Below are 144,179 nucleotides of genomic sequence, written 5' to 3'. Positions count from 1 at the left end.
TCTTGCATCACCTTCTTTGCCCCTTTATCCATGTCAGTATCAGTTTTTATCACACCATCATTAGTCTTTGGTTTCCAATTTTTTTTTTTTATATATATTTTTCATCCTCCCTTCGCTTCTCTCCCACCCTGCAAACAATCGAGGTATGTTCTTACCTGCAACATTTAAAGCAGAAAAAACTCATCTTTTCATATCTGGCCTCTTGCCAAATACAATGTTTCCGAGATAATACAAGAGGAAATCTCTTTACCGATTCCATTGTTAGGTCAACTTCCACGCAAATACGTGTCCCCGATGCTCTCATAGGGGTTGATGTTTTGTATCATAGTAAAAAATTTTGAAAAATAAAATTAGAAATAAAAATTGAAAATCAAAATGAAATCTAAAAATAGAAAAATAAGCAACTTGTTTGGTTAGTATTCATAAAATCAGCAATATGTTGATTAATGTTTGTAAAACTAAAATAAAATAAAAAATGGATTAAGAAAATGTTTATTTTTGTCTTTGAATAGACTTAATAGAGTATAAACTAAAAAAATTATTAAATAATAATAATAGAAATTATTATAATAAAAATAAAAATTATTGTACTTATTATATTTCAAAATACACTTTACAAGAACACTTTAACTATACATGATAATTTCAAAATAGAAAAAGAAAATATTTTTTGAATAAATTTTGTTATTTTTATTTTTTTTTAAAAAAATTATGGACACTTTATTTTAATTATATTTCAAATTCATATGATCATTTATTTTTAATTTTAATTAAAAATATGTATAAACTGAATGATTTAATGAAAAATTTAATTTTTGATATTAAATATCCTAGCAACAAATATTCAAAATAACTAAATACTATAATATTAGAATTTCAATTTTTTCACAAACATGTGAAAAGTGATAACAAAAATATAAAAAGATGATTACACTTGTCAAGATTAAATAACATTAGAAAGGAGCATTTTATTTCATTCTCTCATTTTAAAGTCAGTTTAAATAAAGTTATTAGTTCGCAATAGTAAAAAGATGATTACACTTGCCAAGTTTTCTAGTTGGGAATCAAATATAGGGACCTACTATTTCTACTTGCAATGCAAATTCTACATGAGCACAAATGTTTAGGAAATTGAGCTATATATACTCTTTAAATAATATTGAAATAATTATTATTATTATTCTTATGTTGAAGAGCACTGAAATAATATGTATGTGTTAGCCAAGACCAAAATTTTAAAATGCAATTACACATGATAAGATTTTTATTAAATTTCATTGAAAAATAAATTATAATATTTTTTTGTGTTTGAATTTTTATTGTGTTTACATATATATATATAAGTAGAATAAAAATCTGCATGAAGGGATGTAAAATTTAAAATATCACAAATAGAATGTGGCACTGCATGCAATGCTCATACAACACTCTAATTAAACTACTTCTAAAAGCATGAAGGAAAAAAATCCAATAGTCCCAAGGTGACAAAAATTAAAATTCCAAATTTACTCTTCAACTTCATTCAAAATGAAAATTCTTTCCATGTCTCAAAACCTAAAATCAAACAACCATTTGGTTGTCTTCAACCTCTTCATCTTTATCTTCCGCACATCTTCATCTTCATCTTTCGCACCTTTTCACTCTCTCATGGTACAATTTTCGTCCTCTCAATTTCTTTTTGTCATTATAAAAATCAAGCAGTCTAAGGAAAAGAAACCCTAGTGGCATGCAAAATTTCTATTGGCATCCTCGTCGAGAAGGGCAAATAATTTGGCAAATTTGACATCTTCACCTTCACTCACAAGGAATCCCCTTCTGCTTCCAATGCCACAGTCTCACTCGTTCTGTGGAGACCCAGAGAATTATAGCAATTAATAATAAAAGGAAGGAGAGAAAAGATATTTCCAGAGGGGGACTTAGCAGGGTCTCATCGACGAACGCAGAGCATTCGTTAACGAACAACCTTCTTGGGCACATCGACGTGGGCACATGTCTCGTTGAAAAAAAGATACCAAGAGGGCTGATTTCAGGGCTTGAAGTTCATCGACGAAGGTTATGATATCGTTGATGAACCTCCTTTTTGGGTTCGTCGACGAGGCCATGTGTCATGTCGACGAAGCAGCAATCTATAAATATGCCAAACTCGAGATTTAGCTAGAATTTTTGCATGTAACCTCTCTCTCTCTCTCTCTCTCTCTCTCTCTCTCTCTCTCTCTCTCTAGAATCTAACTCTCTCTAACTTCTCTCTAGAATTTCGACTTCGATTCTCGCCGGTTTGACAATCGGAAGCTGCCATGTTACTCCTCGGAAGATTCTCTATAATACTGCCAAATCAAAATTTTGATTTGGAGCATTTGGGCACCATCTCAAAATATAGGTAAGTTGGTTATTTTTAAGTTTTATAAGTTATTGGGTATTTTTGAACTGAGGGGAATGTGTTGGAAGGTATTTGTTGATTTTTTAAGGAAATGTAAATTTTAGGGTGTTGAGTTCGGAACATGTAGGAGTAGGGTTGGTTAGATTTGTGGGCTTCTCAATAAGCCAGGTAAGGGGATAAATTAAGTCAACATTTTTCATGAAATTATTTATTAATATACAAAATTTATTTTCAAAAATTACGTATGTTATGGCATAGTGTTTGAGAATACTGTTGTTGAACAGGAAAATATATTTAATACATTTTATCAGAAAATATGATTTCAAATCAGATTTTATGTTTAGGGTATAACTCACATTTGTGTGCATGAGTATAGATTTCCATGAAAATTATATTATATCAGAATAATATAATTTTTCCAGAATAAGCATGTTATGATAGTTTTCAGAAAAATCATAAAAACAGTACATGAACTATGATTGAGAATATTATGTAAAATAGTGCATAAATTTTATGTTTAGTATGTTATGATATAGCCGGGGCAAATGTTGTGATTTATATGTTAAGATGATTTATATGATATGATATGGACAACATGTTATGATATGGACAACACAGATGCCGTGATTTATAAGTCGGCGGAGATGCTGTAATTATGCATGTTATGTCAGAAATCAGGAAAAAAATATCATTTCATATATTACTTTGAAATATGAAACAACTATGTTTCAGTAATACGAAATGTACTATATGTTATCAGAACTCGGATGGTTGGCTTAGTCTAGATTTCAAAGCATGGTATTGTAGCTATAAGTTTAAGTTCAAGTATAAGTTTATATTAGTGCTGCCCCACATCTTAGATGGAGTGTGGGAGATGGCAGGTGATGTGGCTTAAATGTAGTTCAGGTGTTCCCTTAGCAGTCCAGACCAGGTGCGGCAAGCCCATCATACTTACAGATATATGTTTGACTTAGCGTGGTCGGCCAGCCATTCCTAGGTCCTGCCAACGGGCCACACAACCCTATCATGTGGGGAGTAAGATATGACATCAGCTAACTATCCATCCTGGGTATTATTTCAGTATTGTATAGTTATAGAAGATGTTTACATGATTACAGAATTTAATACATTATTTATTATGATATGATGAATCATGTTTTACTCAGAATTTATACAGCCAATTTTATCATATATATATATATATATATATATATATATATATACATATTATGTACAGTTTATGTTTAAGCACGATAATACTCATGTTGCTACACACTGATATTAGTTTATCTCCCTTACTAAGAGGTGTCTCACCCCAACATTACAAAAATTTCAAGAAATCTGGATAAAATGGCGGATAGAGCTCTACAACTGTAGAGGTTGACCAAACTACCCTATTAGAAGGGTAAGTAGTTGAGTTAGGGTGCTTTTTGGTCCTTTTATGGATGTTTGTATATATATGACAGATCTAGTAGAGTTTTGGTGTTGTGCCCATCATTGTATGATATGTATGTAAATTATGTTTTTCGCTACTTAGGTATCAGAGATGTATGACAGGTATATCCCCGGCACCCATGGATTCGGGTTAATCATGACTGTATTAGTTTAGCAAGATATCAAAGTTATTATGAATGTTGTTATGAAAAAATAAATAAATAAATAAGTATGAATATTTGTATATGGTAAAATAGGCAGATCCTTACAGTTTGGTATCAAAGCCTAGGTTTCCAGATTCTGTAGACTTTAGAGTGTAACGGAAACAATACCAGAGTATAGGAAAAAGGATTCGAGCTTTTGTTCTGCAGTGTGGAGGCAAGACTTCCATAGTGGTTTCTGTGTCTTTCCAGGGGTGACGATTTTAGGAAAGTCATAGTAAACTATTATCGGGTTGTGTTTCTATAGTGTATGACCGAATCTTGATTTAAGATAAGGATTTCAAGATAGTGGTTAGATACGTAAATTTTAAGGATAAGGTCTCTAAGCCTTGTTTATTGTATTTTTAGGATGGACCCTAGGGGTGGTAGTGCTCATGCGAATGGTAGTGAGGATGCAGGTCCCTCGGGCACAGGCAAAGGTGATTCAAACTGCAGTATTATACAGTGTAGCTCAGCAAGTCATGGCTGAGATTGCATAGAGCTCCAGGGAGCAAGGAGGCCCATCTGCAGGCCACAAGTGTATGATAGATAAATTCACCAAGATGAATCCTCTAGCATTTTTAGGAGGAGCTGATCCTACAGTCGCCAAAAACTGGATGCAGGAAATTGAGAAAGTATTGGCAGTGCTGCAGTGCACGGAGGAGCAGAGGATCTCATTTTCCACCTAGAAGCTGACAGAAGAGGCTGAGAGATGGTGGACTGCTTTAAAACTATTAGAGGAGTAGAGGTTAGTACCTTTAGCTATGACTTGGTGCCGATTTAGGGATTTATTCTTCGATAGATACTTCTCAGCCACTTCCAGAGAAGCCAAAGTAGAGGAATTCTTGAATTTGAAGTAAGGACAACAAACAGTTCAGCAATACGTGGTGAGGTTCATAGAGTTGTCTCGCTTCACCTCGTATATCATTCTGGATGAGGCAAAGAAGGCGAGACAATTTGAAAAAGGTTTGAGGTGAGAAATATATAAACAAGTAGCGATGCTGAAAGTGCAGGACTTTACTGAGTTGGTAGATAGGGTAGTTGTGGCAGAGGCCAGTGAATGGATAGGTGCAGAGGAGCAGGGACAGAAGAAAAGGTCCACGCCTTCAGGTTTTCAGCAGGGATCTAGTTGGGACCCATGGAGGAGAGGTAATTATGGTAGGGGACAAAGGCAGGAGACGTGGGGCTGTGAGGTTCAGGGTATGCAGATCTACCCTATCTGTTTGACATATGGGAAGAGACACTTAAGGGATTGTCGAGCAGGGAAAGGCATTTACTATCACTGTAGAGGACCGGGACATTTGGTACGAGATTTCCCTACACCACCTGGTACTGCTCTTGTTCCCAAGCCTTACCGGGGAGGTTATCAAGCACCCTATAGAGGCCAACAAAGGAATGTAGCTCAGGCGAGGGTATATGCATTGACACCGGGAGACACTGAGACCACATGAGACATCATGATTGGTATCCTTACTGATTTATCATGTCAAGCTATTGTTTTGCTTGATTTAGGTGCCACCCATTCCTTTGTGCCTGCGGGATATGTTAAATTGTCTAGAGTCGAGACACAGTTATTAGATGTTAAATTACCAATAGCTACACCGACAGGGTTAGTGGAAAGGTGTCGCAAGGTGCTCAGAGACTATCCAGTAGATATTTAGGGGAAAGTATTACCAACTGATCCAATTGTGTTAGACATGCATGGATTTGATGTAATTCTGGGTATGGACTGGCTGGCAGCTAATTATGCTAGTATCGATTGTAATCTGAAAGAGGTGATATTCAAACCACCGAAAAAGCAGGAATTCAGATTTATGGGGTTGCGGGTGTGTTCCCTGCCTCAGTAAGTGTCAACCATACATGCAAGAAGACTACTCTTAGATGGATGTCAGGGGTTTATGGCCTATGTAAAGGAGGTGACAGAAAATGAATTGAAGCTTGTCAGTATACTAGTGGTAAAGGAGTTTTTAAACATTTTTCCAGAGTTACCCGAGTTGCCTCCTAACCGCGAGGTAGATTTTGCTATTGATTTACTTCCAGTAGAGTTGGGAGAATTAAAAAATCATCTGCAGGATTTATTGAATAAAGGGTTTATCAGACCTAGTATATCACCGTGGGGAGCTCCTATTTTATTTATGACAAAAAAAAAAAAGATGGGACCGTGAGAATGTGCATAAATTACAGGGAAATAAATAAAGTAATGGTTAAGAATGTGTATCCTCCATGTTGATCTTATAGGTTACGCTCGGTTTTGATAATGACAAATACCTGTTATATTTAATGGGTGTTTGAGGTTATGTGCAGGAACTCAAATTGGCAGATCATAATGCACAAAGAGATTGAAGTTGAAGACCCAATTTCTGTTGTATTGTATTTCATTTTTATGCAAAGGGTCTGTAATAGTAATTAGGTTCTATGGTTTGTAATAATCACACACACATACATCACATGCATGATCTAATAGGTAAGCTCAAACAAAAAATAACTGAAACAAGACCAAGAAATGACCCTAGGACACTCACTCACTCACTTGTATATGTTAGTCATTTGAATAGGGTGTTTGTTGGCTGAAACAGGATCGAAATGCATAAAATGTGCACATTCGGTTGACCAAACCGGTGCTAGGTCAACAAGTTGACCATAGCCCGGTCGACCGAACTCTTACAGTTCATTTGACCCTAGTCGACCGAACTCCCTAGGAATCAACTTTATTGACTACCTGGTCGACCGTGCCCATAATACATTGCAACGCTCTGGTCAACAGAGTTCCCATGTGTGGGAACTCAACTGTCTAGTCGATCGACCAGCTCAGTTCAAAATGGTCCTAATCGACCGAACCTCGCAAAATGGGAAAATTTCCTTTGGACATACGAGTTCAGTCAACCGAACTCACAGTTCATTTTACGCCCAGTCGACCGAACCCCAAGAACTTCGGTCAACCGAATGACCGAACTCACAGTTCTTTTTATGCTTAGTCAACTGAACCCCAAGAACTTCAGTCAACCGAACTTGTCTTGGTCGACCGGTGCTCTCGAGTTGGTCCGAATTTTTTACCACGGTTAACTCGTTTAAATAGGGTTAAATTAATTAAATAATATTAAAATATTTCTAATAATTCCATTTGTGTCCTTAACGGTTATAATCTAGGGGAAGTCTATATATACCCCTTCATTTGGAATGATTAGTAACATGATTAGCAAACCTAATTAAAAATTCTCTCTCAATTTCAAAATCCATACTACTCATTTCTAGACTCCATACACTCACACTTACATTCTCTTATTGCCAAAATCTTTCGTAAGTTTGATTTGAGTGTTGTTTACTCTAAAGGTTTGCTCTCCTTTGGTTTGTGATTGATTGATACAATTTTTCTTGAGAGTCAAACCTAAGTATTCTTAGGGGACTTTGTTAATAGATCTCTTCTAATAAGACTTCCATTGAACTTCAAAGTATTGCATATTCATTGCAATATCTTGTGAAGTTCGTATTTATTTTTGGAATGCAAAATCTTTTCAAAACCTTTTCAAATATCTTATGTGACTTATCTTGACATACCTTTGAAAAGATATTTTTTTATGTGATAAAAATCTTTGTGGCAATATTTATTTATTTATATTATTTACTGAATAAAAAGATTAAACTCCTTTTGCAAACCAAGCATATACATTACTTGAGCTTTATACAATGGAGAAAATTTGCTGATTGAAATATATATATATATATATCTGTGAGATTGGATTGATATCTTTGTTTGAGCACCTAGATTGAATACATCTTGTGATACAAAGATTTTATTGATTGCACTCTCACACACTGATTACATTGATAGCAAATATTCATTTGAGAGCATATATTAAACCACATTGAGCTTACATATTATATCATATTTGTGGTGTATGTGATTGCACGTAACTAGGTACATATCTACTTTACATGAAAGCACAATCACTGTACCAATATCATTGTTGTGAAATCTGAGTATTTCTAGGCATGGCCTAAGGGGGCGGTAATCCAACCTGGTTAGGATTGGTTGTAAAGGTTGAGGTCAGCCATGTGCTAATTGACTTGGTTTTTTTAGGTGTCGCTCCACCTTTTTAAGTGAGCAATTATAGTGGTAATCCTTGTGCTTGTTAACCAAGGCGGGGACGTAGGCAATTGGCCGAACCTCGGTAACATTTCTGCGTGTCACTCTTCCTTTACTACTTCCTGGTGCTTGTGTTGTTAATTAGATTGCTTTATTCAAATACTAGTATATATTACTACTGAATTACATTACTTGCACTAGATTGACCATAAGGTTGTGAATATACTGTTGTTAGGAGAGTTACCTAGGGCTTAAATTTTTAAAAGTATCAATTCACCCCCCTCTTAGGATCACGGTAAAACTAACAATTGGTATCAGAGTCACGTAGCATAGACTAGCTGTTATTTTGCAAAAGATCACATATGGCTCATAGCTCCGTGACCTCTTTCCCTAAGGGACCATCTTCCACACGACCTCCTATTTTCAATGGTGTTAATTACACCTTCTGGAAATAGAGGATGCGCATCTACCTTTAGAATACTGATTGGAAAGTGTAGAGGATTGTCTTTAAGGGAAATTATGTCCCTATGAAAAATGTGGGCATGACTAGAATTCCTAAGACTGAAGAAAAATATGATGATGATTATATGAAAGTTGTTAGTTTAAATGTCACTGTTATGAATATTTTGTACTGTAGTCTTGATGTAAATGAATTTAACAGAATTATGGCATGTTCTACTACAAATGAAATTAGGGATAAACTAGAGCTCACATATGAGAGTACTAGGGATGTGAAAGATAGTAGGATAGATATGTTGACTAGTGAGTATGAGGCCTCTAGGATGAATGTAGGTGAGTCCATTCAGAGCATGTACACTAGATTCACACACATCATAAACTCACTGCATACATTAGGAAAGACCTATCCCACATATGAGATGATTAGGAAGATCCTTAGAGGCTTACCCCCTATTTGGGAAGCCAAGGCTACGACCATTACTGAGGGTAGAGACCTTAAGGCCATGACCCTAGATGAATTGATAGGTTCCCTAATCACTTATGAATTAACCATAAATGAGAGACAAAATGAACGTAATAGGGCTAAGAAAGTGACTGCATTAAAAACCTCCACTAACTCATCTAGTGAATGCAGTGAACCCAATATTGATGATGATATGGCTATGCTAACCAGAAAATTTAGCAGATTCTTCAGGAAGAACATAAAGTCATATAAAAGATACAGGGAGTCTACAATAGCGAAGGGAGAGTCTAGCAAAAGAAACGAAAAATCAAGTGCTCCCACGTGTTATAATTGCAACAAGATTGGGCACATCAAACCAGATTGCCCGTTACTGAAAAATGAGGCTAAGAAAAAGAAGAAAGCCATGAAGGTTAGGACATCATGGGATAAACTAAGCAACAGTGACTTAGAATCAGATCACAGCGACTCAGAGATCACTAATTTATGCTTGATGGCACACAATGATAAGGTATCGTTTTCTAGTTCATTATCTTCATATTATTCATCTGATGATTGTGATTCTGATTGCATGCCTACATTTAGAGAATTACAATTTGAATATATTCGTGTATCTAAACTATTGAGTAAAATGACCAAAGAAAATGATGATTTGAAAAAGAAATGTGAAAATTGGTCAAAATTGTTTGATATTGCTAAAACCTCTCATGCTTCCATTTTAAAAGAAAACGATGTTGCTATTGTTGAGCTTGAGAGGAAATTGGAGGATAGCTCCAAAATCATTTTTAAATTCACCAAAGGCAAATGTAATTTTGAAAAACTAGTTGGTGTCCAAAGAAACTCCTTAAGTAAAGAGAGTCTTGGTTTTAATGGTATTGAAAATGTTAGACGACCTAATCTTTACTTAGGACATTTTATACGTGAGTCAAAGTCTCATGTCCCTCCTAAAGATCCTAAGTGTAGAATAAGATGTTTTAAATGTAAAAAAATTGGTCATATTCAGTTTGATTGCCCACCTAGGAATAAGCATGTGAAAATTAGAAAAGTATGGGTAGTTGATGGAGATCTGGCTACTAACCCCCGTGGACCCAACAAAATTTGGGGACCAACATCAGTTACTTAATTTATCTTGCAGATATGCCTAAGATCGTCCTTCTTTCAATGACAGATGGTACTTGGATAGCGGGTACTCACTACACATGACTTGCAACAAGGGAAAATTCACTTCAATCATTCCCAAAGATGGAGGTTATGTAACATTTGGCGGCAATGCAAAAGGACGCATCATCGGGGTAGGTAAGATTGGTAAGGATTCCTCTCTTGCTATTGATAATGTTTTATTAGTTGATGGGCTAAAACATAATTTACTAAGAATAAGTCAATTGTGTGATAAAGGATATAAAGTAACTTTAGAAAATGATAAATGCATAGTAGAAAATAAATTAGATCACAAAGTGCTTTTTACTGCCGATCGCCATGAAAATGTTTATACTACTTCCCTTGATAACTTAGCTTCAGAACAAGTGACATGCTTTTCTGCTGTAAATGAAGCTAGTTGGTTATGACATAGGCTCTTAGGACACGCTAGCATGGATTTATAGTCAAAACTTGTTAGAAAAGAATTAGTAAAAGGTTTGCCTAAAATGTCATTTGTAAAAGATAAAATTTGTGATGCATATCAAATGGGTAAGCAAACAAAATCTAGTTTTAAGAAAAAGAAATTCATATCTACCACTAGACCACTTGAGATGCTTCACTTAGATTTGTTTGGTCCTAATTTTGTGCAAAGTCTTGGTGGTAAATCATATGCTTTTGTAATTGTGGAAGACTTTTCTAGGTTCACATGGGTGTTATTTCTTGCACATAAAAATGAATCATGTAAACAGTTTACCAAACTCTGTAGGAGAATTTGGAATGAAAAAGGATATAAGATAACTCATATAAGAAGTGATAGAGGCACGGAATTTAAAAATGAGTGCATAGAAAATTATTGTGACTTAGAGGGCATATCACATAACTTCTCTGCACCTAGGACACCTCAACAAAACGGTGTGGTAGAAAGAAAGAATAGGTCACTACAAGAGATGGGTAGAACTATGCTAAATGAACATAACTTACCTAAATACTTTTGGGCCGAGACCATAAATATTGCATGTTATGTTATGAATAGGGTGTTTATTAGACCGTCAATTAATAAAACCCCTTATGAATTGTGGAACAACCATAAACCTAATATTTCATATTTTCATATGTTTGGTTGTAAATGCTTTGTGCTTAGGGATAATGAACACCTAGGGAAATTCGAATCTAAATCTAATGAAGGTATTTTCCTAAGTTATGCACTTAATAGTAAAGCGTATAGGGTTTTCAATAAAAGAACATTGACTGTCATTGAATCTATTCATGTTATGTTTGATGAATCTAATCCATTTTCTAGTAAAGATGATGAAGATAATATTGATATTAGAAAATGCTTAGAGAAATTATCTTATGAAAACAATGCAAGTGAAAACCCAAAAGTTAATGAAAAATCATCTAAAGATAATGAAAATGAAATTCAAGAATTGCCTAGAGATTGGAAATTTATTAGAAATCATCCTATAGATCAACTCATAAGTGAACCATCCCGTGGTGTAGCCAGAAGATCCTCCTTGAAAAATCTAGTGAATCATTATACTTTCTTATCCCAAGAAGAACCTAAAAATATTAAAGAAGCCATAGAGGATAAGTCTTGGGTGATGTCCATGCCAGATGAACTAAATTAATTTGAAAGAAGCAAAGTGTGGACTCTAGTTCCTAGTCCTAATGATCACACAATTATTGGAACTAAATGGGTATACAGAAATAAGAAAGATGAAGGGTAGTAATTAGGAATAAAGTTAGACTAGTTGCCCAAGGATATAATCAGCAGGAGGGGATTGACTTTGATGAAACGTATGTTCCTGTTGCTAGGTTAGAAGTCATTCGTATGCTACTTACTTATGCTGCTTTTAAAGATTTTAAATTATTTCAAATGGATGTTAAAAGCGTTTTTCTATATGACTATATTAATGAAGAAGTATATGTAGAACAACCACCCGATTTTTGAATATCATAAATATCCAAATCATGTTTATCGGTTGTCTAAGGCCTTGTATGGATTGAAACAAGCTCCTAGAGCTTGGTATAAGAGGCTTAGTGGTTTTCTACTAGAAAATGGGTTTATCCGTGGCAAAATTGACACTACACTCTTCATCAAATCCAAAAATGATGACATGCTCCTTATTCAAATTTATATGGACAATATCATTTTTGGAGTAACTAATGATGAGTTGTGTAATGAGTTTGCCAAATGCATGCAAAGTGAATTTGAAATAAGCATGATGGGTGAACTTAATTTCTTCTTAGGGCTACAAATTAAGCAAGCTAAGTATGGAACTTTTATACGCCAATCTAAATATATCAGGGCCTTTCTAAAGAAATTTAATATGAAAGATTGTAAAATCTTTGGTATACCTATGAACTCTTCCATTAAGCTTGATAAAGATGAGCAAGGGATCCCTGTTGACATAAAGTTGTATCGTGGTATGATTGGGAGTCTCCTATATCTTACTGCTAGTAGGCATGATATTATGTTTAGTGTGTGTATGTGTGTTAGGTTTCAGGCTGCTCCTAAGGAATCCCATCTAAAAGCAGTTAAAAGAATCCTTAGGTATCTAGTTGGAACTACAGAGTTAGGCTTATGGTACCCTAAGCATACTACTTCTGAGATTGTGAGTTATACTGATGTTGATTTTGCCGGTAGTAAGGTTGATAGAAAAAGTACCAGCGGCATTTGTCACTACTTAGGATAATCTTTTGTTTCTTGGTTCTCCAAGAAACAAAACTTAGTTGCCTTATCCACAACTGAAGTAGAATACATTGCGACTAGAAGTTGTTGTGCCCAAACTCTTTATATGAAACAACAACTTATGGATTTTGGATTGCACTATGATACAATACCAATTAAATGTGATAATACTAGTGCAATCAACATCTCTTAAAATCCTATCTCACATTCATAAACTAAACACATGGAGATTAGAAATCACTTCCTTTGTGATCAAGTACAAAAAGGGGATGTTGCCCTTGAGTTTGTATGCACTAATGAATAGTGGGCAGACATATTCACTAAACCACTTATTGAAGATAAGTTCATACAAATTAGACGTGAGTTAGGCCTAATGCACAATAGAGAGGCTTCTTAGACGTTTCATAGTTTGCATAAATTTAGGGGGAGCTTTCAAGTGAAATTTACAAGTCTTAACAACTCATATTATTGTTGATATGTATTATTGCCTTAGACTTTGTGGATACTGATTATTACTTTTGTGTATAATTCTAATATTTATAGCATGTTAATTATGGCTTTTATATTTTATTGTGCTAATCATACTGGTTCTGTTTGAGTAGTTGTGGATAAACTTTTAGGATTTATAAACTCAAACAAGTTATTATTTATACAAGATTTGTTTTGGAAAGTCCACTTTTCAAAAGACACTCTACCGAAATTTTTTAAAAATTTTCCAAAACTTATAATATATAAATATTGCATTTACCCATTTCCTAGAGTTCTTAATTCCTATAGCCCTTTTTGCTGTTGCCAAAAGGGGGAGATGGAGAGGAAAAAATAATGGGGTTAATAATTAATTTTCCTTAATGCGTATTAATAGGGGAAGCCTTCTTAGGCTATACACATATTTTTGCTTGATGTATTTGTCATCATCAAAAAGTGGGAGAATGTTGACCTTATAGGTTACGCCCGATTTTGATAATGACAAATACATGTTATATTTAATGGGTGTTTGAGGTTATGTGCAAGAACTCAAATTGGCAGATCATAATGCACAAAGAGATTGAAGTTGAAGACCCAATTTCTATTGTATTGTATTTCATTTTTATACAAAGGGTCTGTAATAGTAATTAAGTTCTATGATTTTTAATCACACACACATCACATGCATGATCTAATAGGTAAGCTCAAACCAAAAACAACTGAAACGGACACTCACTCTCTCACTTGTATGTGTTAGTCATTTGAATAAGGTGTTTGTTGGCTAAAATAGAACCGAAATGCACAAAATGTGCACACTCGATCAACCGAATTTACCTGTACAAAAATTCCCGGTCGATCGAACTGGTGCTGGGACAAAAAGTTGACCATAGCCTAATCAGCCGAACTCTTATAATTCATTTGATCCCAGTCAATCGAACTCCCCAGGAGTCAACTTTATTAACTACCTGGTCGACCGTGCCCATAATACATTGCAATGCTCTAGTCAACCGAGTTCCCATGTGTGGGAACTCAACTGTCTGATCGGCAGACCAGCCCAGTTCAAAATGGTCCCGGTCAACCAAACCTCTAAAAATGGGAAAATCGCCTTTGGATATACGAGTCCGGTCAACCAAACTCACAGTTCATTTCACGCCCGGTCAACCAAACCCCAAGAACTTCGGTCAACCGAACTTGTCCTAGTCAACTGTTACTCTCGAGTTGGTCCAAATTTTTTACCACGGTTAACTCGTTTAAACAGGGTTAAATTAATTAAATAATATTAAAATAATTCTAATAATTCTACTTGTGTCCTTAACAGTTATAATCCAGGGGAAGTCTATATATACCCCTTCATTTGGAATGATTAGTAACATGATTAGCAAACATAATTAAAAATTCTCTCTCAATTTCAAAATCCATACTACTCATTTCTAAGCTCCATACACTCACACTTACATTCTCTTGTTGCCAAAATCCTTCGTAAGTTTGGTTTAAAAAGATTTTTTTTTTATGGGATAAAAATCTTTATTGCAATATTCATTGATTTATAACATTTGCTGAATATAAAGATTAAACTCCTTTTGCAAACCGAGCATATACATTACTTGAGCTTTATACAATTGAGAAAATTTGCTGATTAAATATATATATATATATATATATATATGTATGTATGTATGAGATTTCATTAATATCTTTGTTTGAGCACCTAGATTGAATACATCTTGTGATACAAAGATTTTATTGATTGCACTCTCACGCACTGATTACATCAATAGCAAATATTCATTTGAGAGCATATATTGAACCACATTGAGCTTACATATTATATCATATTGGTGGTGTATGTGATTGCACATAACTGGGTACATATCTACTTCACATGAAATCACAATCACAGTACCATTATCATTGTTGTGAAATCTGAGTATTTTCAGGTGTGGCTTGAGGGGGCGGTAATCTAGCCCGGTAAGGATTGATTGTAAAGGTTGAGGTCAGCCCTGTGCTAATTGACTTGGTTTTTTTAGGTTCCGCTCCACCCGTTTAAGTGAGCAATTATAGTTGTAATCCATGTGCTTGTTAGCCAAGGCGGGGACGTAGGAAATTGGCCGAATCTCAATAACATTTCTGTGTGTCACTCTTCCTTTACTGATTCCTGGTGCTTGTGTTGTTGATTAGACTGCTTTATTCAAATATTGGTACATATTACAACTGATTTACATTACCTGTACTAGATTGACCATAGGGTTGTGAATATACTGCTGTTAGGAGATTTACCTAGGGCTTAAATTTTTAGAAGTACCAATTCACCCCCTCTTGGGATCACGGTAAAGCTAACACTCTACCCCGTATACATGATTTATTTTATCAGTTTCAGGGTACATGATTTTATTCAAAGATTGATCTACGCTCTGGGTACCATCAGGTAAAAGTGAGGGCAGAGGACATCTCTAAGACAGCGTTCTGAACCCGGTATATCCATTATGAATTTTGGGTCATGCCATTCGTACTGATGAATGCTTATGCTATATTTATAAATTTGATGAATAGAGTCTTTCATCAATATTTAGACCAATTCGTTGTGGTTTTCATTGATGATATACTGGTCTACTCGAGGAGTTTTAAGAAGCATGAGACGCACTTAAGGCTAGTACCAGATGCTCAGGAAAAAGAAACTGTATGCTAAGTTTAGCAAATGTGAATTCTGGTTAAAGAGATATGCGTTTTTGGGGCATGTTATATCAAGAGATGGAATCTCAGTACATCCCATCAAGATAGAGGTAGTAGTGAATTAGGCCAAGCCGAGGAATGTTCGCAAAATTAGGAGTCTTTTAGGATTGGCGGGTTATTACAATCTATTTGTAAAGGGATTCTCAGGATTGTCAAGGCCTTTGACGCGACTAACAAGGAAGAATGTCAGGTTTGAATGGAATGTTGATTGTGAGAAGCATTTCCCGGAATTAAAGCAAAGGCTCGTCACAGCACCGGTATTGACCATTCCATTAGGAGGTGATGGTTATGTGATCTACAGGGAAGCATCTTTGAAAAGGATCAGATGTGTGTTGATGTAGTAGAGTAGAGTTGTAGCATATGCCTCTAGACAATTGAAAGAATATGAAAAGAATTATCCTACCCATGATCTAGCATTGGTTGTAGAGGTTTATGCATTGAAAATTTGGCAACATTATTTGTACGGAGAGAGATGTGAAATATTTTCAGACCATAAAAGTCTAAAATACTTCCTCATACAGAAGGAGTTGAATATGAGGCAGAGGAGATGGTTGAAACTTATTAAGGATTACGACTGCACCATCATTTACCACCTAGGGAAGGCAAGTGTGGTGGCTGATGCTCAGAGCTGGAAATCAGGGGAAGCAGCACAGTTAGCAGCAGTAATTTAACATCCGATCTAAATGGAATTGGAGAGGCTCGGTGTGGAGCTAGTAGAGAGTGATCACCAGGCATTTATTGCCAACTTGGTGGTATAGCCTACTTTATAGGAGAGGATTAAAACTGCTCAGAGGAATGACACATAATTAGTGGAGCTGATAGCTAAAGTGTAAGATGGACAGGGAGAGGAATTTAGTATTTTAGATGACAGAGCTCTGAGGTTGTGTACCAGGATGTGCGTGCCTACATGTATGGATATCAGAAGGATGATCCTAGAGGAGGCTCACAGATCCCTATACACAATGCATCCTAGAAGCACTAAAATGTATTGAGATCTTTGGGAATCATTCTGATGGAGTGGCATGAAGAGGGAGATAGCGGAATTCATGGAGCATTGTTTGACATGCCAGCAGGTGAAGGCTGCGAACCAGAGACCGACAGGACAGTTGCAGCCACTTCACATCCCTGAGTGGAAGTGGGACCATATTTCTGTAGATTTTATGACAGGTTTACCATCGGCGTTGCATAGGAAGAACACAATTTGAGTGATTGTAGATAGATTGACGAAGACTAGTCATTTTATCCTTATCAAAGTCAATTACTCCATGGACAGGCTGGCATAATTATATATTCAAGAGATAGTACAATCACATAGTGTGCCAGTGTCTATAGTATCAGACCAAAACCCATGTTTCACGGCACCGTTTTGGAAGAGCTTACAGGAGGCCCTCGAGTCTCTGTTGCCATTCAGGATAGCATTTTAACCTCATACTAATGGGCAGATGGAGAGGACAATCCAGATCCTTGAGGATATGCTACAAGCGTGTGTGCTAGATTTTGGGTGTAGCTAGACCCAATATATGCCGCTGGTTGAATTTACGTATAATAACAGCTATCAGGATAGCATCGGCATGGCACCTTACGAGGCGTTATGGTAGGAGGTGTTGTTCTCCATTATACTGGGATGAGATGGGTGGAAGACGAATTTTGGGACTAAAGTTAGTGCAGTAGGCGCATGATAAAGTCCGACTTATTAGAGACAGAATCAGTGCAGCTCAGAGGTTGCAGAAAAGTTACACTGATACTCACCGTCAGAAATTGTTATTTGATACAGGAGATCATGTGTTTCTAAAAATAGCACCACTGAAAGGAGCTATAAGGCTAAGGAGGAAGGATAAGTTGAGTTCTAGGTTTATTGGCCCATTTGAGATACTTGAGAGAGTGAGGTCAGTTGCCTATTGGCTAGCTTTACCGCCAGCTTCATCCAGAATACACGACGTATTTAATGTTTCCATGTTAAGAAAATACATCCCAGATCCCTCCCATGTGATCAGCTATGTAGGGATAGAACTCAGTAATATTTTGGCATATGAGGAAAAACTAGTGCAGATTCCGGCAGAAAAGAACAGGAATTGCTTAGTAAGAAAATTCCATTAGTAAAAGTTCTATCGAGGAATCACACAATGGAAGAAGTTTCATGGGAGCTCGAGGAGCAAATAGGATAGATATACCCGTACCTTTTTAGTTGGTACCACCAGTAATTTGAAAGATCAGATAAGTAAGTAACGTTTCTTTTGCAGGTTAATCAATACATGGATTAGTTTCTATTTTGGTTGGTTATGGGAGAATTTTGTTCAGTTATTGTAATCTCCCAGAATCGTGTATGTAATCATGGTATTCCTCCGTCATTGTAACCTCTCCCTCTCTCTCTAGAATCCGACATTCTCTGACTTCTCTCTAAAATTTCGACTTCGATTCTCGCCGGTTTGACAATCGGAAGCCGCCACGTTACTCTTAAGAAGATTCTCTACAATATTACCAGATAAGAATTTTGATTTGGAGCATTTGAGCACCATCTCAAAATCTGGGTAAGTTGGTTATTTTTAAGTTTTATAAGTTATTGGGCATTTTTGAACTAAGGGGAATGTTTTGGAAGGTGTTTTTTGATTTGTTAAGGAAATGTAAATTTCAGGGTGTTGAGATGAGAACACACAAGAGTAGGGTTGGTTAGATTTGTGGGCTTCTCAGTAAGCCAGGCAAGGGAATAAATTAAGTTAACATTTTTCATAAAATTATTTATTAATATACAACATTTATTTTCATAAATTACGTATGTTATGTCATAGTGTTTGAGAATACTGTTGTTGAACAGGAAAATATATTTAATACATTTTATCAAAAAATATGATTTCAAATCAGATTTTATGTTTAGGGTATTACTCACTTTTGTGTGGCATGAGTACAAATTTCCATGAAAATTATATTATATCATAATAATATGATTTTTCCAAAATAAGTATGTTATGACAATTTTCAGAAAAACCATAAAAACAATACATAAACTATGGTTGAGAATATTATGTAAAACAGTGCCGAAATTTTATGTTCAGTATGTTATGATATGGCCAACGCAGATGTCGTGATTTATATGTTAAGATATGGCCGGCACAAATGTCATGATTTATATGTTATGATATGGCCGGCACAGATGCCGTGATTTATAAGTCAGTGCAGATGTCGTAATTATGCATGTTATGTTAGAAATCATGAAATAATATCATGTTAGATATTATATTGAAATATGAAATAGTTATGTATCAGTAATATGAAATGTACTATATTTTATCAGAATCGAGATAATTGGCTTAGTCTAGATTTCAGAACACGATACCGTAGTTATAAGTTTAAGTTCAAGTATAAGTTTATGTTAGTGCTACCACACATCTTAGATGGAGTGTGGGAGATGGCAGGTGATGTGGCTTAAATGTAGTGCAGGTGTTCCCCTAGCAGTCCAGACCAGGTGCGGCAAGCCCATCATACTTACAGACATATGTTTGACTTAGCGTGGTCGGCCAGCCATTACTAGGTCCTGCCTATGGACTACACAACCCTGTCATGTGGGGGGTAAGACATGACATCAGCTAGCTATCTATCCTAGGTATTATTTCAGTATTATACAGTTATAGAAGATGTTTACATGATTACATAATTTAATACATTATTTATTATGATATGATGAATCATGTTTTACTCAACGTTTATACAGCCAATTTTATCATATACATATTATGTACAGTTTATGTTTAAGCACGATAATACTTATGTTGCCACACATTGATATTAGTTTATCTCCCTAACTGAGAGGTGTCTCACCCCAACATTACAAACATTTCAGGAAATCCAAATAGAATAACGGATTGAGCTCTGCAGTTGTAGAGGTTGACCAAACTACCCTGTCAGAAGGGTGAGTAGTTGAGCTAGGGTCAAATTGATTTTTGGGTATGACTTTAGGTTGCTTTTTGGTCCTTTGTGGGTGTTTGTATACATATGATTGATCCAGTAGAGTTCTGGTATTGTGCCCGTTGTTGTATGGCATGTATATAAATTATGTTTTCCGTTGCTTAGGTATCAGAGATGTATGACAGGTATATCCTCGTTACCAATGGGTTCAGGTTGATCATGACTATATCAATTTAGCAGGATATCAAAGTTATTATGAATGTTGTCACGAAATAAATAAATAAATATAATATATGTATATGGTAAAATAGGCAGGTCCTTACAGTTTGGTATCAAAGCCTGGGTTGTTAGGTTTTGTAGACTTTAGAGTGTAGCGGAAACAATACCAAAGTATAGGAAAAATGATTCAAGGTTTTGTTCTGCTATTTCAGCAAAGGACCGAGACATTGACATTTGGTACGAGATTCTCCTACACCACCTGGTACCGCTCCTGTTCCTAAACCTTATTAGGGAGGTTATTAAACGCCCTATGGAGGCCACCAGAGGAATGTAGCCCTGGTGAGGATTTATGTATTGGTGCCAGGAGATGCTAAGACCACAGGTGACATCGTGACAGGTACCCTTACTGTTTTATCATGTCAAGCTATTGTTTTTTTTTTTTTATTCAAGTGTCACCCATTCCTTTGTGCCTATAGGATATGTTAAATTTTTTGGAGTCGAGACATAGTTATTAGATGTTGAATTCCCAATTGCTACACCGACAGGGTTAATGGTGAGGTGTCGTAGGGTGCTTAGAGGCTATCCAGTAGATATTCAGGGGAGAGTATTACCAACTGATCTAATTGTGTTAGACGTGCATGGATTTGATGTAATACTGGGTATGGACTGGCTGGCAGCTAGTTATGCTAATATTGATTGTCATCTAAAAGAGGTTATATTCAGACCACCGGGAAAGCAGCAATTCAAATTTGTGGGGTCGCGGGTGTTCCCTTCCTTAGTTAGTGTCAGCCATATAGGCAAGAAGACTACTCCTGAACGGATATGAGGGGTTTATAGCCTATGTAAAGGAGGTGATAGAAAATGAATTGAAGCTTGTTAGCATACAAGTGGTAAAGGAGTTTTCAGACATTTTTCCAGAGGAGTTACCCTGGTTGCCTCCCAACCGTGAGGTAGAATTTGCTATCGATTTACTTCCAGGGACGGAACCATTCTCTAAAGCTCCTTATCGAAAGGCTCCAATAGGGTTGGGAGAATTAAAGGATTAGCTGCAGGATTTATTGAATAAAAGGTTTATCAGACCTAACATATCACCATGGGGAGCTCCAGTTTTATTTGTGAAAAAGAAAGACGGGACCGTGGGAATGTGCATAGATTACAGGGAAATAAATAAAGTAACAGTTAAGAACAGATATCCTATACCCCGTATACATGATTTATTTGATCAGCTTTAGGGTTTTGATCATCTTTAGGGTACATGGGTTTATTCAAAGATTGATCTACACTCTAGGTACTATCAGGTAAAAGTTAGGGTAGAGGACATATCTAAGACAGCGTTTCGAACCCGGTATGGCCATTATGAATTTTTTGTCATGCCATTCGAACTGACTAATGCTCCTACTATATTTATGAATTTGATGAGCAGAGTCTTTCATCAATATTTAGACTAGTTCGTTGTAGTTTTCATTGATGATATACTGGTCTACTTGAAGAGTTTTAAGGAATATAAGTCACACTTAAGGCTAGTACTTTAGATGCTTAGGGGAAAGAAATTGTATGCCAATTTTAGAAAATGTGAATTCTAGTTAGAGAAAGTTACGTTTTAGGGGCACGTTATATCATGAGATGGAATCTCAGTAGATCCCAACAAGATAGAGGCAGTGGTGAATTGGGCCAGATCGAGGAATGTTTAGGAAATCAAGAGTTTCTTGGGACTAGCGGGTTATTACCGTCGGTTTGTAAAGGGATTCTCATGATTGTTATGGCCTTTGACGCGACTAATCAGGAAGAATGTTAGGTTTGAATGGAATGACGATTGTGATAAGAGTTTCTAGGAATTAAAGAAGAGGCTCGTCACTGCACCGGTATTGACCATTCTATCAGGAGGTGATGGCTATGTGATCTACAGTGACACGTCTTTGAAAGGGCTCGGATGTGTGTTGATGCAGTAGGGTAGAGTTGTAGCATATGCCTCCAGACAGTTGAAGGAATATGGAAAGAATTATCCTACCCATGATCTAGAATTGGCTGTAGTGGTTCATTCATTGAAATTTTTAAGGCATTATCTATACGAAGAGAGATGTGAAACATTTTCAAACCATAAAAGTCTAAAGTCCTTCCTCACGCCGAATGAGTGATATGAGGCAAAGGAGATAGTTGGAAATTGTTAAGGATTACGACTGCACCATCAGTTACAACCAAAGGAAGGCGAATATGGTGGCTGATGTTATGAGCCAGAAATCAAGGGAAGCAGCACAATTAGTAATAGTAATTCAGCACCCGATCTAGATGGACTTGGAGAGGCTTGGTGTGGAGCTAGTAGAGAGTGATCACCAGGCATTTATTGCCAACTTGGTGGTACAACCTACTCTATAGGAGAGGATTAAAGCTGCTCAGAAGGATGACACAAAATTAGTGGATCTGATAGCTAAAGTGCAGGATGGACAGGGAAAGGAGTTTAGTATTTCAGATGATGGAATTCTAAGGTTCCATACTAGGTTGTGCGTGCCTGTAGGTATGGATATCAGAATGACGATCCTAGAGGAGGCTCACAGATCCCTATACACAATGCATCTTGGCAGCACTAAAATTTATCGAGATCTTCGAGAATCATTATGGTGGAGCGGCATGAAGAGGGAGATAGGGGAATTCGTGGAGCATTGTTTGACATGCCAACAGGTGAAGGTTGAGCACCAGAGACCGGCAGGACAGTTGCAGCCACTTCACATCCCTCAGTGGAAGTGAGACCATATTTTTATGGATTTTGTGACAAGTTTACTGCTGGAGTTGCATGGGTAGAACGCGATTTGGATGATTGTAGATAGATTGACAAAGACTGATCATTTTAATCCTATCAAAGTCAACTACTCCATGGATAGACTGACAGAATTATATATTCAAGAGATAGTACAATCATATGGTGTGCCAGTGTCTATAGTATAGAATCGAGATCCATGTTTCACGTTATAGTTTTGGAAGAACTTGCAGGAGGCTCTGGGGTCTCAGTTATCATTCAGCATGACATTTCATCCTCACACTGATGGGCAGACAAGGAGGACAATCTAGATCCTTGAGGATATGCTATGAGCGTGTGCGTTGGATTTTGGGGGTAGTTGGATCCAATATATGTTGCTAGTTGAGTTTGCGTATAATAACAACTATCAGGCCAGCATCGGCATGGCACCTTACAAGGCGTTATATGGTAGGAGGTGTCGTTCTCCATTATACAGAGATGAGATGGGTGAAAGGAAAATTTTGGGACCAAAGTTAGTGTAGCAGGCGTATGATGAAGTCTAATTTATCAAAGACGGAATCAATGCAGCTCAGACTCGACGGAAAAGTTACACTGATACTCACAATTGGAAATCGGAATTTGGTACAGGAGATCATGTGTTTCTAAAAATAGCACCATGGAAAAGAGCTACGAGGTTTGGAAGGAAGGGTAAGTTGAGCCCTAGGTTTATTGGCCCATTTGAGATACTTGAGAGAATGGGGTCAGTTGCCTATTGGCTAGCTTTACCACCAGTTTTATCCAGAATACACGACGTATTTTATGTTTCCATGTTAAAGAAATACATCTCAGTTCCCTCCCTTGTGATTAGCTATGTAGGGATAGAACTTAGTAATACTTTGGCATAAAAGGAAACACCAGTGCAGATTCTGGATAGAAAAGAACAAGAATTGCGCAGTAAGAAAATTCCATTAGTAAAAATCTTATCGAGGAATCACGCGGTGGAAGAAGTTTCATGAGAGCTCAAGGAGCACATAGGATAGAAATACACGTACTTTTTCAGTGGGGACCACCAGTAATTAGAAAGATCAGGTAAGTAAGTAACGTTTCTTTTGCAAGTTAATGAGTACATGGATTAGTTTCTATTTTGGTTGGTTGTGGGAGAATTTTGTTCAGTTAATTTATTCTTCCAAAACCACGTATGTAACCACGGTATTCCTCCGCCATAAGTGAGGGTAAGTAATAAAATAAGTAATCCATTTTTTTCTCAAGAGATGGTGCATAATTAAATGGCAAATTTTGAGGACGAAATCTTTATAAGGTGGGAAGAATGTGGAGACCGAGATAATTATAGCAATTAAATAATAAAAGAAAGGATAGAAAAGGAATTTCCAGAGGGGGACTCAGCAAGGTCTCGTCGACGAACGTAGAGCGTTCTTCGACAAACAGCCTTCTTGGGCACGTCGATGTGGACACGTGTCTTATCGACAAAAATATACCGAGATGGCTGATTTCAGGGCCTGAAGTTCATCAGCAAAGGTTATGATATCGTCAAAGAACCTCCTTTTTGGGTTCGTTGACAAGGCCATGTGTCTCGTCGACGAAGCAGCACTCTATGAATAAGCCAAACTCGGGATTCAGCGAAATTTTTTGCATGTAACCTCTCTCTCTCTCTCTCTCTCTCTCTCTCTCTCTCTAGAATCCAACTCTCTCTAACTTCTCTCTAAAATTTAGGCTTCGATTCTCACCGATTTGACAATCGAAAGCCACCACATTAATCCTAGGAAGATTCTCTACAATACTTTAAAATCAGAATTTAGATTTGGAGCATTTGGGCACCATCCCAAAATCTAGATAAGTTGGTTATTTTTAAGTTTTATAAGTTATTGGGCATTTTTGAACTAAGGGGAATGTGTTGGAAGGTGTTTTCTGATTTGTTATGGAAATGTAAATTTTAGGGTTTTGAGCTGGGAACATACAGGAGTAGGGTTGGTTAGATTTGTGGGCTCCTTAGTAAGCCAGGCAAGGGGATAAATTAAGTTAGTGTTTTTCATGAAATTATTTATTAATATACAACATTTATTTTCAGAAATTACGTATGTTATGGCATAGTGTTTGAGAATACTGTTGTTAAACAGGAAAATATATTAAATATATTTGATTAGAAAATATGATTTCAGATCAGATTTTATGTTTAGGTATTACTCACATTTGTGTAGCATAAGTATAGATTTCCATGAAAATTATATTATATCAGAATAATATGATTTTTCCAAAATAAGCATGTTATGACAGTTTTCAGAAAAACCATAAAAATAGTACATGAACTATAGTTGAGAATATTATATAAAACAGTGTAGAAATTTTATGTTCAGTACGTTATGATGTGGCTGGCACAGATTCCATGATTTATATGTTAAGATATGGCCGACGCAAATGTCATGATTTATATGTTATGATATGGCCGGCGCAAATGCCGTGATTTATAAGTCGTCATGGAGGCCGTAATTATGCATGTTATGTCAAAAATCTAGAAAATAATACCATGTCAGATATTACTTTGAAATATGAAATAGCTATGCATCAGTAATACAAAATGTACTGTATGTCATCAGAACTTGGATAGCTGGCTTAGCCTAGATTTCAAAGCACGGTACTGTAGCTATAAGTTTAAGTTCAAGTATAAGTTTATGTTAGTGCTACCACACATCTTAGATAGAGAATAAAATATGGCAGGCGATGTGGCTTCAATGTAGTGCAGGTGTTCCCCTGGCAGTCCGAACCAGGTAGGGCAAGCGTATCGTACTTATAGACATATGTTTGACTTAGCGTGGTCGGCCAACCATTGCTAGGTCCCGCTTACGGGTCGCACAACTCTTTTATGTGGGGGTAAGACATGACATCAACTAACTATCCATCCTGGGTATTATTTTAGTATTGTACAGTTATAGAAGATGTTTACAAGATTTTAGAATTTAATACGTTATTTATTATGATATGATGAATCATGTTTTACTCAGAGTTTATACAGGCAGTTTTATCATAATACTCATGTTGCCACACACTGATATTAGTTTATCTCCCTTACTGAGAGGTGTCTCACCCTAGCATTACAAACATTTCAAGAAATCCAGATAGAAGGGCGGATACAGCTCCTCAACTGTAGAGGTTGACCGAACTACCCTGTTAGAAGGGTAAGTAGTTGAGCTAGGGTCAGATTGGTTTTTGGGTTATGACTCTAGGGTGCTTTTTGGTTCTTTTGTGGATGTTTGTATATATATGACAGATCCAGTAGAGTTGTGGTATTGTGCTCATTGTTGTATGGCATGTATGTAAATTATGTTTTCCACTGCTTAGGTATCAGAGATGTGTGAAAGGTATATCTCTGGTACCCATGGGTCCGGGTTGATCATGACTATATCAGTTTAGCAGGATATCAGATTTATTATGAATGTTGTTAAAAAAATAAAAAATAAATAAATATGAATATATGTATATGGTAAAATAGGCAAGTCGTTACACGTTCCATCTACATGCCCAGCATGATTTATTTTTTTATTGGAAACTTGACTCATTCAATATGAATTTTTATGGAACTTTATTTGGTATTTACATGACAGTTTGTGATTTTATAAAATATATCATCTTTCCTAAAAATTAGGGTTCTTGTCATATTATTATTTGTTTAGCTCCAATTTTAATCAAATGGAACCAAAACCTCTTCAATTGCTAGTCGACAATTTTGGCTATAAAAGGAGTCCAATTTCAACGAAAAAGTTGAAGAGAAATTGCATATACAAGTGGTATCCCATTCTTCTCCATATTTCTAAGTGATAGAGTATTTTTGTTCTTGTTTAAAAGAACACTTTCTTGTAAAAGTTCTTCATTAGTTTTACCCCTCTTTGAGTTCCAATTTTCATTTATTTGAGAGAGTTTAAGTTATAAGCTTGAGTTGTGGTATCAATCTACTTAAAGATACTAAGCCACATATCACTTGTAATTTCTTAACGTTGTAAGTGTTGTTTGAGCCTCGGTGAGAGGCTCATTTTGTATTCTTACCCCGATGAAAGGTTAGGTCTTGTAATTGTGTTCTTGCCCCGATTGAAAGGCAATAAGTTTGCTAGTGAAACCTCGGCTTGGATTCGGTCAAGAGAATGGATGTAGGTGCTTAAAAGGAGACCGGACCACTATAAAAGAGTTTGAGCATTCCTATCCCTACTCTCTTACATTACTTATTATTTGATTGAATTAATTGCTCAATTGTGTTTGTGCATATTTCATACCTTATCTTGGGTTATTGAAGTAGATAGGGTGAGTTATGAGAAAACATAAACTTATTGTTAGCTTTACTATAATCCCAAGAAGGGGCTGAATTGGTGTTTTAAAAATTTTATCCCCTAGGTCAGTCCACTAGCAAGAGTATTACACAAGCCTAAGGTCAATCTAGTGCGTATAAGATAAAACAATATATATTTAGAAGAAATTTAACTGCACAAGTGATCTAAATAAGTATGCACAATAAAGCAGTAAATAGAGATGACACCAAAAATGTTATCGAGGTTCGGCAAACTGCCTATGTCCCCGCTTTGACTCACAAACGCAAGGATTACACTATGGGCTCACTTAATGGGTGGAGCAGCACCTAAATACAATCAGGTCAATTAGCACCGGGCTGACCTCAACCTTCACAACCAATCCTTCTAGGCTGGATTACCGCCCCCTCAGATCACGCTTGGAATACAACAATATTTCAATACAAATCGGGTACAGTAATTGTGTTTCTCAATCAAGCAGATATGTACCAATGACAATCAATCAAACGCACATCAACAATATAGGAATTGTAAGTTTGGTGATGTGATTATGTGCAAACAACACTCAGTAATGTATAATCTCAGATATGCATAAGAGTGTTCAAACAAGCTATTCTTTGAAACAAGATATAATAAATCTTGATTACGCGTCTAAATTGCACAATTAGGTGTTTAAAATCATGCATTAAAGATTATATTTTTAATTAAACACTTAATTATGTTCAATAATTTAACATTGAGCTCGAATTTCAATATTTGGATCATTACTCGATAATTTATGAATTTTTTGTAACTTATTATTGTAGGATAATTTTTGGACATTAACGCCAAAATTAAAAATGCACGTGCGTGAACGTGAGATAGAGTTCAAATCAAGGTCATGTGCATGAAGCAAAAATAAGAAAACATACAAGCACTCAACAAAACATGCACCAAAAGCGCACACAACATATAATATAGATGTTGTCCAACATGCATAATTTGTCCACAAGCATCAGTTCTTACTATGAAAAATGTTTTGTAAGGAACTTATGATGTCTACTCGATACTAAAAAATGAAATTTAAGAGAATGAGATTTGAGAATATTTCAAAAATTTTAATTTTTTTTCTTTTTAATTTAAAACATTTAAACTTAATATGCTTTCTATTATTATTACATTTTAAAATTTTATGATATAATGAAAAGGAAGCTAACATGTTTAAAAAAACTTTTGTCCAATGTTGACTTTTAGAATCATCATAAAAATTTTTAAGTAAAATAAAATTTTAATCTAAAAACAACTTTATAAAATTTAAATGCAATACAAACACTATTTTATAAACTTAATTTTTTTAAAATTAATTTTCAATTGTTTCAATTCAAGGCCGGGATACAACCTCATTTTTTTTCGTATAATTTATTTGATAGGGCCTCATGGACTATAAGATTTCTCTAAGATTCAAGCTATATATATATATGCTATTCTTTTCTTTTTGTTTTATGTGTGTATGACTTAAACTTTGGGTTTAGGATAAGAATAAACAATTTAATTCCTAGAGGCATGAATATGAATAAAATATTTTTAGGCAAGAAATAGACATATGCCCAGAGGACTTTACACGATAAACGATACAATAAAGACCAATTTTTAATGTCAATATTTTATAAATTAAAAAAATTATAGAACATTTGTTAAAATTTTAATATATTTAATTACATGGTTTAAACTTTTATATTGAATTTTATTTTTTATTATATATTATTTTATCTTTTTGAAGTCCTTTTCATGCATAGCATGAGTCTCAACTTCTGTGTGTGTGTGTGTGTGTTGTAACCCGCATGAAATTTAAATCTAACAAAAAAATTCAATGATTATTTTATTAAGGAAATAATCCAACAATACTACGCGACTTTTTGAAATATGACACACCACCCCTAAGCTTTCAAAAATTACTACAAAATCCATTGAGATTTAATTTAATTTTAATTTTAATTTTATTGGTTGACTGTAAGTCAACGTTTAGTCAAAGAAATTACATTTTATCCTTATTAAAATGATAATTTTACCCTTTCACTTAACTTTGATAAGATAAATTAAGAAAATAATATTAATTTAATAAATTAAGTTGAAAAATTAGTCATTTAAGGACAATAAATTTTGAACATTAAACTTATAAGTGAATTACACACCCAACGACTAAGTTAGGGCAATCAGTGGACACTAGCTTGACAATATATTAAATTATTATTTTTAAAAAGTAAAAATTATAGTAAATAAATAATAAAAATTTAGAAAAAATGATCGAATAATCATATTGTCACAAAATATTTGCTATATATATATTTTATGAAAATTAAATGACTAAATATATCTTTAACAAATAAAATATAGTTAAAAAATCGATTCGAATTGGAGGATTTGTTAAATTGTGAGGTACTTTTGAGTCTTGTAGAATATCATACTTAATAACATAAAAACTTGAACAAAATCAAGAAAAGTCGGTTAATTGTCAAAACAATGGTTAACCAATAAATATAAATGTGAGTTTCTTTATTTATTTAGCATATATATTTTACACATGGAAAAACTGACATCAAATTTTATAATTTAATTTATAAAGAATTAATTTTAACGTTTTAGTATATATATTTCTTCAACACTATATTTGATAAGTTACTTGAATTTAAAAATATCGAACTATAATTTATTTGTTTTATGACTTGTTTAGCTATTAAATTTGTATGAAAATTACATTTTAATAAACATTTTGTTATATCATAATTATTAGGTGTTGGAATTGGTGTATTCCCAAAAGGGGGGTGAATTGGAAATTTAAAAATTTTGTCCTAGGTTAAACTAGATTCCACAATCAGTATTACACAAACATAGGGTCGTTCTATATAATTACAAACCCAATCAAATATTCAAACAACAAACATAAACATACAGGTGCAGAAAGTAAATTGCGGAAAATAAAACTAACACCAGATATGTTATCAGGTTTTGGCTAATACTACCTACATCCCCGCCTCAAGTTCACAAGTAAGGGGATTCCACTATGGCTCACTTAACGGTTGAAGCGGCACCTAATACAATACTTTAACAGGATGGTGCACCTAACTTTCCTAATTGGGTCAAAGTCAATCCGGGACTTTTCATAGGGCAAGTCTTCCTCTTCCAACCACACGTCGGGAATATAACAAATATTACAATTTGAGCATAATCAACATGTACAATTATAGTGCTTCTATAATAAGCAGATATGTACCGATGCGCTTAAACAATAACCAATGCACTCACAGATAATAATATTTATACTCACGTGAGATTGGTCAAGTGAAAATATCAACTCATAACAATTTGTGTATATCAATGTGTGTGTGAAAGTAAGACCTTTGATTTAAGATATTATAATTAACAAATAATCAAAGGAACTTAGGAAACCTAATCAAATATTCTCAACAAATATTTCTCAATATAGTGTCCAATAAAGATTATGATAAAAGCTTGCAAAATTATGATATATATATATATACTTGCAATGAAGATGACCTTAAGCAAATCTAGAGTTTTTCCAATCAATATTTATCAATATAACGTACTATGGGAACAACTCTCTAAGCTAAATCTTAAAAAAAATTTTCGAAAGATTATGCAAGATGAGAGTCGTATGCTTGAAAATGGATGGAAATATACACAATACTCAAAGGATCAAACTCCCTTTTAAGTTGAAATCTATTTGCAAAACAAGGAGTATGAACAAATGATTCTCCTCAAGAATAGTTTTTCAAATCAAAGAGTGAGGAGAGTAAACAAATATATTTTGAAAGATTGAAAGAATTTTTTTCAAAATGAGTAGTATGAGTAAAAAGAATTTTGGAAAATTTTATGGCTAATGATTTTTCAAATCAATTACTATTCAAACCAAATGAGGGAATATTTATAAACACTCCAAAAAAATATAACCATTCAAGACTTATTCGGTATTTTTGGAAAATTTTAAGTATGGTTAATTAAAAATAACCACGTTTTAACCTTGGTAAAAACCGAGCAACTCGAGAGTTTCGGTCGACCGTATTTTAAGTTCAGTCAACCCAATTGCCAAGTTTGGTCGACCGAGGTATCTTTGAACTGAGGTTTCGGTCGACCGTAATAGGGTGATTTTGAACCCTCCAAGGTTCGATCAACCAGGGCATGTTCGGTTGACCAAATTTTGAAGTTGGCTCAACCATGTCAAATTTTAACTAGAGATTTAGTCGACTAGAGCATTGGGAATCAGCTACGTGCCAATTCGGTCGACCAAACAGTGCCAGATCATTTTTTTTTTCTTACTATGATACTTAACATGCTCTGATACCATACAGGGGTAAACCCAATCATTAGCCTAGGCAGCGAGAAGCAAAAATCATATAGACATAACCATATGTAAATATATATACAATACCAAAGTACTAACATGTTTCCCAAAATATACACATATATTTATTTCCCAAAATACCCTCAACTATGCTCGGATATATAAAAATCCTCCACAAACATACTCACTATCTACTGACAGGGCAGTGCTGAAGCCCCTCTATCAGCGAGCCTAGTCTGCTTGCCTACCTGGATCACCTGAAAAATGATTTAACACTGGAATGAGCCAATGCTCAGTAAGACGAAATATGCTATTACTAATGTATGGCAAATGAGTTATAATATTATGAAAATCTGTTTTCATATAATCATGTATAACTGAATATGTAAACACAGTTTAAGTAATAAAATCCACCACCCTTTCCACGTTACTCAACATAACAATAGCGTATGTTACTATTCAAAATACTTCTAGTGTACATAGGTATGTTCCCTGTTCTGTAAATCTGTATATACATAATAGTAACTGAAAATTTTCCCTGTGGATAACTGTGTGTCATGATTTAACCCCTCACGACAGGGTTGTGCGGCCCGTAGGCGGGATCTACCCTAACTGGCCGACTAGGATAAATCACTATCCTCCATCGGCCTAATCTGCCCACCTCAACCCATATCTGATGGAAAGTCTGTCCATGTCAAGGGCCTAGGTGATTGACCTACTACCACGTATTATCTGAATAGGTGGTTGCACTCATAACATAAATATCTGTAACAACGGTACTGTGCTCTGTAACTGCGTAGTCCAACAAGGTCTGATACTATATAATATATCTCTATATACAACTATCTGATTTACCATAATTCTGAAATAAATGTAATAACCATGATACTGAATAAACTGTAACTGTAACCCATACATCATGATACTGAGAACTGTATAATCATAATACTGAAAACTGCATAATCATAGTACTAAAATTCGTATAATCATGGTACTGAGATTCATATAATCATGGTATTAAAATTCGTATAATCATGGTACTGAAATTCGTAAAATCATAGTACTAAAATTCGTAAAACATATCTCCGTACTATATTCATATTCTCAAGCCACACCATACTTTAATACATAATATTCATAATTTAATAAACTTTATAATATTTTAAAATTACCTAGCATAGCATATTTCTCTTACCTGACTACTGGAAAGCCCCTATGGTATACTGGCCTAACACCTATAGGGTCTCCTACATAACACTCTGAAAATAATATTTTTCAGAACAAAATATCAGTATTTCTTCGCGTACATCATTTCCTATAACTGTCGGAAGGCCAAAATTGGACTAAAAAGTCTTACCCTGAATTTGGGATGAATTCCAACTTCATTTCACCAACGATCCGCTCTGGCAGACTTGCAGAGAACTTCACTAGGAGCGTCGTGGTGGCTTCGGATCGTCGATCTAGCGACTGGCGGGGCCGAAATCGAAGAGAGAAGGGAGAGAGACCGTATGAGAGAGAAAGGAGAGAGAGAGAGAGCACTGAAAATGTGATAAAAATCCGAGTTTTCACTACTTATAGGGCCAAATTTTTCGATGAGACCCGTCACCTCGTCGACAAGTCCTTCAGTAAATTCGTCGACGAACCTTACCCTTCGTTGATGAAATTCAAAGTAGTCCAATCCTTCGCTCGGTATTTTCTCGTCGACGAAATCTTGTCTTCGTCGACGAAATCCTAAAGACCTTCATCGACGAAACCCTGTATTCGTCGACGAAGCCTGGTGATTCTTGAAATTTTCTCCTTCTGTTTCTATTTCCATTTCTCTCCCTCATTATTATTAAAATACTATTATTCTTCGGGTCACTACACACCATCCTGGTAAGGTGTGGTTGCAGGTTGAAGTTGGCCCCGTTAATTGACCTGGTTATAATCGGTGTCGCTCCACTTGTTAAGTAAGCATTAGTGGAATCCTTGTGTTGGTGCGCCAAGGCCGAGACGTAGGCAGTATTGGTCGAACCCCAATATCATATCGTGTGTGCACTGTTTATATTTTCGCAATTTATTTACTACACATGAATGTTATATTTAATATATGGTGAATATTGCACATGATTTAATTTCTACATATCATTATCTGCGCAACTGGTGTATGATTAGAAAGACCCTAGGTTATGTTATACTGTTATCTGCTTTAACCTAAGAAGAAAGTTTAAATTTCCTATTCACCCCCCCCCCTTCTCTTGGAAATACACCAAAGTCAACAATTAGTAATGGAATACACCAAAGTCAACAATTAGTAACATGCAGATTGTTATAATCAAAACCAGATATCAGATTCAAAAAGTCAACATTAGGTATTTTTTGTGATTTGTTAGTAATTTTCATATTTTTACAAAAGTTAAAATAATAATAGATTTTTTACATTATGTTGATGTTAATTAGTTGATCGAAAGCGATTGGACTGAATATATCAGTCAATTTGAAAATCAATTAGTTCTTTGAGACATTTAACTAGTTTCAAGACATTATACTAAGTATTTTTTATATTTAATTTACTGAAAAGGTATCATTTTAATATATTTTTTTATTATAGCTAAAATTAATTTTTTTTTTCACATATACTTAACGGTTGACTAACGGTCACCTAATAGGAGTTTTATTTTGTCAATAAAATTAAATCTTAGAGAGTTCTTTAGTGATTTTTAAAAACATATGGGATGGAGTGTCATTTTTAGAAAACTCAGAAAGAATTGCTGGATTTTATCCTTTTATTTATAATATAAATTAAAATTTATTAATATTTGTGTTTAAATGTATATAGGGGTGGCAAAACGAGTTAGTGGGTCAGCTTTGAGCGGGTCGTAAATGGGTCGGGGTTAAACAGGTTTGGGCTTGATTTGACTCATTTACTAACGGGTGACTAACACATAAACTCAAATTCACCCATTTTATAAATGTATCATAAACGGGTACCTGTTAAGAATCCATTTAAAATTACACTTTTTTTATTTTTTATTTTTTAAAAACATTTCATGTAAAGTGACATAACTTTTTTTTTTTTAAAAAAAACACTTTTTATTTATTTATTAATATCTTAACAAAAGAATAAAATTAAAAAAATAGTACATCTCTTTAATTAATATTATATATATAGATATATATAATTAAGTGGGTCACCCCGCAAATACCCAATCAAAACTTGTTTAACCTGTTTATTAAATAGGTTGGGTTTGGGTTGACTCCTTTATAAACGGGTTACCTTCTACTACATTCGAATCCGATTTAAATGGAGAAGTTATCCAACGGTTCTGGCCCATTTTGCCACCCCTAAATGTATATGGGTACATGCAAGGCTCACGCTCCTCTACTAAGAAAAAGCTTGGGGAATTTTGTGAGAAAAATGGGCCTGTGGGCTGCAGCCCAAGATTGGGTGTTTGGCCAAATAAAAACCGCCGACAAATGCAACAAAACAAGAAGATAGCAATTTGAAGAGTGGGCGTGAAATGAGAATTAAGTGTGAGCTGAGTCGCGTGGAGATCACAGATTGATGGGGGCTGGCAACCCCCACCATGAACACTACAATCCATGCAATTTGTGGTTATTGGAGGCCGCGCAAAACAAAAATACAAAGCCATCGAGTGTGGAAGTTGACGTGCATGCAGAATTCAAGAATGACACAGCGCGCATTTAATATTTTGCAGAAGAATGGGAAAGCATAAATGGACTTCCATGGGAGATGCATGTATTTATAAGAAAGAGTTCAATTTAGAGTACACTTTTCATTGACAAGCATTTCACAAAATATTTTAAAACTCTATTGCGCTCTAAACAAGCATCAAAGTTGTGGGGCATCTAGAGTACTAAGTGACACTCATGTCATCTATGGTTAATGACGGGGCCCATGGGATGCTGGCCCATGATGACATGGGTCCACATGATAGGTGTTTAATCGATCCAAAAATGTGAGGGTCACATTGCTACACCAATAAATACTTGTTATGTACGATTAGGGCCGGCTCTTTCTTTACGAAGCTGAGGTGCTTCAAAAAATTTAGGAATCCCAAATTTTTTTAATATAATAATATATTTTTAAAGTTTCAAATTTTTTTTAATTAAATAATGTTAACATTATTTATTATACTCTCTTTTCATACATTGACTTTCCAACTAACAAATGAATGAAATTGTATTTTAAAAAGTAAAATAAATATAATTTTTTTTTTTCAAGTCTCATTGACTTCCCAACTAACAATTTTATTATATTTTTAACTATCTATTACTCTCATCTCTCTCTTAGTCTCTCTAAAAAAATCGTTTCATCTCTCACACTCTCGATCTCTCATCTCTCGATCTATCTATGATTTTTACTCTGACTCTTGTGTTCATCATCTTCGGGCCTCCGATTCTCTGTAATTTTCATCAACCCTAATTTTGATTTCAATGTTTGTACATTATTATTATTTTTTTCTTATATTTTGGAAGTTTTGAGGTTAGAGCGTTGTATCCGGTAAAAATCTGATATCTCTAAAGTCTCACTCGCCTATCGATTTGCAATAATAATAATAATTAGGTTATATTGTTTCAATCTATTATTTTTATAGATTTATTAAATTTATTTTTATTTGTTTACATAATTTGTCAATTTATAGTTAGTGTTAATTTTGAAAATTAATTATGTCAACGAATCCATATATGAAAAACGAAGAAAGAAAAAAATATATTAAATAAAATATTAATGGTCCCGATTAAATCTCGCCTAGGGCCCCATATTGTGAAAAGCCGGCCTTAGTAGGCCTATGTCATTATGGGCCCACATCCTTTGGCGTTTTTCATGTACCATTATTTCAACAATTATGGCTCCAATTGTGATACCTATACGACTTCACCCTGGCCTCTAGACGTTGTGCGCACTAAATATGTACTCTGATAGAAGGATAGGTAGGATAGAATAGGATACATCGAGGAGTAGAGGTGAGCATTCGATCGACACAGTTAATTAATCGAATTAATAAAAAAATTTGGGTTAAAAAATCTTATGAACCAAATCGAACCAAAATTTCATCTTAACTGAACTCAAACCAACCAAACTAAATTTTGATTAAATCGGTTGACCAATTTAATAATATATATAAAATATAAATAATATATATAATTAAAATATATATAATTATTAATTATTAATTTATATCTTTCGATTAATCGAATATATTAAACTCAAAAACAAAAATTAAAATAAAAAAGTAAAATTATTTTCAGTAATTAAATGGTCTACTTTTTGTTTTTTTGGAGTACACTATAGACCCTTGGGCTATACAATTGGAATTGCCCATTATTCATATCTCATTCCTAAGCAAAAACCATAAGGGCTCCACAATAAATATCCATGCTCCATGTCATGGACTCACATTAGATGTGTATTAAAAAAAAAATCAGGCTTATAAAGACTTCACAATTTAGACGAGAGAGCCTATCAGATCCTACATCATATATGTATTAAGAAGATTTTGGTTTTATCAGAGGAGATCTGAATAGACACGTTGGAAGAGATAATAAAAATTATAAGAGAATACATAGAAGATATGGATATGGAGACAAAAATGAGTCTGGGGAGATGATCTTAGACTTTGCTATGTCATATAATTTTAGTATAATGAGTACTTGCTTTAGGAAGAGAGAAGAACACTTAATAACCTTTAAAAGTGGACAAAATAGAAGTCAAATAGATTTTTTTTTTTTTAACTAGGAGGGTAGATCGTTTATCATGTAAGGATTGTAAAGTTATTCCAGGTGAAAGTCTAACCACACAACATAGAGTCTTAGTCTTAAATATATGTATTAAAAAATGGAATAAAAATGATAAAATAAACCAGTGTAGGAAAACTAGATGGTGGAACCTAAAAGAAGAAAATATAATAAAATTTAAAGATAAAATGATCAAAGATGAGGATTGGACCTTAGAGGATGAGATAGATACAAATACTTTTTAGAATAGATTAGCTAACTCTATTAAAAAGATAGTAAAAGATATTTTAGGGGAATCAATGGTAAGATTCTCAAATAGCAAAGAAAGTTGGTGGTGAGATAAAGATGTATAAAAAATCATAAAGACAAAAAGAATTTGGTATAAAACATGGCAAAAATGTAGAAATAGAGATAACTTTGAAAAAGATAAGAAGGCAAGAAAAAATGCAAAAAAGGCCGTTAGTGAAGCTAAATATAGATCATTTAATAGTTTGTATGATACATTAGGCACAAAAGAAGGGGAAAGAGATATATTTAAACTTACTAAAGTTAGAGAAAGGAAGAGCAATGACTTAGAAAATGTAAAATGCATAAAAAGTGAGGATGATATTGTCTTGGTTAAGGACGAAGATATTAAAGAAAGATGGTGAAATTACTTTAGTAGGTTGTTTGACGAAAATCAAACAAAAGACTTAAACTTAGAATTGTCAAATGAGGAAAAGACTAAAAATATAAGATTTATTCGCAAAATTAGAGTTAACGAAATTAAGTTTGTACTAAAAAAGATGAAAAATGGGAAAGCTATGGGACCAGATAACATCCCAATTGAAGTTTGGAAATGCTTGGGTGATAACGGAATTATATGGTTAATTAATTTATTTAATACAATTGTAAAAACTAAGAAAATGCCAGATGAATGGAGAAAAAACACTTTAATACCTATATATAAAAATAAAGGAGATATTCAAAATTGTAATAACTATCGTGGAATTAAACTTATGAGTCATACGACGAAACTATGGGAAAGAGTAGTTGAATAAAGATTAAGGTTAGAAACAAAGATCTCATAAAATTAATTTGGTTTTATGCTTAGGAGATCTACTACAGAAGCTATTTATCTTTTAAGAAGATTAATGGAAAAGTTTAGGGAAAAGAAGAGGGACTTGCATATGGTATTTATTGACCTTGAGAAAGCATATGATAGGATACTTAGGGAAGTTCTATGGTGGGTTTTAGAAAAAAAGGGTATATGTTGTAGGTATACCGATGTCATTAAGGATATGTACAATGGAGTAATGACTAGTGTAAGGACTATAGATGAAGAAACTAGAGAATTTCCAATTACCATAGGTGTACATCAAGGATTTGCTTTGAGTCTTTATCTTTTTGCTTTAGTAATAGACCAATTAACTAAGAGTATTTAAAATGAGGTTCTATGGTGTATGTTGTTTGCAGATGATATTGTATTAATTGACGAAACTAGGGATGGAGTAGAGGTTGAATTAGAATTATGGAGAGAAGTTTTGGAACTAAAGGCTTTAGGATAAGTAGAAATAAAACATAATATATGAAATGTCACGCCTCGAACCCCGGAATGGGACCAGGGGTGAGAATGTAACCGAACCTGTCCCTGTATCCGATAAAACGTACAAAGATACAGTAGAATGGATGAGGGTCCGACCCTGTGGGGTTCCCAGGCACCCTAAACACATCCAACCACAATCATATACGCAGCGGAAAAAGTCATTCTATATCAATATATGCAGTATCATATCAGAGTCTATACAAGAGCAAAACATGACTCTAACAAAACATACAAACTGGGTGCCCAAATACAACTCAAAATGGTAACCCAAAAAACTACAGTCCTAGCACTTATCCAAGCGCTAACGCAGTACCCCAACCACTACGCTCCCTACACCAGGACGTTAGTTCCGGTTACTCGAACGACCTGTAAAAATGTACGTACAGTAAGGGTGAGACACCCTCAGTAAGGAAGAACACAGGTAATATCGGTGTGTGGCATTTGAGTGTTATCATGATACAACATACATACAGTTGAATGCAATCCAGTACTAATTCACATAGTGCATACACGCACGCATACGACGGCCATTTATACGCAGCCCCGTCACAATACACACACATGATTAGTAATACACAGTGTCGTCACACTCATCGGCCCGAACCCGGTCCGACATTCCGACGTTGGCCCGTAGCCAACTCGCGAAGCACGGCACCACCGGCACATGGCTAGTCCTCGACTCCCATGGCATCGTACCGGCGCTAACTGGTGGATCCACACCCTTCGGCCTGATCTGCCGGAATAAGCTCATGCCCTCGGATATAAAGCCAAACACTCTTGCCTTCGTGGCAGGTGATAAACACACGCCGTCAGATATAGAGCTGGACACTCTCAGTACCTGGGATCATTGGAATCGCGATCCTATCAGCAATTCCGCATATCACACACACATACATGCTCATATAACCAAACAAACCACACTCATTTGGTAATCTAAATCATAATTTTCCAAACAAATACAGTTTAAACAAAGTCAAGGCACGACCATCCCAATATCACAGTATAAATCACACATATACTCGGTTTTCAACAAAAACCAGGGATTCAGCCTGTTGCCCCCTTTTTCCCAAAACTGTAATAATGAAAAACCCATAGTTTTCCCTATTAGATCCCCCCAAATGAGTGACCAAAACACACACAGGACCGTGGATCACAATTCCATCGAGTCCAATTTCGAAAAGAACCAATATAAACATAGTGCCCCTTACCTTTTCCCCGAATACCAAATCCCAAACTCCAAGGCTCCTAAACACTGAACCGAGTTCCAAAACCTACAAATCACAGTACAGAATATACTAACAAGACCATCCTCTACAAACTACCAGATCAGAAATGGAAATCAAGCCTTACCTCGATTTTTCGCCAAAACCTGAAAACCTCTGAAACGAGATTCCAATCCGTAGAAGTTGTAGAGAATCCTTCCACGATCCTCGTGGTAACTTCCGTTTCCTGATTCTATCAACGATCGACGAAGAAATCTAGAGAGAGAGAGAGTAGGGAGAGGTTTAGAGAGAGAGAGAGAGATATTTGAGAAACTTAATGAAGAAGAAAAGAGAATTTCCTTTTATAGCCTTTTGACCCGACCCGATTTTGTCGACGAAATGGTTCTTTCGTCGACGAATCTTTCACAATCTTCATCGACGAATCGGTGGCCTCGTCGACGAATCTTGATATTCCCGATTTCCGAAGCTCCTCGACTTCTCCTCGTCGACGAGAAGAACAAAGGTTTCGTCGACGAAATCCGGCTTCGTCGACGAACCTGCTCTTTTACCAAAATATCCCTCTCTTTATATATTTAAACCCATTATCGTGGTTCGGGTTCTTACATGAAATGTAATTTTAGTAATGATAGGAGGAATATTGGAGATAAAGTTAAACTTGATGACGAAAAAATAAATAGCACTTGTAGATTTCGATATCTTGGATCTATTATGCAAGCTGAAGGAGAAATTGAAGATGATGTAATGCATAGAGTTAAAGTAGGTTGGGTAAAATGGAGAAATGCTTCAAGTGTGCTATGTGATCGTAGAGTACCCTTAAAATTGAAAAGGAAGTTTTACAGGACAGCTATAAGACCAACTATGCTATATGGATTGGAATGTTGGGCGATGAAAAAGCATAATATCCAAAAAGTAAAAGTTGCTTAGATGAATGAGTGGTATAACATTGAAAGAACAATTAAGGAATGAACATATTTGTGGTAAGTTAGGTATAGCTCCTATAGAAAATAAGATAAGGGAGGGATGGCTCAGATGGTATGGACACTTACAACATAGGTCTTATAGTGCACCTGTGAGGAAGAGTGACTTAGTTACTGTGGGAGGCAGTAGAATGAGTAGGGGTAGACCTAAAATAACTTGGGAGTAGATAGTAAGTAAGGATTTAATATCCTTGAATCTATCAAAAGAAATGATCTATGATCGCATAAATTGGCGAAAAAGGATTCATATAGTTGACCCCACTTAGTGGGACTAAGGTTTGGTTTTGTTGTTGTGTTGTTTTTTGTTGTAATGAGGGTTTGAGTTAGACGTCTTTTATAGGATTAATTTTTGAGACCAATGGATCAAAGTTAATAATACCTCACCCGATTTAGGCTTAGAACCATTACACTCCACTGCCATTGGGATCATCCAAAATATATTTGACTTCTTATTCTTTGTACAGATAATTTTATAACTTGTATATCTTTGTTCACCCTAATTAATATAACACAAAATCTATAATGATAATTGAATTACAATCATGTTTCATACACAATGCATACTTTATATGCAAAATATTTGAATATTTTTCTTCCTATGTGTTATTTATTTCAAATAAAAAATACAAATTTGTGTGGATAATATTTTTAAAAAAAACTGCATAACTAAACCAAACATTATTTAGTAACAATTTGATTCTAACTTTGTAGATTAAAAATTATTATGCTTCCCTTATGAAAATGCTACAATATAATCTCGAAAAGGGTGAAAAAAATTTTGAGCAAGCATTTACCTAGATTTGATATTAATCTTCATTCTTAAGTTAAGGAAGAAAATCAATGAACAAAATTTAAGATATAAAAAAGCTCGAAAAACCTAATAATTTTTTTTTTTTAAGACTTCACCGGAACCAAAAAAAAAGACTTAAGAAAATTTTGATCCAATTAAATGGGCCTTTGGGCTCTGGCCCAAGATTGGATACTAGATACACAAAAATTAAGAAATACTATATATTATAAAATTGATTCTAACCTTTTAGAATTACCATTACCTAAGCATTTGCTTGAGTTTGATGATCTTGACCTGTGCGCTTCACGTGACGTGGTTGACAGATGGCCAAAATTTTTGCATCTTGTCTCACATAATCTAAAATTTTTAGAATAAATGAAAATCTTAAATTTTTGAAAAAAGTTTTTGGTAACTAAAAATACTACTTTAGTGTCACTCTTACAACAACGAGAAAGTAAAATTATTATAATAGGAAGAGTTTCTTTTATTTTATTTATTTTTTTGGTAAATGAGTATCATTTGAAATAATTATTATAATTAATTGTTAGTGTTTCTAACAATTTTTTATTTTTTTTATTAATTTCTTGAAAACCCATCACTGAAAACAATTTCTGAGTCTGGGCCCAGTACCATCATTTATAAATCTCTGGAGAATTTTGATGGGATAAAATGGGCCTTGGAGCTGCGGCCCAAGATTGGGTTTTTCGGCCAGCGCAGGCATAAGAATACCAACAACCAAATGAGAAAAGAGACAGCAGGCTTGTGTGAATCACATGGGAATGGAGGTTTTTTTTTTTTCCTTTAGAGAAATGTTATAGGTGCCTCTGTAAATATTATAATTTTTGGTAAGTATAAGATTACTTGTGTGACCTCGCCTTCTAGTTGTCTGTGTATTTATATTTAAAATTTTAGATATGTGATAAATTAATTTTATATTTATCAATGTTATGAGACTCATTTTTAATAAGTGTATGATTTATAAAATTGACACTTAACCTGGCCTTGATGGAAGAAATTATACAGACACCTTCCTTCCACGTATCCATATGCCCGTTGTTGAACGTGATCTTCTCTGATATTAATAAAAGTAACATTCAAAATGGTCCCCTTTATAGCTTTTCTTAAGGGCGGACAGAAACGACAACAACCAATAAATGCAGCGAACAAATTGAGAAAAGAAACAGCGAGTTAGTAGAGTCGAGAGAGGAGGGAGAGTGGCAGTGGGTGGAGTGTTGGAAGCGTGAAACACATTGGGGGAGGGGGAAGGGGGGGGAGTGCCTGTCCAAACACGCATTCACAACAATTGGCATCATTCATTCATGGATGGGGCCTCCTGCGGCACTCTCTCTCTCTCTCTCTCTCTCTCTCTCCGTCACACGTACATATATTTTGATATTATTTACTATAATACACAAGAGGAGCCCTCACCTCTCTCTCTCTCTCTCTCTCTCTGCGTCACACGTATATATATTTTGATATTATTTACTATATTATAGGAATAGTACTTTAAACAAGATGAGCCTCATCTCTCTCCCATGCCCAAGCCCATATTCCACACATATATGCTCGTCCCCCATCCCCCATCATATCTGTTAGCTGCGTCAGACCACACACCACGCGGAGCTCATGCTCATCCTCCATCCACTTCAGGGGCCGCCGTCCACAACAACTCTCTCTCTCTCTCTCTCTCATTTATCATTTTTTTAAAAAATATATATTAAATAATATTTATTTAAAAAATAATTTTCAGAATGATTCTGACGTAATATCGGTACTTGAAGTAACGAGATTTAAATAAATTTCGGAATTTGAAATAGCGAGATTTGTCACGTATCATTCTGAAAATTATTTTCTTAAATTAGGAAATAAATTCTTATGCATAATAAATTGAAAATAAATTATTTTAATATATATATTTTTAAATGATAAATCGAAAAATAAATTCTTCTGCCTAATAAATCGGCAAATAAATTATAATTTGATAAAATATTAAGTATTTAAAAAGCTATCACAAAAGTTTTATAGTTTATATATATATATATATATTCTAAGTCATTTAATGCATAAATTAATTATAATTTGATTCTGATTAACAAATTTGTATTTGTATGATTTGATTTAAGTTTTAAATAAAAGTTTGCTCTACATTACATGATCTAATGAATAATTTTTTAATGTTGAAAATAAAAGCAAACGAATAAATTAAAAAATTATGCAGAAGAATTTATTTTCCGATTTATCATTTTTTTAAAAAAATTTATTTTTTCAATTTATTACGTAAAATAATTTATTACACAGAAAAATTTATTTCTCCATTTATTATTTTTTAAAATATATATTAAATAATATTTTTTTTGGGAAAATAATTTCCGGAATGATACATGACAAATCTCACTACCATAAAAGAATTTATTTTCCGATTGATTACACAAAAATATTTATTACATAAAAAATTTATTTCTTGATTTATCATTTTAAAAAAGTATATATATTAAAAGAATTTATTTTTCGATTTATTACGCAAAATAATTTATTTTTCGATTTATCAGTTTTTAAAAAATATATTAAATAATATTTTTTTGAAAAAATAATTTCTAAAATGACACGTGATAAATCTCGCAACCATAAAAGAATTTAATTCTCGATTTATTTCCCAGAAGAATTTATTTCTCAATTTATCATTTTAAAATATATATATTAAATAATAATTTTTTTTGAAAAAATAATTTCTGAAATAACACGTGACAAATCTCACTATCATAAAAAAATTTATTTCTCGATTTATTACGCAGAAGAATTTATTTTTCAATTTATCATTTTTTAAAAAAATATTATATAATATCGTTTTTGGGAAAATAATTTTTGAAATGACACGTGACAAATCTCGTTACCTTAAAAAAATTTATTTCCCGATTTATTACATAAAAGAATATATTTTATCGATTTATTATTTTTTTAAAAAAATATATTAAAAGAATTTATTTTCCAATTTATTACGCAGAAGAATTTATTATATAGAAAATTTTATTTTTCGATTTATCGTATTTTTAAAAAATATGTTAAATAATATATATATATTTAAATAATTCTCGAAATGATACGTGTCAAATCTTGCTATTTCAAAATTACGTTAGAATCATTTTGAAAATTATCTTTAAAAAATATATATTATTTAATAAATTTTTTTTTTAGAAAAATGATAAATCGGAAAAAAAACTCTCTCTTCTCTCTCTCTCTCTCTCCACATCCACGGATGTGCCAGGCGCCGCCGTCCACGACAAATCTCTCTGCAGACCCACACGGGGGCCACCAGCACATGCAGGCTGCTTGCGGCGCTACGCGTCGGTTCACTACGTGGTGGATCCACTGTATCCTTAATCGTGCCATGACTCGTCAATTTTAGCGCCTCTGTGGCTGTGCCCTGCTACCTCCATCTCTATGCATGCTTTATCCTTATGTCTTGCTATTAATTATATTATATACTGCCCTTTTTAGCTTTAAAGCTCTTCAATTAACTGTCGTGTGTTAACTTTTATGCAAATGCGTAGAGGAGGAATTCATGCACCGAGCTGCGCTTTAAACAGTCTGGCAGAAGGACAAGAACTTTAATTAATTCATTAAAGAGCTTTTGGAGGTAGCACTGTAAATTTTGATGAGTCTTCGCAGACCCGCTATGGAAAGCATTTTGAGACTTTTAGATCCCACAGTTTTTGTCCGAATCAGGAGGTGTGAAATTTTATATCAATATATTATGTGGCTTACGCTCATGCTCGGGTTGTAAATTGTCTTTGGAAATTAAAATCAATGAATGGATTGCTTCCACATCCAGTAAAGCGGACCGAGTTGAAAGCAAATTATCAAGTGAAGAAATCGTAATCCATATTCAACTCATTTAAGTGACGAATTTGTGACAGCTTAGGTCGGATATTTTATGACAGATGAATAATTCGTCATTCTCAAATATAAATTTATTATTATTTTATTAATAATTTATTTTTTGTCATAATAATTTAAGTTGCATGCGAAAACTTGCGATTTGTTTGTGTATTAACTTTTCTAGTAATTATATTAATCGTTTCTACTAAGTAAAAAAGTAAGCATTAAAATATCAGAAATTAGTCCCAATTGATTTCGATATTGACTAAGACTTTTTTTTTTTTTTGTCAAATCGTCTGTCACGCCCCGAACCCGGTAATGGGATTCAGGGGTGATTTAGCAATCTAACATATACCTGTATCATACAAAACCAATGATACATCACAATGAATGAGGGTCCGACCCTGTGGGGTTCCTAGGCACCCTATATACATCCATACATAACAGAATATACGCAGCGGAAAACAGTCTTTCTATACATATTCTATAGCATACCAGAGTCTATAAAAAAGGAAATCTAGGTTCATAATACAAAACACAACTCGGGTGTCAACCAAAAGACCACCCGATATAGTCCTAATACTTACCCAAGTACCTCTCGCAGTACCCTGACCACTACGCTCCCAACTCAGAGGACGCTAGTTCCAATTACTCGAAGGACCTGAAAAATATATGCGTACAGCAGGGGTGAGATACCTCTCAGTAAGGGCAAATACAAGTTATATTGGTGTGTGACATATAAGTGTTATCATGATACACAAAACATACACAATTAAATGTAATTCCAGTATTTTCACAAATAGTTTCAGTACAGTGCATACACGCACACACACATGATCAAGCAACCCAGTGTTGTCACACCCTTTGGTCCGAAGCTGGCCCGCATTACATGGTGTCCGGCACATGGCTAGTCACAAACTCCTATGACATCGTACCGGTACAATTAGTGGATCCACACCCTTTGGTGATCAGCCAATAAGACTCACGCCCTCGGATATAGAGCCGAACACTCTTGCCAAACATAGCCAGCGATTTCATACGCCCTTGGATATAGAGCCGGACACTCTTTCAGTACTTGGAACAATTCAGAACCCAGTTCCTATTGCATTTTCACAAAACACAACCATGCATGCTCATATAACCAAACAAACCATACCCATTTGGTAATTTAAAATCATGATTTTCCAAACATATATAGTTTAAATAAGTCAAAGCACGACTATCCCTATAACACAATATATATCACAATATATTTACAGTTTTCCAACAAAACCAGGGAATACAGCCCGTCGACCCCTTTTTCCCCAAAAAATGTAACATGAAAAATCTATAATTTTTACCCGCTAGATTTTCCCAAATAAGTAACCAAAACGCACGCAGGACTGTGAACCACAGTTTTACCGAGTCTGATTTCAAAAATAACTGAATCCCTTTACCTTTCCCTAAAAGACAAATCTCGAACTCTATGGCCCCTAAACAGCGAACCGAGTTTCCAAAACCTATAAAGCACAGTACAGAAGATGCTCACAATCCTATTCCCTACATAACTACCAGATCAGAATTGAAAATTGAGCCTTACCTCGATTTCGAGCCAAAACCCCAAAGCACCCGAAACGAAGATCCAATTCATAGATATTGTAGAGAATCCTTACCTGATCCTCGTGGTAAGGTCGGATTAATGATTCTCGCGATGAACAGTGAAGAGATCTAAAGAGAAAGAGAGAGAGAGTACGTTGAGTTTCTAGAGAGATGAAGAGAGATTTTGAGATTTCTTAGCCGAGAAGTAATGAAAATATCTATTTATAGCCCTTTGACTCGGCCGTCCTCATCGACGAATGGCATCCGCGTTGACGAGCCCATGTAGACAGCTCATCGACGAAATAGTGACCTTGTCGATGAGCCTGAGATTCCCGATTTCTCGAAACCTCTCGTCTTCTCCTCATCGACGAGCACCTGAAATTCGTCGCCGAGAAAGCTGGGGCCTTCATCGACGAACTCTGGCTTCGTCTACGAAGCCTGCTCAATTACCATTTTACCCTTCTCTTAATTAATAAAATCCATATATAATAGTTCGGGTTCTTACAACCTCCCCTCCTTATAAAAATTTCGTCTTCAAAATTTGTAATCTCTCATTCATAAACTCATTTACACAACTAAACACATACATTCGACTCTAGAAAGAAAACAAACTACCACTATAACGTATCCCCGTCACATCATATACATACCCTCACTTATGGTGGAAAAATATCATGGTTTCATACATAAACCATCTCAAGAGTTCATAAACACACACTCCCAACGACTAACCACCTATTCCAAAACAAAGTAGGGTAATGTACACATACTCAGAACAATTGTGGATACTTCTGGCATATTTCCGCTTCCAGTTTCCAATAAGCTTCCTCAACCTCATGACTCCTCCACAATATATACCTTCACTAATGGTATCTCCTTAGTACGTAACTTCTGAACTTTACGGTCCATAATCTGAATAGGTACCTCCTCGTATGCTAAAGTATTCGTAATGTCCAAGTCTTCGTAACTAACTACATGCAACGAATCCAACATGCACCTCCTCAACATGGATACGTGAAACACATCGTGGACCCTCGAGAGTGTTGGGGGTAGTGCAATCTGGTAGGCTATCGGATCCACTGGCTCAAGAACCTCGAATGGTCCGATATTCCTTGGGCTCAACTTGTCCTTCTTCCTGAATTTCATCACCTCTTTCATAGGAGCGATCCTTAGAAATACCTTACCCCCCCCCCCCCCACCTCGAACTCTAACTCACGGCGGCGAACATCTGTATAACTCTTCTGCCGACTCTGAGCTGATTTAATCCTCTCCCGTACCAAACCCACTTTCTTAGACACCTACTGCACGAGCTCAGGTCCTAACACCTAACGTTCACCAACCTCATCCCAATACAGAGGAGATCGAAACCTCCGACCATACAGTGCCTCGAACGGTGCCATCCCGATACTGGCCTGGAAATTATTGTTGTAGGCAAAATCTACCAGTGGCATAAACTGTATCCAGCTACCACCGAAGTCTAACACACAAGCCCACAACATATCCTTCAAGATCTGTATTGTCCTCTTCGACTGTCCATCAGTCTGGGGGTGGAACGCTGTACTGAAAGTAAGGTTCGTCCCCAGTGCCTCCTACAAGCTCGTTTAGAATCGAGAAATAAACCTTGGGTCTCGATCTAACACAATGGACACTGGTACCCCGTGCATCCTAACTATTTCATGCACGTACATATCTGCTAGCTTACTCAAAGGGTAGCTAACCTTCATTGGTAAAAAGTGAGCAAATTTCATCAACTTGTAGGTGATCACCTAGATAGCATTTTGCCCGTGAAGTGCTGTCAGCAATTCGGTCACAAAATCTATGGAAATATGCTCCCATTTCCATTTCAGAATAGCTAAGGGCAGTAGCGGCCTCACCGACCTCTAATGTTCAGCTTTCACTTGCTGACACACCAGACACTACTTCACGAACTGAGTAATCTGCCTTTTCATACCACTTCACTAGAAGGTCTCGCACAAATCCCGATACATCTTCGTACTACCCGGATGTATCGTATACACAGAACGATGCGCTTTCTCTCGAATCGTTCTTATGATCTCGTCGTCTTTCGGAACACATAACTTAGTCCCAAACCTCAACACACCTCCTTCAGAGATGTTAAAATCTGCAGCTAATCCCTATTACACTTTTCCCACAATCTCAGCTAACTCCGCATCACTAGCCTGCGCAGCTTTAATACGCTCAAATAAAGTTGGCTGGATCACCAAATTAGCAATGAAATCCCAATGATCACCAAACACCAACTCTGTACCCAAGCTCTCCAGATCCAATCTAATGTGATGTTGAGATACAACTGCAAATACTGTAACATGTTCCGACTTCCAACTCAATGCATCGACTACCACATTAGCTTTCCCTGGGTGATAACTGATGGTGCAATGGTAGTCCTTAATCAACTCAAGCCATCGTATCTGTCTCATATTCAACTCCTTCTACGTAAAAAAGTACCTGAGGCTTTTGTGATTAGTGAAAATCTCGCATTGCACACCATACAAGTAGTGTCGCCATATCTTCAGCGCATAAAACAATAGCAGCCAACTCTAAATCATGTGTAGGGTAATTTCTCTCGTATTCCTTCAGTTGCCGAGAAGCATATGCTATTACCTTACCCTGCTGCATAAGCACACATCCCAAACCCTTTAGAGATGCGTCGCTATAAATCACAAAATCGTCATCCACAAAAGGAATGGTCAACACCAGAGTAGTAACTAGTCGGTGCTTCAACTCTGGAAAGCACTGCTCACAATCACCAGTCCATTAAAATTTCACCCCCTTCCTGGTCAATTGATTTAGAGGCCCAGAAAACTTAGAGAACCCTTCCACGAACGAACGATAATAACTCGCCAGTCCTAGAAAACTTTAAACCTCCTGTACACTTTTCGGCCTCACCTAGTCGACCACGAATGTCAATCTTGTTAGGAGCCATTGAGATACTGTCCTTAGACACCACATGACCTAAGAATGCAACCTGATTCAGCCAGAATTCACACTTCTTCAGCTTAGCATATAACTTTTTCTCCTACAGAATCTGTAATACTAACCTCAAATGACTTTCATGCTCTTCCAAACTCCTTGAGTATACCATAATATCATCGATAAACACCATTACAAAATGGTCTAGGTACTCATGGAAACCCTGTTCATCAGATCCATAAACACCATCGGAGCATTCGTCAACCCAAAAGGCATGACTAAGAACTCGTAATGGTCGTATCTAGTTCAGAAAGTAGTCTACGCTACATCCTCAGATCTAACCCTTACCTAATGATATCTTGACCGTAGATTGATCTTTGAAAAGACCTGCGTCCCCTGCAACTGGTCAAAAATATCATTGATACGAGGCAAAGGGTAATGGTTCTTCACGGTCACCTTGTTAATCTCACAGTAATCAATGCACATATGCATCGACCCGTCCTTTTTCTTTACAAACAAAACTGGAGCTCCCTATGGTGAAACACTAGGTCGAATAAAGCCCCTAACCAGTAATTCCTGCAACTGCTCCTTCAACTCCTGAAGTTCTGCTGGAGCCATCTAGTACAGAGCTTTAGAGATCGGTGCCTTGCTAGGCAGCAACTCTATCGTGAACTCCACCTCACGATCTGGAGGTAAACCTGGTAAATCACCTCAAAACACATCCGGGAACTCGCTGACTACCCAAATATTCTCGAGCCTCAACTCATCCCATGATGGCTCCCTTACGCAAGTTAGGTACCCCTGACACCCGTCCAAGAGTAACCTCCTCGCCTGTAGTGCTAATAGAACTTGTGGCATCAAATGCATACACAATCCCACAAATTCGTACTCTTGCTCCTCAGGAGGTCTGAATACTACCACCCTTCTATGACAGTCAATCACAGCACAACTAGAGAATAACCAATCCATCCCCAGTATGATATCAAACCTTGACATATCATATACCAAAAAATTCACTGGTAGCAACTTCCCCTAAATTACCACTGGGCAGTCTCCCCACATCCTCCTATAGAATGATATACTCTCAGATGGTGTAGATACAGACAACCCTTCTTCCATGACTTGGGTCTCCACTCCACACAGTTTCATAAAATTAACAGATATGAAGGAGTGGATTGCACCCGAATCAAATAAAACCACAACTCTATTTAAAGGCAAAATAATAGTACATGTCACCACATTCCCTGCATGCTCAACATCCGCTGGAGTAAGCAAGTAGACCCTTGCCAGAGCTGTGTTTGTCTGATATGTTCCTCGAGATACCTGATTACTTCTCCGATTCTAACTCGAAGAAGGCGTACCCCTCTTTGGTGCATGACAATCCTGAGCCATGTGACCTGACTGGCCACAGTTGTAGCAGTTACCCCCAAACGGCTGGCACTCACCGCTATGCCACCTGTGGCACCTGGTACAACGGCCACCTAACTGGCCCTGATGCTCAATATTTTGGCAGTAACCCGAGCCTCTATTCCTCTTCAACGGCCACCTAACTGGCTCATCTGAGAACCCTGATGCTCAATATTCTGGCAGTAACTCGAGCCTCTATTCCTCTTCTTCCATGATCCCTGAACAGAATCTCGACTAAGAACCAGAAGGTACTGACCTCTTCTTCGGCTCCTGATCCACCTTATCCTCCCGAATACCGATCTCAATCACAGTGGCCTTATCCACCAAAATTGAGAAGTCACGGATCTAAAGCATACCCTCTAATTTGTGGATGTCCTTTCTTAGGCTCTTCTCAAACCTCTGAGTCTTCTCGTACTAGCTCAAGATCAAGCATGATGCGAATCGGGATAACTCTATATACCGAGTAGCATACCCCTGCACCATCATACTCCCCTGAGTCAATGTTGAAAACTCATTCGCCTTATCGTCACATGTGGAAGTTAGGAAGTATCTGTCGAAGAACACTTCCTTGAAATAGCTCCACGTCATCTCCACCAGACCAGCTCTCTACTTCTCCACCAGACTCACCGCAGTCCACCATTGCCCTGCCTCCCCAGATAGCTGGAAGGTAGCATAGAGGACTCTTTGTCTATCCGTGCAGTGTAAGACCTCCAAAATCCTCTTGGTCTTCTCAACCCAGTCCTCTGACATCATTGGGTCATGTCCTCGAGAGAACATCGGAGGATGCATGTGTGTGAACCTCTCAAAGGTGCACCCCGCAGACATAGGAGAGCGTTCACATCTCCTAACACTCTGCCCTATCTCCCGCAAGACCTGCCTCATCAATCCTTGAGGCACGAAAGAAGAATCATCACTCGCCATCTCCTGAGAGCCACTTTCCAAGTTATTATCCTTGGGCTCCATTCTGAAAAACAATAGGAACCTATTAGTATTCCTACAACACGTACAGTTGACACAATTATCTACAATTAATTATGTTAACTACCACTTGATGGTCCAGGTCTATCCTATCACATCGACATGAATATCATCAATGGTTTGTCATGATTTTACTGAAATCGTCATTCCAGGAAAAACCCATAACATCGCCAATGAGTCCCCATGCAATTAAACAACCTTCGACCTCCTCTACCTATTTCCAACATCCTATACTCTGGTATGTACACACAGCTATGCCTAACTAAGTCTACAAGACCTAACAACCTAGTTGGCTTTAATACCAAGCTGTCACACCCCAAACCCGATAATGGGACCCAGGGGTGATTTAATAACCTAACCCATCCCTGTATCATATAGAACCAATGATACATTACAATGAATGAGGGTCCGACCCCATGGGGTTCCCAGGCACCCTATATACATCCATACACAATAGAATATACGCAGTGAAAAACGGTCTTTCTATAAATATTCTATAGCATACTAGAGTCTATACAAAAGGAAATCTAGGTCCATAATACAAAACACAACCCGGGTGTCAACCAAAAGACCACCCGATACAGTCCTAATACTTACCCAAGTACCTATGGTAGTACACCGACCACTACACTCCCAACTCAGAGGACGCAAGTTTTGGTTACTCGAAGGACCTGAAAAATATGTACGTACAACAAGGGTGAGACACCTCTCAGTAAGGGCAGATACAAGTTATATCAGTATATGGCATATGAGTGTTATCATGATACACAAAACATGCACAGTTAAACGCAATTCCAGTATTTTCACAAACAGTTCCAGTAAAGTGCATACACGCACACACACATGATCAAGCAAGCCGGCGTTGTCACACCTTTTGGCCCGAAGTCAGCCCTCATTACACGGCGTCCCTAGCACATGGCTAGTCCCAGACTCCCATGGCATCGTATCGGTATAACTAGTGGATCCACACCGTTCGATTATTAGCCGAAAAGGCTCATGCCCTCGGATATAGATTGGACACTCTTGCCAAACATAGCCTGCAATTTCATACGCCCTCAGATATAGAGCCGAACACTCTTTCAGTACCTGGAACAATTCGGAACCCAGTTCCTATTGCATTTTCACAAAACACAACCATGCATGCTCATATAACCAAACAAACCACACCCATTTGGTAATCTAAAATCATGATTTTCCAAACATATACAACTTAAACAAGTCAAGGCACGAATATCCCTATAACACAATATACATCACAATATATTTAGGATTTTCCAACAAAACTAGGGAATACAGCCCGTCGCCCCCTTTTTCCCCAAAATGTAACATGAAAAACCCATAATTTTTACCCGTTAGATTTTCCCAAATGAGTAACCAAAATGAATGCAGAACCGTGAACCACAGTTCTACCGTGTTCGATTTCAAAAATAATTGACATAAACCGAATCCCCTTACCTTTCCCCGAAAGACAAATCCCGAACTCTACAGCCCCTAAACAGTGAACCGAGTTTCCAAAACCTATAAAGCACAATACAGAAGATCTAAATTGAAAACCGAGCCTTACCTCGATTTCGATCCAAAACCCCAAAATCCCCAAAATGAAGATCTGATCCGTAGATATTGTAGAGAATCCTTCCCTGATCCTTATGGTAACGTCAGATCAATGATTCCCGCGATGAACGATGAAGAAATCTATAGAGAGAGAGTACGTTGAGTTTCTAGAGAGATGGAAAGAGATTTTGAGATTTCTTAACTAAGAAGTAATGAAAATATCTATTTATAACCCTTTGACTCGGCCGTCCTCGTTGACGAATGGCGTCCTCGTCGACGAGCCCATGTAAACAACTCGTCGACGAAATAGTGACCTCGCCGACGGGCTTGAGATTCCCGATTTCTTGAAACCTCTCAGCTTCTCTTCGTCGACGAGCACCTGAAACCTGGGGCCTTCGTTGATGAACTCTAGCTTCGTCGATGAAGCCTGCTCAATTACCGTTTTACCCTTCTCTTGATTAATAAAATCCATATCACATGGTTTTGGTTCTTACATCCTTGCTACCAAAAAACTAGTTTTTAGTGACGAAAGTATTAGTGATGGTTTTAATTTTATCACTAAAAGTGCCTTATTAATGACGGTTTCTAAAAACCATCACTACTAGTGTAAGTATTCATGATGGTTTTCTTAATCATCACTAATAAGATACTTTTAGTGACGAAATTGAAACCATCACTAATATTTTCGTCACTAAAACCCAATTTTTCCACGCAAACCATTGTGAGAAACCACTTTTCACACGACAACTATCTCGAAAAAATATTAGCATCGTTTTTTAGGGTATTAGTGACGACTTGAAAGCGTCACTAAAAGCCACTTATTAGTGACATCTATATAACTGTCACTAATAGAATTATTGTTGGCCTAACATGACTTTCGAATCTTGTTTTGATGATAACAAAAAAAGGCTAATTTAACAAAGTTTTTGTTTTAGTGATGCTATTATAGGAAACCTTGTATAACAAAGTTCAAAAGAATCAAAGCAATGAAAGTTCAAGATCACAAGTATCATAAAGCTATACTCCATCAACAAAGTGATCAAAAGAAAGCTCAAGAGGACTAAAATGTTCAAAACATGTGGAAGCTTATAGAAGACTCAAGCTCAAGTCTAAGAGGATTCAAAGTAAAGACATATATGAAAACTTCAAGCTTAGAGTGTTTAAGTCTTTAGGATGACTTATGTAAGTACTTCATTATAAATATCATTTTGAAATACTTTGAAGCTCATTAAGGGTTGTTATGGACATAGAGACCTTATTTTAAAAACCCCAAAAAATGCTCTTTAAAAGCAACAAAACAAGATGACTAAGAGTTTTGAAACTAAACTGAAAAAACAGATTTTATAACTGTTCAAGCGACTGAACTTTTGACCTCAGGCGCCTAAAGATTTTCCTAAACAACTTTTGAACAACCAGTGTAGGTTCAGGCGTCTGACCTTTGAAGCCTCTAGCGCCTCAATCTGTTTTAAACAGAAAATTTACACTGTATTTAGAAGGCTCTGACAATTAACCTCGAAGCCTCAGGCGCCTGACCACTATTAACGACTATAATTTTTACAGTTTTCAAAATTCAAATTTATATTGCTTGTACCCCAAACTTCGTATAAACTTTGGAAACACTCCAAATAACATAGGGAATACGAATTAAACATTTTTTGAGTCTATAAATACATGATTTATTAAATCAAATCAGTACCAAGAATTGAAAATATGCTTTCAAGCCATTTTGCTCATTCTCTCTCAAAACTCTCTTGTTTATACATTCATACTGAGAATTAAACACTTTTTGAGTCTATAAATACATGATTTATCAAATCAAATCAGTACCAAGAATTGAAAATACGCTTTCAAGCCATTTTGCTCATTCTCTATCAAAGCTCTCCTGTTTACACATTCATACTGAGAATTACTAAAATATACTGAGTCTCTGATCAATCTTCTATGAGCTCAAATCTCTGAGTTATTGATTCATATCAAGAGAAGAATTCCGATGAAATAATTCTTGAGCTTCAATTCAATTTCTTTTTGATATTTGTTTTGAAGTAAGTATATTAGCTGAGCTATATTTTTACTAACCAGCTTTATTTGAGAGCATCTCTTATACAAAAGAAATCTTTTTTGTTTCCTTGTTTCTTTGACAATTCAAGTTTATTGGATCGTTGTTATCGAGCATGGGGTATCGCTTGGAGAGGGGACTCCACCCTAAAGGAGGGATTGTAAATGGTTTGTTCCCCCAGAAAATGAATGTTCTAGTGGAATCCTTAGGTGGTCTTGCCTAAGCCGAGGACATAGACTGAATAAAAGCTGAACCTCGTAAAAAACTCGGTCTCACTTTTAAACCTTACTCTTTAAATTTTCAGCATATATAAATTGTGTTTCTAAGTGCAGGTAACTGAAAATTGGGATTGAAAAAAACTTTTAAATTAAGAAAATACGTTGATTAATCTTTGCTAAAACCTTAAAGAGAGTATGTTGATTAATTGTTTGCGGAAATCTTGATTAAAAGAAGTGCACCAATATTCATTCATACAGGGCTTTATTTAAAAGTTTAAGCTGAGTTTTTGCAAACACTAAATCAAGGAAGTGTTGCAGCTCTTACAATTGGTTAAGTATCGTGTGTTTGAATGATTGGTTGATTGATTGTAATTGTTAAAGGTATTTGACTTTAAGTGTGGATTGTGGTTGGTTTAATTGAGCATTTAAAATCAAAACATTCTTGTGTGTTTGCTAAGTATACAAATGGTTGTGAATTTCTAAAAAGACTTAAAAGAATTTTATAAACCCAATTCGCCCCCCTCTTGGGACTACACCTTAGTTTTCAATTATATTAGTCACAATTTTATAAGCCGTTACTAATAATGCATGTTGACTGTAAAAAAGTCAACATTGTTAGTGACGGTTCTTAGTAACTGTTACTAAAAATGCATTATTAGTCAAGATTTTTATAAACCGTCACTTAGTCGTTTATTCATAATGGTTTACATAACCGTTACTAATAATACTTTTGTTGATTGGGAAAAAGTCAACAATATTAGTGACAATTTTTAGAACCATTAGTAATAGCCTTTTATTAGCGAAGAATTTCCTAAACCGTCACTAATAGTGTTTTTATTTAAAAAAATATAAAAATTATTTGTTTAACAATATTAGTTAAAGTTTTGAAAACCGTCACTAAAAGTATGTTATTAGTGACGGTTTGTATAAATTGTCACTAATATGCTAGTATTAGTAACGATTTTGAAACCGTGACTAATAATATAGTTGATTAAGAAAAAGTCAACTATAAAACCGTTACTAATATCCTATTATTAGCGATGAATTTATTAAACTGTCACTAATAGTCTTGTATTTGTCCCTCCACTAATAATACATTTTTTGACCAAGAAAACAAGTAAATTAACTTATAGATAATCCAAAACTAAAAGTTAGGCCTTACTATAGAGACAGAGATGGTCAAGGAGTCACATTGATCACCGTACCAGACAAAGACCCATGTGAGCCCCATTAGTGTTCTAGGTCACCTAACTAAGTGGCCAAAATGCACAACAAATGAGAATCATGATGAGTTAAAAATAAATACAATGAGAAGAGCATGTCCTAGGTTTAATGGGACCAGAGCCCTTACACATCATATTCTATATATATATATATATATATATATAATATATATAGCTTTTCCCTCAATTAGGAAGTCCTAGTTAATTTCATCATCCTCATATCGAAGATTTTTCTAGTTTCTTTGAGACAAACTATGTAGTATTATGTAAATTAGGCTTCATGGAAGCATTACTCATTTTTAGCTTTTTCAATGAATTAGGTCCTAAAGATCTTTTCTCCCTTTTCGTAATAGAAGTAATGACCTCTTTCAAATTTGAAGGAAAGATCTATATGTCAGGGCATAGACTGGGATTGTTCTTAGCATAGTGTGTCGCGACATCCCCAGGAACGAGGGTGCCCCAGGGTGGGCGAAATAAAAAGTGGTTTTGATTTTCATGAAGAAAAAAATGGATGTTGGAGTTGCTACTAACCTTTTGGAGTCTGGTTAGAACACATGATTACCATCCAATGAAGGGTAGAATCAGTCTGCGTTACCATGATCAGGATTAGAAGTTCGGTTATGTGAGGGAAAGGTATTAGCATTCCCTACACACCCGTTCTACGAACGCTACCTAATTAATTAATAATTATCCCAAATTAAATTTAATAGTATTTTATTTTACTCCCTTTGTGAATTTACAAAATCACTAACGAACATGCACAATAAATGGACCACACATATATTTACATAATATACCTAATCCCTCAGAACTAGGACACGTGAAGCTTGAAAAACTCATGCCCTTTTTGAAATCATTGGGAAAGAAAATTAAGAAAATATTTAACAAAAATAAACTCTCAAATTTTTCTAAAATTTTATGAGATTTTTCTAAGTATTAAATTATATATATATTGAAATTCCTGGGAGATTTTTTAACTCATTCGGGATGAAAAGTTTGCAAAACAATTTTCTCGACCTCAAAAATATTTTTTCTAATTTTTCTCTAATTTTCTGAATTTTTTTGGGTTATTTATCCATATTTTCCTAAATTTTTAAACAAATAAATAATAAAATATAAAAATAAATAAATAAATAAAATAAGAAAACCGATTTGAAACCAGTTCAGTGGGTGAACCATGAAAGTGTTCACAGATATGTGTTAATAGTGTGTAAATGTGTGTGTTAATAGTGTGTAAATGTATGTTAACAGTGTGTGCAAATGTGTGTGCAGTGTGTTAACAGTGTGTGTAAGAGTGTGTGTTAACAGTGCGTGTAAAGTGTGTGCATGAGCGTGTGATGTAAGTGTGTGTAAGAGTGTGTGCATGCGGTGCGTGAGTTAGTGTGTGTTAAGGTGTGTGCTTTAGTGCGTGTGCAGGTGTGTGTGAGTGCGTGTTAACAGTGTGTTAAAAGAGGGAAAATGTGTGTGTCGTGTTGAGAGTTGTTTTGTGTAGATCTCGCTGCGAGGATTATGGGGAATGGAGGCTGTTACAATGGAGAGCTGTTTGCGGCTAGTGCAAGGGCTGCCAGTGAAGAGAAAACGGAGCTGTTAGGATAGATAGATGGTCAGAGGTCTGACGGAGGATGGGTAGCAGGAACTGCCAGTGATGGCAGCGCCGAAGACGGAGAGGGTAGACGAGAAGAAAGCGTGCGGAGGGCAACTAGACCTGCACTATGGCCGTGAGAGGGAACATGCGAGTGAGAGCGAGAGTGGGAGTGAGAGTGAGGGCATCTCGTCAATGAAGCCCCCCAACACCTGTTTGTGCCCCGCCTTTTTTCCTCTCAGAAAGTCTCCACTTATAGGAGCCTTGAGGTGTGCGAGTGCTGGCATTCCCACCTGATTTGGCACTTTGCGGGTGAGGCAGTTTGTGATGTTGTCCTCTTCAGATTCCTTCTTTTGTATTTGTCTCTTTTTGTATTTTTTTTTTTTTTACGTATTTCTCTTTTCTTGTATTTTGATGCATTTTTTCCTTTTTTTTTTTAACTTTTGTTGTATACCCAGTGTAATAATAATAATAATAATAATAATGCATTTGTAATATTTGGCCCGAACAAAATGGGGTGTCTACATAGTGGACAAAAAAAATGGAAGAAGTTGTCATCGATCGATAGTGAATATTAGTTAAAAAGATTCTTTAAATTTAAACTTTTTCAAGTTCATACCTTTTGGAATGATAGTGTACAGACTAGGGAAGGTGTGGTGAAGTTATGCAATAATGATTGGACTGATTATTTAAATGCAATAGAGTTTGAGAGATCTTTTGAAACTGTTCATCACGTACCATAAAAGTGATGGGATTCATGAAAAAGAAACAATGTGCTTTGTTCAAATGTCTATGCATATATGGGTAGGTTCCTCACGAAGATGATTACAATTCAGCAGGACCAGTAAGCTAAGAGGCTATATATCTTCATCGCGCGTAGTGGACAGATAATAAAAAAGAGTTGCTGATATTGTCTAGTACGCAAAACTTGACACCATGAATCAGAATCTGGTCGGAGTTGAAGATAAAATAAAATGACAAGAGCATGTCCTACGTTTCTTGCGCAGAGAGCTCTTATACGTCATATTATATAGCTTCCCCTCCCCTCCAATTAGTAAGTCCCACTTTCATCATCTGCGTGTGGAAGATTTTTCTAGTTTCATTGAGACAGACTTTGTAGTGTTAATGTGCATGCAAAGGTTTCATAGAAGCATTACTCATTTTTAGCTTTTTCAATGAATCAAGTCTTGAAGATCTTTTGTCACTTTTCCTAATAGAAGCATCCTCTTTCAAATTTGAAGGGAAGATCTATATGCCTGGTCATGGACTGAGATTGTTCTTAACATAGTGGACGAAAAAAATGGAGTAGTTATCATTGATAGTGAACTAGGTGTATGTACAGATTACCAGGAGCCATTTGAGTGGAGGACCTAAATGAGTCCAAACCTCCCGTAACGACCTGCTTATTTTACCATTTTTTTTCCTTCCATAACAACAAAACCAGTATAATAAACACATCATATCATAATCAACCTGAATTCGTGGGTACCAAGGATACATCAGAGATACCATACGGAAGCCTAAGCAGCAAGAAATATAAAATTATATACATCTCATGTTACCATTCAACATAATACCAGAGTTATTACATTCACCATATACAACCCAAAACAGTCAAAAACCAGTCCTAGGGTCGTCGCCCAAAATCCATCTTACCCTAGCAAATACTTACCTTTCAAAAAGGATAGATTAGCTGTATCTATCTCCGCGGAGCTTTATCCGCTCTCCTATCTGGGGCTCCTGTAATGTTCATATAATTTGGGGTGAGACACCTCTCAGTAAAGGAAATAAACTAATGTCAGTGTGTGACAACATGAGTATTTCCGTGTTATACATAAAAGCATACATAAGCATATTTAATAAAACTGTCTATATCATTTATGGGAAAAACATGTATAATCATAACATAGCAGAACATACTAAATTTCCATAAGCATATTTCATCTCATATAATAATTATACAAAAACCACTCTAGAAGATTAGTTGGCTAGTGTCATGTCTTATCCTCAAATGACTGGGTTGTGTGGCCCGAAAGCGGGACCTGACAATGGGTGGCCAACCACTGCCAAATCAAAGTAAATGTCTGTAAGTACGATGGGTCTGCCAGACCTGGTCCATACACCAGGGGCGCCAACACTTCAATAAACCACATTGACTACCCATCCTCACGCTGCCCCGTACGACAGCGATAACACTATCATGATGATCATGAACACATAACTACAATACCGTATAAGTGCAAACCTAAACGAAGTCAACTAGGTTCTGATAACATATAACATATTCCAAATTATGATACATTGCTATTCCATAATAATAATTGTCAATTCAACATCATTATATCACATTTTATATACAACGTGAAAATTATCGGCCCGTATGTCGTATCACATATCAAATAAGAGGCTCGGCCCGTACGTTGGCTCAATCACGGCCCGTATGCCGTATCACATATCAAATAAGAGGCTTGACTCATGCGCCGACTCAATCACGGCCCGTACGTCGTATCACATATCAAATAAAAGGCTCGGCCTATACGCCAGCTCAATCACGGCCTGTACGTCGGTATATCATATAAAAACTCTCAGCCCTCGTATGCCGGTTTATCATTATAAAACTCTGTATCATTTAACATTTTCCCAGAAAATAGTAATTCATAATAAATTCTACTTATGCCACATAGAATGGATAATATGTATATTCAGAATGTACTGTCCCTCAATTTCTTAACATAAATTATCACATAATAAATAAAATGGTCAACCCAAACCCATGGGTAGCGGGGACACCTGTCAAACACAGCGAAAAACCTAGCAGCAGTAAACATAAAATCTCAAACATCTAATCATAAAACATAATACCAGAGCTTTCTATAACATCAAAATACTGTTACTATATACAACCTCCAAAAGTCAAAATAACACTAGGATCAAATAACAAAAACTCTCGATCCTAGTTCAATGCTTTCCCTTCTAGTAGGGAAGCTCCAATCACTCAATGGCGACTCTAGCCCGCCGGTCTCACTGGATTTCCTGAAAATCATTTAATGTTCGGGGGTGAGACACTTCTCAGTACGGGAAAATAAATTAAATACAGCTGTATGGCAACATGAATATTTAATGCATTTATATGTATACAGTACATTTCATAATTCTATAAACATCATCATATCATTCTGGGTAAACATATATTTTCACATCTGTTAATAAATCATAACATACATAAAATCATCTATTATAATTGTAGTACTAAAAACAAAGCCAGGATGAATAGCTAGTTGGTGTCATGTATTATCCCCCATGATGGGTTGTGCAGCCCGAAGGCGGGACCCGACAATGGCTGGCCGACCATTGCCAAATCAAATATGTCTGTAAGTACGATGGGCTTGCCACACCCTGGTCCGGACTGCCAAGTGGACGTCCACACTTTACTGAAAGCCACATCGACTATCCATCTCCCATCCCCTCGTGGGATGGTAGCACTAATAAGGCCTCGTGCCAAAATTAACCCATAGCTACGGTATCGAGCTCCTAGTCTGAACTAAACTAACATCCTGGTTGTGAAAACATATAATACATGATCATACGTAACATCATTACGGCCTTGTGCAGAAAACATAGATACGGCCTCGCGCCGAAATCATAGTAAATATGGTCTCGCGCCAATAATATAAATACGGCCTCGTGCCGATAGCATAAAATACGGCCTCGTGCCGATAACATACATATGGCCTCGTGCCAAAATTATAGTAAATACGGCCTCGCGTCGATAACATAAGTATGGCCTCGCACTAAAATTGTTTCAGGTATATACATTCTAAAAATACATCGTTCATCATACAATCGTCAAAATCATCACAATATAACTCATCGTTTCATAATACCTGAAAATGTGTTTTACTCATAAAACTTTCATATCTTATCTCATTTCACGTAAAATAATATTCATGCCACACATGCTCTGTTAAAAGTCATACTAAAATCATGATTTTCTAGCATCTCATACGTACATATACATTTTACTCATAATAGCAGTATTTTCCAAACATATGTTTCATATATGATAAACAAATATAACATAGACTTTTTCGAAAATAAATGTGCTCATAAATAATAATAACTTGCATGGAAAACATCTGCTTTAGTTTATTCCCTTACCTGACTATTGAGAAATTCGTTAGGACCCAAATCCTATGCCCTTGGCGCCCGAAATTCAACTCTTGAAATTTACATTTTTCTTAGATTAATTAATCTATTTCTTCAAAATAATACTCATCTAGCCTTCCCTAGGCTCCATGTACCTCAAATTAATATTTAAACTATTATTTAACATCCCCACTTAATTTTTCAAATTTTACCTGCGGGTCCCAAAATTACACCCGCAGCGCTCACCCGGACCCTAAATTTCAGAAATCCTACTTCAGTCCCAAATGCTCAATATTTTAGCATTTTTAAATTAATGCTAATTAATTAAAAATAAGCCCCTTAATAATCGCCGCACCCCAAATTTGAGGTTTTGGCCCGATACCCCCACGAGAATTTCGTCCAACTAGACTTGTAGAGAATCATCTCTAGATTCTCGTGGTGGCATCCATTCGTCAATTGAGCTTATATTTTGCAAGAAATTAAAGAAAAAGTAAAAAATGGCTTACTCCAGGGAATACGCTTATGCTGCTCCTACCACCGATCCGCTTCGGTAGAAATGACGGCAGCAGCAAATGGAGTCCAGTAGTATCTTCGGATTTTCGATCGGGCGAAAATCCGTCACGAAATCGAGGAGAGAGGGAGAGAGAACGTGAGGAGAGAGAGAGATTGCAGGTTGCAGGAAAGAAAGGAAAAAAAATAAATAAATAAAGAAGAAGATGAAGAAGAAGATAGAAGATAGGGGGGGGGCGTGAATCCAATTTCAGAATCCTCCTGAAGCTTAACATATATACATATATATATATATATATATATATATAATAACAATAATAATAATACTAATAATAATAATAATAAGAATAAAAATAATAAGATATATAAATAATATTAATAATAATATATTTTATAAATAAAATAAAAATAAATTTTAATTATTATTATTTTTTTCTTTTTTTTCTTTTAAATTCGATTAATTAATTAATTTCTATTTTATTTTTATTTTTTATTTTTTTTTTGGGTTTTTACACAGAACATATCGTCATTTACAATAGTGTTTCCCAACATAACGCATATATATATATTCCTGAAATCAAATGCTATAAAATTATACATATATTTTCATAAAACAACTAACTTAGTTTATCCCCTTACCTGATTCCTACAAAGCCTCTAAGACAAACTGTCTTGCACTTGCAAGGTTCTCCATTCAACACCCTGAAATCAACATTTCCTAGAAAAGAAATTTAGTATTTCTATGTGTACTACGTTTTCTACAATTGTAGGGAATGCCAAATACTGAATAAAAGTCTTACCCTGAATTTGGGATGAAATCTAAACTAGCCCCACCGACAATCCACTCCAGCAAATTTGTAGAGAACTTCCCCAGGAGTGTCGTAGTGGCTTCAGATCGTCGATCCGATGAAGAACGGACCTAGAAATTAAGAGAGAATGGTAGGGAACCGAAGAGGAGAGAGAGAGAGAGAGAGAGAGAGAGAGAGAGTGTTTCTGCGCATGAAGTTTCGGCCAAAAATGAAGTTTTTACCCATTTATACACTGGCCTTAGTCGACGAACGTCTGCTTCTTGTCGATGAAATTCAGAGATGGGAAAATAGTCTCTCGGTATTTTCTCGTTGACGAAGCACACCCTCGTTGACGAGCCCAATATGTCACGTCATTGACGAACGCGAACCTGCTGTGCCTCCTTTTAATTTCCTTTTTCTTCTCCCTCTTTATTATTTAAATACCATACTTCTTTGGGTCACTACACCTCCTGGACCACTACTCTCTCCACTTAGAAAAATTCTATAAAAATTTCAAAAATCGGGAGTGTATTTTTCTAACTACTTTCTCGATTTTCCATCCTGATGATTTTAAAGGGAGGCACGAGCTCTTCGGAGTATGGTATGCCTTGGTTATGAGGGAATACTTAAATATTATTCATTTTACGTTTTTCTTTACAATTTTTGAAAGGGAGTAATTTTAAAGGCTTATTAAATTTGATTTGTGGGATAATTTTCGATTAATTAGGTACCGTTCGTAAGAACATATGTGTAGGGGGTGTTAATACCTTCCTCTCGTGTAACTTAACTCTCAAGCCTGACTATGGTAATACATACCGATTTTACCCTTAATTGTGTAATAATCAAGTGTTCTATCCACACTCTAAAAGGTTAGTGGCGGCTCCACTACATCATTGTTTTCCACGAAAATATTATTTTAAAATCCACCTTTCACACCTTTTACAGTTTGCGTACCCTGGGGCAACACACTCTTTGGTGTTTATGCTGCGCGCAAGAGCATGTCGCGACCTTATATACTCGATATTGTACCAATATTACTATGCTTGATGTTGTGAACTCCTATATGCAAGTTAAATGACAAAACATGACACGATCAAATATCAAATTTGATTATGAAAAATGAAAATTATATGTTGGATGCAAGCGAAATGTTAGTTTCTCTCTTCCCTTTTCTTTTTTCCTTTTTGTTTATTCTGTGGATAACATGCCAATCTAAAACTAGGTTTTGATGCTGGGGACATAATACTAATCTTAAACTAGACTCGATACAAAAGAATGTTAAATTCCAATGCTAATAATCTCAATCTATTTTAACCTTTTGTATTCTTAAAGTTGGAGGCCTCCACGTGTTTGGTTCCTATTGGGGGGGATGTAAGACCTATAGTTCTCACATGCTCAATGTTGACAGTTGCACTGCAAGCAATGACTACCTACTTCTAATCACTTCACGCATATAGGATTGTTTTTGTTGCGGGGTAAAAAAATAGTTGGGATGCTCCTTCGACTCTCGTTGACCTGAAAGAAGAAAAGAACTAAGGCTTAGAGGACCCGGGGTGTACTCCGGGGGATCACTCCGATGCCTAAGTAAGAGGAAGGCTTTTAGGAAGGCTAAATGCAACAGTAGAATAGTATTATGTCACTTACCTTTGCCTGTACTCCCAATCCCTTCTTATAGGGGCTTGAGTTGACCGCTGGTTGGCTCGGATTTATTGCGTGGGGGCGCGAATTGCTCTCCGGCCATAAGTGCGTGTGCCTATTACTCGGTTTTTAAGGGCGTCGGCGTGGATCTCTCCTCCTCTTCATTAGGTCGGAGCTAATCACTCGTCAGAAAGTCAGACCTGGAGAAAGTATGGGACAGGCGTTGACCTGCCCTTGTTAGCGTGATTTATTATGGGCATATCAGTTGTCCCCCCCTCAGTTTCAAATTTCTGGATAGAATTTTGAATGATTATTTGTGTTTGCATCTTTCCATTTAGAAGTTTTAACACTTCCTCGTGTTCTCCTATTTTTCTCCTTCTTCCTCTTATTATTATTATTATTTTTTTTTTGGGAAGAATAATTGAGCAGCTCGTGCCGACTGTTTGCGCCGAGCTGCTTTGTCCGAACTGTTCGGGCTGGGCTTCTTTGTCCGAGCTCTTTCAAGAAGGACTCGTGCTGAGCTGAGTTTGTCCGAGCTGTTTTGTGCAGAGCTGTTTTGTTCGAGTTGTTCGGGCCGAGCTCTTTTGTCCGAGCTCTTTGAAGCAGGACTCGTGCCGAGCTGTTTCTGCCGAGCTGTTCGGGCCGAGCTCTTTGAAGTAGGACTCGTGCCGAGCTGTTTCTACCGAGCTGTTCAGGCCGAGCTCTTTGAAGCAGGACTCGTGCCGAGCTGTTCGGGCTGAGCTCCTTTTTCCGAGCTCTTTGGAGCAGGACTCGTGCCGAGCTGTTTCTGCCGAGCTGTTCGAGCCGAGCTCCTTTGTCCGAGCTCTTTGAAGCAGGACTCGTGCCGAGCTGTTTCTGCCAAGCTGTTCGGGCCGAGCTCTTTTGTCCGAACTCTTTGAAGCAAGACTCGTGCCGAGCTGTTTCTGCCGAGCTATTTGGGCTGAGCTCTTCGAGGAAAGACTCGGGCCGAGCTCTTCATGCCGAGCTCTTCAAAGAGTGACTCGTGCCGAGCTGTCTGAGAATGACTCGTGCCGAACTTTTCGTGCCGAGCTCTTTGAAGAGAGAATCGGGCCGAGGTGTTTCTTCTGAGCTTTTTGAATAATCAGGCCAAGCTAACCAACCTACTCGGCTGTGTGGCACTACAAATAATGCTCGTTGCTTGGGCTTTCCACGTGATGAGTCGTGCTCATCTGTTGGGTTGTTCTGGCCTTACGAGTCATGCTCGTCAGTTCGGGCCATCCTCCTGATGAGTCGTGCTCATCTGTTGGTTGGCCTGGCCTCACGAGTCGTGCTCGTCATTTTGGGCCGTCCGCGTGATAAGTCGTGCTCATTTGTTGGGTTGCTCTGGCCCATGAGTCATGCTCGTTAGTTCGGGCCATCCTTCTGATGAGTCGTGCTCATCTGTTGGTTGGTCTGGCCTCACGAGTCGTGCTCGTCATCTTGGGCCGTCCGCGTGATGAGTCGTGCTCATCTGTTGGGTTGCTCTGGCCTCATGAGTCGTGCTCGTCATTTTGGGCCTTCTCCCCGATGAGTCGTGCTCATCTATTGGGTCGTCATTCGCGTCTATCTCACTTTCCCGAGGCATCGTTGCACGCTTCTGTCCTGCGAGAGATACAAAAAAGAAGGTTTTAAAAGCATTCTACCTCGAAAAGTGGGTTGGAGGAAAGCATTATTGATGGCCATCCGTCCAATGTTGTGTCCGAGGCAACTTGGTGTTTCCGAGGTGGCGTTTGTCCTCGGGAAGCCTCGTTTATGCACTTGTCAGAGATTTTCTGTGCCCTTTGCCTCCCTCGAGACGCAATCCTTCTCGTAAATGAAAATTCTTGAGATTCCCGCCAAAGGGATTCGTGCCCTCCTCTCTATATAAAGGCCAGTGGACTCCTTCATTCCACACTCGTCTTCATTCCAAGAGAACTGCTTCCTTCTCTACTCTCCTCCGTTCCACAAGTCCCTTATTTGGTGCTAGGTATGCTTTCCCTTTCTATAGCATTTTTGTCTTGTTGTTCTTCATGTTCTTCATTGTTCTTGCGCTAGTTTTGTATGTTTGATCTTGTCTTGTAAGATTGCCTAGTTGTTTGTGTGAAATTTTACTGTCTTGATCTGTCTTGGCCTCCTTTCTTCTTGATCTTTGCTGTTGCTTGCTCGTTTGACCCTTAGGTTTAAGTAGTGTTTCCTTCAGGCTTGTTTTTTCCTATGGAGACCTCCTCACAGCCTTTAAGAGTACCTACAACAGTTCGGAGCGCTCGTTGTGAGCTCACCTCTTCCGACCTACAAAATGTTCGTTATTTTTTTGCCATACCATCCAATGTCACTGTTAGGTTACCCACTGCTTCCGAATCAGCCCTTGACCAAAAATCCGAGGAGCTCTGCCTGTATACCGATTATCTAGATTTGGGTCTTAGGCTCCCTTTTTCCTCCTTTGTTTCTAATGTATTGCGTTTTTATCGCATAGCACCATCTCAACTTGTTCCGAACTCTTATCTTTCGCTCACCTGTTTTGCTGTGCTTCTGCTCTGCTTGGGCCATCAGCCTACCGTCCCCCTCTTCAGAAGTTGTTTCCAAATGCGATCTCATTCTGCAGAGAAAGAGCTATATTATTTCAACTCTCTACCAGGTTATAAGCTCTTCTCACCAGGCAGTTCTTCCATCCATAACTGGAAGACCCGTTACTTCTTTGCGTCAGGAGAGCTGGATTACACAGGCTCCTTTGTCTGGTCTTCTCCTCTTGATGGTAACGTGGTTATCTTTTTCTACCCTCTTTTTCTAGGCTTACACGTAGGTGATCCGTCTAACTCATCTTTTCTCCTTTCACCCCTTTTTCCTTTGTAGTTCGGGTGCGCCATCTCCTCCCCAGACTTTCCCCCGAAGAGCAGGCCATCCTTAAAGAACTTCGTGCCCTTGGTGAACAGGGGATTATCCTTCACGAGGAGCTGCTCCAGGAGCGTGTCCTCGTGCAGTGGGGAATCAGCCTCGTTTCTTCAAGTCATTCTCCGCCCTTGTTATGTATATGTGTGTATGTTTGGTTGTTGTCTTTACTGTTGGTGTTCTTACTCTTTGTCTCTTTTATCCTTGCAGACATGGACTTCAACAGGTATGAATCTCTCATGGGAGAGGCTAGAAAGCAAAGGGTTAGCAGGAGCAGGAAGAAGAGAAGGGAGGTTGAAGGAGAATCCTCTCACAGGGATGCACCCGTAGTAGGGGATTCCGGCGCCCTTACTGATGAGGTCCATGCTGCTCCTCCTACGAACTCTCAGGCTCAAGTTGAAGCCATCTTTCACTAGCTGACCCGTTTTGCCTCTGCTTTCCGTCGGGCTGTGCATGCTGAGGATTTTGTGCAAGCCCAGTGTACCCTTCCTGACGCCCTCTCGGCGAAAATCCGCCATACTTCGTACCAGGTGCCTATTCAAAGTGGGCTTTATACTTTTGGACTTATGCATAGCCTTGCTAACTTCCTTATTAGTATTCTCTGCAGCTGGCGACGATGGCTCTAGCCCAGGAGGAGAAGGTCGCGGAGATGTACCGCCAGACCCTCCATGCCCTGGAAAAATATGTCCTTGCGCAGAACGAACTGCACGAGGCCAAGGCCCGCGAGCGGGCTCTGCAAGCAGAGATCGATCACCTTCGTAGGGAGGAACTTCCTTCTAGAGAGGCTGCTGCTGCTGCTTCTGCTTCTCGAACTGCGGTGAAGAAGTACAAATAGTCGAACCAATTCGTTATCGACACCTCCAAAGCTTATCGAATTGGTTTCAGAAGGTGTCGGGATCAAGTAAGGACTAAACATCCTGAGATTCCTCTTGACGGTGTAAGCTCTCATGGTTATGGCGACGAGAGTCCCGAGTCTGCAGAGGACCTAGAGGAGGATGAAGAAGGGGAGGAGGTAGAAGTCGGAGAGGGGAGTAAAGCAAACTAGCATGTGGGAGCCGAACATGTATTTTGAATTTTTCAACCTTTATTGTTGTAATGCAACTTTTTGTAAAAGACACTTTTATTACAGCGCTTACAAAAAGCGGTTCTTAAGAATAATATTTCTTTAACATTTCGGAATTCCACGTGTTCTTGATTTCTTTCCCCCCTACCTCTTCTAACTTGTAGGTCCCGGGTTTTATCTCAGTGGTGACCTTGTATGGGCCCTCCCAGTTAGGCTTTAGCTTGTGCGACCTTGGCTCGGATGGGTTGTTTCGCCTCTTCCTCAGGACTAAGTCTCCTGGCTGAAAATTCCGTACTTTCACGCGGTGGTTGTAGTACTTTGCTACCCTCTACTGGTATGCGGCAACTTTTACACTCGCCTGATCCTGTCTCTCTTCCAGTAGGTCTATTTCTGATCGGAGCTCCTCGCTATTAGTCTGCTCGTTAAAGTATTGTCTTCGCCAAGAGGGTATCCCCACCTCTGCTGGGATGACTGCTTCTGCGCCGAAGACAAGCATGAACGGGGTTTCCCCTGTTGCTGCTCTCTTGGTGGTGTGGTATGGCCACACAAAGGAAAGGAGTTCCTCTGTCCATTTACCTTGCATGGATTCGAGTCGCGTCCTCAGTCCGTGCAGAATCGTCCGATTCATGTTCTCTACTTGTCCATTGCTCTGGGGGTGCGCCACCGACGCGAAGAGAAGTTTAATAGATAGATCCGAACAGAACTTCTTGAAGCGGTCGTTGTCGAACTGCTTGCCATGGTCTGTAACTATCGCTGAGGGAATGCCATAACGGCAAACCAATGAGGTCCACACGAAGCGTGTAATATTCCGCTCTGTTATGGTGGCTAGGGGTTCGGCCTCTACCCACTTAGTGAAATAATCTATTGCTACCAACAAGAATTTTTTCTGGCCTGTCGTCTGTGGAAGAGGTCCGAGGATATCTATCCCCCACTGAGCAAAAGGGCAGGGACTGGTTAGAGGGGAGAGTAGACTAGAGGGTGTGTGTGGTACCACTGTGCACCTTTGACATCTGTCACATTTTTTGACGAGCTCCACCGCGTCCTTCTTCATTGTGGGCCAGAAAAATCCCTGTCGCATAGCTTTGTGAGCTAGAGCCCTACTGGCAAGGTGGTTTCCGCATACTCCTTCGTGGATTTCCTGTAGTATGTATTCCCCTTCGTCTTTGCTTAAACATCGAAGGTAGGGCAATGTCAGTGAGCGCCTGTAAAGCTCCTGGCCCATCAACGTATATCTTGCCGCTTTCCTTCTCACCTTTTGAGCCTCCTTATTATCTTCTGGTAAGGATCCGTCCTGGAGGTATAGGAATAAGGACGCTCTCCAATCATCCTTGTTGAATTTGGACGCCACTGAGTTAATTCTGTCCTCCTCGTACGAGGGTTTCCCTATGCGTTCAAGATAGATAGTGTCTTTCCATTCCGAACCGGTTGCTGAGGCTAACTTCGCGAGTGCATCCGCCTTTTTATTCTCTGCTCTCGGTACGTGTTCTATGTCGAACTGGGCGAATGCCTCTATGCACTCTCTTGCCTTGGAGAGATATTTTTTCATTCTTGGATCCCTAGCCTCGAATTCTCCTTTAAGCTGCTCTACCACCAGCTGGGAATCACTCAGTACTTTGATCTGTGCCACCCCTAATGCTTCCGCCAGGCGCAGGCCGGCTAACAGGGTTTCATACTCTGCCTCGTTGTTGGTTGCTATGAACTCCAGTTTTAGGGCGAAGAGAGTTTCATTGCCCTCTAGGTCAGAAAGGATGAATCCGGCTCCCCCCCCCAGCAGCATTAGAGGACCCATCAACGTGCAATGTCCACTCCTTCGACTTGGTGGATGACTCGGGGAGCCTTTCTGCTGTAAAATCTGCGAGTACCTGAGCCTTGACTACGGGCCTCGGTTGATACTGTAGGTCGAATTCACTTAATTCTATTGACCACCTTGTCATCCTTCCCGAACTCTCCGGTCGCTGTAGAATTTGTCTCATGGGCAGGTTTGTTAACACGACAACCCTATGGGCTTGAAAATAGGGTCTTAATTTCCGCGCTGCACAGATGATGGAGAAGGCGGCTTTTTCCACCATACCATAGTTCTTCTCGGCGCCACTTAACACCTTACTTGTGTAATATATAGGCTGATGCTTCCTACCCTCTTCCCGGACCAAGACCGAGCTGACGGCATTCTCCGTGGAAGCTATATATAGATAGAGGTCTTCCCCATTCTTTGCTTTTGTCAAGAGAGGAGGGGATCCGAGGTATTGCTTAAGCTGCTCGAAGGCTTCATCCTGCTCTTTCCCCCATTCGAATCCTCCCTTCTTCCATAGTGCTCTAAAGAAAGGTAAGCCTTTGTCCCCTGAGCAGGAGATAAACCTGCTGAGGGAGGCTATCCTCCCGGTCAGAACTTGGATTTCCTTTTTAGTCCTTGGAGCCTCCATCTCAAGCAGTGCTCATATTTTATCCGGATTTGCTTCTATACCTCTATGAGTCACCATAAAGCGCAGGAATTTACCTGCAAAAACGCCGAACACGCACTTTGAGGGATTCAACCTCATGTGGTACCGGCGGAGGAGCTCGAACGTTTCCCTCAGATCTTTACAATGTTGCCCTGCTTCCATGCTCTTTACCAACATATCGTCCACGTATGCTTCCATTGTTTTTCCGAGCTGTTCCTTAAAAATCTTGTTCACTAACCTCTGATATGTGGCCCCCGCATTTTTTAAGCCGAAGGGCATCACCCGATAACAATATAGACCCCTGTCGGTGACAAAAGAAGTTTTTTCTTCATCAGCTGGATTCATAGGGATTTGGTTGTACCCTGAGTAAGCATCCATGAAGCTGAGGAGCTCGTGCCCCGAGGTCGAATCCACTAGCTGATCAATTCGAGGGAGAGGAAAGCTGTCCTTTGGGCATGCTTTATTCAAGTCCGTGAAGTCTATGCAGGTGCGCCATTTTCCATTGGGCTTCCTGACCAAGACCACATTGCTCAGCCACTCGGGGTAGTCCACTTCTCGGATAAAGTTGGCCTGCAACAGTTTCGTCACCTCTTCGTCAATTATTTGGATCCGCTCCATCGCGAAGCTCCTTTTTTTCTGTTTCACAGGTCGGTGGTTGGGGTTGACCTGCAACCGGTGCTCTATCACAGCAGGGTCGATGCCGGGCATGTCTGCTGCCGACCATGCGAACAAATCAGAGAATTCGTCCAAAAGTTCCGTCAACTCCGCTTTCAAGGTGTCGGGCAAGTGATTCCCGATCTGTATACTTCTCTCCTGGTGGCCTCGCAGTGGTATGTGGTTGATATTTTCGTGTAATGTACTGATCTGGGGATACTCTCCTCTGACTTCTAGGTCTTCCACCGTTAAAGCTTCTTTAGCCTCCATCTTCCCTTTCAAGGCCATTACATAGCAACTCCGGGCAGCGGCCTGATCTCCTTTGGCATATCCTATCCCTTGGGGTGTAGGGAATTTAACTTTGAGGTGGTAAGTTGATGTTACCGCTCGAACTGCGTTAAGGAAAGGGCGACCCAAGATGACATTGTACACCGAAGGTCGGTCAACCACCAGGAACTCTGTCAACGTTGTTACCTACTGTGGGGTCTTTCTTATTGTTACTGGTAACGTGATTGTTCCCAAGGGGTGAACAGTGTCTCCCCCAAATCCTACCAAGGGGGTTGAGACGGGCTTCAATCGTTCCTTGCCTATCTTCATCCCTACCAAGACCGACCAGAACATGATGTTGGCCGAACTCCCGTTGTCTATCAGTATACGTCTAACCATGTAATTGGCTATGAGTAGGGAGAGCACCAGTGCGTCATCATGCGGTTGCTGCACTCCCTCTTCATCTCCGCTATCAAAGGTTATGGCGTCACCTTTCTTGTTTCGTTTGCTACTGGTTTTCCCTTTTTCCATCGTCAGCACCTATTTAGCATATCTTTTGCGTGCATTCCCTCTATCTCCTCCACTGGAGGATCCTCCAAAGATCACCGCAATTTCACCAATAGCTTGCTCTTCCTTCTCTTTTGCGCCATGCCTCCTCTGCTCGAATGGTTCCCTTTGTGGATTTTCTTTCTTGACAAACCTTGACAGATGTCCCCTCCTTATTAGGACTTCGATTTCTTTCTTCAGCTGAATGCATTCTTCTGTGTCATGGCCGTGATCCCTATGGAATGCGCAAAACTTGGACATGTTCCGCTTATGTAGAGGCGTTCGCATAGGTTCAGGCCATGAGACGTAGTCCTTCTTTTTTATCTGCATCAGCAACTCTGAGCGCGGTACATTTAGAGGTGTGTAGGTGGAGAACTTGTTGTGCTGTCCTCTGCTCTTCTTACCTGTTTGCAGCGCACTAGTTTCGTGCCTTTTTATAGATCTATACTTGTCTCCAGATTATCTGCCGTTGTTTCTCCTCTTCCGCTCTAGACGATTTCCTCTCGTGTCCATCATCTCCTCCAGGTTTATGTATTTCTCTGCTCAGATCATTAACTCCCCCATGTCCACCGGCGGTTTTTTCCCGATGGAGTATAGGAAACTTCCGGGTTGGAGGGCCGTTGTCAGGGCGGCCAAGGCTACCCCCATGTCTAAGTTGCAGATTTCTAGGGTCGCTGTGTTGAACCGATGCATGAAGTTCTTTAAAGTCTCCCGGTCCCCTTGCACCATATTCATTAGATGGCCTGTTGTTTTGGAAACTCTCCGGCTACTAAGGAAGTGGCCGATGAACATTTGCTCCATCTCTTGGAAGGAACCAACAGATCCTGGTCGAAGAGTTCGAAACCAGTCTCTGGCGGTACTCTTAAGGGTGGTAGCAAACGCTCGGCACATGATGGCGTCAGGAGCCCCTTGCAGCTGCATTAACATTTTGAAATTTTCCAGGTGATCAATGGGGTCAGACAAACCTTCGTATCTCTCAAAGGTAGGCATCTTGAATCTACTAGGCAATGGAGCTTCCATGATCTCTTTGCTGAACGGAGACTCCGCGGACTTTAGGGATGTTTCACCATAGTAGGGCCTGGTTCTGCCTTCTTTCATCATCTTCTCTATGTAATCTATCTTCTTTATTCTTTCCTCGAGCTCGGTGGATCTTTGTTGGTTGACATCCACGCTATTTGCATCTTCTACCTTCTTATTGGGGTGAGTTTTCTCTTCTTTCTCCATTAGTTCGTCAGCTTGTTTGTCTGTGCTGGGTTTCTTTTGCGGGAGGGGAAGGACGTGCCCTTCTTGACTCTTCTGTTGTAAGAGTTAGTTGAGCATGTCCTTCATTTCCTTCTGGAAGGCAAGGAACTCCTCCCTACTGACACTAGATGAGTCGGAGGTCCATTGGAGGGATTGGGATGGTTCTTTGGTATTAGGGAAGGAGGTAGAATTGCGCGAGGTCGGCATTGCTTGAATGTTTGAAAGTCGAGAGCCAGATAATATCGCCTCCTAAAAGTAATTTCCCACAGACGGCGCCAACTGTTGCGGGGTAAAAAAATAGTTGGGATGCTCCTTCGACTCTCGTTGACCTGAAAGAAGAAAAGAACTAAGGCTTGGAGGACCCGGGGTGTACTCCGGGGGATCACTCCGATGCCTAAGTTAGAGGAAGGCTTTTAGGAAGGCTAAATGCAATAGTAGAATAGTATTATGTCACTTACCTTTGCCTGTACTCCCAATCCCTTCTTATAGGGGCTTGAGTTGACCGCTGGTTGGTTCGGATTTATTGCGTGGGGGCGCGAATTGCTCTCCGGCCATAAGTGCGTGTGCCTATTACTCGGTTTTTAAGGGCGTTGGCGTGGATCTCTCCTCCTCTTCATTAGGTCGGAGCTAATCACTCGTCAGAAAGTCAAACCTGGAGAAAGTATGGGACAAGCGTTGACCTGCCCTTATTAGCGTGATTTATTATGGGCATATCAATTTTCATGGATGGAATTGCTCTAATTGTGACTCGTGGGTGGTTTCTCTATGTTTTGAGGTCGTTATATCTTTTGATCAGCTTGACCAAATCTTTCACATGACTTGCATCAAGGTGAGGTGTGCAGAGGTCAACTTCACTTTATATAGCCTGCACATAACTAAGGTGAGCAGCTTTGCCCCCACTCTTAGGTGATTTTGTTAGGAGGTTATAAGCAATATTACCATTTTGCATGCATGTGACAAATGTGAGCCGTACGATCAGAGTTTTTTTCACGATTTATCTTTATTTTAAAATAATATATTAAATAATACCCTATTCGGAAAAATATTTCCCAAAATGGTTTTGACGTAATCTGATTGCTTGGTCCAGCGAGATTTAAGCAAATCTCGCTAGACCAAGCAGCAAGATTTGCCATGTGTCACTCAATCAAATGGATGCAATTTAAAATCGCCATTTGAGTTGCTCCTAATGCATGACAAATCTCGTTACTTGGTCCAACGAGATTTGCTTAAATCCGGATGGACCAAGCAATGGGATTTACTGTGCATTCAATTTTTTTTTTTGATAATTAAGAGAGATTTGTGGCCAGGCAAGATTTCTGAAAAAATTGTTAAATTTAAAATAATTATGAACGAAAAATATGTAATTACTATACTTGGTTAAATTCAAATTAATTAACATTTAAAATTTTAAAATTATGACAATAGAGTAGCATATGAGCATTCACTGAAACTGACACTAAAAAGATGAGCATGTTCGTGATTTGATTAATTTTTATATTTACCTTTTGAATTAATAATAATTTTATTAAACAATTTTAATTAAACTAAATTGTTTGACTTTAAAATTTTTTATCAAAATTTAATTAACACCCACTCTAAAGAAATTTGTAAAGCTAACAACAAATAGAAATTTTGTTTTCCTTCTTAAGCGTCAAAGAGTTAATGTCAAATATACTTCAATTTTTTAAAAAGATTTTTATTTTGTGAACCCAAATTTCATACCATAAGCAAGAGTTCAACTCTCAATTTTTAACTTCTTTTTAGTAAAATTGTATTATTATTTAAAATAATTTAAGTCAATTGATTAAATTATTTACTGCAAATGATTAGTTGCGTAAAAAATGATAGTAATAATCCATTTAAATTAATAATTCAGCAATTAGCTACGTAATTCTTTCAAAATAATGATTTTTACGTTATTTACTATAGATTAAATTTATAATTGATAATAAGAATAGTACCCATTTAAATCAATCACTTGATTATTGAAAAATAGTCTTACTTCTTGATTAGGTTGAATTACATACAATAAGATTCTTATTAATTATGGATTTAATTAAATAATAAAGAGTATTTAAAGTAAATTTTTAAGTGTCAAAAATGTGATCGAATTTAGAAGAAAATAGAAAATAGACATTTATTAATTATATAAAAATAGAAAAATTGAAATAAAAATAATATTATAAGAATCAATTTTTGTACAAAAAAAGAAAAGCAAATAATATGTTTACTATAATGAGTGACACTATATATGATATATATTTATTGGACTCTTTTTGAAACAGAGACACATTTATGGATTGATAGGTAGTTAATTATACATAGATTTTGTTTAGAAGCAATGTTAAATTAGTTGATTTAAATTTTAATTCTTTATTGAAAATGTACACATTATTAGTTGATAGTACAGTAAAAAACATTTTAAGTAATTTATTCAAGATTAATTAATTGCGTTGAGCAACCATTTTTTGATAAAGTGTTAAACATGTAAATTAATTTGAATTTAACAAAGTATAGTAATTACATATTTTTTGTACATAATTATTTTAAATTTAACAATCTTGTCAGAAATCTTGAAAATCTCAATCTTGGTCCAAGCAGCGAGATTTGTCACGTGTCACTCAATTGAATGGATGCAATTTAAAATCGTCATTTGAGCTGCTCCTGACATGTGGTAAATCTTGTTACTTGGTCCAGCGAGATTTGCTTAAATCTGGTTAGACCAAGCAGTGGGATTTACTGTGTATTCAATTTTTTTTTTTTATAATTAAGAGAGATTTGTGGTCAGACAAGATTTCTGACAAAATTATTAAATTTAAAATAATTATGAACGAAAAATATGTAATTACTATACTTGATTAAATTCAAATTAATTAACATTTGAAGTTTTAAAATTATGACGATAGAGTAGCATATGAGCATTCACTGAAACTGACACTAAAAAGATGAGCATGTTCGTGATTTGATTAATTTTTATATTTACCTTTTGAATTAATAATAATTTTATTAAACAATTTGAATTAAACTAAATTGTTTGACTTTAAAATTTTTTATTGAAATTTAATTAACCCACTCTAAAAAAATTTGTAAAGCTAACAACAAATAGAAATTTTGCTTTCCTTCTTAAGCGTCAAAGAGTTAATGTCAAATATACTTCAATTTTTTAAAAAGATTTTTATTTTTTGTACCCAAATTTCACACCATAAGCAAGAGTTCAACTCTCAACTTTTAACTTCTTTTTAGTAAAATTGTATTATTATTTGATTAAATTATTTACTGCAAATGATTAGTTGCGTAAAAAATGATAGTAATAATCAATTTAAATTAATAATTCAGTAATTAGCTACATAATTCTTTCAAACTAATGATTTTTACGTTATTTACTATAGATTAAATTTATAATTGATAATGAGAATAGTACCCATTTAAATCAATCACTTGATTATTGAAAAGTAGTCTTACTTCTTGATTAGGTTGAATTACATATAATAAGATTCTTATTTGTTATGGATTTAATTAAATAATAAATTATATTTAAAACACTCACCAGAGTATTTGAAGTAAATTTTTAATTGTAAAAAATGTGATCGAATTTAGAAGAAAATAGAAAATAGACATTTATTAATTATATAAAAATAGAAAAATTGAAATAAAAATAATATTATAAGAATCAATTTTTGTACAAAAAAAGAAAAGCAAATAACATGTTTACTATAATGAGTGACATTATATATGATATATATTTATTGGACTCTTTCAAACAGAGACACATTTATGGATTGATAGATAGTTAATTATACATAGATTTTGTTTAGAAGCAATGTTAAATTAGTTGATTTAAATTTTAATTCTTTATTTACTATCATATGTATTGAAAAAGGTACACATTATTAGTTGATAGTATAGTAAAAAATATTTTAAGTAATTTATTTAAGATTGATTAATTGCGTTGAATTGAGCAACCACTTTTTGATAGAGTGTTAAACATGTAAATTAATTTGAATTTAATCAAGTATAGTAATTACATATTTTTTATACATAATTATTTTAAATTTAATAATCTTGTCAGAAATCTTGTCTACCGACAAATCTCTCTTAATTATAAAAAAAAAATTGAATGCACATCATACGTAAGGAGCAGCTTAAATAACGATTTTAAATGACATTTATTCGATTGAGTGACACGTGGTAAATCTCATTACAAATCTCGCTGGACCAAGTAACGAGATTACGTCAGAATCATTCCGAAAAATATTTTTTTAAATAAAATATTATTTAATATATTATTTTAAAATAAAAACAAATGAAAAAAAAAATTTCATACGCCCTGCTTATCTGTACATGGACGGCAAAGGTGGACCCCGAGGCAATCAAAGTGCCCCTCACTCTTTGAATACCCGTCAAATTATATACATCTTCAAATAATAACCAATACAAAAAAAATAAAGATAAATGGGTAAAATTTTATACCACTTCTTTATTTTTTCTATAAAATATTTTTTATTATTTTTTATTTATATTTAAAATTGATAAAATAATTTTAACTTGTCCCCAGAGGCACTCACGCGCGTATCCAAGACCTTATATATACACACAGGACCTAGAATACATATATGTTTAATATGGCTCTTCAATTTCTTTCCCAAAAAAAAATCACTAAAAACAAACAAACAAGAAAAGAGGAAAAGCAGGGAGCATCTCAAAGACGACCAACGGATGGACCCACAGCGGACGCAGGACATTCCAAGAAACGCTTCAGGAAGCATCCGACCACCACGCACCACCGCGTTTGGGTTGGGGCGTCAGCGTCGGCCGACACCGTGGAAGATGGCAGTGCCACGGCGGCTGACGGCAAAGCGCGGGCGTCACATCAAAGCTTGCAGAAAGTGACAGGGAGGAGGTGGGGCGCATTTAGGCGGTGCGGTTCACGTGCAGCTGCCGCTCCACCATCCCCCATAGTAATTTTATTATTATAATAATAAAATCCAAATTGTACTTTTCCTGTTACATGATTGGCCCCTCCTCAGTTGTCGCATTTTGAGGCAATTCGCGCCCGCGGCCCACCCGCAGATCGCAGCTTTCACGTTTATTTCCTGATAAATGGGTTTCTTTCTTTCTTCTCTTTCTCAACGTGGCAAACACGTTTGGTTTTCATTTTTCAAGATTTTTTTTATTAAAAAAAAAATCTTATTCTGGGGCAGGTCTGCCTTGTGCCGAACACTGAGAGCATGCCTGCCTCAGTGCCTCTGCTTCCTTTGGTCGTAACAATATTGGCGATTTTATTTTCCGGATTGGGATTGTCCCAGGATTAGGCTATCCTGATTTGAATTCTAATGAATGTGGTGATATGACCCTTACTCTAAAATTAATATTTATTTTTAATTAATAAATTACACACACACACACACACACACACATATATATATATATATATGTATATATAGACATCCTTTTATAATAAAAAAAAAATCAGATAAGAACTAGACACCGAACTAGACATAATATGAATGTGATAAATTTTTAAAAAATTTGTTTTCATGTCATTAGCTCAAATTCTTCACGCTAAAATTTTTAACTTCTTTTTTGGTCTGTGTGGAACTTTGAAAAATATTGACGAACGAAAAAAAGAAGAAGAAATTCACTTTTTTCAATTATCAACAAAAATAAAAAAAAAATTAAAAAAAATATGTCGAATTAATAAAAAAATTAATTTGATGTCTTCAATATTTGATTTATCTCAATTTGTATTCATATTAAAATAATTTTTTATTTTTAGTGATGTTTAATATGGAGAAAAAATATAGTAAAAAATAAATTTCCTTATTATTTTTCTTTTTATTTTCTCAACAAAAAATTTTAATCCAAACAGATCATTAAAAATTTACTACGCATAAAAATTGCATCATCAAATGTAATTAGTGCTTAATTAACAGGAAGGCAGAGGACATTAACCAGCCAATCTCTTGAATTTGAAATAAGGCGTTACGCCAAGTGGATTTTTCTTCCACGTGGGCTACAAGACCTTGAGATCATTAAGTTTGACCTAAATACATATGGTGTAGTACTTCACGGTTTGTTTCTATTTATCATTCTCTTTCTATTATAGATATTTTTTTTTTCCTATTTTACAGCCCAATTTGGAACTTGAATAATATTTAAAAATACAAAAACAAAAAGTACTTCCCTTTTTCATATTAAATTATTGAAGAAAAATAAAAAAAATATTATAAACCGATGAACAAAATTTTAATTTTACATATCCTTACCATTTGATTTTGCTTAATTTTTATTTTGATTCTAATATTTTTTTATTTTTAATAATATTTGATATAAAGAGAAAATATAGTGAAAAATGAATTTTCTTCTTACTTTTATTTCCCTTCCTTTTTTTCAACAAAATTATTGATCCAAACTATTCCTTGCGACCTGTTTGGAACTTAAAAAATATTGATGAAAGGAAAGAAAGATAAGAAGGATTCCACATTTTTATGTTTGATTATTAAGAAAAGTGAAAAAAAATAAAGAATATACCAAATCAATCAACAAAATTTAAATTTTACACATCCTTAACATTTGGTTTTTTATTAATTTTGAATAATATTAGAACAATTTTTTTTATTTTAAATGGTATTTGATATACAGAGAGAATATTGTGAAAAATGAATTTTCTTATTATTTTATTTTTCTTTCCTTTTCCCAAACAAAATTCTTGATCCCGTTAGTGTTTGTGTGGATCAAATATTTTATCTAGAGGAAGAAAAAGAAAGGAAAATAAAGAGATTTCTTTTGTTAGAATTGGTGTATTCGCAAGAGGGGAGGGGGGTGAATTGGAATGTTCAAGCTTTTCTCCTAGGTAAGACTAAATGTTAGCAGGATATTACAACCTAGGGTGTTTCTAAGAAATCTCTAATGCGCTGATAAATATAATATATGGAAATTCAAATTATGCGCATCATTCACGTCAGAACATATACGTACAATAAATAGAAAGTGCGGAAATATAAATAAACACACGATATGTTATCGGGGTTTGACCAACTGTACCTATGTCTCCGCTTCTAGCTTGCAAGTCCGAGAATTCCACTAAAGGCTCACTTAAGGGTGGAGCAACACCGATACAAATCAGGTCAATTAGCACAGGGCTAACCTCAACCTTTACAACCAGGTCAATTAGTAGGGTTGATCTCAACCTACACGCCTTAATAGGATGACGTACCTAACTTTCCTAACCGGGTCTAAGCCAATTCGGGACTATTTCAAAGGGCTAGTCCCCCTCTTCAGGCCTGTGCCCGGTATACAACAGTTTTTCTCAATAAATGAAATGGTACAGTGATTGATCTTTCAAGTAAAGCAGATATGTAACCAATTACGCGCAATCATATACACCACCAACAAGATATAATATGTAAGCTCAGTGTGGTCTAATATTTCAACTCTCAAATGTATTTTCTATTAGTGTAATGAGTGCGTGAGAGTATTAATAAGCAATCTTTGTATCATAAGATATTCAATCAACAGATTCACACAAAGATGTCAAGCAAGTTTCAACTGTATCAGTTGGAAGAATATATCAATCATGTAAATAGGAGATGGCGTATATGCTCAGTTTGCAAAAGATATATTGTAACGACCCGAATAATAATGATATTTAAATAATAATAAAAAAAGGGAAATGGAAATAGGAACAGAAGGAAGCAGCCGACTTCGTTGACGAAAGCTTCGCGTTAGTCGACAACATTGCATTTTAGATGGGATAACCCCAAGAAATTCTCCAAGCCTTGTCAATGAACACAGGGGATTCGTCGATGAGGGTATAAGAGGAGCTCATCGATGAGGGTATAAGAGGAGCTTGTCGACGAGGACAGCATTCGTCGACGAGAAAATACCGAGTAAGGGTTTGAGGGATTCTAAATTTCGTTGACGAGGAGAGATTTTGTTGACGAGTCTTCTTCATGACCTCGTCGATGAGATGACGTGGCTCATCGATGAAGGCCACAGTTTAAATAGGCCTAAAATTCATTTTTGGTCGAAAGTATGCGCAAATATTCCTCCTCTCTCTCCTCTACGTCCCTCCTATCTTCTCTCTACGATCTCGGGCCGGATTCTCACCGATTCGATGATCTGAAGCCACCACAACGCTCTTAGGAAAGTTCTCTGTAAGTCTGACGGAGCGGATCGTCGGTGGGGCTGAGTTGGAAACCATCCCAAATTCAAGGTAAGGCTTTCTACTCAGTATTTGCTTATTTGACAGTTGTAGGAAGTGTTGTACACATTGAAATACTGAACTTTAATTTTGGGGAATGTTGAACTGGGAACCCTGCGAGTGTAGGAGTGTTTGATTTAGGGGCTTTTCAGCACACAGGTAAGGGGATAAATTAAGTTAGTATTTTATGAAAAGTTTGTATAATAATATAGCATTTGATTTTAGGAAAATAAATATATTTATATATGATTTATATTTGGAAAAATACTATTAAAAATGATGGTATGTTAAATATGCGAAAAACCTGTTTAGTGTGGCATGAGTAGAAATTGTTATGAAATACTGTTTTTTGGGAATGTTTTATTGATACGGATTTTTATAATGGAAAATCGGCGTATAGGCTGAGATTTTTATATGTTTTGCCGGCGTATGGGCCATGTTATGTGTATGATTTGCCAGCGTACGAGCTGAGCTATGGATATATTTTGCTGGCGTACGGACCATGCTATGGATGTGATTTGCTAGCGTATGGGTTGAGCTATTTATATGATTTTCCAGCGTACGGACTGTGCTATGAATATGATTTTCTGGTGTACAAGCCGAGTTACGGTAAAATGTGAAATATCGGCGTACGGGCCGATAATTTTCATTATATACGTATATATGTAAAATGATATGATTGATTTGATAATTAATGATATGAAATATCCATGTATCATAGTTTCAGTATATGTTATATGATATCAGAACCTGATTGGCTTAGTCTAGGCTCGCACTTTCACGGTACCGTTGCTATGTGTCCATGGTCATCATGATCATGACATTTGTGTTAACGCCGCTATACGGACTGGTGTAAGATTGGATGGTCGATGTGGTTTTTAAGAAGTGTGTGAGTGCCCCTAGTGTACGGACCAGGTCTGGCAAACCCATTAGACTTACAGACCATACTTTTGACTTGGCAGTGGTCGGCCAACCATTGTCAGGTCTCGCCTTCGGGCCACACAACCCAGTCATGTGAGGGTAACACATGACAACAGCCAGCTAACGTACCAGGATTGTTTTTGTATTATTATTTATATGAGATAAATTATGTTATGGAAACCATTATGTTCTGCAATGTTGATTATACATGTTTTTGCATAAATGATGTATATACAGTTTTACTGGTTATGTTTATGATTATATGTATATCACAGAAATGCTCATGTTGGCACACACTAGTGTTAGTTTATTTTCCTTACAGAGAGGTGTTTCACCCCAAAATTTTATAAACATTTCAGGAACCCCTGATAGGAGAGCGGATAAAGCCCCACTGATCTAGTGCTGTTGATCTGCCCTTCCTGAAGGATAAGTGTTTTGATAAGATCGGATGTATTTTGTGGAATGACCCTAGATATCTTTTGGGTGGTGTACTGTGTGTATATAAATACAATGGATATAGTAACTCTGGTATTGTGTTGGATGATTATGTATTTATTATATTATGATTGCATGTTTCCTGCTGCTTAGGCTTCCGTTATGTGTTCTGATGTATCCCTGGTACTCACGGATCCAGGTGGATTATGATCTGCTAAGTTTTGTGATATTGATTTTATTATATTATGAAAAAAAATATGTGGAAATTAAGCAGGTCGTCACATATATAGTCTTTGTATTCAACAAATGATATGCAAATAAATATTGCAACAAAGATCTATATTACAAACACAAATATCTTTTCAAAGATATATCAATATAAATTACACAAGATATTTGAGTATGTTTTGAAAATATTTTTGCAACACAAAGACAAATACAAGCTTCCTAAGATATTGCAACACAAATGCAATACTCATAAGCTTAGGTAAGTCTTTTTAGGATAGACTTATGAACAAAACCCCCTAAGAATACTCCGGTTTAGCTCTCGTTAAAATCGAATCAATCAAATACAAATGGGAGAGCAAACCTATGAAGATAAATACTCAATCAACTTACAGAGAGTATGAGCAATAGGAGAATGTAAGTATAAGTGATTTTAGTCTGAAAATGAATAGTGGGAGATTTTGGTTTGAGAGAGAATTTATTGATCAAATAGGCTAATCTCACCTAATTTTTCCAAATGAAGGGGTATTTATAGACACCCCAAGAATTTTTACCGTTAGGGACAAGGCTGGTATTATTAGAAAAGTTTAATGATGTATTAGCCATTTTAACCCTATTTTAAAAATATTAACTATGGTAAAAATTCATAGCAACTCGAGAGGCCTGGTCGACCATAACCATTTCGGTCGACTGAAGTTCATATGGGTCGGTTAATCGGGCATATTTTGAACTTGGGACTCGGTCGACGTGACGTACCTGTCCAAGGTGATTTTTCAGTTTTACCAAGGTTCGGTCGACTAGGCTGATTTGAACTGAGTGATTCGATTAACTAGACCATTTGGATTTCTCCCGAGGACCCTTGGTCGACCAGAGCGTTGGAGTTCATTTTGTGCTCGATCGACCAGGTAGTCAAACTGTTGACTCTTGGGAGGTTCGGTCGACCAAGGTCAAATGACCTGTCATGACTCGGTCAACCGAATTGTGGTCAATCGATTGACCTAGACCAGTTTCGGTCGACCGGGGTAGAATGAACTGCCAAGGTCGGTCGACCGAAAGTGCACAAAGTGTGCATTTCGGTACTGATTCAATACACTTTCACCCTATTCAAGTGTTTAACATTTATGAATGCAAAGGTGAGTGTCCTAGGGTCATTGCTAGGTCCTTTTGAAGATACCGAAAAAATTCGGTATCGAAGGATAAACCCTAAGGTCTCTCTAAGGTCATTTTCATTTTGAACTTACACATTACATCATGTAGGTGATGCATGCAATTATTACAATCAAAGCCCTAATTACTATTACAGACCAAATGATTGAATTATATATTACAACATAATGAGGTATGGTCTTCAATCGTCACTTGCTTTACATGCATTTTGATCTTAACGATTGAGGTTCCTGCACATAATCTTAAATAACCATTAGACATCATGAGTATTTTGTCATAATCAAAACTGTGCGTGACCTATAAAGTCAACATATTTATTATTATGTTTTCAATTCGCATTATAATAAATACTATTAAAATTAAAAATTTATTCAAATATAAAGCTTGTACTTATTATATTTGTGCAATTAAAGTTCACTTCATAATTATAATTAATTATTCTTATTCTTTTTTCTTTCTTTCTTTCTTTTTTTCAATTTGAAATATTTCTTGGGCCTTATTAGGAACTTGGAAAATGTTAGGGAAAGAAAATGAAAAAAATATAAATGAAACTACTTTTTTATGTTTGGAAGTTAAGGAAGTCAAAAAGAAAAAATAAAAAATATATCAAATCGAAGAACAAAATAAATTTGATTTTATACATCATCATCATCATCATCACCATCATCACCATTATTATTATTATTATTATTATTATTATTATTATTATTATTATTTGATTTTCTTAACTTTTAATCATGCTACACCAAATTTGTATTTTTTAATTGTATATGATATAAAGAGAAACACGATGGAAAATGAAGTTATTTTCCCTTCTTTTCTTTTCTTCTTGTTTCCTAGACAAAATTGTTGATCCAGGGACCCTTGGGTAGGCTCACATTAACTAATAATAATACAATACATAATGTTTGGCCAACACTTTGTGTAACTTCGACAAATATGATATTTGTTAAATAGTATAAGGACTAACTCATTATTTTATTCGTTTATATATTAAAAAAACATATATTAATGGTATATGGGGACGAACCTTACATCAATGGTAAGGTTGTTTCTTTGCAACTTGTTGATCATGAGTTCAAGAGATTGCATCAACTATAACAACCCTCTCCCTATCTTAACAAAGCGAGGAGCCTAATTGCCCAAGAATGCCCTATATGTAAACAGTTTATAAATTCAAAAATTTGTCCATAATTTAGTATATATATTTTTTTCTTTATTTTTTTGACAATCAGATATATATAAAAATAAATGAAAAAAAATTGAATTTCTTTGTATTTCTCTTTTCCTTTTTTAATGTTTTCCCAGTTTCAAATACGACATTAAAGTAATATAACTAATAATTGTTAAATTCAGTTGAAAATTGTTAACGCTGGAGGAGTCCATAAGCGTGCTTGATACACATGGGTGAGCACCAACATGACCCAAAAGCCCCAAAAAGCTTAATCCTATTGGGTCTTGAGTTACACTATATATATAAGCACTCATCAAATACTCACTTTTTTCATTTTGGGACAAACTTCACAAGTGAAATTCTCAACAGAAATTTGTCATGGTAATTATACACAACATCTAACTTAATACACTCGAAAGTGTTAGATCGCTTGACGCAACAGGAAAAACAACTTAGTACTTTGTGTGAATTATTTGATCAATTGATTAGCACCTTTATGATAATTAGATATTAAAATTCTATTTAGCAATGTGAATTTCAATTTTCAAATTTGAATTTGTGTTGGCTTAGACTAGAGTCATGAAGTTATGTTGACATAGTCAAACTGTACACAAGCTCAAATTTAATCTCTGAAATTTCACCCTCTCAAATGCTAAAATCTTAATTATATAGGAGACTATAATATTGTGAAAATTTTGAATATAAATTTAAGATGAGAATCCACGTTAAATACATAGGAATATCACACAAAATGTGATCAAGCTATTATCCCACCAAATGCAATGGGAAGAAACAAATTAAAAAATTGGACTTTTGATTTAAATTTTTGTGGATTTAGATAAAATTTAGTATAAAGTTACATTAAAATTTTCTCAAATCTATACAAATTCAAATCCAAACTTATATCTATACTCCCAATACTATCTAATATCATTTAAGGGACAACTTGTTTATTTGACTAACATTAAATTCTTAAAATTGTATGTTAAAAGGTCTTAAATTTAATCAAATTCTAAGACAAAGTAGGGAGAAATTAATGGGTAGGGATAAAGTAGATGTTAAAAACTAAGATGTAGTCTCAAGAAAGGGGCGAATTGGATTTTTTTTTTTTAAAAAATTCTTTTAATATTTTTCAAGAATCTTTAACCTCTTTTAATTCTTTTAATGAAATTTTGACTTTTTGTTGATTTATCCAAAACACAACAAATACATAAGTCTTTATATAATTCTCAAAAACAATATTCAATCCACAACCATATACCAACAAAGTAACCAATCAATCAACCAAATTTTAAACCATTCAACCACAATATATTCAATCAATCAAACATTCAATCAAGAAAGGGTGTGGTTCAGGTGGTAGTGCGGGCTGCGGGAGTGCCTCTCACGAGGTCAGGTGTTCAAACCCTCCCGGACTCGTTTCCGCCCCTGGACTCCTGAATTTACCCTCCCTTTGGAGTTGTGGGGTCAACTTCAAGAGGCGCAGGATTAGTCACGTGGACCGTAAAACGGACACGTGGATACCCAGTGCGTAATCCAAAAAAAAAAAAAGAAGAAAATTTTAGAACAATTCTCAATTTTTGTTAACAGCCCCGTGTATATAAATTTGATTTAAGCCCTGTAGTAATGAAATTTGTTTCTTCAATGCAAACCACAGCGCAAATTCCCAACAGTTCAAAATTTAAATAAACTCTTAGTTAATTTGTCTTTGGGTAACACCAATCAACATACTCCCTTTGAGGTTTCCGCAAAGTATTGATCAACCAACGTACGCCCTTTCGGTTTCCGCAATCCCAAATCAAATTAAACTTAAGTTACTTAATTTCCAAATTACGTAGTATATATGATTAAGAAATTAAATCATCCACGCAGTTTATATGTTTGTTGGAATTTAAAGAGAGTAAGGGAAAGAGAGTGACACCAGGTTTTTACGAGGTTCGGCTTATCCCCAACCTACGTCCTTGCCTTAGGCAAATCAACTAAAGATTCACTAAACCAATTCCTTTCTAGACGGAACAAAACTATTACACACTCCTTCAATAGGCTAGAACACCGCCTCTTCAAGTGATACCCCACACTCAGTCACTCCTTCAATAGGCTAGAGTAGTCACCTCTCTAAGTGATGCCCCATGCTTGGTCAATGATCCAAACACCTTGAATTGTCCAAGAACTACAAGAAATATGAAATAAACACTGCGTACAAGAACACTATCAAACAGAGTAGATTAGTACAATATTCAACACTATGTACTGTAAGAATTTAAATATCAAGATGAAATAGAATTGAAGCTCAAGTATAGAATTCACCAATTCCTTCTTTAGATGAGAATCAGTAGTAAAGACTAGAGTAGGATGGATTCAGCACTTCAGATTATCTCAGCAAATCAGTTTTGCAATGAGTGAGCAAGAAAAGATTGAATTTAGAGAGCTTGAATGTTGATATTATGTTTGGGTTATTAATTCCTTGGGTTAAAGGGGTATTTATAAACTTTTTAGAGTGAGTTTCCTTGTTTCTCAAATTACTTGAAGTGTCCACCAAGTTTTTATAACGTTTACTTTTGAAAAACTAATTTTTAGAATTTTCCCATTGAGGTTCAAAATTCAAATTGTCGTAGGGTTAGTTGGCTGGATAGGCGATCGATTAGGTATTTTATACAGGTCAGTCAGTTGGATAGGTAATTGAGACCTTTTTGTCTACTAGAAATTAATTCCATTAAGTTGTCAGTCGGCTGATTGAACACAGTTCAAAAAGTGTCAGTCGGCTGACTGATCATAGTTCAAAATGGTCAATCAGTTGGCCAAATATTCAACTTGATGTATTTGTCAGTCGACTGAGAAAATTCAGTGTATTTTGGTTAGTTGGCTGACTAGTCAATTTTTTCAAAACTTCTGATTTTTTAAGATTTTAAACCTTTTGTTATTTGAAAGATTTAAATGTGACATTTCAAAAACATTTTTTAGGGTTTTAAAAAATTGGTCTCTATGTCTTTGTTGCATTCTAATGAACTTCAAAAATATTTCAAAAGATATTTAAAATATGAAACACTTACATAAAGACTTCTTAGGACATTTGACATTCTAAGTGTTTGAGTCTTCATGCTTGTTTTCCTTTGAGCTTTTTTGCTTTGTTTTTCTTTGGCTCTCTTGCTTTGCTTCGGGCTTTGAAAAAACTTTAAGCTCTTTACTATCCATGCTCTCATATTCTTCAAGCTTTGATATAACCTCTTGGAATCCATGTTTTAAGCTTCATATGATCATCATAAGTTTTCATGAATCCTTCTAAACACTTAACCGTGCTTTCTCATAGTTGAGTCCTGAAATGTTATCACTTAACCAAATATGTTAAGTTCCATTTGTTTGTTAACATTAAAACAGGATTTTAAGCCTTGTAAATCCAACAATCTCCCCCTTTTTTATTGTTGACCTTATAGGTCATGCCCGATTTTGATTATGAAAAATACTCATTATATCTAATGGGTGTTTGAAGTTATGTGCAGGAACTTAAATTGAAAGATCTTAATGCACATGGAAGAAAGTGAAGATTGAAGACCCAATGTTTATGTTGTAATAAATTTCATTCATGTAAAAGTTCTGTAATAGTAATTAGGGTCTATAGTTTGTAATAATCACACACACATCACATGCATGGTCTAATACGTAAGCTCAAAATAAAAATGACGTTAGGACACTCACCATTGCACTTGTATGTGTTAGACACTTGAATAGGGTGGTTGTGTATTGAAGCAGGACCGAAATGCACAAAATGTGCGCATTTAGTTGACCAAATTACTATGTACAAAATGCCCTGGTCGACCGAACCCAGACCAGGTCAACTAGTTGACCACAGCCTGGTCAACCAAACTATGTAGTTCATTTTGCTCTGGTCTACCGAACCTCCTAAGGAGTCAACTTTTTGACTATCTGGTCGACCGAGCCCAAAATGTACTCCGATGCTATGGTCGACCAAGGGTCCTCGGGAGATGCCCCAACTACCTGGTCGACCAAACTTCTCAGTTCTAAATGTCCCGGTTGACCAAACCACGCTAAATTGGAAAATTGCTTTCGGACTTAGATGTCCGGTCGACCAAACCTTTAGTTCATTTCATGCCTGGTCGACCAAATCTCAAGAACTTCGGTCAAACGAACTTGTCCTGGTTGACCAGTGCTCTCGGGTAGGGGTGTACAGAATTTACTGAAAAACCAAAAACCAGACCGAAACTGAATCGGAACACATTTCGGTTCGATTTTTCGGTTTGCGGTTTCGATTTCAATTTTGAAATATAAAAAATTTTGGTTTCAGTTTCGATTTTGGTTTTGGACTAGAACCAAACCGAAAACCGAATTAATAAATAATAATTGTATAATTTTATATAATACGGATAATTATAGATGGTGCTTGTTGGATCGCCAGTCGGCTGCGAGAAACCACCTCTGAATCCACCATGGCTACCAAAGTCGGAATAGTTAAAGTGTGGTCTTTTCATCTTCATCTTCAAGTGCTTATGGTAGTTCTTCTGGGTCTAATCATCAATCTTCATCTTCGATCTGGAATGGACTCTAACCAGTCCCGAAGCTGTTTGCATCGTCAGATCTGGGTAATCAACATTCAACACCAGATTTTTCTTTCCAAGCTTGACGCCATTTGGGCCTTCAAATCTGCAGCCAACATGTTCGACGACTCTAACTCCATGAACTGCGGCGAGATAGCCTCGCCAGACAATGACTTCCATGGCATCACTCACTAACTGTCCATGTGCTCCGTCACCAAATTGTCGAGGAAAAAGGCACCGTCACCGAATAGAAAAACTCTCTCCAAATAGGCGAAGCTTCCATGGCATCAAAATTAATTAATATATTTCTACTGAACTTTCATTGCTGTGGTAATTTTAAATTTTAAGAAAAGAAAATAGAACATGGAAGAAGAAGGAAGTGAATGTCAAATTTACAGGGACATGAAATTGGTGGGCGGCGACCTTCTCATGCAGAAAACCAGAGAGAAGATATTAAGATGCAGGAACTACAAGATGCTAGCCATCCCATATCGGTTGGAAATGGGAAGAAAACTAGTATCCCCACCTTATATATTTTATATGGATCCTCCTTTCAACATGGCTCATGTTTTTGGCTTTGCAATTATAGCCTTGGCCTAGGAGTTATATAATGGGCAATGGTCTATTGATGCAGCCCAAATTGGGCTCAAGTAATGTTAGTGTTGTTTTGATAGTTCAAAATTCGATAAAATCGAAAATAACCCAACTAAACCGCAAAGTTCACGGTTTGGTTTGTTTATAAATTGACGGTATACGATTTGGTTTCGGTTCAGTCATTTTGAAAACCGAGGAGTTCGGTTCAGTTGGTGGTTTTGGCAAAAACCAAACCGAACCGAGCCGTGTACACCCCTACTCTCGGGTTGGAATATTTTGAAGTGTTTAAAATGTCATTAAAACTTAATTAAACTTTTCCAAAATACTGAGCGTGTTCCCAACGGTCATATTTCTCACAAACTCTATAAATACCCCCTCATTACTCCAAATTAGTAACTTTGATTAACTTTAAATTTCTCTCCAATCCTCTGTTAATCAAAGTTCACCCAAATCATTTTTATTGCAAAAATTTCTTCCTTTGGGGTCAAAATTTTTATACAAAACTCTCTAACTCTCTTCCACTCTTTCATTTCAAAATTACTCTTGAAGAGAGCATATTTATATTTGGGTATTTACTTGCTTACTCTCACTTATTGTTTATTCTTTGAAAATCATTTTGAGAGTATAACTTTGGCTTCCTCTTGGATTATTTTCATGATAAATATATTTTGGGAGAAGTTATTTATTGCACAAATATTTTATTGAACTTAAATCCTAGATTCTCCAAGTATTACTAACTTGCATAAATATTTGATTGGAGAACTACACATTCTAGTTGTGCGAAAATCATTGAAAGAGCAAAACCCTAGGTTCACCCATATTATTATTGAAATATATTTTTGCAGAAAACTTTTTATTAGGGTTTAAATATAGTTAAACACCCTTACTCTACTGAACATATATCATATCATAAGAGAGTGCATATTTTATGAGCTTAAGCGTGTACATCCCTGCTTGTATTTCAGAAGCATATTTTATGTACAAAATGATTTTATTATAACGGTTGGGTTCAGCCCATTAATTGAACTAGGGAGTCTCAGCTCCGTAAGTGCGACCAGTTCGGTTCAGCCTGAAATTGAACTGGGGAGTCTCAATTCCGTAAGTGAGACTAGTTCAGTTCAGCCTAATAATTGAGTTAGCGTTTTCCTCGCCCCGTAAGGAGAGGATGTAAAAGGATTTTGCTTCACCCGGTTAAGTGAGCAGGTTTAGTGGTATCCTTGGGGGTATGCCCAAGGCGGGGATGTAGCCTGATTTTGGTCAAATCTCGATAACAAATCTCATGTCTCTCTCTCCCTATCTCATTTAAATTACTGCACTTTAAATTCAGTATGTGTGTGCCTATTTATTTACCGTTATATTTAATTGCATGCACACATTTACATTGAATGAGATACACGTGTATGCATGAACCAATAGCTTAATCATTTTACATACACGCGTTTAATATTGAATGAGATATGATATGTGGTGAATCGGCGAACTTTTTTAAATTAGCCAAAAAGTTTTAAATTCCCAATTCACCCCCCCTCTTGGGATCACACCAATTCCAACATTGATGATGACAAACAAGGAGTAAAAATTTGAGTAAGCTTTAAAAAGACTCTCCTTTACAATAAGCATCATCTTAACAAACTTGACAAGTTCAAGATCTATTTCAAAAACTCATTTACTATCATGCTCATCACATTATTCAAGTTCAAGATCATTATTCAAGTTCAAATACTTCTCTTCCTTTTGATACATATATCATGTTCAAATTTTTAATTCCATGCTCAATTTTTACTCAAAACTTCTTCCCTTTTTGACATTAATAAAAAATAGTAGGATATAAAAAATGATTAAGTAAATAAAATTATCTTTTGAGCATATGAATATCAAACATGCATATCAAACATATGTACACACTTAATTCATTATTTTTCATTGAATGTTTCATTAATTAATGATAGCAATTGAACTTTTGAATTTACGAGACCAATTAAAACATTAAAGAATAATACTAATTGAACATTTCATTAATTCATGATATCAATTGAAAAATTAGGGAGAAATAAAATATAGTACAAGCAATAAGTCATATGACTCCCCCTGAATTTAATACATTCAGATTTGATACCAGTTATGTTTTTAAATTTATCATCCCATGTTTCAAACATTGATTCATATCATGTATGTACTCATGGATACTAACATCAAATACCAATATCATATCAATGTCATAACATGCTCATGGATATAATTATGCTTGTTATGCTCAAATATTAATTGATATATTCATGGATATCAATATAGTTTATAGATTACCAATGCTGATGTCACATTATGCACTACTCATGGATACTAAATTAATTAGATGCAAAATTTTCAATTTATCCATGTGATCCATCATTAGCATGTATGGTCAAGAATTAATCAAATCATATCAAAATTCATGTTTGTAAATCATGTTTAATAACTTTATGCTCAGATTTTCAAAATATAGTAAACCATAAATCATCAATATTTTCATTGTCTTTAGAGTTTTTAAGATACCAATTTCAAGATATACACATGTAGCATATTGCATATCATATAGGCATAGAGTATATCATTATCATGTGCATTGTACCACACCTTTTCTTAGACTGTTCTTATGTTGCTCAAGTATCTCTTTAACTATATTTCATACTAAACTTGTTTAAAACTTTTACCTTCAGTCAGTCAGTTGAGCTTATAGTCAGTCGGTTGACCTATCCTTTCTCCTTAAAGTGTTTGTTCAGTCAGTCAGCTGAGCTTATGGTTAGTCGGCTGACTTTTGTTTTCTTTTAAAGTTTGTTTCTTTCACAATTTCTTTGTCAAAATCTCTTTTTTATCAAAATACTCATGTAATAAGCTCAATTTGCTTCAGATTTTCTTTTCTTTTGATTTCATATAAACATCCAAACTTCATATATCTTAATGCTTTCTAATTTAAGGCTTGTATGAATCATCCTATGATTTTGGTCAATAATGTTATTTTTATTTTTATTTGTTTCAATAAGATAAGCATTAATAAGTTTGAAGAATTTTATCCTTATTCTCTATTTCAATTTTGTTCAATATCCTTGTATGATTTTCCATAGATTTGATATCAATTGAAGGATTTAGTCATAGTATTTCATCTTGGTACCCATACTTTCTTGGGTTTGGATGGTTTAACAAGGGATGTTTCTTTTACTTTCCATACTTGTTTAGTTTTCATACCCTTTCTTTTTAATGGACATTCAAACTTTATATGTCCCTTTTTCTTTCATAGGTGGCATGTGGTGTGAGTGTAAGCATTTGAAGAAATGCTAGCATAATTTTTAGATGCTTTTGTAAAGTATCCCATATAAAGATTCTTTTTCTTTGTATTTTCAATTCCATTGAATCTTATGCCTTTTTTATTTAACGACATTCTTTGCAAGCCAATCATTTTGTCAAATTTTTTTTTCCTTTTGTGAAGTTGCAGATGATTTTGGCTTGATCCTCAATTTCTTTCTTAAGATCATAAATTTTTGAATTTTCTATATTTTTACCCTTTTCTTGGTTTTGAGATATCTTAGTAATTTTATTCTCTGATTCAAAAATGTATAGATCCTTCTCATTTTCCGTAGAGGATTGGGATCTTAAGTCTTCTACTTCCTTCATTAACTTTTCATTCTTACTTTTTATTTTCTTGATTTTCAAATCTTCTTCTTTTTCAATAAGATTTTTAGATTCTAACTCTTATCACAACTTCATTCTTATTTTCTATTTTCTTGATTTTTGAATCTTTTTCCTTTTCAGCAAGTTTAAGGGATTCTAACTCTTTTATAACTCCTTCATTCTTGTTTTTCAACGATGTGTATTGTTTAGTCACATTAACTAATATCTTATGCACTTTGAATAAATCATTTTATAGTTCTTCATAAGAGGGCATACACTCGACATTGGATTCTTCTGCTGAATCATCACAAGAACTATTTAAAGAATTGGATGAAGTGCTTTCCTCATCGTCCCAAGCCATATAGCAAACAACCTCTTGGTCACTTGATTTATTATCGGAACTACTTGTACTCATATTGTCCCAAGTAGTGGCTTTCATTGCTTTTTTCATTTTCTTTTTGGAATCCTTCTTGAGTAGTGGACATTCCGATTTTATGTGTCCATCTTACAATTATAACATGTAGGAATTTTATTTCTTGATTTCTTTGGATTGGTTTCTTCTTCATCTGATTCGGATTTTGAGTTTTGGATTTTTCTTGTGAATTTGTTTTTCCTTCTAAGATTTCTTACTAGCTTCTTGGATATGTAGGCTAATTCATCCTCTTCATCTTCACTACTAGAGTTTTCTTTTGAAGCTTTAAAGGCTATAGATTCTTGGGCTTTAGTTTTTCCACTTCTTTCATTCATTGCCATTTCATATGTGAGGAGAGAACCTATTAATTCATCTAGGGATGTGTTTTTCAAATTTCTTCCTTCGGTTATTGTAGTAGCTTTTGGTTCCCATATAGGTGGCAGTCCTCTAAGAATTTTTTGGATCATCTCATAGGCGGTGTGAAGTTTTCCTATGCATTTAGGGAGTTTATTATGTGGGTGAACCTAGTGTACATGCTAGTGATTAATTCTTCCGGGTTCATCTTAAAGGCTTCGTATTCACTAGTGAGCATATCGATCCTATTATCTCTTACATCAATAGTTCCTTCATAAGTAACTTCTAATTTATCCCAAATTTCTTTTTCTGATTTAGATGCCATGACTCTATTGAATTCATTTATATCAAGGGCACAATACGATGCATTCATAACACTTGTAACATCCTATGGCTATTGTCGGTCAATTCTTTTTCTTCTTTGGGTACTTCTTTGACATCTACAAGGTCAATTCTTTTTCTTCTTTGGGTACTTCTTTGACATCTACAAGTTTAGTGGGGTTAAGGTCACCATGTGTGACAACCTTCCATGCTTTCCAATCCATGGTGTGTAGATCGATTCTCATGCGTTGGTCCAAAATGTGTAGTTTAAATCAAAAAAGATAGGAAGCCTAATTGAGGATTGACCCTCTCCAAAGGGAGCTACTCCTAGGTGTGTCATCTAGATCTTTATGTAGCTACTACTTAGGATTTGCTACAACCCCGCTCTGATACCAATTGAAAACTAAGGTGTAGTTCCAAGAGGGGGGTGAATTGGGTTTTAAAAAAAAAATTCTTTTAATACTTTTCAAGAATCCTTAACCTCTTTTAATTCTTTTAATGAATTTTTGACTTTTTGTTGATTTATCCAAAACACAACAAATACTTAAGTATTTATACAATTCTTAAAAACAATATTCAATCCACAACCATATATCAACAAAGTAACCAATCAACCAACCAAACTTTAAACCATTCAACCACAATATATTCAATCAATCAAACATTCAATCAAGAAAGCTTTAGAACAATTCTCAGCTTTTGTTAATAGCCCTATGTATATAAATTTGATTTAAGCCCTATAGTAATGAAATTTGTTTCTTCGATGCAAACCACAACTTAAATTCCAAATAGCTTAGAATTTGTATAAATTCTTAGTTAATTTGTCTTTGGGTGTTAACCAATCAATGTACTGCCTTTGAGATTTTTGCAAAGTATTAATCAACCAACATACTCCATTTCAGTTTCTGCAATCCCAAATCAAATTAAACTTAAGTTTACTTAATTTCAAAATTACGTAGTATATATGATTAAAAAATTAAATCATCCATGCAGTTTATATGTTTGCTAGAATTTTAGAGAGTAAGGGAAAGAGAGTGACACCAGATTTTTACAAGGTTCGGCTTATCCCTAGCCTATGTCCTCGTCTTCGGCAAACCACCTAAGGATTTACTAAACGAGTTCCTTTCCATGTGGAACAAAATCGTTACATACTCCTTCAATAGGCTAGAGCACCGCCTCTTCAAGTGATACCCCACACTTGGGCACTCCTTCAATAGGTTAAGGTAGTCATCTCTCCAAGAGATATCCCATGCTTGGTCAATGATCCAAACACCTTGAATCGTCCAAGAACTACAAAAAATATGAAATAAACGTTTCGTACAAGAACACTCTCAAACTAAGCAGATTAGTACAATATTCAGCACTATGTACTTCAAGAATTTAAATATCAAGATGAAATAGAATTCACCAATTCCTTCTCTAAATGAGGATCAACAGTAAAGACTATAGTCAGATGGATTCAACACTTCAGATTATCTCAGCAAATCAATTTTGCAATGAGTGAGTAAGAGAAGATTGAACTTAGAGAGCTTGAATGCTGATATTATGCTTGGGTTATTAATATTTGGGTTAAAGGAGTATTTATAGACTTTTTAGAGTGAGTTTCTTTATTTCCCAAGTTACTTGGAGTGTCCATCAAGTTTTTATAACGTTCACTTTTGAAAAATTAATTTTTAGAATTTTCCCGTTAAGGTTTTAAATTCAAATTCTTGTAGGGTCAGTCGCCTGGATAGGCGATTAGGTAAGTGTTTTATATAGGTCAGTTGGTTGGATAGGTGGCTGAGACCTTTCTATCTGCCAGAAATTAATTCCATTAAGTTGTCAGTCGGCTGACTGAACACAGTTCAAAAAGTGTTAGTCAGCTAGGCTTGTCAGTCGGCTGACTGATCATAGTTCAAAATGGTTAGTCAGTTGGGTAGATATTCAACTTGATGTATTTGTCAGTCGACTGAGAAAATTCAGCGTATTCTGGTCAATTGGCTGACTACTCAATTTTTTCAAAACTTCTGATTTTTTAAGATTTTAAACATTTTGTTATTTGAAAGACTTAAATGTGACTTTTCAAAAATATTTTCCAGGGTTTTAAAAAATTGGTCTCTAAGTCTTTGTTGCATCCTAATGAGATTCAAAAATATTTCAAAAGATATTTAAAATATGAAGCACTTACATAAAGACTTCTTAGGACATTTGATATTCTAAGTGTTTGAGTCTTTATGTTTATTTTCCTTTGAGCTTTCTTACTTTACTTTCTTTGGCTCTCTTGCTTTGCTTCAAGCTTTGAAAAAACTTTATTCTCTTTACTATCCATGCTTTCATATTCTTCAAGTTTTGATATATCCTCTTGGAATCCATGCCTTAAGTTTCATATGATCACCCTAAGTTTTTATGAATCCTTATGAATACTTGACCTTACTTTCTCATAGTTGAGTCCTGAAATGTTATCACTTAACCAAATATGTTAAGTTCTACTTGTTTGTTAGCATCAAAATAGAATGTTAAGCCTTATAAGGCCAACAGATGATGTCATGAATATTTCTAGATTTTTACTTTAGTCGCTTAAGCTTTTAGATTGAAGTTGTTTCTTCGATCTATGTTTGATATTAATTAAAGTCGTTCTTGAACTTAAAAAGTTTGAAGTTACAATAAACACCGTCATTCAATATTGATGAATTTTAGCATAAGTTACAAAAAGAGAAGAAAAAAAATACCAAGACTCTACATGTGCTTTGAAGAGTGAAAAATAAATTCGCATTTGAGGAATATATTAGATGATAAAACATATTTTGACATCTTCATCTAATAATTCAAAGTTTAAGTAGAATAATTTTGAAAACACTTTTTGAGATTTTTCCCATAGCCTCGGAAATAAAGCCCTGGTGAGTGTAAGCGCACATGTTCTTAAACTCGCAATGAAAAGAGATTGCAAAAAACACTCATTGCATGATTAATGTGTATATAAAAATGTTTACGTTGCAACCGTATGTTTACTACTTATTTATATTAATAATTTGTACAATTTATACTATCGCTTTTTTTGTTTTGTTTAATATACAGATATCAAAAGAACTTTCTTTTGGTTAAACGATACTTTTTTCTATCATAATTTTATTAATTAATTAATTTCTTCATAAACATTATTTTAAACTTTTGGTGTCTCATAGACTTTTTAAAGCTCGATATTCAAGGGTATAACATCATCCTTTATATTATACCTTTATCAACACTCGATAGTTCAAAAAAAGGGCAATTGATTAAAGAAATTACGATCAATTGATTACTCTGATGTGATATATCTTTATCTAACCTTAAGCTGTAATCACGATCAATAATAAATTGAATAGTCAAAACTTTCATAAAATCAAAGGAAAAATTCACGTGAAACTAATAGGAAAGTTCATGTGAAACTCGTTAGTATTAAAAAGTCGTAGACACTCTTTCAATTGAGTTGAAGAAAAAGTCGTGCTCAACCCCACCAATCCCAAATCTAAGAGGCAAAGATTAGTTAAAAAAATAATAATTGAGGTATGATGAGTTAGCATAGTCTAAGGTTGGTTTATATTTTTGTTCAAGTTCAAGGTTCCGTTTTAATTTATTAAAAAAAGAAAAAGAGAAAGAAAATGAGATAGAAAAACAAAGAAACTATGTTACTGTAAAAGTGATTGGGTAATCTTCGGGAGTCTATATTGAGGCCACTGTTGCCAACGTTGTGCTTCGAATTTTTAGGCTCATATACTTTTGGTTTCTTATGCTTTTGTCAAACTGCTTGTCTAAATAATAATAGTCTAGCATCTTTAACTTTTTTTTCCCCTCTAAATGGAATCTAATATATTAGCTAGCCTCATGTGCTATGACATTTTCTTAAATACTTATATATGTATATATATATATATATATATATATATATTGATAATCCAAAGACTCCAGCCACTATCGTATCACTTTGAACACTATGATGCGACACCAAACTTGGGGGGTGAAAGTCGCCTGTCCATTGATGCATGTCTAGTAATTTACTGGGGTAAACTCTCGATGGAAAATCGAACCCATGACCTTGGAGTCACCAAAGTCATAAGTCGTCCTTACCACTTGAGTCAATCCGGTAGTGCAAATACTTTTATATTTACATGCGATTCTTTTATTTCCTAACCCCTAAAATTTTATATTTTAAATTAATTAATTTATTTTATATGGGGGGTTTGGATTTTAAATTTTTAATTTGGGTTTATATATTCAAACAAAATATAATACAAAATTATATTGATTTTCTTTTAAATTCACACATATTCAAATCCAAACAAAATTTATGCTCCCAAATACTACCTTAAAGTTTTTAGCTATATGTGGAGTTTGATTTCTACATGGAGTATTGCATGAGCAAATATTTTGAGTGCAACTTTTGTCTATGGTTACATGAGGGGAATCGAAGGGGGATGCACCTCCCCCTAAGCTTCATGCAGGGATGCTTACGTAATTTTGTATTTCATGAAAGTCGCCCTATATCCTCATGGAGAATGTATTTTTCTCATTTTAAATGAAAACTATTGAACACGAGAGTGAGGGAAAAGTGATAGGGCATTTGACTTATACATATTATTGAATAGTGGAATTGATGACCTAATATGACTTTGAGAATGCAGGCAAACTACCAAACCTCGTATCTTCTATTTTGTACATTGACATTTGATTTCTTACTTTTTTTTTTTTTTCATTTGTCGACTTTGTTGCAGGTTTTCTCGTTACATCTTTAACTTCGCATGGTTGTAGCGTTAGATATTGGACATTGGCTTTTGAATAGTAAGCATGTTGAGAAAACCTAGGTTTTTGCAATAATGTGTAGTTTTGATCAATAGATGATTGAAGGGTTATCTGTGGTCTGATTGATATGATTTTTTGTCAGTAAATATAGACTCATAGACGCTAATTTTGAACAGTCAAATCGGTCATTCAAGCACTTTTGTAAAGACCTAGAAAATGATTAATAATAATAATAATAATAATAATAAGTAAGAAAAAGAGAAATTGGTTTGGTGCAAGGCTAAATCGTCGACGGATTTGGTGGAACTCAGAAAACTGTCGACGGATTCGTTCGGGCACAACCATTTACAAATAGCCCCAAATACATTTTTTTGGAAAAATTTCAAACCCTCTCTCTCTCTAGGGCTGTGGCCTTCCCTCTCTCTCTCTCTCTCTCTCTCTCTCTCTCTCTCTCTCCTCGATTTTTGGCTGATTTCAGTTTGAGTCAAAGGATAAATGACATTTCAGGATTCTGGTGTTGATTCTCCGCAGTTTAACCAGAGCGGTTTTGCAGTTTAGGCATTCCAGGCCCCACTCCAAAACTAGGGATATTTTTAAAGTTTAATCAGTTATTTGGAATGTGTGGGCTTAAGGAATGTTAAAATGGTTATTATTTTAAGGATTGAGCTGATAAGGAATGTTAAAATGGTTATTATTTTAAGGATTGAGCTGATTAAATTAGGGTATATGGATACAGGGTTTTGTGCGAATGTTGTAGGCACAGTTTTAGGATCCCTATAGTCATTTCTCTAGGAATCAAGTAAGAGGATAGATTATGTCGGGTTTTTTTTTTAGAAAATTTACCAGTTAAGATGCAGTATTTAATTATAGAAATTATATGTATGATTTTTCTGGATATTCCAGTATATGGGAATGAAATTTATGAATTGATGCAAGTTTTTGGGAAATCAGATGTTTGAACTAAGTAAACCCTAGAAGTGGTTTTAATATTTTTTTTCAGCTAAATATGTTTTCCCCAGACAGTTAGTATACTATAGTGCAACCCTCACTCGTGTGACATAAGTATGAATATTTCACAGTATGTTTATATAGACCATATTATTTTATGATTATAAAGAACAAGTGCAGTTTGATAATGAATTTTAGAAATGATATAAACATTATAGAAAATATGATATTATACAGTATATTATGACAGTTTAGCTGTCCTAGTGCCGTAATAGTTCAGCCGACCTGGTGCCGTGATAATTCAATCAGTGTAGTACCATGATAGTTCAGTCGGCCCAGTGCCGTGATAGTTCAGCCAGCCTAGTGCCATGATTGTTCAACTGATTTTATGCCATGATCATCTATGATGTAACAGTTTAATCGAAAATTATGATATGACAGATTTTCACAGAAACATGAAAATGAGTGACGTTATAGTTATATTATGAAATGTATTGTATGATAGCAGAATCCTGATGGATTAGTTTAATTTCAGAGCACGGTACTATAACTATTACTTCAAATTAGTGTCACCACACATCTTAGATAGAGTGTTGGTGATTGGATAATCGATTGAGCTCAAAGAAAAGTAGTGTGGCCCCCTGGCAGTCCAGACCAGGCTGGGTAGGCCAATCGTACTTACAGATGAGTCAGTTTTGGCTTAACATGGTAGGCTAACCATTGCTAGGTGCCGCCTACGGGCTGCACAACCCCATCATGTGGGGGTAATACATGATATCAGCTAGCTATTCATCTAAGGGAAATTTCAGTATTATACAGATATAGCAGATGATTTACATATTTATGAAAATTTATTATGATATAGTATGCTTATGTTGAAAAGTATGATTTCATCAGACTTATATACGCTTGAGTACAAATTTCCATGATTTATCAGTTATAGCTTAACATATTATAGTTAAATTACTTGCAGTATATGTTTATAACACGTTGAACACATGTTACCACACACCGATGATAATCTATCCCAATTTACTAAGAGGTGTCTTACCCAATAATTCAAACATTTCAAGGAATCTAGACAAACGAGTGGAGCGAGCTCCGAAGTAAAGGGGGTTTTGGTACTGTCTTAATTTCAGGTTAAGTGTTTGAGCTGGGAGATATGTTTATGTAATCCCTAGGATGTTTTATGAAAATTTGGGGATGTACATATATATTTATGGAGACAATAGAACTCTGGTATTGTATATAAGGTTCAGGTACATTATGTTTTCCGCTACATATATAGTATGTATTTATGACAAGTATATCCCCGGTACCTCGCTTTAGGTCAGGGTTGACATTGTGGACATTATTTTATGGTTTCTTAGTTAGATAAGTGCACGGATCGTGTTATGATGAAGGATTTTAAGGTTTTTTTCTGCCTTAATTTCAGGATAGATCTTGGAGGTAACAACATGAACGTTGGAGGTAGTGGCGACATGGGGGCCTCTAGTATGGGTGATAATGAATCTGATCAGGTATTTCGTAGTGTGGTTCAGCAAGTTATGACAGAAATAGCACGGAATTCTAAGGAACAAGATTGTCCACCAGCTGATCAGGGCTGCACAATCAGACAGTTTACTCGTATGAATCCACCTACTTTCATAGGGGAGCCGAACTAGCTATAGCGGAGAACTAAATTCAGGAGATTGAGAAAATACTAACAGTGCTACACTGCATTGATGAACAGAGAGCTCTCTATGCCATATTCAAGTTGACAAGTGAGGCCGAGCAGTGGTGGACAGCTGTGAAATTACTGGAAGAGCAGAGACCAGTACCAGTAGCCATGACCTGGAGCCGGTTTAAGGAAATATTCTTCGATCGATACTTCCCTCCCACCACTAGAGAAGCTAAGGTGGAGGAATTTCTAAATTTGACCCAGGGGCATCTGAGAGTTCAACAGTATGCGGCGAAGTTTGTTGAGTTGTCCCATTTTGCCCCGTACATGGTTCTAGATGAGGCAAAAAAGGCAAGAAAATTTAAGAGAGGCTTGAGACAGGAAATTTATGAGCAAGTGATAGTTTAAAAGGAGCAGGATTTCTTAGAACTAGTGGATAAGGCCATTGTAGTAAAGACGAGTAGGTGGAGGAGTGCTCGAGTGCAGAGTCAGAGGAAGAGGCCCACGCCTCCTGGATTTTAGGCAGTTACTAGTCGGGGTTTGTGGGAAGATTCTCTACAAATCTACTGGAGTAATTTGTTAGTTAGGCTAACTTAGGAACCATCCCAAAATTTGGGTAAGTTAGTTAGTTTCAGTTCTATTGGGTATTTGGTGTTTCTGTACTAAGAAGAATATGTTAGAAAAGATAATACTGAAGTTTTGTTGGGGGAATGTTACTTTCAGGGTGTTGTGCTGGGAACACTGCAGGTGTAGGAATTGGGGGTTTTGTGGGTTCTCAGTAAGTCAGGTAAGGAGATAAACTAAGTCAGAATTTTTCATGAAATTATTTATTATTTTAAGGCATTAAATTTCAGGAAAGTACGTATATTATATAATTATGTTTGGGAAATAATGTTATGAACAGGGATATGATTTAAATGTATTTTATCAGAAAATATGGTTTTGAAATAGATTTTACATTCAGGAGGTTACCCATTTCTGTGTGGCATGAGTTTAATTTCCATATAATTATGTATATCAGAATAGAATGTTTTTCCCAGATCAAGCATGATATGATAGTTTTCAAGGCAATTATGAAATAATACAGGAACCATGATTTTATGAATATAATGTTTAACAGTACGGAAAAATTATGTTCAGTATATTATGATATGCCGGCGTAGATGTCGTGATTCATGTTATGTTATGCCACCGCAGATGCCGTGATTCATGTTATGTTATACCAGCGTAGATGCCGAGATTCTTGTTGGCGCAGATGCCATAATCATGTATGATAAGACAGAATTTATGAAATATTAACATGACAGATATTATTATGAAATAAGAAATAGTTATGTTTATTATATGAAACGTATTATATGTTATCAGAACCCGGATGGTATGGTTTAGTTTAGTTTTCAGGAGCACGGTACCTTAGCTACATATTCAGAATTATGATAGTGCTACCACATGACCAGTAGTGTGGGAGATGACAGTTGATGTGGCTTCATTGTAGGGTGGAGTAGTCCCCCCGGCAGTCCGGGATCAGGAGGGGCAGGCCGATCGTACTTATAGACTTATGTTTGATCTTGCATGGCCCGCCAGTCATTGCTAGGTCTCGCCTTCGGACTACACAACCTAGTCATATGGGGGTAAGACATGACATCAACTAGCTATCCATCCTAAGTATCATTTCAATATTGTACAGTTATATAAGATGATTTTTATGTATAGCAATCTAGTATGTTTTACTATGATATGACAAATCATGTTTTACTCAGTTCCGCTACAAATAGATTTTAACAAATATGCTCACTATACTGTTTTTATGTATAACATGAAAATGCTCATAGCGCCACACACTAATATTAGTTTATTTACCTTACTGAGAGGTGTCTCACCCCAATTATATAAATATTTCAGTAAATCCAAGTAGAGGAGCAAATAGAGCTCCGCGACAGTAGAGTCCGACTGAGCTACCCTATTAGAAAGGTGAGTTATTGAACTAGGGTTAGATTTAATTTTGGAAAGTGACCTAGGTTACTTTTTGATGTTTTGATGGATGATTGTATATATATAAATAACAGTTTTTGTAGGACTCTAGTATTGTGGTTGATTGTATGATATGGTTGTAAATTACGTTTCCTGCTGCTTAGGTATCAGAGTTGTATTTTGGCATATCCCTAGTACCCATGGGTCCAAGTTGATTATATTTTAATAGCTGAACAGGATTATCATATTAAATGATATTATAAAAGGGAAAAAATGGCAAATTAGTAGGTTGTTACACTGGTGTTGTGTATAAGTTTAAGTATATCATGGTTTTCGCTGCTTAGTTGACATGTATGTATAAACAGGTGAATTTCTGATACCTATGGGTCCGGGTTGACTTTGCTTACGTTTTATGGTATTAGAGTATAAGTACTATTATTAACATGCGGAATATATATATAGTAGAAATTTGAGGTCATGACAAAAAGGATCCCTTTAGTAAAAGTACTCTAGCGCAATCACGCAATTGAGGAAGTTTCATGGGAATTAGAGAAGAAAATGCGTCAAGGATATCCACACCTGTTTAGTAGAGCCCAATGATGAACCAGTAAAGGTAAAGGTAAATAATTGTTTTTGACTATTGTCTTCTATGGTGTAGGGTAGTTAGTTATAAGTTAGTGTTTTGGTTTAGGTTATGAATGGTCTTGGGAGAGTATTTTTTTTTAATATATATAATTGATTGTAACCTCCCAGCACCTCTATTGTAACCATGGTATTCCTCCGCCATAAGTGAGAGTAACTAATAAAATTACAACGATTTCCCCCAAATGATAGTACAAGCAATAGATAGTAAATTTCAAGGACGAAATTTTTACAAGGAGGCGAGGATGTAGAAACCTGAAAAATAGTAATAATAAAAATAGTAATAAAAAGAGGAAATTTGGTTTGGTACAGGACCAAATAGTCAACAGTTTGAGGAGTCTTAAGAAAATCGTCGACTGTTTTCCTGAGTATGGCTTGGAGAGGCCAAATCATCGACGATTTTATCAAGCTTAAGCAAACCGTCGACGGTTTTGATTTACCGAGGCTCATTAAGGGTTAAAATGCAGTAAATGGTTTGGTTAAAAGACCAAATCGTCGCCAGTTTCAGCGAAACCGTCAACTGTTTTTCCCCAGGGTAGCATACCATAAATAGGCTGCAAGGTTTTTTTTTTGGAAAAATTACTCTCTCTCTCTCTCTCTCTCTCTCTCTCTCTCTCTCTCTCTCTCTAGGGTTGCGACTCTCTCTTTCTCTCTTAAATTTTCCACCCGAATTCAGCCTAAATTGACTTATAAACATCATTTCGGGATCCTGACGTCGATTCTCTGCAGTTTAACCGGAGTGGAGTTGCTGTTTGAGGATCCTAGGCACCACTCCAAAGTTAAGGCAAGGAAAATGAATTATGTCAGTTGTTTTTAGAATCTAACCGGTTAACGAGAGTGTGTGAGCCTAGGTATGTTAGTATAGTAATTATTCTTGGATTTAGCTGATTAAACTAAAATATATGATTACAGGATTTTGTGCTCCAAACGCCACAGGCGTCAATTTAGAATCCTTGCAAGCACATTCTTAGTGAATAGGTAAGTGGAATAAATTATGTCAAACATTTTGAAAATTAAAGGATTAATTTTAAAGCATGAGAATATGAAAATATTGTATATTATTTTTTGACTTATTAGGCAAGTGGAAATAGTGGTTTTGAATTATCATGTATTTTTTAGGGCAATTATTATAATATGAAATATTACTTAAAATTTGTGTGGCATGAGAAATGATTTTGTTACCATACTATAAACATGTGGGAATATTTTATGATGAAATGTGATTTATATTGGTTTATGGGAAATATTGAAAACACGACAGATATTGTGAAATGATGACATATGATTTTATACTAGTATATGTGATGACGATATTATACCGGGAAATGAAATGATAGAAATGACAATTCTTATACTGAGATGTGGAAATGAAAACCCTGATGGACTAGTGATGTATACGAGAGCTCCGTACCGTTGCTAGTGAATGAGTTAGTGCAGCCACACTACTTGAGGAGAGTATTGGTATTGGAAGTCGATTGGGCCTGCGGAGAGATGTTGACCGCCCTTGGGTCCGGACCAAGTTGGGGTGGGCCAATCATACTACAGACGCGTACAATTTGACTTAACTTGGTAGGCCGGTGATGGTTAAGTCCCGCATTCAGGCTGCACAACCCGATCATGTGGAGTTATTACATTACGGTGATATAAAATGTCCACTCAGGTTGGTTCCTCATTATAGACATGATGATTCTACATTAAAATATATGATTGCAAATGTGTGTGTATATATATATATGGTTATGAGTACCGTTTTCATGATTTCTCAGTTAAATTAATTATTAAATAAATGTGTTATGATACATTAAAACTCATGTTGCCACACACAGATAATAATTTATTAATTCTTACTGATATATATGGTTATGAGTACAATTTTCATGATTTCTCAGTTAAACTAATTATTAAATAAATGTATTATGATACATTAAAACTCATGTTGCCACACATTGACATTAATTTATTTATTCTTACTGAGAGATGTCTCACCCCAAGAATCTTAAACATTTCAAGAAATCCAGACAGCCAAGTGGAGCGAGCTCTGAGGTAAAGGAAGCCTAGTTACTGTAGTTCAAGATATGTGTTTGGATTTGGGGATATGTTTGTTTCATCACTGGGATATTTTATGGATTTTGGGGGGTTTATATGTATATTTATGGAGACTTTAGAACTTTGGTTTTGTTATATAAGGATGAGGTGTGTCATGTTTCCGCTGCATTAATAGGATGTAGTTATGGACATGTGTATTCCCAGTATGCCACTTTGGGTCCGGGTTGACTTTGTTGATATTATTATGGTATCAGAGATATATGAAAAAAAATAAAATAATAATTGGGGCGTTACAATAGTGAAGTTTTTTGAGTGGACTCTTAAGTCTTGTGGTTTTTATCCTTTGATTTGAAGGGGTTGTCCACGTAAAATTGTGTGTCTCTTGTGATTGATATTTGTGATTATTTTTAGGCTAATTTTTGTGCTACTAAAAAAATATATTTTTGTAGTTTTGTCATATCATAAGAACTGATTTTGTTAATTGGGAGAGAAAGAACTTCCGGTTGTACTTTTGCGGTTTTTTGGTAAGTCTCGTTTCTTCCCAATTCATGCATCTCAATATGTCCTTAAATAACTAAAAAAATGAGAACGTCTATTTTGATTTACAAATATTCACATTACTTTTATAAGAAGAGTCCCAAACATCATAAAATTGAAACCATAAAATCAAAATTTCCTATATATATATAACAAAATTGTATTGAGTTTTCTTCAAATCAAATCTAAATCCATCGCCTGAACTTCATACTCTCAAACACAGATGATAGGGACATAAATGATAATTTTTGTGACAACTATTTCATTGGGTCTTGGATGAATTTTATATTTGTGATAATGATATGACATAGGGAAGCATTTTGTTCTACCGCATGCGTGGCGTCTGATAAAATGCAATGTATACGGACCTTTTGGTTCATAAAAAATTTCTATGGCTTGCTTAAAAAGCAATCTTCATAATTTATCCAAAAACTTTTCCTTTTGGTATCTTAAACATGTATGTAGGTCTACATTTTGGAATTGATTGGACAACCTTTAAAGTGTAATGTGTATAAAATATTTAAGAAGAATCTTCATAATATATGTTTTTTCTTCATTAACTATTAAATGTGTCTTCCAAGAGTGTGACTTAATTTTATTATTTTAAGGAATAGGGATTCATGTTTTGAAGAGAATGAACATGGTTTTGCATTTCTTTATACATAGGATAGGACACGATGAGGAGTCTATGATAGGGGTAAACAAGAAATAATTGAAACTTCACTTTCTATATAATGGGTTTATGTGGACACATGTTTGAGTTTGCTATTGCCATTTTTACAATCTCTTGGTTTCTCTTTCTCCAATGTTGATAGCTTTTAGCTTTAATGTTTGTTTGGTTCATGCATGTTTGTTGTTCATAAAAAAAGGAGAGAATATAAAATTGCCTACAAATTGATGGGTTTTATTTTATTTTCCCAAATTAATGGGGCACATGGTATTTTTAATTCTCTCTGCCACGTATAAACCATGTCAATGCTAGTTTATTATTTTCTAGCTAATATAATCCTATCTATATACTTTAAAAATGAATTTTAAAATTTTGATTTCGACTTCATATATTTCTTTAGTTCTATTTTTAAAAAAGGAAAACATGACGTGCGATTAGATGAAGAAGTAGATGGTGAAAAGAAGAAGAAGAAAAAGAAGAAGAGATTATAGAACGGGATAGATGATGACAATTAAGTTTGTTTCCTTAATTGTGTCTGTGTGGATCAACGAGTTAGAATAATATAAGTGGTTGAATTCACTATTTATAACATTTCAAAAATTGTGAGTCATACAAATTGAGTAAACTGTTCAATCTATTTATTTTTTATGCACTAGTGTAAATGTAGTATAGGGCATTGTCGGTGCGTACATCTTTTGTCTTGTTATTTAGATAAGGATGCATGCTTATTTGGCTCCGAGCTGAATTGGATGACAGTAAAGTTAGTATTAATAGTACAAATTATGTGCTTGAAATGGCAGAATCAATATCTAACAATGCAAAAATGCATTGGCACAAATGAGTAGTTGAATGAATTTAGAGGGTAAGGGGTAGACAAAGTTGAATATTTTTTTTTCTCTCATTTTCTTTTCTTTTCTTTCTTCCTTCTCTTTAACTTCTCTTTCCCCTCAACTTGAAACCTTTGTGATATTTCTTTTGTATAATTATTTTTTTGCATTCCCTTTGGAGGGAGGAGAGGACTTTAATCCTTAGGGGATTATATTTTGCAGGGAATCAAGGACATTGTCAGTCCACTGGCAAAAATATTTACTTTTTTGACTAATTAAATGGGAAATTGTTAGGGTTTTTAGTTTTAATTGTTAGAGGGAAGATTCAAAGAACCTATAGACTAGGATTTTGGACACGTGCCTAATTGCAGGAATCATAGGGATTTTAAATAAGAATTAGAATATATGATTATGTATGAGTTTGACATTGAATGTCATTTTGAGTTCAAAATTGAATTTGAGTTTCAATTTGAGTTTTAATGAATTTTTGGATTTATGTAAATTTCAGGGTGGGTATAGGTGTTCTTGGAGAGCATGTAAAAACTGAAGCTGGTGTGAAAGAAAATAGGAAGAAAAATGCAAAACATGTACTAAATTATGAAAATTTTCAGTACTGCAATCAAAAGAAAGCTAAAGGAATGAATTTGAACACTTTCGAAATTTTAAAATGGAAGAGGAATTAATTTTTAAGAATATTTTTTTGAAGAATTTACATAAGGAGATAAATGTTAAGCATTTCCGGTATTTTAAAAATCAAGGAAACACATTTCTTGCTATGAAAATCAATTTTGACTTTTTTTTAATAAAATTTTATATCACATTTTATCTGAATCCGATACGAATCCAAATCCAATGCCTCTCCAAACATAGGGTGAGTATTTTTAGAATGAAAAAGAGAGAAGGTAAGAAACTGATAATTATTTGAAATTTTTTTTTTATTTTAGAACAAGGTAGCAAATATAAAGTCAAAATTCCCTTTTTTACAAGGAAATTAGATTTTTTTTTTTTAAAAAAATAAAGTTGAAACACTAAATATGTAGACAAGAGTTCATAATTAAACTCTAGCCAAGTGAGTATTGCCAAGAGAAGGTTTTGTAGAAAAAAGGGAATGCGCCCCACTTGAGCCTTTTTTTGAGAAAAAAAGAAAAAAATAGGCATAAGAGATATGAACAAAAAGAATTGTGGGAAAGAAATTTATGCATTTTGATAAATTATCTCGTATAAAATATAAGTTTGTTGTAATGTCTTAATAACTCACCATGTATTTGTCTGCTAGTAAGAGATGAACCGAAGCGACAACCTCCTCTATCTTTGGGCGTATTAACTCTTTAAAAATATCAGTTCTTATCTATGTAATGATGTTCAAATTGATCCACGACAATGTTTACTTTCAACTTTTATTATTTTCAGAAAACATTTCCATGGTTCTCTGTCTTCAAAGTTTAGACTTATCTAGGGAAGTAAGGCAACAAGGAGCAAGACTAGTTGGACTTTCATGGAAAACATGCACAAACAACTATCAATTTTTTAGCTTAAACAACCATCTTCCTTGCATATTTTGTAGATATGTTTTTAAGTATACCAATTTTCATTGTACTTGTCAAAGTCAAGGACCTTGAAATTTGACGGTGCATTAAAGTTCTTAGGTAATTTTAAGTCCTTAAAATCATTCATATTATATTTCTCCGCACCCTGCGTAAAACACAATCGTTCTTTATTGAAAAGTCATTCAATCACTATGTGACAAAACTTCATAATATTAATATTCTCTAAATGAGCTTCAAGGGGCATACCTTAATTTACCCTCGGTTTAATGGTTGTATAGGAACAACATTTGGAGGAATAGGATTGAAGGTTCAAGAATGGACCAAAGCCTTATCTTTAGTATATAGCACATCAACTTGACTAGTGTTTTCTTTATTGCTTCAATTTTGTACTCTTAATTGGCTGATTTTTAAGTTTATCTATGTTGCATGATTTTAGTCTTCCAATAATTGGGTTTAATATGACATTGGATTTCATTAAATGTAAAAATCTAAACTATCTTCTCCTGGATGAAAATTAACTTAATAGATATGGGATGAATATAAAAATAAAATAAAATAAAATAAACAGCTAGTTAGAAGGGTAAAAAAGAGAAATGCCAATGAAAGTTCACAAGGAATGGGTCAATGAATTGCTAAATCTTCTATTCTTCGGCAAGTAATTGCTCAAACAATTATTGTTTGAAAATAATGATAAGAATATAAAATGATTCTTGACATCCCTATAAATTACTGTACTCATTTCTTATAAATTTCAAAGTCCTAAGAAAAAGAATGGGTCAACCTGCAATGTGCAATGTGCAATGTGCAATATGGAATTTGTAATCTTTAGGGAAGATAACTACCTAAAGAGAGATGGAGATGTACCTAAATGTCCTAGTTTAGGTCTTAACTTAGGCTTCCAATGCCTCTCTAATGGCAAGTGAAGAAAGAAAGAAAGAAATTGTGGAAAGAAATTTTGTATATTTTTGTAAGTATAAATTGTACAATAGAGGACCTATTTATATGCGAATGAAGTCAAACAATAATAGAAAGATAATAAATACAAAGAATCAAATCAAAATAAAATAAGCATAAAATCAGATTTTGTGAAAATATCGGCAAGTTGAGCTTTTGCAAATTAATTATAGACTTTGCACATATAACCCTAAACTCATCTTGAAGCTTAAATGATTAATATATTCAAAAAGATCACAAAATTTTTGTGCCTGGGCTGTATAATTAAAGGGAAGTAGCAAATTTAAAGTTCATCTAATAAATACTTCAGTGTATTGTGCTTATTTTGGAAATATCCTTTTTTTTAGATATTGGATGCTTCATGTGAACTGAACGCTTACTATCCATTACTTTCTAAATGTTATATTATTTAATAGTTTATATTGATTGAATATACTGAACTGCATGCTTGATTTGAACATAATCTACTTGGTCGATGCAGATTTGTGCATTGCATGCTGGTAGTTGATTAGAGTCTGGCATGTTGAATTCATTGATCTATTTTAGACATACATGCTAGTTAGTCAACTGAAATTATGACTTCATAAGACTTATTTTTTAAATTCTAAATACTTTTGAAAGTCTTATGCAGTATTAGTATGGTGACCAAGTTGAACTTATTGTTTTAACCTTAAGTGGTCACTTAGACTAGTTCATGTACATTGTCATTAATGAATATTTATAAATGATGCATGATAAAAAGATCATTTGTATGAAGATTCGTTAGTAATTATAAGTCTTTGCATGTTAAATGATCATGGCTTGAAATCCATTGCATGTGGGATGAACTTTATGAATTTTTTATAATGCATGCTGAATAATTGAATAGGTAGTGGTACATGTTGAATCCTAAACATTGTATGTTATATTGAAAAACATGCAAAATTTTCAATAATCCTTTGAATTTTCCTAGAATGCTCTAAATTATACACATGCTTTTTACCAAGTTATTTGGACACATTTACGATGCTTAAATTATAAGCATGAATATTTTGTATTTATTTTGAAAATGTCTATTCTTAAATAGGCTCTTAGAGTATTTTTAAGATAAATGACCTCTCTTTTTGATGATGATCAAAGGGGGAGAAGATATTTGAAGTTATCCATGGGGATAAGATTTATGGTGTTATATATGTGAGGGAAAACATGATGTATGTGTGGGGGAAAATATGGAATGCATGTTAAAAGTTCAAATGAACATGAATTATTTTCATGCCTCATATGCATATAGTAAGGGGGAGCAAATTATAAATATCATTTAAGAATATGTATAAATTAAGGGGGAGCAAATTATAAATTAAGGGGGAGCGCATAAATTAAGGGGGAGCTTTAAAACATACCCCATATAGAACACCAATGGTTTGCCATCATAAAAAAGGGGGAGAATGTTAGCTTTAGAGGCTACGTAAGTTTAATTGTCTTATTTTGATGATAACAACCCATTAGTGGTTCTAAGTAAGATTATTTTTGCACAATAAGCCTTAGTAAGAACAAACACAAATGCAAAGATTAAGTAAATTCTTAATAGGTTAGACATCATCAAAGAGGGGGAGAATGTTAGCCCTGTCAGCTACACTATCTTGATTTATATGTTTTGATGATATTAACCTATTTGTTGTTTCTAGTATTTTCTATCTTTGCAAATCTTATCTAGTATAGGTACAAAGTGTCAGATACACAGAGGTACCAAATTAGAAGAAAAGATCAGACCTAGTAGACATCAAATAAAAAAGATCGGAAGGACACTAACTCAGAAGCACTAAAGCACATCCCGGAGTTTTTATTGTGTATAAATTAATTGAAATAAGGGTTGTGTGAGTGAGTGTGTATTATAATTCTTGCGGTGTGTCTCTTGCATGATTTATGAGTAAGAGTTGAGCCATTACATAAACATATTAGGACACATGAGCATATAGGATCTGCACAAAATTAACAAACTCACAATTCATAGTTTTCAAGGTAAAAACAAAGAGGTTGTCAAAATAATCCTTTACTCAATTAAGTTTTCAAAATGGGACAAGTGTTGAGTAATATATGAGTTATAAACATTTTCAAAACTTTGTCCCGATTTTACAAAACTAGCTCTACGTCCTAAAGTTTTAAAAGTCAAGCATATTTTCAATAAAAGACATACTAAGCATATAAGATATCGAAACGAGTGTTCAAATATGTTTTCATAAAACAAGATATCTTATATTTATGGGAAAACTCACTTGGACAAATTTTAATCTTCATTAGAATCAATATATTTCATATACTTTTGTCCAATAATGTTTTAAGTCATTAAAACGCTTTTGGACAAGGAAAAACAAAGCAATTGTCACTACCGTAGTGCAACCTTAAGTCCTGAACACCCTTTGATATTTTGGGTATAACTTTTTATAAAAAAGTACAAATGGGACAATCTTAATGTCCCTGGAAAGTTAAGACAAAATTCCACAACTTTTATTTTTATGACTTTTTCTAATTCAGGGACCTCGTTGACGAACACAGGAGATTTGTTGACGAGTCCAACGGGCAGAATGACTCTAACGGGCGGAAAATGGCTAGTTTGCCAAATAAAATATCTTTTCTTCCCTCCAACGACTAGTTAACGGCTCCTAAGGCTCTTGGGGTATAAATACAAGTTATGAGACTTATATTAACATGGTTTTGAAAGCCTTTGATCATTGTTAGTAAAAAACATCATTTTATACAAAATCTAGCACATTGCATATTAGTTCTTCATTGCATGTGTTCATTCTCTCTTACTCACTTATTGTGTTTGATTCAATTCTTGAGAGAATAGTGTGAGGTTTGAGTTGTAAATCATATTTTCTCATTGTAAGGAGCATTCTTTGTAATCTTCCATCTACTTGTGAAACGTTCTTTGTGAACCAAGTTTTAAGGTTCTTTGTGAACCGAATCGGTAAAGACTCTTTGTAAGCGGTAGGGATTTGTTCCCGAGTTTGTAAGGCTTGCTCCGCTATGGAAGGAGCAATTATAGTGGATTGTAGAATCCTTGGCTTGGTGCTAAGGCGTGGACATAGGCTTGGTGTCGAACCACGTACAAATATCGGTGTTATTCTTTCTCTCCCTTACACTTTTTGTTTTATATCTTGTGCATGATTTATATTTATTTTACGATATAATTTATTGTAACTTGCCAAGAGTTTTCATTTTGTAGAAAAATACGTATTCCGCAGAAAGAGTCTATTCACCCCCCCCCCCTCTAGACTATATATTCTGGGCTGGGACTTCCAACGGTGTCAAGTTCAAATGATCAGGGAGTGGTAAGTGATAGGGAAATGACATGAACAGAAGAAGAGTTATATGATTCTTACTCAAACTCAATTGATGATTCTTACATTAAATGTTGTGATATGTCAAATTCTAAATCATCTGTTGAATTTCATGATAATTCCGCTAATAAGTCATGTGATGATTCTTATACTGAAGCTTATGAAATATCATGTGTTGAATCATTTGCTGAACTTTGTGAAAATATTGTCGTTGTTGCATGCAATGATTCATATGTTATCCAGTTTGATAAATCTTGTGATGAATCATTTGGTGAGATGCCTTCATGTGGAAAACTAGAAAAGACTTCGTTTAAAATGCATAAAATTCTAGTTGAGATATCAAAGAAGAAAACATTTTTGAAAAATGAAAATGAAATTGTGGCAAAACATTTAAATGAATTGAAAGAATTTCATGTCACTCTAGAGAAGAAAAATGTTGGAAGAATTTTGAAAATCATTTTCTTAGAAAGAAAGATTGAAGATAATTATGAAATGATTTTCAAATCCAAAGATGGGAAGTATAACTCAAATAAACCCTTAGGAGTTAAAAGAAGTAGATCATTTAAAAAAGGTTCATTTTATAAATCCTGTAGTCATCAAAATTTTCATGCCTCATTGAGCAAAAACAAAATAAATAAGCATAATCTTTTATGTATATTCAATATCTGCTTATTTTGCAAAACTATGTGGCATATATGGTTGAACTGTTTACTCAAAAGTGTCAGAGGCTTAGAAAAGGAAATGAAATGGATAATCACTAAAGCAAACCCCGTAGGACCTTTGGAAAAATGGATCTAAATTAATATTATATAATCATTTAATTCATCCTTAGATCCTAGGTTTAGATTTAGGGGTAGTGATGACCAAAAGGCTTGGGAAGTGGTTTTGGTTTAATTTGTCAAAACTTAAGTATTTTGCATTCACTATATACCATTTTGTTATACTAAGAATAAAATCCACTTTCAAAATGAACAAAGCACTTGTGCTTGGTAAACAATTCAAAATTCTTAACTCATACTTAAATATGAAAATCTAATGTTAAGAATACTTTGTCCATTGCATAAGACTGAGCTTTAGGAAATAAATAATATATTAAGTATCTTCTAATCCTAAACTCATCTTGGAGCTTTAAAAGCATAATAAAATTCTTAGTCATCTCTCCAGCTTTATGCACTATTGATCATAACTCCTTAGTATACAAGTACAAATTAAAAGACATCCTCTTCATAGCCAAATTAGAGGCATCCACTAAGGGATTCAAGTTTCACTTTTAAATCAAAGTATTCCCTTTTGAGTTTTAAATATAAATTCTCTAATCTTGGTTAACCTATTTCCTCCATAGGAACTCTTTACCAAACCACGATCATATTCGGTAAAGACTATACCCATACATCGGTTTGTATCCTTGCTACAAATCATGATCATATCTAAAGGATACTTTCCAATCACTAAAGAGCTACAGTCAAAATTCATATAATCTTTAGCACTCTTTGCCAAAGCAATTAGGACATTTTCTTTAGAATGGTTATCTAGTATAATATCCTGCTACTACCACAATACTCTTTTGAACATGTTAATAATTTAATCTTTAAGAGTATCTATCCCTGCTAGCTTCATAAGCTCTCAAACATTAAATCAAATCCATTAGAGCTTCACATTTGTGAATTAAGTTAAATGGCTAATATGATTGCTATTGGTTTCAACATATAGGAAAATGCAATAACTGAGAAACCTATGCATGAACAATAAGAAAGACAAGCCATTTGAACTTAAGGCTCTCAAAATCATAAGAAAAAAAGCAAATATAGGCTTAGAACTCTCAAAGAAATATTTATTGTGACCTTTTGGTCCTCTAAGCCTAAGCATGTTTAGCCAAGATCGAATCACGAAAAATATAAACACTTGGCTAAGTAATTAGAAAAATGAAAAAGGCATAAAATGGATTAGTGCATTACTCAGGGGGAGCTTTTCGCTTTCATGGTCATAACAAATTAAATGCTCTCATTATCTTGTAATATCTATGCCCATATGACTTTATGAATTATAGCATTGCTTTGAACTCATAACTATCCTCTTCTTTTTACTATGCATATTCTTTGATGGATAGACTATTTTATAAATTGCTGCTTGCTACCTGATTGCATGCGTAGTCTAGAATGCCTCCTGCATGGCGGATGCAGTGATGTGTATTATATGCTGGTAGTGGATATAGGTTCTCATGTGCCTTTAATTGAATTATAAAATGTTTGATTGAACCTATCTGGTGTATGTTTTATGGGAAAATGTTTGATTTACAGACGGCATGCTACCAAAATTTCGACATTAATTTTCCCAACTAAAATATTATGTTAAAGATGATTATGATAAAATAAATGATAAAGTATTTTTGAAAAGATGAGGGAAAACTAATTATAAATTTAATTAAAACTAATTATAAATTTAATTTCATCCTTGCATAATCATGAGGTAGTTAGGGGAGCTGAGCTCCATCCTCATAAAAAGAGCTTAAAGGATTCATATGCATCTTACAAATTTATTTCTTGTATATTGAGGCTCTTAACGCTGAACAAAATATCCAGCTGTTATGGCTTTATGTGTAGATATGAATTGTTCTTGGTTATGTGCTATACAGTACGCCTTAATATCTATTTATGATGCATTTGTGGCCTTTTGGGTTGACTATACTAATCAGGTGACAAATATATATACATTGAGTATAGTTGGTCCAAAGAATTTAAAAATAACTACTTATACTATGTGGCATGCCTAAAGAATTAAATCTTTGAGTAGTACAAGTTGTTCATTCTATCTAAGCTAGTATTCAAATTTATATGGGGAAAGCTTAAGCTAAAATCACAATATTGTTATGCTAGCCCATTTTTAAGCTTAGATGAGCTTTAAGTTGTTCTGTGGTATGTGCTTAAATGAAATGATATTATTAAAAATCTTAATTTGAAGCATGATGTTTATTTTTGCCACAGTCATCTGTTCTTACCATATGATCCTTGCTTTAATTTTTCTGAAATCTTTAGGATCATCATGGTTGAGGTTTTTTGGTTATATTTTAGTTTGTGTGCTTAATTAACAAACCAAAAAAATGTTGCTTGCTTACATGACTTTAAATTTTTTTTGCAAGCAACCCCCAAGTACTTTTTGCAAATATCAAGGGGGATATATATTCATATTTATATTTATATACATACGTTTTTATTTTACTACTTTATGGCAAGAACTAATTTCAAAACTAATTTTTTTTCTTGCCTTATTATTATTATTATTATTATTATTATTATTATTATTATTATTATTATTATATACATATATGATTTTAAAGTCGCACAACTAGTTCGGTAACTACACATATAAATGCATGCGAACTAGTTTGACTGTGTTTGTACTCAAACCAAATTTTTGTTATCATATGTCGTGTGCTTTAAACTTAAATATTTCACGGGTCTTATGATATGTTTCAATTGCAATGGTTTGTGCATATTTATGGTTTAATTCTATTTTCATGTCATTTAAATCATTTAAATGACCAGTTGTATTGTTTGTGTGCTAAATTGCTGAGGTTATCTTTGTCATTCATTTTGCATTTTATGGCTATTCTATCTCTTGAATGACTTATACTTCTATATTTATGTTCTGAGAATACTGAAATGTTTGAGTAAGTAGTTGTGGATATCTTGAAAATATATTACTCAATCAGGTCACTTGTTTACAGAGATTTTTGGGAAATGTTCAATTTTTAAACGACATGCTGCTGAATTTCTAAAAAAAAATACATTTTCCCAAACATTTCCTATATTCAGATGATTATTTGCCTATATATACTTAAATGTTTATCTGGGTCCTTTTTGCGATTGCCAAAGGGGGGAGAAGAAGTAGACAAGTATTTGTCATTATCAAAAAGGGGGAGATTGTTGACCCTATCGGTCATACTCTGTTTTGATTACGACAAATACTCAAGTATTTAATGTCCATCAAGTTTTTGTGTAGATTCATATTAGCAAAGATCATTTGATGGCACATGTTAACTTGAAGCAAAGAGAAGACCTAGAAGATTCATTGTTGTAATTTCATATTAAGTTTAATATTAGGTCTGTAATAGTAAAAAAGGAATGGTCTGTAATAAATGGTGCGCATTATGCATGTAGGAACTTACAAGCTCAATAACCATAGTTGGACAATAGGGATCACCCTTTGGTCGATCGACGTCGGATTTTTGGGCATAGTTGAAAAGTCTTGGCCATTGACCTTAGATTGACCCTAGGTCCCTAATCATCACATGTAAAGTCACCCAAAACTTAAAACATATACCTATATGAACAGGGGTGACTTTTGATAAAGAATAGAACCGAACCGTAGGGAGGTCAAAATTTTGGCCATAGCACAGTCGACCGTACCTTGCCAAGTTCATACAACTTGGTCGACCGAACTCCCACCAGGTCAATGTTTTGTCTCCTCGGTCAACCGACCAGATTTATACGAGCAACGCCCTAGTCGATCGAACCCTGACACGGGAGAATCCAACTGCCCGGTCGACCGAACTACTTAGTTTAAAATCACTTGGTCAATCGAACCGTGCGGAATTGGAAAAATTGCCCTTGAGACCCTTAGTCTAATCGACCGAGCTCTCAATTCATTTCATGCACGGTTAACCGAACTCTGTCACTTGGTCAACTGAACCTTAAGTTCGGTCGATTGGTGCTCTCAGATTGGACATTTTTTTTACCGAGGTTAAATTTTTTAAACGAGGTTAACGTTACCAAAACTTTTTAAAACAATCTTAATAATACCTTACATGTCCTGAATGGTTATAATTTTGGGGAACTCTATATATACCCCCTCATTTGTAAGGATTAGCAAGAGATTAGCAAAAGTGATTAGGAAAATTCCTCTTAAATATTTTGTACCCCTTTTGCTATATACTCAACATTCCAAGCAAATTTTTTACACTCTCTTTGATTCTTCTTTGCAAAACCATTTTTTATAAAGAGGATGTTTATAGTATTCTCTTCATTTGCATTATTGTTGCAACTTGAAAAGTGAACATATTTGTGTGTCTTCATAAATTACTTTAAAGCTAGAATACTCTCTCATATATTATTGTTGAAATCATTTTTAGAGAGTTAGCTTGAGTTGATCCCATATTATTTCATTGATAAATATTATCTTGGGATAACTTGTTTGAGCTTGTGAATCTTGCATTGTTGTTGCAAATATTCAAAGGCTTGTTCTTGTGCTTTGTGAAATATTTTTTCTAACAAGCTTGATTTCAAATATCTCCTGTGTTAGAATCTTGAGAAAATCATCTTAGAGATATTGTGATTACATTCTATTAAAATCTTTGAAACCCTCTTTGTGGTTGATATATATATATATATATATATATATATATATATATATATATTGTTTCAAAGATAGATTGCAAACACACTCTCACACTTGAATTGCCTAGTGACATTATCTCGAGAGTTGTAGTATTTTGCACTGAGCTTATAGTTCCTATATTGTTGATGTGCATTGATTGATTGATTATATTGTGCTTAGTGGTACATAACTTGCTTAGTGTAAGAAGCATATTTCCATGTACGCAAAAATTGTATGTCACATTTGTTGTATTCCAAACACAGGCCTGAAGAGGGAGGCTAGCCCTAATAAATAGTCCCTATTTGGTTTAGACCCGGTTAGGAAAGCTAGGTGCACCATCTTGGTAAGGTGTAGGTTGAGGTCAACCACATTAATTGACCTGGTTCTAAACGGTGCCGCTCCACCCTTTAAGTGAGCATTAGTGGAATCCTTGGGCTTGCGAGATAAAGGTGGAGACGTTGGCACAGTTGGCTGAACCCCGATAACATATTGTGTGTCTATTTATATTTTCGTGATTTATATTCCTTCACGTGTATGTTATTGTATGAATGATGCGCATGATTTAAATTTTAGCATATTATACTTATCTAGACATTTGGGATTGCATAGACAAACTCTAGGTTGTGTAATACTGCAAATGTCTAGTCAAACCTAGGCAGAAATTTTAAATACCCAATTCACCCTCCCCCCCCCCCCCTCTTGGGAATACACCAAAGCTAGCAATGTTTACATTCTGCATGACCATTTTGCTGTGAGGTGTATGGACAAGAATGGTGAGAGACTGTCCCATTTTGCTGTAAGAGCGTAAGGAATGACTTATCTTTGTATTCCATGGCATTATCTGAACAAAATGTTTTAATGGGACAAGAAAAATTGAGTTTGCACCATTTTTTGGAAATTTTAGTAAAATTTTGGGAGTTCAAACCGATGGTGCAAAAGATAAATCCAAGTATAATGACTATAATCGTCCACGAAGATAAGAAAATAACGAGATCTCTACTCAATTGGAGTCAGGGCGAGACCTTAAATATTAGAATGGACTAAGTCAAAAGGTGCGGAGAAAAAAAATCCACTTTTATTAAAAGGCAAATGTGTCTGTTTTCCAGAAGAAATGAAACACAGTCAAAAGATGGAAAATTAATTGAACCTAAATAACCTTGAGAGGCCAAGAAATGGACACATGGAAGTGGAGCATAACCCAACCGAGAGTGCCACAAACTAGAAGTGACTGTGATAGGAGCCATGGAGGTTGTTGTTGAGGAAGGAATCTGTAGAGATGAGAGCTCAAAAAGACATCCAACTTTATGGCGTCTACCAAGCAGCTGACCCGTCTATGAATCATGTACATCAACGCCCTTGTTAGAGAATTTCTGGTCAAGACCTAACTCACAAAGTTGTCCAACGGAAAGAAGATTTAAGGATAACTTAGGCACAAGGTAAGTATCACTAATAGATAAATAAAAGGTAGAAATAGACCCTACATGACTAACAAGAATATGGGAACCATCGATTGAATAGATAGCAAGATTGGGAGAAAGAGCTATTTTGTGAAAGAAAAGGGTGGAATTAGATGTCATATAATTACAATAGGTGGAGTCTATAAACTACTAAGATTTACCTAGGATTATGGACAAGGAAGTGGAGGATTGGGACAAAACCTAATGAATTAAGTCCTTCATGTTAGCTGTAGTGAGAGAAGTGGACTGAGATGGAGCCTCAATTGCAAGGGAAGCAGATGAAATGACTGCGGGTGTCTGTTGGGAAGCTTGTTGTTGTTTATAACACTGGAACTTGCGACATTTATTGATGGTATGACTAGCGCCTTTACACCACTTGCAAAAACTAGTCTTGGAGGTGGATTGGGATGATGAATGGACAATAGAAGACTGTACTAGACTGTGGAGTACCATGAGAAGCAGTGGCAAGGACCATATCAAACGATTGCATCTTCGTAGTGAAACGACGAGTTTCTTCAGAGATGAGTTCAGAAACTGCAGCATCTAAAGTTGGAAGTGGTTGACGATGAAGAAGAGAGGCTCAAGTAGATTCAAAATCATCTTGAAGAGCCATCATAAAGTGCATAAAATTCCATCGATCAAGCCAAGTAGCAAACGTTTGAATGTCTTTAGAACATTCTAACTTCGGATTTGCGGCAGATAATTGTTCCCAAAATGATTAGTTTGAGAAAAAAAATTAGCAATAGACTAACCTGGTTTTTTACGCATCTGATAAAGTTTAGCTTCCAATTGAAACTTGAAGGAAGCACCATAGGTACAGTTGTATCTTTTGGCCAGAATATCCCAAGCCACTTTAGCATTCCCAAGTCTTGGAAGAAAACTATTGATGAAAGGAATGGAAGTATTGATGAACCAAAGACAGAATCTTGTAGTGAATAATGTCCCATTCTGCCAGACGGGAAGCAAATGCCTCTTCAAACTCACTATCCTTCTGCACTAGTTTAGGAACTACTCCAGTCACATAATGCCAAAATCAGTGTCCTTTAATGAAAACCTCGATATTCTGAGCCCATATATTATAATTGGATCCATCTAATATCACATCAATAGGACGGACAATTGAATCAAGATTCAATGCAAATTGAGACATATTGAAGCTTCAAATGCAAAAAACAGACTGCAAAAATGAAATCAGTACGAAAAATTCAGTAGAGAACACTTGGATCCCAAAAGTCAAAGTTAGGCAATGGTCAAAATCAATGGTCAACTTGATAAAAGTCAACGACAAACTTGGTCAAAGTCAATTGTGAATTGTCAATACCGTTAGAAGTTAATGGCCACAGTCCTCCGGGAACGGTCGGTGCTGATATGGCAGCTAGGGCTGATGTGTCGAGTGCAGAATGAGACAGGTGGCAGCGTGTGAAGGCTTGGGTGAGTGCAACAATAGGTCAGTGTGTGAGCGTGCAAGTGACGCACCAAAAATATCCAAGCAATGCGTCGGGGCGCATGTGGCATTGGATGGCTCTAATTTCAGCAACGTTATACTCCTCTCTGAATGGGCTTTCCAACAGTGGTGGTAGCTTGGTGGAATAGTGATTGAAATAGTGCGAAGTCGAGGAAGACAGAGAGAAGCGGCGGTGCATGGCAACATGTGAGGCAAGTAACGGCGGAGCTTCCTTTATAGGATGGAAGTCCCGTACCTTGCGAATTAGTTTCTAAACTTATTGTTCTAGATTGGATTGTGAAAAGGCTAAAAAGAACTCCAAATAGCGGCTACCGTGACAAGAAATAGCACCAAAAATTTGTCGGAAGAACGCCAAAAAAGTCCTACATGCCACAAGTCTATAGCTTTGATACCATGAAGAAAGAAAGAAAGAAACAATGGAGAGAAATTCTATATATTTTTGTATGTACAAACAGTACAATAGAGAGCCTATTTTTATGCGAATGAAGCCAAACAATAATAGAAAGATAATAAATAAAAAGAATAAAATCAGAATAAAATAAGCACAAAATCAGAATATTCTAACATATATTCTAATAGAAAGGTTCTACCTTAAATGGTGGCTCAAGGGTCATTGGTTCGTGACTTTGATTTTGCTTTCATAAATGGTGAAATGGTGAAAGGCTCTCAAATCATTCTTTTTAGTTGCCCTAGCAAGTTAACAAAGGTACTAAATCCTTTACAGTAAAACCTATGTCTGTCCTAAAAGAGGAAAAACTTGAGTATAGGATTGATGCAATGTGGTTGTGCATGAAGTGTTATTTGTGTGAGAACAAATATAAATCAAATTGTAGAAAATAAAACAAGAAAAATATAAATAAAATTATGAAGGACCTACTAACTAAGGCTAAGATAACTCACTGTTCAACTTTGAAATTTTTTTATGAAGTTGCCAAGTTGTCAACACCCATTTGTGATTCTGGAAAAGCAACATGTGTGATATTCGTCTAGGAAAGGAAGGATATCTATCATAAAAACAGTGAGCACAATCTTTTATTTATCATAGATGTGATTTACATTTAATTAATTTAACTATTTTATAAATTTTGTGAAATGTTTGAATTCTAGGATGAGACACCTCTCAGTAAGTGGGATAAATTATCATCAGTGTGTGACAACATGAGTTCTATTGTGTATCATAAATATATGCTGTGCATAATTAACTGTAACGTAATTAACTGTATCTAATAAATCAGGTAAATCTGTACTCATATAAGTGTGGAGAAATCATATTTTCAATATAAACATACTGTGTTTTAATAAATTACTAAAAACATGTGGATCATCTGCTATAACTGTATAATATGAAAATTTTTCCCTAGATGGATAGCTAGTTGATATCATGTATTACCCCCACATGATGGGTTATGCAGCTCGTAGGCAGGACCTAGCAATGGTTGGTCTACCATGCTAAGCCAAAACGGACTCGTCTGTAAGTACAATTGGCCTGCTCAGCTTGATCTAGACTGCCAGGGGGCACACTGCTCTTCTCTGGGCTCAATTAACTATCCAATCACCAACACTTTATCTTAGACGTGTGGTGGCACTCATATGAAATAATAGCTATGGTACCGTGCACTGAAACTGAACTAATCCATTAGGGTTTTACTATCATATAGTACAATTCATAATATAACTCTAATATAACCCATTTTTGTGTAAAATTTGTCATATCATAAGTTTTTAATAAACTGTTACATATACTTGATCATGACACTAGGACAATTGAACTGTCACAGCATTGGGCCGGTTGAACTATCACGGCACTGGGACAGCTGAAATATCACGGCACTAGGCCAACTAAATTATCATGGCACTAGGCCGGCTAAAATATCACAACACTAGGCTGGTTGAGTTGTCATAATATACTATATCATATTTTCTGTAATGTCTATATTATTTTTGAAAATCATTATCAAACTGCTTTTGTTCTGTATAATCATAAAATATTTTAGTTTATACATATTGTAAAATAATCATATTCATGCCACACGAGTGAGTGTTCACTTTATTATACTATTTGCTTGGGGAAAAACATATTTTGCTGAAAATAATATTAATTCTGCTTCTAGGGTTTACTCAGCTCAAACATCATATTTCCCAATATATATATAAATTCATAAATATCTTTCTCATATGCATGAATATCCAAAAAAATCACATATATAATTTTGAAATCAAATATTGCTTTTTAACTGGTAAATTTTCTGAAAATACCTAACATAATCTATTCCTTTACCTAATTCCTAAGGAAAAGCCTGCAGGGATTCTAAACTGTGACTGTGGCGTTCGCACAAAACCCTAGATCCATAATTTCTAATTTAATCAACTTATTCCCTAGAATAAAAACCAGTTTAACATTCCTTAAGCCCACCCATTCCAAATAACTTATTAAAAATTTAAAAGCATCATCCTCACCTTGGTTTTGGAGTGGTGCTTGGAATCCTCAACCAGCCAATTCACCCCAATTAAACTAGAGAGAACTGTTGACCTTATAGGTCGTGTCCGGTTTTGATAATGATAAATACCTGTTATATCTAATGGGTGTTTGAGATTATGTGCAGGAATTCAAACTGACAGATCTCAATGCACAAAGAGCAAGTAAAGATTGAAGACCAAATTACTTTGTGTTGTAATATATAATTCATTTGTGTAATTGGTCTGTAATAGTAAAATTAGGGATTGGTTTGTAATAAGCTCACACACATCACATGCATGATATAATACGTAAGCTCAAACCAACCATAATGCAAAATGACCTTAGAATGTTCGGTCGACTGACACCGGACTTTTTCGGTGTCATTAATTGGACATAAATGACCCTAAGACACACACCATTGCACCTATGATTGTTAGGCACTTGAATAGGGTTTATATGTTTCAAGACTGGACCGAAATACACACATTGTGCACTTTCGGTCAATCGGCCAAGGCAGTTCATTTTGCCCTGGTTGACCGAAACAGGCTTGGTCAACAGTTGACCAAGGCCCTAGTCAACCGAACCAGAGTAGTTCAAAAATTCCTAGTCGACCGAAACTCCATGAGGTCAAAGTTTGACCATCTGGTTGACTGAGCCAATTTTGTACTCCAACTACCTAGTCGACCGAGGTTCCTCGGGAAAAATCCCAATGGTTTGGTTAATCGAACCAGCCAGTTCAAAATGGCCCGGTCGACCGAACCTCGAAGAAATGGGAAATCGCTCACTTTCGGTCGACTGACCACTCAGTTCAAAAATGCTTTGGTCGACTGAACCATATGAGTTCTGGTTAACCGAACTTGTTCTGGTCAACCGGACCTCTCGGGTTATCCTGATTTTTTTATCACGGTTAAATTTTTAAAACAGGGTTAAACTAATTAAAAGGTCATTAAACTTTCCTAACAATTCCTAAAAGATCCCCAATGGTCATAACTCATGGGGTGTCTATATATACCCCTTCATTTGGGAAAATTAGGAGCAGATTAGAAGATTTGATTAGGGAAAATTCTTTCAAAATCCAAAATCCTATACTACTCATTTTGTTACTCCAATCACTCATACTTACCTTCTTCGATTTCTTAAATCATTTGTAAGTTGATTGAGTGTTTATATTAATAGGTTTGCTCTCCTATTCATGTTTGATTGATTTATTTTTATTGAGAGCTAAACCTAAGTATTCTTTGGAGACTTTGTTAATAAGTCTATCCTAAGAAGACTTTCATTTGATCTTCTAAGATTGCACCTTCATTGCAACATCTTGAGAAGATTGTATTTGTTTTTGGTTGCAAAATATTTTCAAAATACTTTCAAATATCTAGTGTGTTTTATCTTGATAAATCTTTGAAGATATATTTGTTTGTGTGAGAAAAATATTTGTTGCAATGTTCATTGATTTATATCTCTAGTTGAATACAAAGATTGAATATCTTTTCGCAAACCAAACATATACATTACTAGAGCATCATACGATTGAGAAAATTTGCTCATTGAAATATACATATATATATTGTTTGGCTAGTATCTTTGTGTGAACATCTTACCTGAATATCTTGTGATACAAAGATTGCTTGATTGACACTCTCACGTATGCATTACACTTCTAGAAAATATATTTGAGAGTTGAAATATTGGACCACACTGAGCTTACATATTATATCATTTGTGGTGTTTGTAATTGTGCGTATTTGGGTACATATCTGCTTTACACGAAAGCACAATCACTGTACCATTTGATTGTAATACACATCTGTTGTATTTCCAAGCATGGGTCTGAAGAGGGAGACTAGCCCTGGAATAATCCCGGATTGGCTTAAACCCGATTAGGAATGCTAGGCGCGCCATCCTATTAAGGTGTGTAGGTTGAGGTCAGGCCCGCTAATTGACCTGGTTAAGGTTGAGGTCAGCTCTGTGTTAATTTGACCTGGTTGTAATCGGTGCCGCTCCACCTTTAAGTGAGCTATTAGTGGAATCCTTGGGCTTGCGAGCTAGAGGCGGGGACATAGGCACAGTTGGTAGAACCCCGATAACATATCGTGTGTCTATTTACATTTCCACACTTTATATTTACTACACGTATATGTTATGGTATGAATGATGTGCATGATTTAAATTCTGCATATTTTATTTATTGGCACATTTGGAATTGTGTAGAAAGACCCTAGGTTGCCAAATTATATTGAATTCTAACATAACCTAGGAGAAAAGTTTAAAATTCCAATTCACCCCCCCTCTTGGGAATATGCAAATTCTAGCAAGAACGTTGATAGGTTCCCGAAACAATGTTCCTCCTTCAATTCAGGCTGAAATCGGGCCAGAAATTGAGGAGAGAGAGAGAGAGAGAGAGAGAGAGAGAGAGAGAGAGAGAGAGAGAGAGAAGGCTGCAGCCCTAGAAAATGAGAGGGAGAGGATTTAATTTTTACAATTAAAATGAGATTAAGGGCTATTTATAGGTGGTTGTACCCTAACAAAACCATCGACGGTTTGGTTTTTAACCAAACCTTTTTTCACCGTTTTACCCTTACCTAACTGCGGTAACTCAAAATCGTCAATGATTTTTTGAGCTTCACTAAAACTATCGACGGTTTGGCTTGTGCCAAACCAATTCCTCCTTTTCTTACTTAATTTTATTATTATTATTTTTTCAGGTCTCTACATTCTCCCATCCTTATAAAAATTTTGTCCTGAAAATTGCCATTTAGCACTTATATTAACTTTTGGGGAAATTCATTGAAATTTTACTAATTAATTCTCACTTATGGTGGAGGAATACCGAGGTTACATTCACGGCTCTGGAAGATTATAATAACCAAATCAAAACTCTCCCAAAACCACCCAAAACACAAAACTATTACATGAAAATCTACAATTAAATACACCTAAACTACTTAACCTGCACAAAACCTACTTACATACAGCGAATCCCTACCTAAACCATTACCTTTCTCTTCTGGCCAATGCTAAGCCCCACTAAATAGATGCGAGTACTTCTGATGCATTTCCTCCTCTAGCTCCTATAAGACTTCCTCAATTGCGTGGTTCCTCTAGAGTACTTTCACTAGTGGAATTTTCTTGGTGCATAGCTCTTACTCTTTATGATCTAGGATCTAGACTGGCACTTCATAATATGATAGAGTATCTCTAATCTCCAGTACCTCATAACTTATTATATGTGAAGGATCCGGGATGTATTTGTGAATTTCAGTGTTATCCCAAGATGAGGGGTGAATTGGGTATTTAAAAAACCAAGTCCTTTAAGTTCTAATTTTTCAAAACTTTCACTTACAAACTTGCATGCTACTTACAACTAGCTCAATTTTTTTTTTAATTAATTAATCTAATGAGTGATTTTATCAATCAACCAATTTTACCCAATTACTTTGCAAACCTACTATATATTTAAAACATTCACAATATTCAGATAAATAAATATTACGCAGAAATTAAATAGAGGAAAGGGTAGAAGAGAAATAAACTCGATTTTTATGAGGTTCGGCCTACCACAGCCTATGTCCTCGCCTTAAGTAACCCACTCAAGGATTCCATTAAAAAAAAAAACCTCTCCTTTAATTAGGACAGAGCTTCCCTTATAGTCTGCTGCTTACAATAGGCGTAACTTCCTCCTCAACACCGGTTCACAACCCGAATCATGAATACATTATAAAGGTTACAATTTCTGAAAAACCAAGCTAGTGAGTACAATAGAATTCCTAACACATAATCATATGATAAAACATGAAACTCAACATGTATGCAAAGATATAATCTTTATATGAAGAATGAGATGCTTCACAAAACTATCCTTTAATCAATATCTCCCAAAAAATAATTTTTATAAATAAATGTTTTGGAGAACTTAGGGTTTGATTTTAGAGTACTTTATGCGAGAATATAAAATAAGATTCTTTTAAAAATAATCTTGACTAATACACAGATCTGTGTTCTTACTATCAAATAATCTATAAAATTAAGTTTTTGAATAAAAATATGAATTTGAATATTGCATAGATTTAAACAAAATATTTAAAATATTTTTCTCAAGAATATGTATTTAGAAGCTCTTAGAATCTGCAATCAAATAGTTTCTGCAATAACCAAATATCAAATCTTTGAATGAAAGTAAAAACTTGAATATCACAAATATTCAACCCTTTACAAAATCCTTTCTCAAATTTTTTTTTTCAAGTAATAACATGAGGATTTTTTTTCTCAATAAAAAGAGTAGATATATGAGTATGAAAGATGAAAATCTTTGAGATATATATATTGAAACCACAAACTAATCACTTATTTATCAAACCTCAATCACCAAGGATTGCTTGCAAGATGTGTAGATGAAATCCAATTGAAAAGTTGAGATGATTTGCCCAAAGAGTATGAATACAGTAGAGTATTGGCAAAATCTTTGAATGGAGGCACACTTAGCACAAGATGTGAAAATAGGTCTCTAGAACTCTTGCATCCTGTTTTTTTAGGGTTTTGGGAGTGTTTAAATAATGTTCTCGTCGTCAGATTAATTTTTGGTCGTTGGATCATGGAGATTAAATGTTAATATGCCCGTATTTGTGCTAAACCGCTGTTCTGCACTGCGACATTCATCAACTAGACGATGCATTCGTCGACAAGTGTACAACACTCATTGGTCGACGAGAACCTGAGTTCGTCTACAGAAGACTTGTTTGTACTTTTTGGGCTCTCTTTATTTTCTCATAGACGAGAACACATCGTTCGTCACCGGCTGGCTTTCACGCTTTCATGGACGAGGCCATGGGGTTCATCGACAAGGCCTCTAAAATTTGCCTCTAAAAATTTATTCAACCTAGAACTAATGTAAATGTATCTTTCATGAAATGCATGAGTCCTAAGGTTTGTCTAGGGTATATTTGAGTTTCAAATTATATCATATGAAATATGTAAATACATTCAAATATAAATACGCATTCCAATTGAAAATCTTGATCTTGAAGCATGCTTTCTTCATCCTTTTACTATTCTAGTTCCATGGATTGAGCCAAGTGATATGTACTTTAGGTTCCTCGTGGCTTCCATATCATGTTTACCATTCATGCATTATAAATCATGATCCTGTTCAAAAACTCAATTGCATAGGCCAAATACCAAGTGATTTGTCGTTATCAAAATAGGATTGGACTCATAGAGTCAACCATCTCCCCCTTTTTTATGATGAAAAATACATGAGCAAAAAATGGGTTACGCCTAACAAAGCTCCCCCTAAAATAATGCATAAATTAGAATTTAGCAATATAATTCACACACAATGAAGTTCATACACATTTTAGAATATGCAATATTTTTTCTAGTGCAACTTTTCCCCTTTCCATTCAAAACTATTTTTGCTAGTATATACTTATATACTTCTCACCCTTTTGACATCAACAAAGAGGTATATATAAAATTTTTTTCAAACATAAACATATCTCATCTTTAAAAAAAATTTCTATGTGTCAAAATTGAACTGCGAGATATATCTCCCTCTGTGTTACTTAACTCACTTCTCATCCTTTCTAAGGTATATCTGTGTTGTTGAATCAAATTTCAATGTGAACATACACAATATTTCAAATTACAAGGACATGGATAAGCAAATCAGTCCATTAAAGTCCAAAAATTTATGTGAGCATTAACATATGTCATGAATCCATAGAAAATTTAACATGTAATAACCATTCGTTAATTTTAATACCAAATGTGAAAGAAAAAAAAAATTAGCCAAATGTGAAAATTTTAGCCAAATGTTATTTTTAATTGAAGTTTCTCCCACTTATGTAATCTAATGTAACTCTAGGCAACTTCTCTACTATGTATTAAACCTAATTCACGTCTAATTTGGATAAACTTATCCTTCGGAAGTGGTTTCGTGAATATGTCTACCCATTGTTCATCTGTGCATACAAACTCAAGTGTCACATTTCCTTTTTGCACATGGTCACGAAGGAAATAATGTCTAATTTTTATGTGTTTATTTCGTGAATATGATATAGGATTCTTTGAAATGTTTATTGCACTTGTATTGTCGCATCTTATAGGAACTATTTCATAGTGTAATCTAATATCCATAAGTTGTTGCTTCATGTATAGCATTTGAGCAAAACAACTTCCTGCCGCTATGTATTCAACCTCGATTGTGGAAAGAGCAATTGAATTTTGCTTTTTTGAAAACCAAGATGCTAAAGAATGTCCTAAGAAATGACATGTGTCGCTTGTACTTTTTCTATCTAATTTGATACCGTAAAAATCAGCAACCGAATAGCTAACAATCTCAAAGGAGGTATACTTAGGATACCATAATCCAAGTTCAATGGTTCCAATTAGGTATCTAAGTATTCTTTTGATAGCTAATAAGTGGGACTCTTTAGGTGCGACCTGAAATCTTGTGCACAAACATACATTAAACATTATGTCAGGCTGGCTAGCAGTTAGATATAGTAAGCTACCAATCATCCCATGGTAGAGCTCAACATCGACTAGTATCCCTTGCTCATTTTTTTTTTTTAATTTTACTAAAGAGCTTATAGGCGTTCCTAGAATTTTACCATCTTCCATAATTAAACCTTTTTAGCAAGTCTCTAATATACTTTGATTGATTTATGAAAATTCCATGTTTCAATTGTTTGATCTAAAGTCCAAGGAAGAAATTAAGTTCACTCATTATGCTCATCTCAAATTCGTTTTACATACAACTTGCAAACTCATTGCACAACTCTTCATTTGTTGCTCCAAATATGTTATCATCTACGTATACTTGTACTAAGAGCATGTTATCATTCTTAAATTTTATGAAGAGTGTTGTGTTTGTCTTCCCTCTAATAAATCCATTATCCAGTAGAAAACCGCTTAGCCTGTCATACCAAGCTCTAGGAGCTTGCTTTAAACCATACAAGGCTTTAGTTAGTCTATAAACATGATTTGGATGCTTATGGTTTTCAAAACCTGGGGGTTGTTCTGCATATACTTCTTCACTTAGCCATTTAAAAATGCACTTTTGACATCCATTTGATACAGCTTGAAATCCTTAAAAGCAGCATAAGCTAAAAGCATTCAAATGGCTTCCATTCTAACTACAAGTGCAAAGGTTTCCTCAAAATCTATTCTTTCCTTCTAGTTATATCCCTGAGCTACTAGTTTTTTCTTATTTCTAAAAACTATTCCATGTTCATTTTTCTTGTTCTTATATATCCATTTTGTTCCAATAACTGTATGATTTTAGGAACTAATGTCCAGACTTCGTTTCTCTCAAATTGATTTAATTCTTCTTGCATAAATATTACCTATGATTCATTCTCAATTGCTTCACTCACATTTTTGGGTTCTTCTTAAGATGAGAATGCAAAATGACTAATCATATTTCTAAGTGAGGATCGGGTAGCTACTCCACGTGATGGTTCACCTATAATTTGATCAATGGGATGATTCTTTATGTACTTCCCTCTAGGTTGTTCATTAACCTCTCTCTCTACTTGATTATCTCCAAAATATGTTTCCTTAATTTCATTTTTCTCATCTGAATTATTTTCAATAGATAATTTTTTCAAATTCATTATTTATCTCAATTTCATCCTCATCAGTCTTTTGAGCAAATGGATTGGATTCATCAAATACTACGTGAAGGGATTTTACAATGGTTAAAGTTCGTTTATTATAAAAGTTGTAGGCTTTACTATTTAAGGCATATCCTAGAAAAAATAGCTTCATCAGATTTCCCATCAAACTTTTTAAAATGTTTATTGTCTCTAGGCACAAAGCATTTGCAGTCAAAGACATGCAAGTATGAGATGTTTAGTCTATGGTCATTCCATAATTCATAAAGAGTCTTATTTAGAGATGGTCTAATCAAAACTCTATTTAGAACATAACAGGCGATGTTCACTGCCTCAGCCTAAAAGTACTTAGCTAGTTTATGTTCGTTAAGCATAGTTCTGGACATTTCTTGTGTAGAACTATTCTTTCTTTCAACTACACCGTTCTATTATGGTGTTCTAGGCGCTGAAAAGTTATGAGATATTCCTAATGAATCATAATATTCTTCCATACCTTGATTTTTAAATTCTCTACCCGTATCACTCTGGATTTTTGTGATTGTACATCCCTTTTCGTTTTTGAATTTTTTTTGCACAGTTTAATGAACTATTCACAGGCTTCATTTTGTAACTTAAAAATAGTACCCCAAGTAAATCTAGAATAATCATCAATGATAACAAAAGCGTATGATTTTCCTCCTAAACTTTGAATTGAGTTGGACCAAATAAATCTAAATGTAGCATTTGAAGTGGTCAAGTAGTAGATATTACTTTCTTCTTCTTAAAACTAGATCTTGCTTGTTTTCCTAACTAACATGCATCACAGATTTTGTCTTTCACGAATTTTGTCTTAGACAATCCCTTAACTAAGTTTCCCTTAATTAGTTTAGATATTAAGTCCATGTTTGCATGTCCTAGTCTCCTATGTCAAATCCAACTAATCTCATTCACAGCAAAGAAACATGTCACATGTTAAGTAGTTAAGTTTTAAAAGCTGGTGGTATATACATTTTCATGACAGTCAGCAGTAAATAGAATTTTGTTATTAGTTTTGTACTCAACAATGCATTTGTCATGTTTAAAGGATACTCTATAACCTTTATCACATAGTTGACTTATACTTAATAAGTTATGTTTTAAACCATCAACTAGTAAAACATCATTTATAATAAGTGATGGATCGTTACCAACTTTACCTACTCCTATGATCCTCCCTTTTGCATTGTCCCCAAAAGTGACAAATCTTCCATCCTTTGGTGTGATAGACACGAATTTAGCTTTATCCCCAGTCTTATGTCGTGAACATCCGCTGTCCATATACCATATATCCTTTGAGGAGGATGATCTCAAGCATACCTGCAATAGACATTTAAGTAACTATTTTTGGTACCCATTTTTTCTTAGGTCCATGGGGGTTAGTGCTTGAATCTCCTTTAACTCTCCATACCTTTTTAATTTTAACATCTTTGTTCTTAAAAGGACAATCAAATTTTATGTGACCCATCCTTTTACATTTAAAGCATGTAGTATATTTATAGGAGTCTTTTGATGGAGTATAAACTTTTGATTCTCTTAAAAAATAACCCATGTAAAGATGTTTTTGTTTCAAAATTTTTTTTTCCATTAAAACCAAGTCATTCTTTATTTAGGGAGTTCTTTATGCCCCAAGAAGTCTTTCAAAATTACTTTGGCCTTTAGTGAACTTATGGATAATTTTAGAGTTGTCTTTTAACTTACTTTCCAATTCCACAATTTTCACATCCTTTTCTTTTATCATAGATGCTTGAAACTCATTCTGCTTTTCAATAAGCTTTGAGAGTTCTTTTACTTTACATTTTAAATTAGAAATTTTCTTAATTTTCTTCTCAAGCATTTTAAGAGTGTACAAATATTCTTTTTGCAATTCATTATAAGAAAGCATGCTATTCTCATTTTTAGAATCGCTGGAATAATAAGAAGATGCTGAGAAAGATGACTGTACCTCAAGGTCATCATGTGTCATTAGACACAAATTGGCTACCTGATCATCACTGGACTTAGTGTTTGAACTTCTTGTGTTGTGCGTGTCCCAACTGACTTTTAGAACCTTTTTCTTTTTCTTGGAGGATTTCTTTAGTTTAGGACATTTAGGCTTGATGTATCCAACCTATTTGCAGTTGTAGAAAATTGGCAAATCATCCTTCTATTTCTTCTTGCTTGACTCTCCCCTTTTTGATTTCAAGTTCCAGAATTTTCTGTCAAACTTCTTATTCTTCTTCAAGAACTTTCCGAACTTTTTTGTTAGCAGAGCCATGTCATCTTTCAATTCTGAGTCACTTCCGTCACTAGAGCTACTAGACGATGCCTTAAGAGCTATAACTCTTTTTGCTTTATTCTGCTCATTTTTCCTCTCATTTATTGCTAATTCATAAGTGGTGAGTGAACTGATCAATTCATCTACCGACATTTCTTTCAGATTTCTTCCTTCGGCTATGGCTATAGCTTTAGCTTCCCGAACTAGCGGTAGTCCCCTAAGGATTTTCCTGATCAACTCATAAGTAGGGTAACATTTACCAAAAGCATTTAATGAATTCATGATGTGTGTGAATCTAGTGTACATGGATTGAATATATTCATCATTAGTCATTTTAAATGCCTTATATTCACTAGTAAGCATATTAATCCTACTATCTTTTACTTCCTTAGTGCCTTCATATGTTACTTCTAATTTTTCCCATATCTCTTTATCAGTTTTACAGGCCATCACCCTATGAAACTCATTAATGTCTAGCGCACAATATAGAAGGTTTATAGCAGTAACATTTATTTGAACAGATTTCCAATCATCATCAGTATACTCATCTTCAGTCTTAGGTACATTTACTTTATCAACAACTTTCACAGGAACATAATTTCCTTTAGAGACTATTCTCCACACTTTCTAATCAACATTTAAAAGATAAATACTCATCTTTCGTTTCTAGCAGGTTTAATTTACACCATAAAAAATTGGTAGTCTAGTGGACGACTGTCCCTCACCGAATGAGGTTACACCGATGTGTGACACTGTGATCTTTTGCAAAAATGATGGTTAAATATATGTAACCTCGTTCTGATACCAAATGTGAATTTCGGTGTTATCCAAAGAGGGAGGCGAATTGGGTATTTTAAAAATTAAGTCCTTCAAGTTCTAATTTTTGAAAACTTTCAATAACAAACTTGCAAGCTACTTGCAACTAGCTTAATGTTTTTCATTTAATCAATCTAATAAGTGATTTTATCAATCGACCAATTTTACCCAATTACTTTGTAGACCTACTATATATTTAAAACATTCGCAATATTCACATAAATAAATGTTACGTGAAAATTAAATAGAGGTAAGGGAAAGATTGATGCAAACTAGATTTTTACGAGGTTCGGCCTACCTTAGCCTACATCCTCACCATGAGCAACCCACTCAAAGATTCTACTAAAAAAAAAACCCCACTCCTTTAATTGGGACGAAGCTTCCCTTATAGTTTACTGGTTATAAGAGGTGTAGCTTCCTCCTCAACCCCAGTTCACAATCCGAACCGTGAATACAATATAAAGGTTACAATTTTAGCAAAACTCAAAATGCTTCTAACCAAGCTAATGAGTACAATAGAATTCCTAACACATAATCATATGATAAAACATGAAGTTCAATATGTATGCAAAGATATGATCTTTATATGAAGAATAAGATGCTTCACAAATCTACCTTATAATCAATATCCCCTAAAAAATATTTTTTTATAAATAAATGCTTTGGAGAACTTACGGTTTGATTTTAGAGTACTTAATGCAAGAATATAAAATAAGATCCTTTTAAAAATAATTTTGAATAATATGAAGATCTATGTTCTTACTATCAAATAATCTGTAAAATTAAATCCTTAAATAAAAATATGAATTTGAATATTACAAAGATTTAAACAAAATATTTAAAAGATAGTCCTCAAGAATATGTATTTTGTTGGCCTTACAAGACTTAAAATCTTGTTATCCTATTTTGATGCTAACAAACAAGTGAAATTTAATGTATTTGTGTGAGTAATGATATTTCAGTGCTCATATATGAGAAAGTAAGATCAAAGTGCTCACAAGGATCAAATGAAACTTAAAAAAGTCAAAACATGGATTTAAAGATGATATATGAAACCTTGAAGAATATGAGGACATGAATGAGTTGTTGAAAGTCAAGGCATATTAAAATCAAAAGAGCCAAAGAAAGGCAAAGTAAGAAAGCTCAAAGTATATGAAAGCTTAAAGAAAATATGGAAGCTTGAAGAAACAAAACATGAAGACTCAAGAACCTAGAATGAGAAAAGTTTTAGAAGTTTTCATGTAAGTGCTTTAATGTTTAAAATATCATTTGAAATATTTTGAAGCTCTTAGGTTAATTTAGATGTAGATACTTTTTAAAATACCTGAAAAATATTTTTATAAGGTTAAAAATTATTTTAAAAAGGTTAGAGTCATTTTTGGAATGAAAAGCATCAAAAAGAGTTTTTCAATTTGCTGTTAGTTTTTATACAGTTGTATTCAGGTGCATTTTAAACTATTAAAAACTCATTATTTTGAAAAGTGATCAACATAAAAGTTGTAGTATTTTATTTTAGCTTTCAGTTGACACCAAGAACAGATAATTTGGAGTTATAATAAAAAAGTTATGGCCAAAATATTGAACTGGGGTCATTGCTGACAAAAGAACATGACAGAATAGGTAAAGACTTATAGCAGCAAGTTCAGACGACTGAACTTGTGACTTCAGTCGACTAAACCTGCGACATCAGATGAATGAACCCTGATTTCAGTCAACTGACCTTGTATCTAGTTCTATATTTTTAAGGGGTTAAGAAACTTCAGTCGACTGACCTTGACACTTCAGATGACTGAACACTGTTCAACGGGAAATTTTTTTAAATTCTAATGTTTTAAAATATAGCCGTTTGAGCTTCAAATTTTCTAAAATTTTGGGAAACTCTCTAAGGAAACTTTTGCAACATGGAAACAAGTTTGAAAGCCTATAAATACATGGTTTTGCAAATCAAAACTCATCCAAGATATGAAAAATCTGCTTGTAAAGCTGAAAGTATTCATGTTCTTCCAAAGCTCTCTTGTTCACTCATTGAAAAATTATTTTGCTAGGAATTCTGAAGTGCTGATCCTTCTTTCTCTGAGTTCATACTACTAATCCTCTTCTAAGAAGGATATTGCTGACTTCTACACTTGAGTTTCATTGTATTTCATATTGATATTTTACATTCAAAGTATATAGAGCTGAAATTGTACTAACTTGCTCTTTGAGAAAGTATGCTTGTACGAAGATTTTATCTTGTGTTTCTTGTAGTTTATTGACATTCCAAGTTGTTTGGATCGTTGGCTAAGGAAGGAAATATTGTTTAGAGAGGCGAACTCTAGCCTATGTAAGGAGTGACCGAATGAGGGGATATCGTTTGGAGAAGGCGGGTTCTAGCCTTAATCAAGGAGTGTTGTAATCGGTATTGTTCCACCTATCAACGAAACTGAACTAGTGAATCCTTTGGTGGTTTGCCAAAGGTGAGGACGTAGGCTAGGTATAAGCCGAACCTCGTAAAAATCTTCGTCTCATTCTCTCTTTCGCATACTCTTTATTTTCAGCATATTTAAATTGCGTAGATGGTTCATTTGATAATCATATATACTACATAATATTTGGAAACCAAACAAACTTAAGGTTTAATTTTGATTTGGGTTGCGAAAACTAAAAGGAGGTACGTTGGTTACACCATATCTTGCCGAAACCTTACGGGAGTACGTTACTTGGTTAACATTCCAAAGATAAATTTACCCAGAGTTTATTTGAGTTCTAAATATTTGGAAAAAGTGATTTGATTCATCTATACAGGGCTTTACATCAGCAAGCATAAATTCTCATTCACTACAGGGCTTGGTTCAAATTTGAAAAATATAAACAAACAACCATCTTGAGTTGTTATATTACCAAAGTGTTGAATACTTTATATCTTGGTTTGGTTGTTTGTTGTTTAACTTGTACTTGGCAAATAAATTGATTGTTTGGCTTGAAGATATTGTTTAATTGATTGGTTGTTTAATTGTGTTATTCATTGGATAAAGGAACTAAGTTCTCAATTGATTAAAGAATTAAACAAACAAGTCAAGAATTGGTTAAAAAATATAAAGGAAGTTTAAGGTATCTTAAAAAGGAATTAAAAGAAATTTTTTAAAAGCCAATTCACCCCCCCCCTCTTGGGAAGGTATTCCTAATTTCTTATTTAGAAGCTCTAAGAATTTGCAATCAAATAGTTTTTGCAATAACCAAATATCAAATCTTTGAATGAAAGTAAAAACTTGAATATCACAAGTATTCAACCTTTAACAAAATCCTTTCTCAAATAAAATTTTCAAGTAATAACATAAGGATTTTTCTTCTCAATAAAAAGAGTAGATATATGTAAAAAGAGTAGATATATGAGTATGAGAGATGAAAAGTCTTTGAGATATATATATATATATATATATATATATATATATATATATATATATATATATATATCACACCAATCACTTATTTATCAAACCTCAATCACCAAGGATTGTTGCAAGATGTGTGGATGAAATCCCTTTGAAAAGCTGAGATGATTTGCCCAAAGAGTATGAATGTAGTAAAGTATTGGCAAAATCTTTGAATGGAGGCACACTTAGCACAAGATGTGAAAATAGGTCTCTATAACTCTTGCTTCTTGTGCTTTTAGGGTTTTAGAAGTGTTTAAATAATGTTCTCGCTGTCAAATGAATTTCTGGCCATTGGATCATGGAAATTAAACATTAATCTATCCGTATTTGAGCTAACCACTATTTTGCGCTGTGACATTCATCGACGAGAGGATGAATTCATTGACTAGTGTACAACACTCGTTCATCGACGAGAACCTAAGTTCATCGATGAGAGACATGTCTGAACTTTTTGGGCTCTCGGTATTTTCTTGTCAACTAGAAAACATCATTCATTGTGAGTGGCCTTCATCCATTTGTTGACGAGGTCATGGGGTTCGTCGATGAGGCCTCTAAAATTTGCCTCTAAAAATTTATTCAACCTAGAACTAATGTAAATGTATCTTTCATGAAATGCAAGAGTTCTAAGGTCTGTCTAGGGTATATTTGAGCTTTGAATTATATCATATGAAATAGGGAAATACATTCAAATCTAAATACCCATTCCAATTGAAGATATTGATCTTGAAGCTTGCTTTTTTCATCCTTTTACTCTTCTAGTTCCATGGATTAAGCCAAGTGATATGTACTTTAGGTTCCTCATGACTTGCATATCATGCTTACCATTCGTGCATTATAAATCACGATATTGTTCAAAAACTCAATTACACAGGTCAAATACCTAGTGATTTGTTATTATCAAAACAGGATTGGACTTATAGAGTCAACAATATTTCTTCAACATAGACACATGAAATACGTCGTGGATTATGGATAAGGCTGGGGGTAACACTAACCTGTAGGCAACTGGGCCAATTCTTTCCAATACCTCAAACGACCCAATATACCTAGGACTTAGCTTACTCTTCTTACCAAATCTCATCACTTCTTTCATAGGTGCAATTTTCAAGAACACATGATCTCCTACACCAAATTCTAGCTTCCTCCGACAAGAATCCATGTAACTTTTCTGTCGACTCTAAGGTGTTTTAATTCTCTCTCGAATAAGCTTGATTTTCTCAGAAGTCCGCCGTATAATATATGGCTCCAAAATCTAGCTCTCACCAATTTCATCCCAATATAACGGAGATCAGTACCTTCGACCATACAAGGCCTCATACGGTGTCATCCCAATACTAGCTTGGTAGTTATTGTTATAAGCAAACTCAACCAGCGACATATACTAGATCCAACTACCACCAAAGTCTAATACATAGGTTCATAGCATATCTTCTAATATCTGTATAGTCCTCTTTGTCTATCCATCGGTTTGAGGATGAAATTCTATACTAAATGTCAGTTGAGAACCCAAGGCTCCTTGTAAACTCTTCCAGAATTGAGATGTGAACTATGGGTCCCGATCTAACATGATGGACACTGGCATGCCATGAAGTCTGACTATCTCTTGTATATATAGTTCTGCCAATGTACCCATGGAGTGGCTAACTTTGATGGGAAGAAAATGGGTAGTCTTCTTTAATCGGTCAACGACTACCCAGATAGCGTCCTACCCAAGAAATGCTAGCAGTAACCTTGTGAAGAAATCCATAGAAAAATGCCCCCACTTCCATTCTGGAATATGAAGTGGTTGCAATGATGCCGCCGGTCTTTGATGATCAGCCTTTACATGTTGACAAGTTAAACATCGCTCTATATATCAAGCTATTTCTCTTTTCATATTACTCCACTAGAAGGATACTCGCAAATCCCTGTACATTTTCATGCTTCTTAGATGTACCGTATACAGGGAACGGTGCTCCTCTTCAAAAATGATCCTTTTAATTTCAGTGTTATCAATACACACAACCTATTACGAAACCTCAAAGTT

This window comes from Malania oleifera, chromosome 9 (genome assembly GCF_029873635.1).
Source record: "Malania oleifera isolate guangnan ecotype guangnan chromosome 9, ASM2987363v1, whole genome shotgun sequence".
NCBI lineage: Eukaryota > Viridiplantae > Streptophyta > Magnoliopsida > Santalales > Ximeniaceae > Malania > Malania oleifera.
Note: the sequence above shows the minus strand (reverse complement) of the source record.